This window comes from Melanostigma gelatinosum (assembly GCF_949748355.1).
Source record: "Melanostigma gelatinosum genome assembly, chromosome: 2".
Taxonomy (NCBI): Eukaryota; Metazoa; Chordata; class Actinopteri; order Perciformes; family Zoarcidae; genus Melanostigma; species Melanostigma gelatinosum.
The window spans coordinates 30,803,581-30,923,132 of record NC_136635.1 but is presented as its reverse complement, the minus strand read 5'-3'; the positions used below and the strand labels follow the sequence as shown (position 1 = coordinate 30,923,132).

Here is a 119,552-nt window from a genome sequence, read left to right as displayed (position 1 = left end):
TCATTTTTTTTTAATCATTGTTTACCATTTCTATCTCATAAAGCACTTTCTAACCTTAAAAAGTGCTATATAAATAAAGTTTATTTTTGTTGTTATGGTGTAATGTTCTGCACAATGTGATTGGTCGATGCCTTTATTGGTGATACTGAAGTTTAGAAAAATTTACCTCGTTCACAACAAAAAATGATGTCACTTTTTTGCCACATGTGAAAGTATTCATGACAATCTCTACATATATATATATATATATATATTATTATTAAATATAATTTTTTTCTCGCCTTTTATTTAGATTAAAAAATGGCTTCATCAGCATGAAAGTTAAAAAAACAACAACTTTGCCAACACATCAATAATATTGATATGAATATTAACACGACATTACGATCGTTATTTCTCTCACTTTAAGTCGTGAGGTCTTCAACACTGACACCGTCTCTTTCCTCCGAAGCCACTCCCCTAAAATGATCATAATGAACGTAAACAACTTTGCCCTGTTCAAAAAAAGCTGAGCTCAATCCATAAGTAATACAATGAGGGAAATGCTGACAGTGCTGAGTCATTATTTCTGAGGGCAGAAACAGGAGGGGGCAGTTAATACTTATTGTTCAGGAGGTGAAGGGGGCAGGATTTCATCGTTAACTTTTCCCTCCTCCTGGTAGGAGAAGAGGGATTAGTCTGAAATGAAACACTTTTCTGACTGCGGCTTTCCTTGGTTTCCCATTTTTATTCTTAGCAGCAGTGAACACACTTTTTACTTTCACTTCCAATTTTTGGTGACATCCAGCCTGTGTTCTTATTGAGTTGGAATGCACTTTTTATAAACCGCTTTGGAGAAAAGCCCAGGCTGGATCATCAACCGGGCGAGTTGGGTAATTTCCCCAGAGATCCCAGACCCTGAATACATCTGAATCCCAACAGCAGCACTTTACAGGTGTCGTTCACCTGCAAGAAGTCACTGAAATAGATGCAAAACAGACGTTCCTGAAACCCAAAGTTCTGCTTGCGTGTCTCTCTGTGATGTCATAAAGTGTCATGAAGTGAAACTGCTGCAGCTGGTTTATTTTGTGGCCCTGCAGTTGTGTTTTAATGGAGCGCACGTGGTTGTTTTTCACAGCCATTACCGGAGCAAACATCTAGAACCAGACGCATAAAACTCACTTGATTCACGACTAAAGCTCTGTGTACGCACAAAGACATCACGTTTATATAACCATGTGAACGCCGGGTCTGATGTATGCGTGGGGTGAGCATTCACTGCACACTATTCTGTCACAGATACCCGTTTATGTGTTGGAAATGGCGTACAGTTTGCACGTTTTTGTGAGTGCGTACGCATCATTTATACATCTGGCCCCCCAGAGTCACGGGAAAAGGACAAGAGTTGAGGATGCACCTGTGCACAGAGCATGTCGTTTTGATCTGCAGACGCCTCTCAGGTGTGAAGTGCGAGCGGTGGGTTTATTTAACAATGAACTGCAGCGACGGATGTCCGTCTGACAGACTTTTACAAGCACCCTAAGATGTCTTTCTCCTCAAAGGTGCTCATCCAGCTGCCGATCAAAGACTCTTTGTTAACACATGCTGCTCTCATAAAGCTAAGCTGTTTAAATAAATACAGTTATATTTAGCTTCACATCAGAACAGTGTTAGCTGACCCATCAGACTCACACTTGGCTTCATCCATCTTTAATAATCGGCAGAGAAGAGAGCAAAGCTTTCGTTGTTGTTCTCGTGTAACTTCCGGGTACCACATCTAGTTTTACAGCCCAGAGACTGTAGATCAGTGGAGACAGCACCGCCTGCAACCGACCTTGTTGTGATGTGTTGATGTTGAAGAGCAGCGTTTTACTTTGATACGGCACTTTAAACTTCCTGCTTTTATACATGCTTGTCCTTCAGCTTGTTCTTGCTCTTATTGTTTTATGAATGCTGCCACCTTACTTTCTTATCATATGTCAGTCTTTCTTTCCTCCCTTTTCCCCAACTTGTCCATTAACATTCATATTTTTACTGCTGTCAGGTCGCATCCTTCTGACAGGACTTAAACCGTATAAAAGAAGTGGACGTAGTCATGGTGACGTCACCCATTGGTTTGTGGACTGATGTTTCGAAGCCTCGAGTTCAGCGATTTTGCCGCCGGCATCTTGGATTGTGGCTGTCGCCATGTAGTTTTTTTGATCAACCAATGAAGTAACATTAGACATTAGGTGTCAGGATCACCAGTTTTCCCATTCTTCCTGCTGATGCCTCACTTCTTATTGCCTGTATTCTCAGTTCTTTGGTCTGGCAGCTTATAAAAACCTAGTTCTATTAAAAAATATACACCGTAGTTTCTTTTTTTAAATGTAGCAATCCCACCACAGAACAGCTTTTAGGCATTTTTCTGCTGTTGGAAACTCACAAGGGGGAACCTTCACACGCGGTGCAAAATCAATGGAGAGCGGTGAATTGTTCTCACCTCCAGCGCGAGCAGAACTTAGTTGCTCTCTTCCGGGTACCACATCTAGTTTTACAGCCCAGAGACTGTAGATCAGTGGAGACAGCACCGTCTGCAGCCGACCTTGTTGTGATGTGTTGATGTTGAAGAGCAGCGTTTTACTTCTCTATGTTCACAAACTTTTTCAAGTCGAAATTCGGTGACAAAATAACCAAAGCTTAAAAACTACAGGTTGGGACAGGTTGGGACAGGTTGCATCAGGTGACCGCACTGGAAAATGAAAACGTTGGGAGACGTGATTACTTCCATCGGTGTCAAACAGCTCAGCGATGCGGTGCGTTGATCGTGACTCCGACTCGAGTGTTCAACTGTCTGCAGTCGTTTAGAATGATCTGGAGGAAGCAAAAAAACACATCCCACAGATTTCACGCTGAAAGATAAATCAGGAGGTGACAGCCAAAGCACGGACATTTATATTTAAATTCTACTTACAGATCCTTTTTACTCCACGATAAAGCTCCGGAGGGCCACGTTTCACAGGAGTTATTGTCTCGTGACAGCTGAAGGGAAAATCTCCCATATTTCTTTGGAACTTTCAGTTTCAATCAGTTGGATGATGCCGCCCAACAGTTCCCCCGAATGGACCTTATGCTTTGCCTGAAACAAGGCGCTTCTGCAGTTTGTAATCTTGCTTCCATTTTAGAGCACAAGTGAGATTTATTTGCTCAGCGTCTCCAACTTTATCCTCCTGTACTTGCCAAAAAAAACTGTTTTTAAGCTTTTAATTATTTTATTTTAATTAATAAAGCCGTTATTCATTTTTTATATTTTGTAAGGCGTGAGAGATTCTCGATATGTGATCAGTGCATCCAAATAATAACCATTTGGAAGCTGAAGCTGATGTTTTTGTAGCTGAGAGGAGCTGCCAGCTGTGAGACCAGCTGGTGGGCGTACAAGAAGCACATATTGAGTGTTTTTGTAACTGTTGCCATTATGTGTTGTATTATGTCTTATCTACATCATTTGTATGACACATTCACCTTTTCCCAAGACTAATGTCATCATTGAGAATGTATTTAAGTTGTTATATACCCATTATTTAGTACAAGTCTCCAAACAACTAATCGGTTTTATTTCAGTCGACAAAATCGATGATTGCTGGTTCAAAATGAAAAGCAGCTTTTCTCTGAAATCAAAGAGGTGAATGATCACAGTTGATCACAACAAGATTACATGAGCCCCATTTTAATTTGCTGTATTTATTCATTGATAGACGAAGCGTACTATGAGCCACATGCCTGTCTTGCTAGGAGTAGTTTTGGATCGTAACCCAGCATCGTTGCCTCGAATGTAAAGGAGGAAGACCAAACTATGCTCTGCTCTTTGGAGATTTTTCCCCTTGAATCTGTCGTTATTTCAAGTAGAATAACAGAAGTATGCCAGCACTCATTCAACGTCAGAATAACCTTCTCCAACTTTAATATGTTCTCTACAACAGGCAGCACCACAGAGTTCAAGCAGCCAGTAAGATCATCAAGCGTTAAAATGGCTGATCAGCCTCGCTCGAAGTCTCAAACACATCATTTGAAAGCGTCCTCTACATGCTCGATCATCTCCTCTCTGCCAAAGACCTCATCCAAAGGCTGATGACCAGTGGTTCTTATCAAATTGGCGGGTGATGTATCCCTGTTGTAATGCTGCCACTTGACTGTCTGGTGTTTTATTCTATATTCTATCTGGTGTTCAAGTCTGTGTGGGCTTCGTTTCGTTTTGGACCCTCAAAGTTAAATATGAAGTTTAAAAACACAATTTATTTCCTGAGGTATGAAGGACACTGATGCGGCAGTATAAGATCACAACACTTCACATCACAGCAACGATCGATCATATAGACCTGTTTCTCCTGTAACAGCTCCTGGACCTCAAACACTTTTCATTCTCGGTACGTACTACAGTGAAGTCACGGTAATGTGATTATTATAGTGATACTCGTTACCCGGAGAGGTTGGAAGGAGTTATAAGTTTATAAAACACGTTTCTATGTAAAAACCAGCTTTTTAATGATTGTAACAGTGAACAAAGAGGATCAGTGTTGATTAATTCATTGAATTGTCTTCTGTCTGGATCTCCAGGTGATGTGTCGGTTCACTTTAACACTTCAGCTTCTGTCTTCACCTTTTTAATCAGTTTGACATCCTGGATTTATCACATATAGATCCTTCTGTCTGCTTCTCTCTGAAATCACTTTTTAGTTTTTCCAAATGTTAGATAATATTTATGCAGAGACTGCAGTTAGTGACAGTGTGGTCTCCGTGGTAACGTAGCTCTGACAGTTTGATGGAGTAACCGTGGGGGGCGGGGCTTAGCCAAAGGGTCAATTGCAAATCAAGGATCCCCAACAATGCCAAAGATTTGAATATAAGGCCAACAGAAAAAAATATGTACTCACTTATATTGGATTTCTTTAGGGAATAGCGTAGTAGTACTATAGTACTAGTAGTAGTAGTAGTAGTAGCAGTAGTACTAGTAGTAGCAGTAGCAGTTGTTGCAGTAGTAGTAGTAGTAGTAGTAGTTACCAGTAGTAGTAGTAGTAGTAGTAGTAGTAACAGGAGTAGTAGTAGTAGTAGTAGTAGTAGCAGTAGTAGTAGTAGCAGTAGTAGTAGTAGTAGTAGCAGCAGTAGTAGTAGTAGTAGCAGTATTAGTAGTAGTAGCAGTACTAGTAGTAGTAGCAGTAGCAGTAGTAGCAGTAGTAGTAGTAGCAGTAGTAGTAGTAGCAGTAGTAGCAGTAGTAGTAGTAGCAGTAGTAGTAGCAGTAGTAGTAGCAGTAGTAGTAGTAGTAGTAGCAGTAGTAGTAGTAGCAGTAGCATTAGTAGCAGTAGTAGTAGTAGCAGTAGTAGTAGTAGCAGTAGTAGTCGTAGTAGTAGTAGTAGCAGTAGCAGTCGTAGTCGTAGTAGTAGTAGCAGTAGCAGTAGTAGTAGTAGCAGTAGTAGTAGTAGCAGTAGTAGTCGTAGTAGTAGTAGTAGCAGTAGCAGTCATAGTCGTAGTAGTAGTAGCAGTAGTAGCAGTAGTAGTAGTTGCAGTAGTAGTAGTAGCAGTAGTAGTAGTAGCAGTAGTAGTCGTAGTAGTAGTAGTAGCAGTATCAGTAGTAGTCGTAGTAGTAGTAGTAGCAGTAGCAGTAGCAGTAGTAGTCGTAGTAGTAGCAGTAGCAGTAGTAGTCGTAGTAGTAGTAGTAGCAGTAGCAGTAGTAGTAGTAGTAGCAGTAGCAGTAGTAGTAGTAGTAGTAGTTCTTGGTATCAGAATTAGTTGAACACATAGTTTGCCAGTAAAAACAAGAGAGCTATCAACCTGTGAAGATGCTGTTGGCTGTATGTGCTGAACCACAGTGTCCCTTTACACCACACTGCACTACTGCACTACAACCATTCGTACTTGTGCAAAGCTCCACTATGCTAGAGGCAAGCCTGTGGGCCCCAGGCCTCCAGAGGCCCCAGAAGATTGAGGCTCACTGCATTTGTCTGGGAAGTTGCACCAGTAAAGTACAATATCAACTAATTTGGTTCATGCATTAATATTATTATTATTATTAGACGCCACGTTCAAAAATCTGTATTGCTGTGTATATGTCTATATAAATTGTGTTTAATTCATAAATAATTGTATTTATTATTTTATTGATATACTGTTTGTTATATAGGCTCTGTATGTACAATACTAAATGGAAATGTTTGCATTTGATGTATTGTACCAGTCAGTGTTGGGGTCACACAAATATTAACAAGTTGATCATACCAAGACTGGAGGTAATTGTTCTTAATTTTCACCAAACAATGTTTTGATCTGATATTCTTCCAAACACGCCTCTAGTACAATTAGAAATGCGTCTTAAAGTGTGTGTGTGTGTGTGTGTGTGTGTGTGTGTGTGTGTGTGTGTGTGTGTGTGTGTGTGTGTGTGCGTGTGTGTAGATGCAGTACTAAATGCAGGCACGACTGCAGCAACTGTGACGAACACCAGAGACTGCAACTCAAAATGTAAAGTATAAGTATAAAGTCTGTCTCCTCAGTCTGTCCGTTCAGTATATTGAAGGCAGAACAAACCAAAATAAAGCCACGAAATCCATTTAAATCCATTTCCACCCGGACAATAGAAGCAGTTTTTAGAGAATGGATGAATGGAGATTTTATTTGATTGTTATTTTCTGTCTGCAAAGAAGAAGAAAAATCCCACACAAACAATGTTGCTTCTCAGAACACACCGTTTATTAATATTACGAACACACAAACCGAAACAATGAAAGGACGCTGCTAATTCATACCTGCAACCTTATTTTAATTTTAATAGATTTTATTTATGAGATTGGCACCACAATGCCACATCGTCACGACTTCATATTTCCCCATACATCAAGCCAGCTGCCCCAGATTTAATGGAATTTCCAATTTAAGGCTATTCTTCAGGGCAGTAATGGACGCCGTTTGAGAAATCACAACCTCATTAGTTCGACACATTATGCAGCTGACAGCTGCCACGGTGAGCTAAAGAGGCTTATAGGCCGCTGGGCTCTGCATTACCTGCAAGTGCCAGTGCAGATCAAACATTCTGTGTCAGAAAAACACTCACTCAGTCCTGATGTGTCCTCTGGAGAAGAACATTCAGCCTGGTGTCTCACAGTGGTGCAATGTCAATACGTATATTTACCAAGTAACGTACTGAAGTAAAAAGTCAAGATGCTTTACTTGAGTATTTCCAATTTTGGTTTACTCGTTAGCAACTTCCATCATCCATTTCAGACTCAGCTGATGATTTTACAGAGTATTAATACACTATGTGGTATTACTGCTTGTACTTAAAAGGTCTGAGTACTTCTTCCACCACTGAATGTAACACAGACTTACATCATCCCTGGGTGCCATGAATATGTATCCATGTGATAATGTGTGTTTGATGATCATTCTCACCTGGATGAGAATCCGGTAAATTAGTTTCTCAGTTTAGACGTGAAAAGTTTTTTACTTTCTGGAGTTCTGGTAGTTTTCAAACACACACACACACACACACACACACACACATACTGGTTTGGACTGGAAAATGTATTTGATATGAACAAGGTTTCCTGTTCCTTTGGTCGCCATGGAAACAAGATGTGGAGCGTCTACCTATCCGTCTGCAGCTGTGTATGTGTTTGCATGTTTAAGTAGCATTGAGTGTGTGTGTGTGTGTCTGCATGTTTAAGTAGCATTGAGTGTGTGTGCGCGTGTGTTTTGTGTGTGTTACTTTCTTTCTTGCCTGTCAATCACTTTTAAATATATAATTTGATGCATTTTGATGAATCTGTCCGTTGATCCTCGTATCAGTCTGCGATGATGTTCAGTCCTGTCTCGCTGAACCCGTCTGTCTGTCTGCCTCTTACTCTCCTGTCTGCGTCTCTTCGTGTGGCAGAGCTGATGAGGTTTCACACTTTATTCAACACCTCTTGTGGAGCGGACGCCTGACACTTGAGGTGAATTAAGTTAGAAAAATAGTACTCGTGTTGGAAAAGCTGCAATTTGTTTTGTTAATGAAGTCGCTCGTCTCCAGCTGACAGCACTCAGCCAGTCCTCCACATGGAGTACAGGCTGTAATGTCTCACTCTGACATTCAGTGTAATGCCAGATTAAACAAAGAAGAATAATAATAACAATAACAAGAAGACGAACTTTATTCATAAACTACCTTTACGACAGAGTTTACAAAGTGCTTTGACGGACGAAGCAAAAGCAGGTTTCTCAGAAGACAACACAACAGAAACCTTTATTTAAAGGAATACTTCACCCTTAGAATAACTTTTTCAATTACTCGTTGCATGTTACCTTTAATTTTGGAAGAAAGCTTTGTTTCTCTATGTTCCGTTCATATGTTCTATGAACGGAGAATCAAAATCATTGATAAACTGAAGTAAACAGCAAAACTATATCAAAACATCTGTTATAAGATACAATATTACAACATTTCAACATTCAACATTTCATGTATTACATTTCAACAAACACGTAATCAAAATCTTGAGTATTTATAGTAATTACCCTGGAGTACTAGCCAATCAGAAGCAGAGTAGGGCGGGTCTTCACAGATTGCGGATGGGGTGAAAGAAATCCATCAAACCTCAGAAATACCCGGCTGCTAACGGCTATGAAAAGGTAGTTTGGAATGCAGATGAGAGGCCACTTCAACATTTCCAAAAAAACTCTCTTGCACACTTTTTTGCACACTGCTTTTGGTCTGTTTGACTCTAAATGGACCATCATTTACTAAATGAACATCATGCTGTATTGAAGAAGACTTGAAACTGGAGATTGAGACCATAAAGTCATGTTTACAAAGTTTACTGAGGTAATAAATCAAGAGAGAAGTAGAGTCATTTTCTCATAGACTTCTATACAACCAGAGAAGCCCTCTGGTGGTCAGTAGAGAGAATGCAGGTTTAAGAAACGTTCCTTATCGGCTTCACTCGGCAGAACCGGAGGTTGCCACCTGAGTTCAACGGAAGAGAGTGACTTCTGCCTGATGCCAGAAAGGACGGAGTAACTGTAGAAGTGGAAATCATTTGATATTTAAATAACAATCTTGCAAAGTCATTCAGTAACCTGCTGTGTGTGTGTGTGTGTGTGTGTGTGTGTGTGTGTGTGTGTGTGTGTGTGTGTGTGTGTGTGTGTGTGTGTGTGTGTGTGTGTGTGTGTGTGTGAATCTACCATCTTTACGAACTCAATTACTTCATGGCCCACAACTCGGGGCGTTGACATGGAGACCATTTAGCTCAAATTTTTCACACTCAGCTGTCACATCTCTGCAGTCACAGCAGGAAAATACCACTTAGTTTATGAAACTCACATTTATGTGTCGCGGTTCCAAGCCGTCACATTCGATTGATGTTAGCGGAGAATGGACGACTTTATCTCAAAGACAAATCTGAGAACAAAGTGTTATCCGCGATGCCATCAACTGCAGGCTGAGACTTGTGAATTGTGGATGAAAGAGGAAACTGACATTGTTGGTTTATCTCTTTCTCAGTGATGACATCGAGGGGAAGGACTGCTGATGGGCTTCAGTCAGACTGTCAGTCACGGCCCATAATCCCAACACCGCTGATTGGATTTTTAATGGAACTTCTGGTGATCCATACATTTTGAATTCAGAGTCCCTGGAGTTGGAGCCCATCCCAGCATGCATTGGAGGAGTCCACCTTACAGCTAAACCACAACTGTGGTGAGACACCCCCCTGAAGAACAATGTCCATTTTCTTTTAAAATATATAGAGTTTGAATATCAATATAATATGGATACAACTTGTTTAATTAACCACATTTAGGGGGTAATCAAATCATACAGACTTTGTTATTATTAAACTAAAAGTTAAATATTGTAAAGGGGAAGATGACGCCCTACCGGAGGAAGATATGCAGGGGGATCTTGGTCATTTTGATCTATAGAGAGGCTAAATCCCTGCCCTTCTGATATATATCTATAAAAATATATACACTTGTCAACGGAGAGAAACTAATATTTTTTTGATCCCACTTGTATTGTGCCATGAATTCCACACGTGATGTTTGTCAATTTAAAAGATAATTTTGCAAGTCAAGAAAGTCCCATTTTGTCTTAAAACTATGAGCACGTTAGCATTGTCACTGTACTCATGTTAGCATTGTCACTTTGAGCACATTAGCATCTTCACTGTGCTCATGTTAGCATTGTCACTTTGAGCACGTTAGCATCTTCACTGTGCTCATGTTAGCATTGTCACTTTGAGCACATTAGCATCTTCACTGTGCTCATGTTAGCATTGTCACTTTGAGCACATTAGCATCTTCACTGTGCTCATGTTAGCATTGTCACTTTGAGCACATTAGCATCTTCACTGTGCTCATGTTAGCATTGTCACTTTGAGGACATTAGCATCTTCACTGTGCTCATGTTAGCATTGTCACTTTGAGGACATTAGCATCTTCACTGTGCTCATGTTAGCATCTTCACTGTGAGCATGTTAGCATTGTCACTGTCAGCATGTTAGCTCAGTGTGCTCATGTTAGCATCTTCACTGTGCTCATGTTAGCATTGGGGTGTTAGCATTTAGCTGCTGTGCCTAAATGACACAGAGCTACTAGCATGGCTTTAGACTTGTTTTGCCATAAAAGAGCTAATTCATGCTTCCTGCTCTTTGCGTGATATAAAACAACTCTTTCAATGTGATGGAGTGAATCAGGAAGTCACGCAAATCCCTTTTAAGAAGGGGATCTAAATTAGGAACCAGTCACTTTTTGGTGAAGTGTGATAAATTTCAAGTCTTTGCAGGTTTCCTGATTGAAAACAGGGAAGCGCAGCACGCAAACTATAGAGCATATTTATAGAGCCGAGGAACTGGGCCGAGAAAGAGGAGAGAAAATGAGACACTCGATACAAAGTGAGAGAAAACAGAAGAGCGAGGAAGAAAGTGCACTTTCAGATAATGACACATCCACCTCCTTCACGAACCAATGAATTTAAAACGAACGTGGACGCAGTTGGTCGGCTAATAGAAGGGGGGCCAAATGTTTCTCTCAAGTGTGGGTCAGAATCCAAAATGGGTGTCGTGTCGCTCCTTCTCCTCATGAAGTGAGAGTGTAATTCACCACCCAGCAGGACGAATGCAGCTGGATTTCTGTGCATTTGGAACAGACAGGTAGCTTTCGTCTCCACAACATATTCAGAGAGGCAACTAAAGTGAAGATTTCTGACCTTACATAATGGTTTTTTAATTAGATGCTGCTGTTTGTCGGGCTAATTATCCCCCAGCCTCGACTCTGTTTCCTTTAATAGAAATCAAGTATATCAGGTGGCAGTTTATATGTATAACTCTATTTCCTAATGGTGTTTTTTTTTTCTTTGCTAAAGAGCTAACAAGGTCTTGTGGAGGGGCTTTTTTCCGGCACTTTGATTTCCTGAGCAATTCAGCGAAGGAAACGCTGCGAGAAGCAGAGAAACTGGCAATTATGGCGTCATTATCATCAGCACATTGGAGAAGATTGTTGGGCTGATTAAAGGTTTCGGGTGTTTATTAATAATCTAAAGAGACTGACACAAGAGGGGAAATATTAGTCAGATAAAAGCAGTGTTTTAGCTGTCATGGTGTTTGTTGGGCATTTGTGCACTTTGAGAGCACTTTATTCATCAGCTTTGACAAGATAACAGAATCTAACTACAAAGCATTTGGAGCATTGTTTTAAGCGAGTGACAAGAAAAAGAAAAATCTTACTTTGGACTATTTGTGGTGCAGGTGATGTATCATAAAGCTGTATAAACAGGCACACAAAGTCCGTGGTCTGTTTTCTGTGAAATAAGATCAATACTGGGGGGGGGGGGGAATCGAATTTCTGTACACGAATGATACTTTAGCTCTCATGTTAGTGCTTGAAGCCCGATCAGTGGATCCACACGTCTAAACCTTCTGTTATCGTTTCCCCTTCAATCCATACAAGATGCTCCGGCACCAGCATCCACGACACCGTGGAGGGTTTTAATTGCCGTAATGCTGGATGCATTGTGTGCATTCAACAAAGCTCTGCAGGATTTTGAATGCTAATAACTTACTCTTTAGATGAAGAATGCCATGTGAAAATTATTCATGATGAGCTGAAACACTGGAAGACAAACAGATTAGTGTAATTATTGCAGGGTGTTTGTTTTGTCAAAGAAGAGACGAGTCAAGAAAGAGAAATATAGAAGATACAATACAGACATCCCTATTAGCATTTTGTATTCAAAGTGCAACATGTTGGGAAATGTGCTCTTCTGCCGTTTTACAGAAATCCCACATTAATCTGCTGCCCCGTGCACCCTGAAAAACAGTAGCTTGGGAACGTTGCTCTTTCTTTTATGCGGGCCTTCCGTGCGTCTACATTGACAACAATGAATTTGATGGCGCAAAGACATGTGATGTGAACGACCAACAAGGCATCAGGATGCTGCCGTTAAAATCATAGACAGTACATAAGAAGTGGCTGTAGTCATCAGTCACCCGTTGGTTTGTGGACTAATGACGAGGTCGGCAATTTTGCCAACGACATGTTTTTTTCTGTGAACATAGTTGGACTGTGAAGGAGTGACGTATAGAGACGCCGTATACGGCTCTAGTGGCGGCAGCGACTTGTCAATCACAGTAAGCCCCGCCCTAAAGCACACCCTGCTTTATGGTCTATTTGACTCTAAATGGACCATCATTTACTAAATGAACATCATGCTGTATTGAAGAAGACATGAAACTAGAGACACTTTGATGTAAATTTAGAATGAACTATTGTAGTATGCTTATAATATACATTCCTGTGACAGCAATGCATTCTGGGAGTCATAACGTCAGCTCACCGTGTTTCTTTTCACAGTAATTAACTGCTCACCACTGAAAAAAATGAGTGTACAATTTAGTTACAGTAATTTACTGTATTTCTCTGATACAGTATATATGCTGTAAATTGTCCACTATCTTGCTGGTGAAACTGCTGCCAGTCAAATACTGTAATTCATTTTAATGTATTTTTTTACAGCCAATTGCTGTATCCTTTGAATGCAGTAAGTTGTGGTATTCTTTTGATGCAGTAGATAATTGTATCTTATTGGCAGTAAGATTGCCAGTAATTTACTGTCAATTTACAATAAAACATTTTACAGCAAAAAAAAAATATATATATATATATATATATATACATTTAATGAATTTCAACCAAGATTGTGCAAACTGAGAATATTCTATTTCCTCACTTTCTTTAAAAAAGGGGCACAGCCTCCTACCTATGCACACACACACACACACACACACACACACACACACACGTGAGTTGAGTAGGCTTTCTTATGAGAGATGAGAAAGAGACTCAACAAAGGTCCCAGGTCAGACTCAAACAGAGAGGTGTGATCCGTGGTTGCTGTCTCAATCCATGAACTGCAGGGGCGCCCCGGGGCAGGGTTTGAACCTCTCTCTCTCTCAAGGTCTCCTTTTTATTCCGCACACAACCACTTATGTAACCAAGTGCAACACCATGAATGCCTTTGAGGAGGAACTGTCCAAAAGTTATTCGATAGATTGTTGCATTTCACCCCTTCTCTGTGACAGAAGGCTTTGCAGAACAACTTGAAACTCTTCATACAAACTAGTTGGTTTTAATCAAACTGAACCCTCTGGTGAGGTCGCCGACTAATGTTGGGTGATAAAGTCTGACTCTTCCAGTTCCTCATAAAGGTGTTGGTTGGGGTTGACCCACCAGATCGTTTGTATACACAGAACCATCCGAGAAGCCGTCGTTGGAAACGGTTTGGAAAAGGTTTCTGATATAACTGATGCTATTGCAGCATCTAACCTTTTCAGGAGCCGCCATTGTTGTTTAGAACGAACAGTCAACTTTAACTTTTGCTTTTACACGGGACACGAACAGCGGCCTCCTGGTTGAAAGTCTTGTGCACTTTATACTCCATCACCTGACTTCCTTAGCAGCACTTGTGCCCATCCTGGCTCCTCGATCAGCGCTGGGCAAGTTAGTCAGGAAGTGTAATTCATTTCTTTTGACTTATTACTCCTTTAAAAAGAAACGATGGGACTTTACTCATTGTTTGGTTTCAAAAGTAATTAGATATGTTACACATTATATTACTGTATTACTCTCGCTGAGCAACATGCTACTACCCAACAGGATTTCGTGGGTTGTATACAAACTATGCTCCATTGTTTTTTTGCTGGCAGGAACAGTAAATGAGAACAGCCTGCCTGCTCACCCGTCCCAGATGGTTTATTGTGCTTAGCTTTGAGTCGTACATCTGGGTTCAAACCTGGTCATTACCTGAGCTTATACAGTCATCTCGAAACATGTAAGGAACAAACGGCAACTGTTGACAACTGATTTCCTAAAATATACATTAATGCAGGAGCATAAAGGTTTCCTTTACTTGGAACAAAACGCCAAAACCATGAAAAACAGCCCCAGAGCAAAGTAGATAAGGAATCCGCTGTACTATAGTGATGAGTGTTCATAAACATATATAATATATGCATGAACATTCTGCAAAGCAGAACAGTGTCACAAAACTAAACAATCCATTGTGATGTGTTATGTTATGTTGTTGAATTGATAATTCTTTGTTTTCTGCCTGAATCAAACTGTTTATGAATGTTTTATGTTATTTTTGAGGACACAGATCAGCCAGCAGCAGGACTCGTGTGTAGTAAGAACCTTCGACTGTATATAAGAGGTTAACATCGTCACTGTGACGTCACCCATTGGTTTGTGGACTACGTTTCGAAACCGTCAACATCTTGTTTTCTTGCAACTCGAAGTAACACAAGCGAGTGGAACCGACTGCCGAATGAGACATTTTTAGGCAAATGAAATGTTACAATTAACTTTCGTGAAGTGAAAAGACACTGAGAAAGGGTTAAAGTTGTAAGACAAAAACACAGACAATCAGATCAGCAGATATGATCGGTAAATAATTCACTGTTGCAATCAGTATTTCTCAACTCCCTATTATTCTGCCACATTCCCATCACTTAGCTTCAACTTGTGACCCATGTTCCTCTTTGTTTTTATCTTTGTTTGCCAAATGTTCTCATGACTTTCTCGACCTTTGCCATCTGCACACTAAGTACTTTACAGGTTTTTTTTATTTTCGGATGCTGCTCTTGCAGTTTGGGCTCATGTGATTTGCTCTGTTTGCGGCTCTGTCGACTCATGCTTCTTTAAAAATTCACGTCAATGTGTTGATCGTCCAAACTGATTTGTTGCCAGTCAGCCTGCTGCTGTATGAAACAGCTTTGTAATGTTGATTTAGTTGATTCAAAGTTTGTCCTTTTCCTTTCGGGGTATACATAACTTTGTCTGCCTCTTGTAGATAAATAATGTCACATAATTGAGAATATATTTAAACCAATTTACTTGATAAGAATTGTTTGGACTCAATGTGGTTCTATTATTACAGTCATGTTTGTGTCAGCTTACTGGAATTGGGGTTCACTAGAGGCCACTAGAAACTGAATAAACTGCATAACAAGCTTTTTTTAAATTTTTGGGACAAAACTCAGGTTCAGTTTTCACCTCGACGTTCAATTCGACAAATTCAATTTTGAAAAATGTATCACAATTCATCCTAAGAGGGAACACAAACGAACAAACGAACAAAAATATATATTAATCTGATCTTAGTTATTGAGAAATTTCACTTAAAAACACAATAAAAAGTCAGGGTATCACTAATTAGACTTCATGAACTTCTGTGCAAAATATCATAACAATCCATGGAGCAACATTGACATTTGTTTAGCTTTAACTTCATGATAATTAATAATATGTTTTTGACTTTACTATCTCAAAATGAGTGACGTAGTGTTATGTTTGATGTAAAAGATCTGACATCATGTCGTAGATTTTAGAAGGTCAACATTTTGACTTAATATCTCAACATTTTGACTTACAACAAATAAATAACTATATCATCAGCATAACAAAGTAAATCCATTCTGCAAACACGACTAAAACATTTTATCACCATAAAACAACGTAGCACCAGAGTGTGTTTGTCACAGCGAAGCAATATGGCTGTTGTTTTACAATTCAGCTGTAGAATATTCATACATTTTTTCATACATAATATTCATACATTTTGCAGGAGTGATGACAGCTGTGAACGTCAGTGTAAATAACTGTTATCTAAAGATGCAGACACAGCTGCATGTAATAATCAAAAGCCTTGCTGGAGGGACCGTGAACACATTTTAGAGGCAGCAGTTCCATGGAGGCGACTTGGCCAAAACACGTGATTTCACTGCTTCATGCCACAGATGTGGCTCTAATCCAACAGTGTTTTGTGTTATCTCTTGCTCCTAAACATGACTCAGTCATTTCTAAGCACAGGATTCATTTCTAACAACACTGCTGGCTTGAATTTAGCACCATCATGTGATACATACTGGAAACTCTCCACGAGTCAGACGTTACATTGGCATGTTGAATGCGCCTGAGTCTTACTCAGTAATGAGAGGAATGAGAGTAATAGCAGGAAATATACTGAAGCTTTGTGCGTGTTGAGTTTTCTTCTTGGAGTCGGACATGGAAGCCGTCTATCATCCGATCTTTGAACAACATTCTACTGCGTCTGCAAGATGCGTTTCTCCGGAATTAGCCACCTGATAACAATTAGTTTTAGGAGTGTGCGTGATAAAAGCAAGAAACGATGAAATCTACAATATGGACCCTTTAGGATACTAAAACCCAAATAAGATGATAAATGAATTAACACGTCTTTATCTGGAAATGTTCAAACCCTCATGATCTGAAGTTAATTGGCTTTTCATTTCTGTTTTGGGACATTTTATTGTATTTATCATTTTCATTTGCTGATACACTGAACGGTTTTTTACGTTTTGTTTTTTGCAGAAAGTTGAAGAAGGAAATCAGAACCACTCTCTTTGATCTTTTTCACATGTTTCTGGTTTGTTTCATTCCTAACCGCTGTGGTCATGAACATTGGAGGCAAAATGTGCCCATCAACACCTCAAAGACGTAATAATGCCAATTTATGATTGAACTGTGGACAGAGCAAGGCTAGCTGTTTCCCTCTGCGTACAGTCTTTATGCTAAACTAGGCTAATCTGCTCCTTACTTAAAGGAACAGTGAGTAACATTCAGGGGGATTCATACGATACAACAGGACTGAATCGAATCTAATTGAATGTATTGTATTGTATTTATTGTATTTAATGAACATATCCGTCTAAATTACAGGTCATCATCTTCAGCTGTTTGAACGCCATTTTTTCTCACAATCCCTCTAGATCCCATAAAGCAGGAGATAGAGGAGCGTGTTATATTACAGGATAAGTGTTCATTATGAGGTTTAAGGTCTTGTGTTTTGCTGTAATTCCATGTTTGTATTTTCCTTTTAGTGAAATCTACAGTTGCAGTACTTTTCAAGCAGTCGTGCTGTGAGACTTCAAACATGCTGTTAAATAAATCTGTAGATGTTTGATTTTCAGTATTTGGATAAGTTACAAAGGAAGAAAGAGCCTGTCTGTGATTGTGATGTTTTAATTGCGTGAGGTTTTATGGGAGAACGGTTTAAGTGTGATGTGTAGATTGAGGAGAACCCCGGATGGTGGTCTCTGATTTGTGGGACGAGGTCGCCACAAGCTGTTCAGTCCTCGTCATTACAAAACAGATTTATTTACTCACTCAAACAGCCTGTTGAAACAACAGCAAATGAATATTTCACCTGGTGGAAGACAAGGCTTTACTGGCAGAATAATAATAAATTAAATAAGAAGTATATTTGTGAAATAACCAGTGGTGAAATGTAACCAAGTACATTTATACTGCACTCAAGTACAATTTTGAGGTAACTGTACTTCACTTGAGTGTTTTCTTTTCATGCCGCTCTCAACTTCACTACATCTCAGAGGGAAATATTGTATGTTTTACTCCACTACATTTATCTGACAGCTTCAGTTTTCACAATTTAAGATTTTTTCACAAAATATATGAAGAGTTGTTCGTTATAAATTAAACTACACAACAGTTTATACAAATACAGTTGAAACAATTCATAGACATTAATTGGCATCTATTTTGATGGTTTTGTCATGTAAAAACATTCTGTGGTTCCAGCTTCACAAATGTGAAGATTTTTTTTGTTTTCATATTAATAATAATATTTGAAATGTAATCGTTGTAAATTTGAGGTTAGCAATTATAAGATAGTAAGTCATAATTACGAGATAGTAAGTAATAATTACGAGACACTAAGTCATAATTATTAGACAGTAAGTCATCATTAGGAGATACTAAGTCATAATTATTAGATGGTAAGTCATAATTAAGAGATGGTTAGTCCTCCATACATGTGCCTTTTTGATTGTGCAATAAAAAAAATAAAGAAAATCGGAGCGTTGCTTATTTCGGAAGTGACGTAGCTGGAGTAGCAGAGCTTCCGCGCCTCCATTCAGCTGATATAAAAGTCGGCAATTTGTCGACAACACCTCTGAACCGCTCCGTCATTGTTGTGTCCAGGAGGCTTTTAACTGCCACGATGAGGGTCTTTCTGCTGGTCGTGTTCGCGGCGTTAGCCCTCACCACCGACGCGCTTGTTCGGTAAGAATGTGGAATATCCGCCTGTTGTTTTAATGTGTTTGAGCCGAAAGGAACACGGTGTATGGGAACTAATGCTAAGCTCTCAGCTGCTAGCTCGTCTGTGTCAGCGGGGACAGCTGGTCTCGTGACTCTTTTAAACTGCTCGGGTTGTGCTGCGATCCCATCACTTCTCTGTAGGCTGGTGATGGAAACCAGTTCATCAGACTGGTGGTGGATCCTCATTGTAGTTTAAGGATGTATCCTGTTAAATATGTAGCAAAACCAGCTTTATTGGACGTGTGTGTGTGCAGCCAACGTGTTCAAACACACAGAAATAGACGCAGCTAAAAACCGGGTCAACACAGTTAAAACCTGAACATTTAACTGCCATTTATAGACCGTAAGACAGCGATGGTTGCTGGACTACATATGTGGTTATTAATGTAACTGGGTGCTTTGTATACATGCAGTAGGTGTGTTTCAAATGTGTGATATTGTTGCATTTGCACTCTTTACTGTTGTGTTGTGCTGCTGTGTAGCAGTCTCCCACTTGATCTATAAAATGCTGTTTTTAATTATCTTTATCATTTAAAGCTTGGAACTGGAGTTGTGATAGAACTTCGAACCAGTCAGTGGGGGAAGAAATATGTAATACTTAGTTACGAGCATCGTGGTGATGGTTGTTGTTTTATTTTACAGCCCTTGTTTTCTCTTGTGTCTGTGTGATTGACTATAAATGAGTCTAAACTTTAATGTGTGACACTGAATACGCTTCCTCCTCTTTAATACCAGCCTATCGTTAAGTCACTCTCTGCATTTGTAATAGCTTAAGACGCTTCTCAGCTGCTGTAGATTTAATCTGATGTCAAACATGTTTTATGTTTTATTTTGATTATGTTTCGTTGCTAGTATTCGGTTTCCTTGTTTGTGCTTAATGCTTTTATTGTGACGCACGCTGTCGCACTTTTGTTTTGAAAAGGTGCTATATATATTTTTGAATCATTCTTTATTGTGGTTGTAGGCGAGTAAGCAGTCTAAGCTCCCGTGACTTGTATTGTGCATCGTTGCAGCCCTCGACTATGCGTCTGCATCACGTGTGCTAAAAACACAAAGCTTCCTCTGCTGTGTTTTAAAGCTACATGGTGGTAATCGTTGTGATCTCGTGGTGCGAGAACAGTTTCCGTCACATGATTTGTTGGCGTCCATTTACAGACACTGAACTTCATACTGTCTGCAGACTCTGCAATATGAGTCCGATGTCAATGGAAGTACTTTTAAAAACGAGGTTTGCTCTTAGTTTAAGTTTTATATTTCTTCAGGGTGAAGCAGTGATTGAGCCAAATGTTATTCGTTGACTCTTCATGAACTCATTATAAGAGATGTAAGTTCTTTATTAGGTCGGTGGGTGAGACTAATAATACAGCAGTCCTGTGATAAATCATCCTCCATGACGGTTCTGTGGAGCTGTTTTGATACAACTTCAGACTGAATCACAGGTGTTTCTGTTATTTTGTCCACCTCTTGTATGTCAGTGAGGGTAGGATACATGGATACAGTAGGGCTGCACATAACGAAATTATTATTATTCTCAATTATTTTCCTGATTAGTTGTTTGGTCTAGAAAATGTCCCAAAACCCAAGATGACGTCTTCAAATGCAAATTTTCTTTTTGGCCACTTAAAATATTAAGTGTGCCGTCATAGAGGAGGAAAGAAACCAGAAAATATTCACATTTAAGAAGCTGGAATCAGAGAATTATAGTTGATTTTAAAGTAATTTGAGTTGACGAGTAATCTGTTCAACAGCACCACAAACCGTATGATGTATTCCAGGACTGTTGCATTGGTTTTAGCTCATTGTAGCTATAAAACTGAATTTTTTTTAATTTTTTTTTTAAATATTGACATATTGGGGTCATTTCTGGTCACAGACGTTGTGTCATACTTTATGAACAGCACCTACAATATACTGCAACCCTCTGAGAGATACCGCTCTGCAGATCAGCATGAAGAATGTGGGTTCAGGTGTGATCTGCAGTTGTGTTTATACTTTAAGTTAAGCAGATAATCAAATTCCACTGAATCTGTCCAAAAATGTATAGATTCAGAGATCTGGATCTGGCTTTGTGTTAAGTCCTAAATCCCCCTTCTGTGTTTCTTTTCAGAATTCCCTTGAAGAAATTCCGTTCCATCAGACGTGAGCTGACCGACTCGGGGAAGACGGCCGAGCAGCTCCGGGCCGACCGGCCCTCCATTAAGTACAACTTTGGCTTCCCCTCCGGTAGCGGACCCACTCCAGAGGTCCTGAAGAACTACCTTGACGTAAGCATCACTTTGCAGACCACTGACCTGTGGACCCTTTAAAGTCTTCTTCCCTTTCCCCTGATGCAGCGCTCACAAGCCCAAGAGCCAAGCTGGGGGGAGACGCTACAAAGGTCCTCTTGTGTCGAGACCGCCGCCTCGTTTCTTTCTGCAAACACAGCTTTTAAGAACAGCTGATGCATTCTGGTGACGACCTTTAAGAGACTAAACTGATTCAGTGTTGATCTTTTTACGCCTCTTAAACAAAGTTTGCCACTTTATCAGACTCTTAATCACCTTTTATCTTCAGGAATGACATGAGTCAGCCTCTCAAGATTACATTGTTGAAAATCATCTTAAGTATTCATTCATGATGGTGCAAATATCTTAGATGACCCTAAAGCTGACACAACACCAGCACTGTTCGCTCTCGCTCCAGCTCTCGTTGATGTTTACGCTGCTGTCTTCCGGCAGCAAGTCACATGACATGATAACGGCGGGAAAAGGGATTTATTTCTCCGCGGTGTCTTTTCCATAATGTTGGAATAACAATCTGAGCCCGTCGGTGTCAAAAACGAGCACTTTTAGTGGACGAACATTGGTACTGCAGCCGTCTCCCTCAACACCGGACCGACTTGAAAACGATCGTTGTCCCCGTTAGTCACGTAGACACAGAAACACGGTCCAGCTTGAAGAAGTCTAACTGTTTAAGGAGCTTAACTACTGCTTCAGATAAAACTGCAACGAGAAATGTTGCTCTTAGATTTGAGCGCCACAAATGAAATTCACTGTCGTAACATTAAGTTAAAGGAATAAACGGCAAATACAAAATCTGGACAAACGAAACCGTCTGAACCGCTACATACCGCTGAGTAAGCGGTTCATTCTCTGTAATCTAAGCAAAGCAGTCACCGCCACAACAAATCTGGCAGCTTTCAAAAGTGCTTTGAGTCCCGGATGACTCGACAAAACTCTCTCAGTCTGACGGTTGTCAGGCTTTTGACCAGAGTGACTTTTAGTCACATGAAACGGAAGTTTGCTTCACTTCCTGCGTTTGTTGAGTCATCGTTTGTTGGTCACACAGAAACAGCAGCGAGTGATTTATTGGCGTGACTCTAACTATTTGACCTGCGTCCTTCTGACATAAGCTGACACCAACAGCTGTGAGGCCTCTTCATCTTCATCAGATTGTCTGGACTTAACTGAGCTTTGAGACCTGGTTGTTGTTTTAATCTCTAGACTCTCATACGGGCTAAAGTGCAGTTTATTAACCATAAGTTGGATCCTGACTGACTTCATAAGTGAAGTATTTTTAAAATACAAATGGCCTTTTAGATTTAGAAAAGTCTCTTTTATAATTTTTAGATGAGAACATGAAGGTTGAGTTACCTTCATGATGCTAAAATATCAAACACAATGTTTCATCTAAAAAAATGTGGCTTATAATTTGCACATTAAAATGTGACTTTTGTTTTGAGCAATAAAACGTATTAAATTAACTACAACTGAACTCTCATTGGTGATATTTGATCAGCACACAGCCGGTCATATGAATGCTCATCATCAAAGATATACTTAAAAAACATTCCTCAAACCGTTACTGTGTTGAACTGGAGTTTAAAATCCTGCATCTGCAAGTTTTAAACTGTTTTCATGAGTGCAACACAAACTAGACTAGTTTATCACGACACGGTTTATTATTACCTTTAACAGCATCTATCTTGGAGTGATTCTGTCCAAATCTTTTACGCAGTTGATGACTGTTATCCCGAGCACACTTATATTTTCAGTTTTATTCATGCCGGTTGTGCTGAGCTTTATTTTTACAGCGGACTATCTGTCGAGAATAAACCTTCATCTTGCGTTAGTGAAGCCACTTCTGAACTAAAGTGGCGGCTCGGTGTCTCTGCCGTCGGTAGAAACGACCCGTTTTTCCGCCATGATGGATTATCCTAATCTCTCTTCCAGAAAACGGCAGATCAGCTCGGGGATTATGTGTTCTCCCACATGGACGTATTCACTGGTGGGCTCCTTCTCCACTAAGCTTGTTGACGCGCTTGTTGTTTTCTGGTCCAGGCGCAGTATTACGGGGAGATCGGCTTGGGTACCCCTCCTCAGCTCTTCACCGTGGTGTTTGACACGGGTTCCTCCAACCTCTGGGTTCCCTCCATTCACTGCTCCTTCACAGACATCGCATGCTGTAAGTCCAACTCGAGTCCTCGCAAAAAACACACTGCCCCGCGTGTCGGCTGTAAAATGACGTTTCTGCATTGTTGTCTTTATTTTTCAAAGTGCTTCACCACAAATATAATTCTGCCAAGTCCAGCACCTACGTGAAGAACGGCACCGCCTTCGCCATCCAGTACGGGACGGGCAGTTTGTCGGGCTACCTCAGTCAGGACACGTGCACGGTGAGTTCACGTCTCAAACGGTAGTTTCTGATGCTCACGGATCGGCACGAAAGAAAAAGATTATATTTTATTGTAAAAAAAAAGATCTTTTCACCAGTAGTTTAAATTATAAGCTGGTTCGAGCTCGTGTTAGGAAGTTAAAAGGCTCATAATTAATCTCTGTATGTTGCTGTGAAACATCTTCTTCAAATAACTATCTAAGTTTGTGACCAAAAACTACATTTTACGAGGTTGCATGTGAACACATCATGATAACGTTATAATGAACCTTCTCCCAGTACTCATTCCTACTGAGCAGAGCCTGAACGCATCATAAGAACACTGAACAGAGCCTCCGTACGTTAGCGCTGCCGCTAACGTCACTAGCTCTCCTCCTGGTGATTTAAACACAGACGTTGTTTAAAATGTAACGTTAGAGATCAGCGACTACAAAAGCATTAATTGTTGTCCTGATTGCATGTTTTTACTGAATATCATCCGATAACTAACTTCACACTGTGATGGGTAAACTGTGTCATTAATCCTTACGGATCGACTCCGGTCCGTCACACCACTAGTGAACTAGTTTCAGAGGAGTTTTACTTGCTTAACCTTATTTTATTATTGGTTTTCTAGATCGGAGACCTTTCGGTGGATAAGCAGCTTTTCGGTGAAGCCATCAAGCAGCCCGGCATTGCCTTCATCGCCGCCAAGTTCGACGGCATCCTCGGCATGGCCTACCCGCGCATCTCCGTGGACGGGGTGGCGCCGGTCTTTGACAACATGATGAGCCAGAAGAAGGTGGAGAAGAACGTCTTCTCCTTCTACCTGAACAGGTGGGGAACCGACTTTGATAACGTGGTCTTTCCTGCTGCTGTTCAGTCTGTTTCTGTAGGATGCAAAGTCAAGTCTCTGTTTCTGGAACTAAACCAAAGTGTGACCTGCCCGACACTAGAGACTCGTTTTATTTGTATGTGGCGTTTGGAGTCGGGTGAAGTTGTTGTTTGTGTTTTCTATTTGCTCTGCTGCATGCGCGGTGATGCTTTTTTAAATGTTCCTGCCCAGCTGGCTGCAGATAAAGAAGCGTCACAGATGGCTCGTTCTCACTAATGTGGTCGGGACATTTAGTGACATCAGAGAACAAACTACACGTTGTTCCTCTTCTGAATGTAGTCTTCCAATATTCTTGTTCATGCTCGATTCCTTTACGTCTGTGTGAGCTATACGAACAAAAAAAAACACTTATTTCAGTTGATTCATGACATTAATGTCAGTTTATGGACATGCTCTCATTCTGTATGCATGGATATTGTTTTAATATGAACATTGGGTGAACCTGACTGTGAAAGAGGTCGCCCATAGAGGAATATAAATAGTTTTATTTATATTGTGTACTTCAGTCTCAGAGCGCTCAGCAACTGTTTTCAGCAACAACAAAATTAAAGATAATTTGTCAGAATCTGTTGGAGGAATAAATATTGGGCCAAAAGCACGACTGCAAATTAATGCTTCATGTCTGCTGGATGTTTAAATAAAAAAAACAGTCAAATTGCTGAATGACGTATAAACAAAGAGAACCGATTTTGTTTGCGTTGGTTTTACTTTTCTTGAGGGTAAATAAGAGACTTTACTGTAATGAGTTTAAAACATTTGAATCCTCTGACGTTGCTCCGGATGTTTTTCCGTCCGTGGTGACGAAGCGTTAACTTCCCGTCTTCTCTCTCGTCAGGAACCCCGACACCGAGCCCGGCGGTGAGCTGCTGCTGGGAGGAACCGACCCCAAATACTACACCGGGGACTTCAACTACGTCAACGTCACCCGCCAGGCCTACTGGCAGATCCACATGGACGGGTGAGAGCTCCAACATTACACTTTAAATGAGGATTAGAGTGTAATGTTGCGTCAGCACATGAACATTAGCGTGTAGGACTCTGAGTTAGTGAGCATGTCATTCCATTTAAAAGGCGTTTAGTGCCAGAAACCAGTTCTGCCAGCATTCATAAGGGATCAAGGCGGCAAACTCCGGATCTGACAAGTGAAGCCAATGCTTCCTGTGTTAAAGCTGCATTCTCTCTAGTGTCCACCAGGGGGCGACTCCTCTGGTTGTATAGAAGTCTATAGAAAATGACTCTACTTCTCTCTTGATTTATTCCCTCAGTAAACATTGTAAACATGAGTTTATGTCTCAATCTCTAGTTTCAAGTCTTCTTCAATACAGCATGATGTTCATTTAGTACATTATGGTCCATTTAGAGTCACACAGACCATAAAGCAGGGGATGCTTTAGGGCGGGGCTTACAGACCATAATCTTAACTGCGTTCCAGGATGTCGGTGGGCGGCCAGCTGAGCCTGTGTAAGGACGGCTGTGAGGTCATCGTGGACACGGGGACGTCTCTGATCACCGGCCCCTCTGCGGAGGTCAAGGCCCTGCAGAAGGCCATCGGAGCCGTTCCGCTCATCCAGGGAGAGGTGAGACAACAGGACGAACCAGCATCGTCCCGTCTCAAAGCCCGATCGCTCTTCTTCTTCTGAGCCACAGAGCTCCGTTTAAAGACTTCTTGTCTTTTATATTAGATTTGTTCACAATTAGGAATATAGAATGACATGATCCTTGTTTTATTTTTAGTGACGGTCTTGTTACATGTGTTTAAGTAATAACGGCTACGTTCAAGAAGTAGTTTACGGTTTTATTGTATTCTGTTCTCCAATGTTTCACTACATTGACTTCATTGTTGTTCTGTCACTGTCCAATGCAGATTTTTTTATTTTTTTTATTTTTTACATTAACACAACTTTGTACTCTGGTGGTTTCAGTACATGGTGAGCTGTGACAAGGTCCCAACGCTGCCCGTCATCACCTTAACCATTGGCGGCAAACTCTACTCTCTGACCGGAGAGCAGTACGTCCTCAAGGTGAGACGTCCTGTGAGACTCCAGCAGGGGGCGACGGAGAGGCGGCTCCTTCAGCAACAATAGCCACTGTGTGGACTGAGTGTTGCATCATGAGAAACTAAACAAGTGCAGCTTTGTTCCACTTTGCTGAGCTGGTTTGTTGTCTGAGGCGTGATGCCTCATTCCTTTGTTTCATCTGTTTAAGAACATCTCTGACTGTCGTTCTCCTTCTTATTATCCAGGTGGGTCAGGCTGGAAAGACCATTTGTCTGAGCGGCTTCATGGGTCTGGACATCCCTGCCCCCGCCGGGCCCCTGTGGATTCTGGGAGATGTATTCATCGGGCCGCACTACACCGTCTTCGACCGGGACAACAACAGGGTGGGCTTCGCCACGGCCAAGTGAGCGCATCCTGCGCTGGAGGCACACCTTCAAATGCAACGCTTTAGGAAAACAACGAACCTGAGCTGCACACCTTTTCTGTTGCGTCGCGATCAAACGGTAATTAGCAATAGATGTTTGTGTGGAGCCTAAATGCACTGATCACAATAATGTGTACGATTTCCAGCCGAGTGTGAAAGATTGGTGACTTGATATGTTGTGTGACGGGTGAACACGATCTGGGATCGTCGCCCTTTTTTAAAACAGCCAAGTGATCTTTTTTTCTTTTTTTTTAAATCAGGGATTTTAATTTACGTTTAGGAAGTTGTTCGTCTTCTGACTTTGAGATGTATCTTGATGTGATTGGCCTGAATAAACCGGTTTTAAAAAGTGGTGACGCGTCCTGTCAACAGCTCCTCTTAGATGGTGAGTACTAAACATGTCACTGGCTGTTACGTCACAGTTGGTGAACAGAAATGAGTGGTATTAATCCGTTCTGTAATAACGAACTCTTCCTTTTTGAACGTGTGAAACTTTAGATGTACCAGCGAGGCGATCGCAAGACTCCACAAATCCTTCAAACTTTATTATTCCCTTCATCACTTAAACGTACAAAAAGTCAACTGTACATTAACCAAAGATTCATCCATAAAGTCATTATTTCACTTAACGTTCTCAATACAAATGCAGGCCACATAAAAACGTCCCCTCCACTGTTTAGTATTCAGTAGATAAAGTTTGTCTTCACATATATCGTTCACTATAAAGTCCGGTTTAGTAAATCTTCATCAGTGACCTCGTTCACCGCAGACAGAAATCACTCCTCTGGGTTTTATTGCTGACTCATGTTATCAGCGGACTTCCTGATCTGACTGGAAGTGACTAAAACATTTATCATGGTAGTTTTATATCTATTGAATATATATATATATATATATATATATATATATATATATATATACTGTAAATTTCGATAACATGAACAGATGGGAATGTCTGTTCTCGATCAATCAAGTGAATTAAATACCTCACGAATCAATAACACTAAATCAAATTAATGCAAAATATCCAGTAGCGCCAACATTACAGTAACTTTCTAATAAGGCATCATTTATAAAAGAAACATAACAAATACTATTATAATGGGTTTAGTAATGGTTAATAAATCCTTTAACGCTTTATAGATCAAATACAAGTCGTTAAGTGTCTGCTTTAGGCTCCAATTAATCATTTTGACCTTCTGGACCAATATCCATTAATTTATTAATTTTAACTTATCAACATTTAAAGCGTTAGACAAAGAGTTCTGATGATCTGTAGTTGGTAACTTGACTTGCATGATAGTGGTAGTAGTTGAACTTACCGGTAGTTTTATAAAGCGTTAATAAATGATTCGTTAACAGCTAATAGACCATTAGTTACAACCAGAGGACAATGTGTTGCTTTTTTCTTGTCTTACGATAGAATATGTAACATTGAGTTTTTATTGAACAGCACAAAACATCTGGCTTCAGAAAATGTATATTTTATCGACAATTACTCGAAGATAATCTGCAGTAGATAATGAAACGTGAATTACAACATAAACCCTTATTATACATGATGCCTTTATTAGAGAGTGATGTTGCTTGCAACATTGCCCTCAGCTGACTTCATTCCAGCCTGGATGTTATTTTAGTAGTTTAGACCTTCGGTTCTCTCCGTTATGAGAACATTCTACTCATCGAACTTACTGCTGACATCTGGAAACATGAGGACATTCCTACAAAGTCGAGTTGTAAACAAACCAGCAGTTCAACCAGTTTATCGAAATCCAAAGGTTCCCAGCTCGCGTTCCTTTTGTGTGAGAGGGAGACCCTTTATCTGTGAGTGCCAGCGTTTCTAAGTATGTGTTTTAAGCATTTCATGAAGCTTGGATCTTTCTTCTAAGATACTCGCAGCAGAAAATAAATACTTTTTGGACCTTTGAATGTGTTCTTGAGGTTTGGCAGTTATCCAGAGATGTTGGACGTGTCGTCCCGGACCGCTGAGACCTCCCTGTCGCAGGCTGTCGTCTCCAAAACAAGAAAACAAACAGCAGGTTCATTCTCTGACCTCTGACCTTCTGCCGTCAGCCCTCCTCCTCCTTGCCTCCCTTCTCCTTTCCTGAGCCGGTATTCCCACGGTCCTGCTCCTCGCCGGGCTCTGTGCTCTGGCTCTCCTGCCCGCCGTCGGACCCTCTCACGGGGGCTGCCGGGTCTCTGACGACCCCCTCCATATCCAGCTGCTCCTCCGTCTCCTCCTCCACGGGGCTCACGGTGTCTGGGATGATCTCCACCTCGATGTCGGAGGAGTCCCCGATCTCCTTGAACCACACCGTCTTCTGGCCCTCCTTCCTCCTCTGCTTGATCAGGACGGACCTCTTTTCGTACTCGTCGTCCGCGTCTCCTCTTCCTCTGCTGGCCGAGGGGCTCCCCTTGGGGACGTTGTTGGTGTGGACGCCGCAGGAGGAGCAGTGGCGGCCCCGTCTCTCCATGGGGAGGACCCGGCCTCGGGCCTGGGGGAAGGTGCGCCTGCGGCTCTGGTCGCCCTCGGTCTGGAAGCCGTCGTTGGTGTACTGCAGGGAGTCCCTGTGGCCGGACTGGTGCTGGTCCGACTTCAGGCAGGGGCCCAGACACTACAGGCAAAGGAGAGGGCCCTCATTAATACAGCAGTTAATGAAGCATGGAGGAAATCGGGCATTGTTCCATGCTGCAGATGCCCCCGTGGTTTCCCCCCCCCCCCCCCCCCCCCCCAGCGAGCGAGCTTCATTTGTTCTGTTTTACACACAGAGCCCTTCTGTGGATTTCAGCTGATGAATATTCATCAAAGCCACACAGGAGCAGCTCTGAAAAGGCAGCTGAGTCTGTGTGACGACTAAACGGTCACAGTGTGGAGGCTTTGAAACGCAGTGAGATTAAAGGCTTCACGACTGTTAGAAGGCAGAGAAACATTAATAACTTCAAAGGAAACAATCATTTAAAGGCTGTTCTCAGTGTTTCTTTACAAAATGAGCAGAACACAAATTTCTTGTGTTTCTGACCATGAAGAAAATAATTGAAATGCCAAATTCAGTGGCATCCCCTAAATCTAAATAAGGGAGTATTTCTTGCCAAACTAGGTGTTTAGAACTTGTTTTCTAATGATGTGTTGCACGTTAAATACTCCGGACCTTACAGAACACGTAATGTAAACAATAATAAAACGCAGCACAAATAAGAGATTATTCATTGTAAAGGCAAACGTTGTTTTTCTTTCACTTTCCTTTCCTTTCACCAATTCAAAAGTTATCACTTTCATATATCAGTAGGCGATTAGCTTAGCTTAGCATAAATACTGGACGCAGGGGGAAATGTTCACCAAGAAAAAGTTGCAGGACGTAAACACAAATTGTTGCTTTTGTATTTCTGGTTGTGTTCAGATAAGATGCAATGTGTTTAATTATTGTTTCACTTTGGTAAGAGCCAGGCTAGCTGTTCAATCCGGTGTCCAATCTTTATGCTAAGCTAAGCTAATCGTCTCTGGGCTCCAGCTCCATACTTAACATATACGAGGGAAAGCAAAACGGTCTCTCTCTCTTTAAAGAGATGAATGTGTCACAAGACTTCCTGTGTAACTTGAGGTTAAATAAAAATTTGTGAGAAACAAAAAATGTAAAATTGGTTTGATAATAACTTTGTAAAGAAACTTTGACAATAGCCTGTAAAATAAAGATGTTTCCCTTTAAAACTATTGTGTTTTTCATTATTAAAAGCCAAAATGTCAAACTATTCCATTAATATGGGGGATTAATATCTAGCACATTAACAATCGGACCTAAACGACATGGAAAATCAAAATAAGAGAAAAGCTGACTGACCTCGCATATTTTGTCCATGCTGGCGTTTCCCTTCCACAAGCGGGAGATCAGGAAGCCAATCACAATGAGGCAGAGGACCAGCAGAGCCGCCATGACCAGCCCCAGCAGAGCCATGTCGCCCGGACGGTAGCCGACGTTTGAGGGAGACGGGATGGACACGGCTGCACCGGGAAGACCACCGGGGAACGTTTACACGTTTCATTTTAAAAGCATTGTGACCCTTTCATGACATACCACACTGTGAGCTTTTTGTTGCATATTATACCATGACGGGACTTTTCTTATGACTTTTTATTGGCCACTTCTTAATGACTTTTTTGGCATTTTTTATGACTTTATAACTTTTTATGACTTTTTTAATAAAAGCGCAAATTTGAGGAAATTATAAATCTGCTCTGAATGTGACTTTCCCTTTTAATAAAATCATATGAACACAGGTCCGAACACTAACCTATGAGGAAAGGTTTATATGACAGGTCAGATATGAATATTAGATGATATTTTAACCTTGGAGCTCCCTCTTTTGAACATAAAAACAGTACAGTAGAATAAACTAAATTTCATTATATGTAGATTTCACATAATGTGCAATATAATGTCCTTTTCGTCCTTTTTGGTCACTCAAAGCAACCATACCGCACTTGACCGCAGGACACCGAAACATCATGACCAAGCACACCCCGCGGACCTAATGTCCCGGTTGGCAACAGACAAAGCTAGACGGTTCTCTTTCTGGTATTCATTGCATATCTATTGCATATCTATAGCACATCTATTGCACATCTATAGCACATCTATAGCACATCTATAGCTCACCTATAGCACACCTATTGCACATCGATAGCACATCTATAGCACATCTATAGCACATCTATTGCATATCTATAGCACATCTAGAGCTCACCTATAGCACACGTATTGCACACCTATAGCACACCTATTGCACATCGATAGCACATCTACAGCTCATCTATAGCACATCTATTGCACATCTATTGCACATCTATTGCATATCTATAGCATTTCTATAGCATATCTATTGCACATCTATAGCACATCTATAGCACATCTATAGCATATCTATAGCATATCTATTGCACATCTATTGCACATCTATAGCACATCTATAGCATATCTATAGCATATCTATTGCACATCTATTGCACATCTATAGCACATCTATAGCACATCTATAGCTCACCTATAGCACACGTATTGCACACCTATTGCACATCGATAGCACATCTATAGCACATCTATTGCATATCTATAGCACATCTATAGCTCACCTATAGCACACGTATTGCACACCTATAGCACACCTATTGCACATCTATTGCACATCAATAGATCTATAGCATTTCTACAGCACATATATAGCATATCTATAGCATCCCCCCAGCTCTCAGCTAACAGTGCTGAGAGTGTTTACTATGAGGGGGAACAAGAGGGTGGGCACTACGCTTCCACGACAACGCCGTGCGTCAGCTAAAATACAAGTCCCTCAAATGTGACTTTAGTAGTGTACTTTAGAAAATGAGTTCCTTTACAGCACCGTCAGTCGGTACCACAGAGAGTGACAGGGATGGTTGTACCTGGTATGACCTGAACAGAGAGGGCAGCTGTTCCAAACTCCCCTGTCGTCGGGTCCACGGCTCTGAGCTGCATTCAGACACAAATAAAACAATTTAACAGCTTAAAAACAAGAAGTGTCAGTAAATGTATGCAAAGGTATTTCATTGTGCTTGATCTGAAAACGTTTACACGTCTATCACCTGAAGCGCGAAGGACTCCGTCTTCACGACTCTCTTGAGGATCACAAACCCGTCTGAGGTCACGTTGACGTAGCTGCTGTACTGAACCTCATACTTCACATCTGGATTCGCACCCTGACACACAAATAAAACATCAATAAAATGCAACAAAGTAAAATGATTTAGGGATGTGAGGTATTATCATTACGCCATTTAAAGCTGCATTTACAAATGTCTGACCACTAGGGGGCAGATAGCAAAACAAACCCACTTCAACAGCTCTCATTGTTTTAGCTAGTAGGTCGTTGACATATTCAAAGACACAGAGAAACAATATCTTTCATTCGGAGTCGTGTTTGTTTCAATCTTGTGAAAGTCATTTCAGCAAATGCTTTTCAATTCCTGGAAAAGAAAATCTGTCTATTCAGCTTCTGAGTGACACATCTCTTCCTGCCGATTGGTTCTGAACAGGTGGAATACATGTTAGATGTCTCTGAGCTTGTCTTCTTGTCTGCATTATATTTCAAGAGACCTGACAATCATATATGCAGCGTGAGAACCAACACAATGACGGACGGAAGATGTGCCGAAATGCCCAGATACGTATATCTTTCTTATTGTTGCAGAAGAAGAATTCACCCTGGCCTGCACGCAAAGAGAACATACTGTGTTGTATGACGATGCTCCAGCGCCAAGGCCGCATGGCCGCTTGTTTTTCATTGTTGTCAGTCTGAGACCAAAATGTCTGTAACATCGGCCTCCACCTTTGCTCCTTCTGTATGAAGAAAGCGTGCTCACTCTACACGTGGTTCTCCCTCACTGAGACGGTACACACTCTGTTGTGATGATTGAATCTTCTCTGCACAGAGAATAAACATTTCAGCATGAAAAGACTCACGCAAAGCGGGTAGAGGACTGTTCCACCACACTGCTGAGTTTGGTGTTGCTATCGACCCTGTCATCATTTTTGGTGTCTTTGAATTTTAAATCTGCATGAATTGATTTGTTCCGACACCTTTGTGTTTGTGTCCGCCTGACTCCAATATTCTCTCTCGTTGAGCTCTGTTTTTGGTCTCCACCAACGCCTGAGTGAAATATCTCTCGCTTTAGCCGCTAAATACTCCACTTTGTTCACCAGCTGGTGTCAAACTGAGTCTGCCGGCTTTTGTCACTATGAACCATCTGTTTCACATAATTATCATTTGATCCATCGTTAATGTAGGAATATTGATTCGGGAACGTTAAGAGCATTTTAAAATGATGTTTCATGATTGTCATCAGCTCAGATACATATTGACTGAAGTTAGATTGTATTATGTTTAATTAGCAACACATTAATGGTGAGAATAGTGTAAAACAGACAAGTTGAAAATTGAACATGAAGGGAGGTTTAACACTCACAGCGGCGAAGTCCTCGTCCCGAGCTCGGACCCTGAAGGGCCGGTTGGTGCTTCTGTCTCGGAGGATCATGCTCTCGGGGACAGAGTTGCTGTAGATAAATCCTTCGTATCGCTCCTTCTCAAAGCGAGGAGGGTTCCTGCTCTTCTTCATCACGTCGATGGTCACCTGCGTCACCGCGAACTGATCCCTGTTGGTGACCTGTGACGCCTGATGTGCCAAGAGAGGACGACAAAACGAGTCGGGCCAAAGTTACATCCAGAGTTTCCACTCAAATCCCCGCAGAACAACAGCCGAGAGAGATTCCTTTTACCAGAACAGTGAGAGTTATTGGGCCCACGATGTCAGCAGCTTTAGCCATCGAGATGTTTCCTGTTTCCTCATCGATCTGGAAAATATTGCCCTCATTTCCTGACGATGAAAGCAAACGTCATCACTGTGATGGAGAAAATGTGTTTTTACTGAAGTGTAAACGCTTGAAGCTGCACACATGCTGTTGTTTGTCTTCATGATGGTTAGTGAAGGTTTGTGCTGAAGGAGCTGAAAAGGTCCAGATCACCTCGACTACTACGAGTACGACTAATGATAATGACGATAAAAGTAAATGAGTGTGCTGTTAAAGAGGAGTTACCAAACACATCATGACCGGAAGCAAATAGAAATAGATCGTGCTGCTGAGTTCAGACCTCGGAGTATTCTGTAGCCGATCTGCTCGCTCCGGTTCTTGTCTCCGTCCTTGGCGAACACCGGACCGGGCTCCAGCACCAACGGCCCGTCCTGTGGAGTAAGAGTCATGTGCTTTAGTGCCTCATCTCTAAATAAACCCAGCGTCTTTTAGGAGAATATTACGGTTTTATTTGTATCCAAAAGAAAGTCTCATTACCTCGAGAGCAAACATGTTAACTCAAGGTGTACGTCTCCTTTTCAACATAACTGCATGTGTTTGAACAGGTGCTGTGAAGTGAAATGTTATAATTGAAACTCCAGAACATGAGGCTCACCTCCTTCTCGGTGAGATTGACTTTGCCTTTGTAGCCGCTGCTCACACACAGTTTGGCGATTCCCAGGTTGGTCCTCAAACACGGCTGAAACCAGGGAGGCCGGTTATCGACGTCCTTCACCTGCACTGTGATGGTGGCCACGGAGGTGAAGAAGGGCTTGTCGGAGGCCGAGCCATCAAGCGTATCCTGGAACATGTGACACGTATTCACAGGTCAAAGGTCAGAGAAGCAGCCACACCGGGATGATGTTTTTATTAAATGGTGGCTGTACCTGCACGTGGAGAACCAGAGAGATCTTCTGCACGACATCGTAGTCCAAGATGCTTTTCACAATTATCTTTGGAGTGTTGATGTTTTCCAGACGAAAGTATTTATCCTGGTTTAATAACAGACAGAGAGAAACAAGAAATATATATATATATGTATGTATATATATATATATATATATATATATATATATTTATATATATATGATTTAAAGAATATATATTATAATTAACTATATTTATAAAGCATCTTTCCAAATAAAGTTATTAAGTGATTTACAATCAAATGAATTCAGGCTAAACTCAGAGTGCGGCTCCGTGGAGCTTCGAGACTCTGCAATACCAACTATGTCATGAAAATGGCATAAAAAGTCATATAATATGTCCTAAACATGTCATATAAAAGCCGTGATGTGCGCTGTCCCCTACAAACACATCATTAACAAACGTACAGCACATCTTGAAGTTCCCTCAGTGTCTTGCTGTTCTCTATAAGTAAGATATAACATGTGAGTCAAGTGTCACTCCATCGTCAAACATCTTCTTACTGTTGCAGGCTCCAAGCGATAGTACAGCGGCTCTGAATCAACATCTGATGCTTCTATCAGTCCCACACTGGAGTTGACTGGAGTGAGCTGCAGGAGACAAAACTCAGAGTCAACATCGTGCTCAAACATCAAACACACACACACACACACACACACACACACACACACACACACACACACAGCACTCACCTCATTCACTTCCAGTACGTAGTGGCTTTGTGCAAAGTTTGGAGGGTTATCGTTCTCGTTTTCAACCAAGACTTCAACCGACTCGGTCACCTTGAAGAGAAGCAGCAGCTCAGTTTGCACTCAGAAACTGCTGTTTTCTTGCTTCCCTCGGTAAATATTCTTGCTATTGTGTTTGTTTTACTCACAGATCTGGAGCCTGCTTTGCTGCACTGCACCCACACCATCAGAGCTGCACTGTGCAACGACTGACAAGCACACAGCAGTTATATAGACAGTTAATACACCAATACTGGTGGTCGATGGTAAATGGACTTGTACTTGTACAGCGGTGTTCTAGTCTCGACCACTCAAAGCGCTTTAATTAACACTACATGTCATTCACCCATCCAGGTGGCACTTTGCATGGTAGCCACTGATAGCAGCGGCTACGTTAACTTACTTCAACTCGTCTTGTATTTATAATGTTGTAAGTATCGATACCAGGCGGCAACCTCCGGTTCTAAAAGGTGAAGCCGATGTTTCACGTGTTAACGCTGCATTCTCTCTAGTGTCCACCAGGGGGCGACTCCTCTGGTTGCATAGAAGTCTGTGAGAAAATGACTCTACTTCTCTCTTGATTTATTCCCTCAGTAAACATTGTAAACATGAGTTTATGTCTCAATCTCTAGTTTCAAGTCTTCTTCAATACAGCATGATGTTCATTTAGTACATTATGGTCCATTTAGAGTCACACAGACCATAAAGCAGGGGATGCTTGAGGGCGGGGCTTACAGTGATTGACAGGTCTCTACCACGGCGTTGTCTGTGTTTTCGTCTTCTTATATGCATGTGACTTCGTTAAGGTACGGAGTATTATATCTTTTTAAAGCCAATCAATTTCTCCACTCAGTTTCAGACCTTCGAGTGCATCACAACTGGACTGGGCCCTGATTGGCTCTCCTCACTGATGAATCACTGAAATCTGTCCAATCAGATTCGTTTCCACTCAGCAGGAGTCGTTTTTATCACAATTATTGTGAAACAATTCTTTCAATCTGAAGTGCATGTTGTTCAAAACATCGTACGACAGACAATAGATTTCTATCACAGATATTTTTTAAATGAACGAATTCAAAGGATCCACATCAAAAGGTTTGCTTGCTGTTGTCAACCATCAGCTGATAGGATCACATGTTCTCGCCTCTGTAATCACCTCGTAGTCCAGTCCTTTCTTCACCATCAGGGCGTTTCCCTTCAGGTAGAACAGATCTTCAGGGTTCACCGTGACGGTCAGCGTGGCGTCGCTGCTGGAGATGATTGTCACCAGCTGGACGTCCGCCGTGCTGTTCTCCAGGACGGTCACGGGGCCCGGAGGCACCGTGCAGACTGAGCGAGGGAAGAATCAGGAAGCGTTACGATCAACATCGACATGAGGCAGGAAGCAGGAAGCAGGAGCCTCAAGACATTTGATTGAATTGTATAAAGATTTGTAGAAAAGAAGGATAAGCTACTGAAGAGATGATTGTACATGCAGTTAGTTCGTTTAGTTGGTGTACTTGACTTCAAACACAAGTCATCAGATGGTATATACTGTGCAGTGGTGGAAGTAACTAAGTACATTTACTCAAGTGCTGGATTAAGTATTTGTACTTTACTTGATCCCACTTTGTACATCAAATTCATCTCAGAGGGAAATATTCTACTTTTTACTTCACTGCAGACAACTTTAGTTACTTCATAAATTAACACTTTTACACACAAAAGTTATAAAATACGTTTCTTTTTAAGACAAATCAAACATCCCAAAAGTAAAACAGAAACAATTTGTCCATCACTCAATTAGTCGATCGACAAAAAATGAATTAGAAAGGATGTTAAACTGTGTAAAAACACTTGATGGCTGTAGATTAGCAGCTTTTCCTTTTAATAAAGTGAATGATGTTTCTGTTTTAGTCGTCACGTTTTGATGAAACAAACATTGTGAAGGCGTCACGTTGGGATTAATCAGTCGATTAATGCAGAAAATAATCAGCAGATGAATCCATAATGAAAGTAATCATTCGTTAATAGTTCAAAATGAACCAACTATGACAGTAAAATCCTGATTGTACATTAATGGATGCGTAATAGTCATTTATTGATATGAGATATTTTAGTGTAAGAGTCACACTTTTTAGTTTGAGCACTTTAACTTTTTAAAACCCTGCAGAGCAAATAGATCACCAGCAGTGTTTCCCGACTGAAATGAACCTCTGGCATATCGTTGTCCGTGTCAGCAGGTTTGTGGAGGTTTAATTAAACTTTATTTAGAATCTGCACCATCTGAGCCCAACACAAACTCATTCAGATTTTTCCACGGGGCCCCTCTGTGAATAAGGGCCAACGAATGACAACCTGACTGACTTAATATTGTGCTTCAAGGAATAGTTTGATATTTTGAGGAACGCACTTCACATTACGAGATCATAACGACACCGTCACGACAGTACGGTCAATATGAAGTGACTACAGGCCTTCGTTAGTTTAGCTTAGCTTAGCATAAACAGCTAGCTCTGTCTGACGGTTTCAAAATTCTAAACTTTATTGCTTCATCAATGTGACGGAGAGGAATCTGTCTGTGAGCTCACAGAGACAGAAAGAAGACAACAGCAAAGACTCATAAAGCACATAATACATTAAACAAAGTATAAAAGAGATATCAACAGCCATAAACCAATCATAACAGCACGAAACAAATCAAATCCAACCACAGAAAATATAAAGCACCTGTAGAAACATCACACGAGCAACGAGATCAAAAGCAGCAGCAACACTTTGTCCAGCTGACATGTTGCCCAACACAGTGATTACGTCTGCTCCTCCACTGCACCAAACCAGGAGAAAGGTCTCGCTGATCAGCACGTTCTGTCTTCTTTGAGTGAACAACACGAACATCTAAAGCTCGTTCTCAATTAAAACCTGAAAGGTCAACACCAAGTCCCAATGTTGCTGATATCTATTGTCCAATATGTCGCAGTACGTCTGCTCATATGTTGCACTGAAAACAACTCCCATCGTCTTACCCCTTGAAAAACAATCCGATTTTTTAATGTACTTCTATTCTTTTAAAGCAGTTAATGGGCCTCTGAAGGGGGAAAAGAAAGAATTACTAAGAATTGACAATAAATTAAGTTAAGAATATCTGTTTTCTGTGGTAAAATACTGGCTCCTTTCACCTCTTCAGGCCCCTAAAAATACTTTTGTCTTTTAACGAGGGATCCATAGAGTCCATAAAGGTTCAAGTGCTTAAAAAGGAGCAGAAATAGAAAACATCCAGTGCCTCTCTGAATCCTCCCCAACATCCCCATCGCTTCCTGACCCTCGCCGGCCAACAGCCGAGGCCTCCACAGAGTCCAGAGCTCGACTCACGTCTTTCGGCCGGACATACGGCACAAAGGCAGACGGCGACGATGCATCCGAGGAGAACGTCCACAGGTTGGCTCCTCCATTTCAGTTCCATGTCCTGATTTCAAAAGGCACCAGCGAATGAAGTCCCGAAAGGAGGATGAGGAGCCCGTGGTACCAGCTGGTACTCGTCCACATAATGCCCCGTCTGTGCTGCCCGGCGAGTGGGAGTCGACTACAGTCGCAATGTTTGTGACTTCATCTTACGGGCACATATTGCATTAAGCGCCTGCCAGCAGAGGACTCGCAGCCTCCTACTAAAATACTTGCATCTGTTTTAGCTGGATGGGTCATTCTGTATTGGTGGCACTGATGCATTCTGGGAGGAGTCCAGCAGAGGAATGTTGGCAGATGGAAACGTTTCTCACATGGATGACAACTCTTCAGGTTTCAAGGTATACGTAAATACATATACGTGTCCTCCTACACCTCGCTGAGCTTCTGGTGGATCAAACTAATGTTTGCAACCAAACTCAGTCCAGATATCAAATACATTTATCAAATACATTACGCTACTTTTCTGGGAAGTGTGTGTAAAATGACGCACACGTCTCACATCTAGAATATTTCCAGTAGATGTGTCGGTGGAGCCTTAAAAACATGGAGTCTTTGGTTTCAACATGTCTCTCATTGTAAACATCAGATAGTGTCAGACATGAGGGGAGTAAGTCGACTAGAACAAGATTAAATCTGTTTCACAGGGCTGACAAAACTAGAAACATCAACTGAACAATGTGAATGTCACTAAAACAAGAAAAAGATGTACATCAATTGCCTCCATTAGGCTCTCAACATGGCGGCGGCTAGAAGCTAACAGCGCTAACAATGGAAACAACAGTAAAGGGCTGAAAGTGTTTTTTCTGGGGACACACGATGTGATAAACCATCGAGACCCGATTCACAATAGGCCTTATGTATAAGTCATGAGAAGAGCAAATCTGTGCAAAAATGAACGTTCCCAAACATTGTTTATTGGCATTTTTGCTCATTATCTTGAATAAATCACAACTTTGTTTCATGCATGTGTGATTGTAAACACTTAAATATCTTAAATACTTTTTAGCCAATAGATGCATTTAGGTGGAGTTAACATTCTCATTCTTTTAATTTCCTCTCATCAGTATAACAAACAGAATATACACTCGTTTTTAATATTAAATGTTAAAGGTACCATATACGAGATTGGGAGCATTTCTGTTGCCTCTTGACGGCTCTCAACATGGCGAGGACTGAGCCCCCTACAGCGACCGGCTGTTTTAGGAAGTGACTGATAACTGATATGGTAAAAATGAAACTATACATTTGAGTCTTTTCTTAAAGATTTACATCTTCAGTAGGAACCAATGGGATTGGAGCTGAGAGCCACAGACAGGAAGTCAGACAGTATCGAGAGACGGACTGACACTTTTGTTGGTTTCAGTCTTTTTATGGGATTTGTTGACGATAAGGAAACAGCCTTCTCCTCCATGTTGTCAGCGATGGGCGACTCTGATTGGCCGGTAAACAAACACTAAAGGGTCAGCGCTGTTTCCCTCTCCCTCAGTAATAATGACACCAAGTTACACTGGAACAAACTGGAAACTCATAACGGCGTCACGTGTGGACAAGGAACCACTGTGCGCACACACCAGGCTGACATACATGGCACTAAGTACTCTCTCTCACACACAGACACACACACACACACACACACACACACACACGCACACACACACACACACACACACATCTCCTCTGTGTGGGAACAACGAGCTCAGTGTCATGTTGTTACATGAAGCTCATGCGTTATGTTTCCATGCAGAGATGCTCCTCACTAACACTGAACACACACACACACACACACACACACACACACACACACACACACACAGCTCCTCTGCTGATTTCCCATCTGACCACCGGGAGGAGCCTCAACATCAGTGACGGTCAGCGCTCAGATTTAAATGTTCAACACAACTTTATTCGTCCTCGCAAGCTGTTTGCAGCAGAAGAAGACAAAGGAAAGAACACTGATAATCACTAAGATCAGCCTTTAAGTTTAAAAACTATATGAGGAATTAATAATAAGTAAATTATGATAAGATATTATTCTAAATATAAATATCAAAAATATCAATAAAATCAAAAAAATCTTAACGAATAAACTGAAATTAACTTCTTAAGTACTACGTGGTAAAAATGACTTATTGGTTCAATATTAATAATAACCACAATAATAATAGTAATCATAATAACAGAGACGGAGAGAGAGAGACAGACAGACAGAGACAGAGACAGAGACAGAGAGACAGAGACAGACAGAGACGGAGAGAGAGAGAGACAGACAGAGACAGAGAGAAAGAGATGGAGAGAGATGGCGAGAGAGGGAGACAGACAGAGACAGAGAGAGAGAGACAGAGAGAGACGGCGAGAGAGAGACAGACAGAGACGGCGAGAGAGGGAGACAGACAGAGACAGAGACAGAGATGGAGAGAGAGAGAGACAGACAGACAGAGACAGAGAGAGACAGACAGACAGAGACAGAGAGAGACAGACAGACAGAGACAGAGAGAGACAGACAGACAGAGACGGAGAGAGAGACAGAGACGGAGAGAGAGGGAGACAGAGAGGGACAGAGAGACAGACAGACAGACAGAGACAGAGAGAGAGAGACAGACAGAGACAGAGACGGAGAGATGGAGAGACAGCGATAGAAAGAGACAGACAGAGACAGAGAGACACAGAGACAGACAGAGAGAGAGAGACGGAGAGATAGAGACAGAGAGAGACAGAGACAGAGAGAACCTTCAGAACCTTTAGTAAAGTGCTAATAACAAACAAAAATACTCCATTCCATGTAAAAGTAAGCATTAATGTTTCTTTTCATCTTTTCTTGAACCTAACTGAATACTTCATACTGGAGTGAAAACAGATCACAGAAAAAACTCAAAGTACATCACTCTCAAGTTTTATGTTTTATGATTCACCATCTTGTGTAAAATCGGTGTTAAATGCAGGTCTGAACAACAAAAAGGACCCAAAACAACGTTAGAAAGATTTGCCTTTGCATGATGTTTTCCCCTGATGAACTTTTATGGACATAACTAAAGTCAGAGACATCAGGAGAGACTGTGCGTCTGCCTGTCAGCAAAGAAACACTTTTTACATGATTTATCGTTATTTCCATTCAGTCACATGAGGCTGATGATTCCCGAGTTCCGGGTTTGATATGAGTCACATCATTTCAATTTTCCCCGAAACATTTAGCCTGATAAAAAACTCAGAGTGTTCAAAAGAAACCGTAATTACATTCCGGGTCATTAAATAATGAATTCACCGTCAGAATGTCGGTAAATACAGAATAATGAATGAATAACAGCAGAAATGGTTCCGGCCAAAATAAATGAAGATATTGCAACTTTAAGGACGAATCTTTCAGCCCAAAAATTGGCAGATTTTTGTGTTTCTCTGTAAAAACTGTGACCTCTGAAAGTCAGACCTGCTGAATCAACAGAACTGGCTTCTACAACAGGCTGAGTCATGAAGTCATAAATAAATCATGATATCTTCTTTTAAACCATATTAATAAAAACCTCTTTGAAGTTGAACTTCAAAGGATTTCTTTAGCAGTGATCTCCCAGCATGCACTGCAAAATGTAATGCATTTGTCAGTGCTGAAGAAACGTCTGGTGTGACATTTAAAACGTCGAATTGGTTTATTGTTGGGAAAAGAGACAAGTGTTTATTAAGTTGATTTTCTGACGCCGCTCTATTCACCTTTATCTTCTCCTCCTGTGTCTTTATCTCCTCCCAATGTTTATCTGCTCCGCCATCCGTCTGACATTTTCTTTTTATCTTTTCAGTTGCCTGTGGTCTGTCTTTTTTATTCTTTATCCATCTCTTCTACTTTTACTTATCTGGTCATTGATCTTCATTTGGTGGTCAGGTTTAATCACTGGGACGCACACCATCTGGCTCTCCCCACACACACACGCACACACACACACACACACACACACACACACACACACACACACACACACACACACACACACACACACACACACACACACACACACACACACCCCAGTAAGTAGCCTTATCCCATCAATCAGCTCGGTCTAATAGCACTTCTTTCGTCTTGTGATTTTTTAAACACTAAAGTCTCCTTGCCAGACGAAATGAGAAGCCCCCATCTTTTTCTTAAATATCAGGGTAAAATCACGACTCACTCACCTCCATATCTTTCATTTGTGTGTGTGTGTGTGCGTGTGTGCGTGTGTGGGGCTACCTGCAGGGTTAACAAAGCCACCATAGGCTCATTCAGGGACAGACTGACCTGTGAAATCAGTTGTCAAGAGGCAGCAACACACCAAAGGGGATTAAGGTGAAAGAAACTGCTGGCTGGGTGGTAACAGGGTAAATCTAATTGAATGAGATTCACAGCCATGTCGTTAAAATGAATGTAGAAGGTCAGAGTTTGAGATAAGACATCTCTGTTGAACAAGAATGAAGCAAGATATGTCAAGGATAGATTATTCAAATTGAGTTTTACTTCATTCGAATGTAGAAGTAGTAGTATAGTAGTATTAGAATGTCGAGTAGTAAATGTAGCAGTGGCAGTACAATAGTCGTAGTAGACTGATAGTATAAGAGAATAGTAGTGCTCATGATTATGTCTCTCAAACACGCACCTGCTCGTGAACAAGAGACGTTGATTCAACGACGTTTAGAGAGTTTGATGAATCAGATTTGTAAAGATTTTACCAACAAACTCACAGAAAAACTCAAGTTCAACATAAGAAAACTACAATGTCAGAACATCTAGAACATCATTCCATCATTAAAGACTGAAACCTCTGGCTTTTCTTCATCCTTAAACACATTTTCCAGTGAAAGTGGTCGTTGATTATTATTTTTTCCAGCCAGAACTTTTCTTTCACCTCTGACCTTGTCGCTGCATTTACTTCTCAAACTAAATCCTCTCCCCCGAGGATTCATCTCTCCAACATATTATGTTATAGCTGCAAACGTTAGCACGTCCTGCTAACTAGCAGTTGAAATTGAATAGTAATTGCAGGACAATTACTACATATTCTGTCCCGGGACGCTCACAACGGAAACACTTCCCCAAAAAACCCTTTAACGGGGAGAATTATTTTTTTAATAGATTTGTTGTTACAAGCTTCTATCTTTTTAATGCATTTCAATATGATGATCTGCTTTACATTAAAATATGCTCTAAAATGTCATGTTTCATCCATATTTGGTCGAGTTTTATCGAAGAGATTTTCTTTAACCTGCGAATCAACAAATCGGAGTCATCATGACGTGTTTCATTCAACGACCGAAAGAAAACATCCCTCTGAGACGGTGTGTGTTGTCCAACAGCTGATTCGCACTGCCGCTGCTCACGGTAAGCAGCTTTGTGCAGACGGCTTGAATCAGCTGTTGCCTCCGGATTCGTCCACTCTGCTAACTTGTTCCTTCAGGAGCGGGCTGAGAAGACGGACAAGGAAACTGTTCCACACAATGCTGTGAGAGCCTCGTCGTTGCGGTCCAGTAAATGTAAAAGACACGTGAAACGAGGGGTGCTGGATAAAGCGGATACAAAGCAGGATCGTATTGCGCGTTTTGGAGAGCTTAACGCAGCGCGGACTTGGTGTTGGAGCCTGAACGCGTCAGATGAGCGTCCTCAACGGGGCCGAAAAAAACTCTCTCGGACTTCACCTGTACGCTCGTGCTTATCTCTGGACTGCTGGATACGGCTCATAGATGAAAACTGCCCCCGGAGAGAGTCGTTCTCCGTCGGACAAGGAGCCCGTCAGTCTGCGGCGCGCGGCGGAACACCGGCGACCATGTCGGACATCTCCACCGACTTCAACAACGACACGCTGCCGGAGGCTGCGGTCGCTGGCTTCAACTTTCCGGCGCTGATATTCGGGATTCTGCTGATTGTGATCATCACCGGTGGGAACGTGCTCGTGTGCCTCAGCGTGTATCTGGAGAAGGCTTTAAAAACCACGACCAACTACTTCATAGTCAGTTTGGCGTTTGCGGACCTGCTGCTGGCGGTGCTGGTCCTGCCGCTCTTTGTTTACACAGAGGTAAGCGCAGATCTACGGGAGACCCAGCATCACTGAACGAGGCAACCGGGTACAAAACCGAGGCGCACGAGGGGTCAAGGGGGGGGGGGGTCATTATATCAGGAAGTGTTCGTGTTTCATATCTGTGTTTTATGCAGTGTCAGTGTGGATCTGCTGCTCTGTTAAACAGAGTTTGGCAACAGTTGTTGTTGACCTTATCTAACCAGCATTACACCATTGAGATTCTGAATCTCATTTAAAAGGGGGTCTTGGTCAGTTTCACACCGGCACCATATAAAAACACAGATAAGTCTTCAAAAACAAACCAGTTAAAACAACAGAATTACTATTTTTTTAAATCACATAAAAGAGACAAACCGCAAACTCCATTAACCAACAAATACTTCTCATTCAGTGTCTGAAATGTTCCTAAATCCTGTTTCTTAAAATGTCTCTGCAGCTCACACCGAGATGAGGGTCCAACAACTTTGGAAATGAAAGATAAGACGGCAGTTTGTGTAAAATAGACTTATGCAGACAAGTTGATCAATATTCCATTCTACGATTGTTCTGCAGAATGTTGTTGAAAGTCACGAAATGACTACAAGGAAACAGAAAACTACAAAAGACATGCAATATAACGACAAAGACACTCCAAATCACCACAAAGACATGCAAAACGTCAAAAGACACACATAACAACCACACAGATGTGCAACGACTGCAGCAATACACCAAATGACCAGAAAGACACACAAAACCAAAGTTGTGCAAAATAACTATGCAAAGCAATGATGCTAAACAACTACAAAGACGAGTAAAATGAACACCAAAACGTTTAAATGACCACAAAGAGACACAAAACGACCACAGAGAGACAGATCGACCACAAAGACGTGCAAAAAACTACAAAAATTGATAAAATGACTAAACGCGTGAAACAGAGACACCCAAAATAAAAAGTCACTGACAGTCGCTTTGTGTCTCTGTCAGTCTGCCGTTTTGCTCCAGTGTAGATCGAGTCGTGGGGGTCTGTGCTAAGAGGCCCATTGTTTCATAATCCATCCGTTAAAGAAGCCTGTGTCACTCCTAACACCTGCAGACACGTCACACCTCAGTTTCTAGTGTGTAAAAACACACGCTTACACGGATAGCAGTCTAATGAATCTCACAATTCTCAAGAAAATCAAATATTTGAGCCATCCCGCCTAAGATAATAAAAAGGATCAACGCTTGAGCTAATCCGTAAAAAAGACCATCGACGTGCTGCCTCTCTCGTTTAATCAGGATCAATTAAGAGCTACGGAGACACCGGGGGTTCGCACTGGTTATTAGGAGAGGCATGGTCCATGAATCACAATATTCCAGGCATTATAAAGACGTTGGAAAGGATAATCCAGCCCTTGATAAAGTATTAAACGCCACCTGCCTGCTTCCCTGTCTGTGTCAGAGATGCCCTACTGAGGCTTCCCCCCTTACGTCCTCCTTATGAGCTGCATTTGTGATCTTGTGACCTGCGTTGGCTGCAAACAGTTAATCAGAGTCACGCCGGCAGGTTCTTTCGCATGCACTCACTGGATTAGAGGAGTCTTAAAACCTCGCCATGTTCACCCGAAGAGAAGTTAGAGAAGTGAGGAGAAAGTGTTTCACTGGAGGAATGTTTGTCTCAACACTGAGCTGCAGTTGTGCAAGAGGATTAAACATATTTGCTCTAGAACAGCGAATCAGTTGGTGTTTTTTTTGTGCGTGTTTTATTTCTGTGTAGTTTCAGGGGGGAGTTTGGACCTTGAACATGGTGGTGTGTGACAGCCTGATGACCATGGATGTGATGCTGTGCACCGCATCCATATTCAACCTGTGTGCCATCAGCGTGGACAGGTGAGTGTTTGTTTGGTCAAGGTTTAGATGAAGACGTCAATCATACCTCTGATTTTAATCTGTGAGCCAACGGAACGAGGGAATGTGGAGGTGGGAGGGTGAGGAGTCATATTTATCTCAAAGTTTAAACAAGATTAGAATTGTATCCATTAAAGAATCAGACAACAGATACTGTTTGAATATTCTACAGGAGACACAACGTATCCTCATACAACAGTACGATGTCTTACAAAACTTAGTTAGGTTGAGTAAAATATCGTGAAATACTTCGTTTAGTTTAGGAAAAGTTCGTGAAATACTTAATTAAGTTTAAGAAAAGATCGTGAAAATACTTCGTTATGTTTAGGAAAAGATCGTGAAAATACTTCATTAAGTTTAGGAAAAGGTTGTGAAAATACTTCATTAAGTTTAGGAAAAGGTTGTGAAAATACTTCGTTAAGTTTAGGAAAAGATCATGAAAATACTTCGTTAAGTTTAGGAAAAGATCGTGAAAATACTTCGTTAAGTTTAGGAAAAGGTCGTGAAAATACTTCGTTAAGTTTAGGAAAAGATCGTGAAAATACTTCGTTAAGTTTAGGAAAAGATCGTGAAAATACTTCGTTAAGTTTAGGAAAAGGTCGTGAAAATACTTCATTAAGTTTAGGAAAAGATCGTGAAAATACTTCGTTAAGTTTAGGAAAAGGTCGTGAAAATACTTCGTTAAGTTTAGGAAAAGGTCGTGAAAATACTTCGTTAAGTTTAGGAAAAGATCGTGAAAATACTTTGTTACGTTTAGGAAAAGGTCGTGAAAATACTTCGTTAAGTTTAGGAAAAGGTCGTGAAAATACTTCGTTAAGTTTAGGAAAAGGTCGTGAAAATACTTCGTTAACTTTAGGAAAAGGTCGTGAAAATACTTCGTTAAGTTTAGGAAAAGGTCGTGAAAATACTTCGTTAAGTTTAGGAAAAGGTTGTGAAAATACTTCGTTAAATTTAGTAAAAGATCGTGAAATACTTAGCTAGGTTTAGGGAGCTTTGTGACTTTTTCTGCTGGTTGATGATTACGTTGATTACATACAATTTGCTTTTGCAGGAAATCTACGAACTACAGTGCATTCATTTTCACGGGTATAGTTATGAATGCTACATGCAAACAGCCTGGTAGAGATTTAAAATGCTGCTTAGTTCTAGTTAGTTCTATCTGAATCATAATTGTTTATTTGCCAAGGTATGCACTTACAAGGAATTTGACATGGTGGGTGGTGCATAACATTGAACAATCAACACAGTGCAAAGCCACGTGAGGGAGCCTGAATGTTCGTATTGTTCGGATGATTGTAGCCGACTCATAACATTGAATCTAATATGAAAGGAGCGTACATTCTGTTAGTTTGACTGATGACAGGAAAGAACTAGAGTCTGTTCGCTCCACCTGAATGCATTCATTTGGTCTCATTTATAAAACAGTTTAACATACAAGTGTTAAATAGTCACTGCTTGTGTTAGTCTCTGATGCTGAAGACAGAATACAACTCAAGTGTCAATGAAAAACACAGCAGATGGAGCTGCAGAAGGTCTCCACATAACAAACAGACAATTTACATTTCACACATGAAACACCAGTAAAAAGTAGTAATTAACAGCGACTGCTGACTTTCTGTCGGAGCAGCAGGGCTGCTAGGTACCGTTCCATTTGTCTTCAACTCCTTATTTTGACAATTTTTAGCAGCATGTTGAGCAGCGTCTTCTTAAAGTAACCCTTTGAAGAAATTAAAGACATTAAAGCTTTGGAGTGACCTACAACTACTGATTAATATCTGACAAATACAAAGTAATTGAAATAATGTGGAATAAATATCTAATAGGCATTACGTAACCGATGTTACAACAGTTAAGTCTTTTCGACATGTTCTTTATAATCTACAACGCAGCTTCCTTTCCTTTTCAGGTTCATTGCCGTGTCCATCCCACTGAACTACAACCGTAAACACGTGGACCACCGTCAGCTCGTGCTGCTGTCGGCCACCTGGCTGCTGGCCCTGGCCGTGGCCTCGCCCGTCATCTTCGGAATCAACAGCGTGCCCAACCGCGACCCCACCGAGTGCAAGCTGGAGGACAACAACTACGTGGTTTACTCCTCGGTCTGCTCCTTCTTCGTCCCCTGCCCCATCATGGTCCTGCTCTACTTCGGGGTTTTCCGCGGGCTACGGCACTGGGAGGCGTCGCGTAAGATCAAGCTGCGAAGCAGCATCGAGGCTTGCAGGAAGCTGCAGCACGCCGCCGTCGCCACCGCCCTCCCCCCGCTGGAGGGCACCATCCCCGGGCCGCTGCCCATGCCTCTGCCCAGGATCATCGAGAGGGACTTGGCCCAGTCTCGGCTGGACGACTCGGACGACTACATGCAGCAGGAGATTCCCTATCCTCGGCAGTACCGGGAGAACTCGGTGCCCACGTTGACGTTCAGCCAGCAGCTGCACAGGAAGAAGAGAGCCAAGATCAACGGCAGGGAGAGGAAAGCTATGCAGGTGCTACCTGTAGTAGTAGGTGAGTGTTCGTGTTGTCCCTCTCCTCCAATCAGAGGCACACAACAGCTATAGTAACAGTTAAAGAACCATGTTTTAAAGTGCAACCCATGCGAAAACGCTTTGAACCTACAAATATTCAGTTGTATTTAGCTCCACCCTCTCGTGTCCCTTCTGGTTGCAAAAAACCAAGATGGCGACAGTCAGAATCCCAATATCGAGGCTTCAAAACATCAGTCCACAAACCAATGGGTGACATCACGATAATTACATCCACTTCTTATGTACAGTCTGTGGTTTTAATCCGGAACTACAAATCACGACTCTGCGTCTCTGTCAGTTCGCTGCTTGTAGGTTTAGTTCAAGCTTCGGTAAAGGAGACTGTTTCAAAAAGACACAACTTATACGCTCAGGCTGGAATCATGCGTCTCCTGACTGCATGCAAACAAACAAACATGGGTGTCGCTCCGACACTGTCAGATGGGGAGGGTTTCATTTGTGTCCAGTAACAAGCAGCGTCACTTTGAAGAAAAATAAATCAGGAAAGTGTGTTTTTCCCCAGTGACAGAGTAAACAAACCACCACATGAAATAAACGTGAAAGAGTTTTGATTCATCCGCGTTAATGGACGGGACACAATGACAACACGGGCGACGCTATTCAAGTTTCCTCTGCTCTGCTCTGGAAGATCACTTGTGACTCAAAGGTGCACAAACATTTATATTTGATCGTTGTTGTGCTTAGTGAAGCCTGTCAAAATGAACGAGAGAGAGAAAATGATCTCCAGTCATCTAATGATGCTCCAAACTGCAGCTTGCATGTTGCAAATTTAATGAAACTGATCCCTCGTCTGCAAAATAGACCACAGGCCAGAGCGAGAAAGTATTACTGATCCAGATCACATGGACCAGAGAGTCCTCAGATCTGGTCTAGATCCAATAGTGAAGGGGTTAATCTGACTCAACGCTTGTTTAACTGCAGCTTAATGTTCACTGAAGATTCTCGCTTCTCATTGGCCGGCAGGTGTCCGTTTATTTACAATTTAGTTTCCATCTCCATAAAGTCTGTTCACTTTCGAGAGATCGACACTGACTTTGAGTCTTTAGTATTGGTCAAACTTCCCAAAACACTGGAGCCTACGTTTCCCATAATGCAACGTTTGTTATTACGCCGTCTCTGACTGGTTGAATCCAACGTCTTTCAAACTCCACGTTACCAGTTTATAACTCCGTCTTTCTGTTAATTGAAAAAAAATAAAAATGTACCGGTAGTCTCCGAGCTCAAGTTGACAATGACCTGATGACATCACTATGACATCATCAGGGAGGCAGAGAAGTAACAATTTGGAGAAAAAAAGTATCTAGTTGCTTCTGTCAACTTAGGAAGTTACCCTTCAGAATAAAAGCTTATTTTGCAGCTTCTTTATGTTTCTTCTCAGAGGTGACATTTCTGCATCTCGCTGATTGTACGCCAGCGACAGTTTGACGGCTCCTGTGATCGGTTGACTCCGTGTTCGTTCGCTGGATATCTGAGATCTGAGGTTTCTTCACAGATTTGAAGTTACATTTGGCGTAGAGACTGAGGGCCGTGCTTCGAAGAGTCTCTGATGTTCTTTAACGAGGGCATTTTAAGTATCGAGATTACATTTGTCCCTGTTAAAAAATATATTTAAAAGTAAATAAATAGATCATATAAAATAAGGACTTCAGGGGTCATGTCATTATCTGGGTCGTGTGTGTGTGTGTGTGTGTGTGTGTATGTGTGTGTGTGTGTGTGTGTGTGTGTGTATGGTCGGACGTCGGGCATCTTGAGTGCCTCTTGTTTAAGGTATTATCTACGTGAATAGATATTTAGATTCTTTTGAGTGCTTTCTCTTTCTAAGAATACTGAACCACTCAGAAGTGATTGCCTCTTTGCTGTTTGTTTTCTCGTAGAAGATATTCTTCCACTTATAAAAGAGAAAATGTTGTTTCCTGTGCTGTCAAGGGGCATCGTGCCTTACATTATGGCCACTCGTGTACTTCAGTAATCTGTTTATTCACTGAAGCAGGAAATGGAAGCAAAGCTGCTTGTGACAGCAGATGAGGCGTTTAAGTGCTGAACAGTTCAATATACTAATGACTCGCCTGTTTAAAATTGGCAGCGCAGCAGCAGCTGTGTTTGGAGCTCATTAATCACACAGCATCACAAGATACATCATGAACAAATTCATCTCAGAAATGTTGACCTGCTGCATGTTTATGGAACCGTCCACACAAATTTATGTCAACAGACTGACGAGGTGCAGTGCAAAGCGTCGACTGCAGAGCACAACACATCAATATTCATGGTTTTGCGATTTCTTTCCTCATTTTTATGATGTATTTATAGTTTTTATCTCACAAGCCAAGTGCCATATTATACACATCTTTCTTCTTTATATTGCTTCTGTTGTCTTCTTTTGTTGCAGCTGTGTGTAGCACTATTGCCCACGACAAAAATCTCCTTGGGGACAATAAAGTATATTTTCTCTTCACAATCAATATTTAAACACTATAATTTACAGCTGTTGCACATTATGCAAAGTCCTCCCATCTCCTGGAAGGAGAGACCTAAAGCTCATCCATCAAACCCTCGACACAAAGCTAATAAATCGCTCGGACGCGTTTGTTCACCGACGTGTGACGACGCCGGAGACAAACGTATAACACGGTTATTCAGTCCGCTGATCACGGGACCTGAGCTTATTAGAGGCGGGTTATCATTTTCCAGCAGAGGTCTCACGTGTGTTTGTTGAGTCTGTGCTTTTGTTTAGTTTGAAGTCGGGATGCAAATCATGTTTTCACACTCGGATAGCAAAGATGTCCTTGTGTGGCCATTGAATGTATAAAAGTTTTCTTCTTCTGTATCTTTTTTTACTTCCTTTGGTTCTAATGACTTTCTGAGAAAAAAGAAAATGCAAAATTGATCAAACCCCCCTGAGCACTAATGTCTCGGGATGAAAGTTATGAGACAGCAGGCTCGTTACATTTCTACTTCATCTCTAATGACGTCAGCACGGTCGTGAATCATTCACAGTCGCTGTCAAGTCACAATGAAACGTCCTCGTGTGACGCATTTCCCCGTTGAAGCTGAATCTTCACACAACGCGAGGAGAGAGAGACTTGTTTTCAGATAAGGAGGGACGGCTGTGAAATAAAAGTGTTATGTTCTGCCTGCAGCTACAGCATGAGGTCATCCATTCAACGAGTCTTACATTCAGCTTGACATTTATTTTCCATAATTACAGTATATTAAAGTTACAGTGAGGAGCTTTTAACTGGTCCTGAATCAGTCTCAGTGTAGTCCTGATCCTCTATCAGACCTCCATCAGCAAAGAGACCGTCAGAGAGAAGATGGTCTGTTTCTACACTTATTCTTGATGCTCCTCCTCCTCCTCCTCCTCCTCCTCCTCCTCCTCCTCCTCCTCCTCCTCCTCCTCCTCGCTGAAGTGTTCGGGTCCTTTCAGCTGCTTCTGTGAATCTCATCTCTAACCGTCTCCAGTCTGCTCGTTAGAGGTCAAAAGTCTTCTGTCTCTCGTGAATCCTCCGTTTTATTTACACAACTGAGTACAAAACCTCTTCATGTCATAAATCTGTAAGTGTGTGAGATTTCTTTTTATCTCATGACTTTAAAAAAAATGAAGCTTGCAGGCATGAAACTGAAAGGCATGAAACTTGTAAAAGTTTACAGCCAGAAAACCTAAATCTTCAGACTTAAAGAGACAGCAGCACATCTGTCAACATCTGGCTATGAAGCTAAAGCCGGAGACAGGACGTCATAAAGAAAAGTGCAGAACGGTCCGACACGTTTTTATTATTTACTTATTAACTTCTGAAGGACGCATTTCTACACCAGGAGAGATCATGTTGATAAAACTAAGACTACAGCTGCCTTTGAACTTGTAGTTGCGTAGTCAGTCAGAGTGGTGATGATACAATAGTGGAAAGTAACATTTACTCACAGACTGTATAATTCTGGGAAATGTGTACTTCGACTGGAGTCGTGTTTTATAAGTTCGTGTGTTTTGTACGTAAAATATATTAAACCACCCAAGATAGATATTCAACAGTGAATTATCTTCAGGGGTCATTTTTCAGCACGATGCGTATTTTTACTTTGCTACATTTTGCTGATTAATTACTTGCCTCCTCGTTAATGTAGGACTTTAACATGTGGTGGAGTATTTTTCACAGCCTGGTATTTGTGCTTTTTACTGAAGTAAAGGCTCTGAATCGCTCTTCCACCACATGCAACTAAAACAAGTAAATAAATAACGTTACCATGTCTGTACTCAGTTGGAGTGAAACACCTTCGTCAGCCACAAAACACAAAGCAAAGAGACAAGACGTTTCTCTTTGAGGAGGACATCACCGTGCCAGCATTTGAATTGCTTCGAGCCCTCCAACACGTCACGTGGTTGATTTATGTGATGATTGACTGGTACAAAGAAAGGCATAACTGGTGAGAGAATAACCCCCAGATGTGTATTTCTCACATTTTTTGTGACATTTTGAGATTTACAGTGTTGCATTTATTTATTTATTTCACTGCTGGCACCGAAGACGATGAATGCAAGCACGACGTCTGAAGTTATTACCCAGGACGAAACCTTGACGACTACCTCTGACGTTCATATACAAATATATGTTCTTTGTTTACATGCAGGCTGCTTCCTGTTCTGCTGGACTCCGTTCTTCGCGGTGCACACGACGAGGGCCGTCTGTGTGACGTGCGACGTCCCCCCCGGTCTGGTGAGCACCGTCACCTGGCTGGGCTACGTCAACAGCGCTCTCAACCCCATCATCTACACCATCTTCAACACGGAGTTCAAGAAGTTCTTCAAGAAATGCTTCCGCAGCTGCTGCTGACTGGGAGGTCACGAAGCGCCATTGGAGAGTTTCCAGTTTGGCCTGTTAACTTTTGGAGATGGATGGATGGACATCTGACTGACGGGAAAAATACACTCCAACACTGATACTAGTGAGAGAGAGAGCGAGAGAGATATATATATATATATATATATATATATATATATATATATATATATATATATATATATATATATATATATATATATATATATATATATATATCTTCATGGTTCCTTGTTCCTTGTTATCTTGGTTTTGATCATATTTGAGTAAAACGACACCGTGTTGCTTCTGACCGTCTGCATCAGTGAAGGTTTCACTTTCAATCTTCCACGTCCAGCAAATCTGTCATTTCTGTATCGACCGAGTTCAACGCCTCGGTAGTTGACAATGATCCGTTTGATTTTTGGTCGTCTGGATTTCATTTTTCCATCTAATCTTTAATAATAGACGACCAGAGAGGCAAAAAGAATATCCTCTGGATCACTAAAGCCAGACTTCCATCTTTACTTGAGCATGAAGACCGTCATTACGTCTTTAAGTATCATATTTGTTTTATTTTACTTACAAACTTGTGTCCTGGATTGAGCTGCACCAGATATTTATTATGTAAAGTCCTTCTTAGACTCTTACATTCTCAGGAACAAGTAGCTTCAGTTTGTGATTTAATCAGATCAGACGGCGCCATTAAAACCTGAGAAATGTCTTCGCTAAATATAGACTTTAATCATGTAATCAGTATAATCAGTCACTGCAGCATCACAAGCTGTTGGATAACTTACGAAATAACACTTTTAGGAAGCCAAATAACATCTTAAACTTAAGAGCCAATCCTTCATAAATGTAAGTATGACTTTATTTTATTAATGTATTTTAATATGGAGGAATATTTCGGAGCTTGCCGTACTTAACGCAGATTAAAGTGAGAGGAAAATAACTTAAAACACAAACCTAACTGATGTTAATTAATAATCATTTATGTTTGAGCTTTTCCTGATATTTGTTAAGTAGCTCTGATTTGATTTGAATGAAGACATATTAATAAAACATATTAGAGTTCACTTTTTATTTAGTCAACAACAGCCTCGTCTGTCAGTAATTATAAATAGAACCACCATTCAAAGCAGCAGTCAGACAGGAGTCTTTATCACAGTCCTCTGGCTCCCTCTGCTGGTTCAAAATACACTCACACCTCGTAAAAAGTTGTCCCTACTGTCCCAAAACATCAAAGAGCCTCACTGGTGTTCCTTCATCACCATGAACACACACTCTAGTTTATTGTGACTCAATCAAACACACACACACAGTCCTGCTTTCACAAATACTAGAGCACCAAGTGTGGATTCATCCGCCGCTTACATTAGTCCCCAACAAAAGCTCTATTTCCTCCTGTTTGTTTGATCAAAAACTACAGCGAGCAGCCGATTTAGGAAATAACTTAAAAAGATTAAAAAGCTAAACACAACATCTTGTTTTCCCCTTAAATATTGATATTTATTTAAAGGAGACATATTGAGCTAATTTTTCAAGTTCCATAACAGAACATGTTTTCATGCTTTAATGTTCAAAAACTCTTTATTTTTCTCTAAATGCACCTGTCCTCATCCTCTGTCTGAACCGCTGCAGCTTGGGTCCATGTTTACACTTTCACAGTTTATATCCAACATTCAGACCTGCTTCATAACATATGGGACCTTTACATTTGGACTTTTAATTCCACTAAAGTAGTGATTTTCAGTGGAATTAAAAGACTTCACACGAACGGACGTTGCTTTTCTTTCGCAGACTTTCGACACATTTCATGAAGTTAGAGGTGAATAAATAAAACATAATATTGCACATCTTTCTTATTATTATGTCAACATGATCAATAAGCTGCTAATTGTATTCGAGTGTACATATAAACCAGCACCTGGTTTGTTTTCCCTGCGTGTCACTCACCTGCGTTTTGCTGATATTCGACTGTTGTAGCAGTTCCTTATTGTCCAGTCTGTGAGTTTCCTTTGATGTAACCACAGATCCAGGTATCACCACACGAACCCCATTTTACAAAGTCTAGACTTAGTCTGTTGGTGTTTTTTGTTGCAGTGAGTGAATAAAGTCAAACCTCCATCTTGATGCGTTGCAGTTGTCACTCTTCTGTCTTTGTTGAAGCCTGAAGATAAAAGAGCACAAAACAACACAAGTGACCTCATCAGCTAACATTACTAAAGAGATCTGGTGTCATGTGAAATAGAGCACAGTGATTTATTATCTCAGCTTTTAAGTGTCTTTCAGCTCATGTTTTGTTTTCACAGCTTCAACTTTACTTTTTTAGCTATTTTATAAAATAGATGCCATGAACCTAAGTACGAAAAGGTGAACCACCCTTAAAGGCTCATGGGAACTCTGACATAGAAGTTAGAACTTGAGTTTGTAACCACAACACACACACACACTCACTTTCTCAGCACCAGCCGCCATCAGAGCGTCCAGCTCCTGAGTCCAGCCGAGGGCATCGACCAGGGCTCGCACGCCAGCGACCACGTCGCCCAGCTGCACGACGTCATGAGGCCGGCGGCGCCAGGCGAACGGACCCACCAGGTCCCTGTTGATGAGCAGACGGGGAACGGAGCCGCGCACAGATCCCGCCAGACTGGCGAAAGGCTCCACCTGCAGAGCGAAGAGTCAAAGAGCAGCTGTTCAAAGCATGTCAAACAAGGTTCTTTAACCTTTTTTAAATATGTTTTCGGATGTATTTTTCTCATTAATATAGTTTTATGGTGGAGATGCAGACAGGAAACAGACGTAAGATGTGCAACAAAGGGTCCAGAGTCGAAGCTGACACTTTGTGGTTACTTGATGCTTGTCTTGAGTCCATCACTCACGAACACCTTCAGTGGTTTTATGTAGGACTCTAAATATTTAACAATAAAGAATCAAGAGTAACTACGACCAAGAACCTCGAGTGTGAGAAGACAGACCCTGATCCAGCTGCTTGAAACTATCACAATAAGAAGTGGATTTGTTACTACGTCAGCTAGCATTAAATTATTTCGTTGTATTTTCATATGACAACCCGACAGATTCTCCAGCATGAAAAGTGAGAATATTTGCAGTGCTTACTTCATGCTGCACCTGTTAGCAACAGAAGATAAGAGCTGCAGAACATAAGAGCTGCTTTTAAAGTTGCAGAAATGGCAACGAGGACTTTCACGTCTTTTGCAAAACAAGCAAAACCTGCTGGCTGCTGGAATTCATTGATTTGCAAAAAATCCTAAATTTCAGTGGCTTCCTGGTGTCATATCTATCTCTCTCCCCATGTGTCCCGTCAGCATCTTTCTGTAAGCTATTTAATGAAGACAAAAACTACATATTTAAAGAGTTCAGTCTTACAGCCCCCCCTCCTCACTCTGTGCTGGTTCAGCTGTAAAACCATCAGACTACTGGGACAGGAAGTGCTTTGAAGCCGGCGGCTCTCACCTCCAGCGAGGTTCCCATGATGATCAGCAGGTCGGCCTGAGGGAAGTCTGTGAGGTGCTTGAAGAAGTGAAGTGGAAGCTCCTCCCCGAAGAACACGATGTCGGGCTTCACCACACCTTTACAGCTGGGACACTGTGGGACCGTCCCGCTCATCACGTCTGACTGGTGAGGCATGGAAACAAGATGGAACATTCATATTAATAATATGATCAAAAAATATATTGCCATCTTGAATATTGAGGAAGCTGATCTGATGTGTTATGTCATCTATGTTAAGATAAGGTGACGTCATAAAGTCTTATTGTGCAGAGAATCCAAATCTTGTGAGACTGTGACAAATCAGTAAGTGCACAAGTGTCTAATAGTAAATAAAATGGATATGGTTATTTTATATATATAATTTTATGACTCACTTATTTTTCCTCTTACCTGCAATGTATCAATCTAGACTGTTTGGTGTGTGTTGCTGAAAGTAGAAGATTTCACCCGTAAAGATAACCGCCCTCTCTTCAATATATACATCGATAGATAGACAGACAGACCACAAAGCATCATATATATTTATAGGTCATATCGTCCATTTATATTGGAGAGAAGACAGACCTCTCGAAGACGAATATCTTCAACAACTCACACCAAAATAATCTAGATTGGTAAATAGCACTAAAGGTAACAGGATTTGGGGATAAACTGGCCCTTTAATGTTCACCGTAGCTAAAAACAGACAACATGATAAAGCATCATTTAAATATTCTGCTGAAGGTTGGCTGAATGTGTAGATTTCGTGTTTTGGGTCATAACTCACTCGTAGCTCCTCCCCCTCGTATTCCCTCAGACAGACTGTGCAGGTCGCCGTGGCAAATGTACCGTGAGCCTCCACCAACTTCTCAGGAGGAATCCCAGCCACTTGACACGCAAGTAAACAAAGCAAGGTGGCTTAAAACGTCAGTGCATTATCTCACTGACCTGTAGTCATTTGTAGAAGAACACGTAAAGGAAGTAAGTCCATACATCTTTCCAGCCCGTCGATGTTCTGCGTGTACATCCTGAGAAGCTGACTCTTCTTGTGAAGCAGCCGCACAAAATAGTGGGTCAGATTGGGCCGGTAATTCCCCGGATAGAGCTCTTTGGCCAGGGTGAAGAAGGGATTCGGGTTTTGGTGGAAAAAGCTGAGCTCGAATATCGCCTCGGCGTAGGGCAGGTCATACTGCTGCAGGTTGTCATAGAGGCCGCTGCCTGGAGACCTGCGAGGTAATAACCTGCTGAATACACCCGATACTGACAGGAGGTTTACGTGAACACTCAAATGAACATCCAACAGTTTCACCTGAAGTCTGGGATGCCACTAGGCGTGCTGATCCCGGCTCCAGCCATCACCACCACCCTCCTGTACTGCCGCTCTCGGATGCTCTTGGCGATGTCCTCCAGGGTCTGCCGATCCTCGGCTGAACCGCCACCGCGGGAGGAAAACCCCCGAGTCCCATTCCACCAGGGAGAGTTTGTTTGTCTGCGAAGAAGCAAAACAGGAACGAAGGAGTTTGTTAAAATAAATACGTTTGTCTGAATGAACCAGAGACGCTCACGAGGAATGTTTTGCAAGTTGAGTTTTATGGTTGTGATGAGCGTTCTATCGTCTGCTGCACGCCAATTTGGCAGTTTGCAGCAACCTACATGGACGTATACACATGTAACTCTGAAGTAATGTCACATAAACATCCAGCATCTCATTGTTGCTGTACTCCAATAAAGTTATGTCAAGTATTGTGCTCTGCTTACTCATTTTATTTTATTTTTGAATAATTAGAGCTGCAAAAATTACTGCTCTACGCGTTCTAACTATTAGTTGATTGATAGAAATGTAATTGGCTACTATTATAATATTTCCATGATAATCTGGTTGCAGCTTCTCAATTGTGAATACTATGTGGTTTCCTTCGTCTTCTACAAACAAATATTTTTGAGGTCACTTGGGGCTTTTGGTGACGATCATTTTTGAGGAATTTTAAGCCAACTTTAATAATTGAATACTTCCCGTTTCCTAAATGTGACAATGCTTTTCCTTGTCATCTTTATAATCAATTGTATATTGATGGGTGTTGGACTGCTGGACATAACAAGACATTTGAAGACTGAAGAAAATCCTGGTGACATGCGATAGACCAAATGGTTGATCGATTATTCAAGAAAATAATAACTTTTCATGAGCTGTAAAACTAAACGGCCCTGTTTTCAGCTTTGTGACGATGCATTGTTCATAAAGAGTTTATTTAGCTGAAGAAGTGGGAGGATTCCCCGGCACATAAAGGAACATGTCTGACATGTCGAGAAGAAGGATGAAGTTGCATAAAATAAAATTACCTCAAATACTTAATCTACTTTAGTAAATGCACTTAGTCACATCCCCCTCTGCTGTCTGGTAAGGAGTCGTGTGTCCCTGTGTGACATACCTGCACAGAGCTGCAGCTGAACCTGGACACGAACTCCTTTGACTCAAACGACCTATAAATAAAAACACACTCACAATTGTCAATCATCAAACCACTAATCCCTGTTTCATTATAGTTTCATTGTCTGTCTACTAACCGTTGGCAGAGAGAGTCCTGCTTGTTCTCGAGCTCAGGTACAAAAAACGTCTGACAGGTGACAGTAACGAGGAACTCACTAAAGAAGCCATGACAGAACTGGACTAAGGTTACCGGTAGATTGTTATTGCATCACTCCTACTCACGGATACGCGATATTAAAGCATTCTATCCAGCTAAAATCGGATTAAATGTAACTAACAATGACTAGCCGCCTGCTGACATGTTTGTTGTTGTCCTTTGACCTCTTAATGACGCGGACGGGTGTACCGTAATGTAGAATATAGCCTAGCTAACTTTAGCTCGGTCGATAGCTACCGAGCTGGAATTCATATTTTGTTCAATTATCAACCGTTTGTTAATCAAAAACAACCTACAGTACAACATACATTCAGTGTATAGCGTCTAAAAAACTACTTTAGCAAGAAACAAATCAAACATAAAGTGTATAACGTTAGCGGTCAAGAAGTAAAGTTTACGGTAAAAACACGGCTAGCTTTAGAAACGCCTCCTTTATTTCCCATCATCCTTTGCGCCCAGCAGTAGACCCACAACACGGCAGGCTACTTGACGTTAGCTAACGTTAGCTGAAGACCCATAACCACTCAACAGAGCCCGAATATTAAATTAACTCCACAGTTTCATCGCCACCATGAGAGATGTTTCCGGGTTCCTCAAACAGCAGCAGAGTAACAGCACCACTCCGGAGATGGCGACGGAGTGGCATACGTTGGAGGAGTTTTACAACAAAAGGTAAAAAGAAAATAAGTCAGCTAGCTAATGCTAGCTTTTGCTAGGCTAGCTAACGTTAGCTTGCTCATTCATTGCAAATGCACGCTGAGTCATGCAGTGACCTAGCGTTAGCTGATGTATGGCTAATGTTAGCCGCAAGTTCCTTCTTACAGATCTTTGCGGAAACTTGACTTTAATTTCTAACCATTTAAATCATTAACGTAAATAATATGTATATATATAGGGCTGAAGTTTTGAACCCAACATCATCGATTTAGAATAGTGGAAGACAAAGTTTATCACAAGTTTTTCTTTAGCTGTTAGCTAACGTTAACTGTGTTGTACGATTATATATTATATCGTAAGATTATTAATACTCGTGCAGTAATGTAAAAGCAGGTTTATATTGATGCATTACTAATATTAGCATTATTAAAAGGAAAAGCAGCAAATGCTGGAACCATTAAATGTTTATTAAACTATTATTAAAATAGTTGCCATTTATCTGTCAATTGATTTAATGGACTAATAGTTTCAGCTGTACTTGTATACACTGTTGGGAAGTTTAATTCATAACATCATGTGTCAACATTTTATAAACTCATTTGTTTTGTGTGCTAATAACTTCTTGCTGACAGATAAACTTAGTGGAATAAAAAATATAATATTTCCCTCTGCGACCTGAATCACTCACTGGTCACTCATCTGTTATTATACGTTGCGTGATCAGTTTCACGTTTCTCGTTAGTTGATTTCCTGTCAATAAAGTACAATGTTTCTTTGGGACATTTGTTTATATTCTGGATAAAGTGTTGACATTCACAACCACTGTTTGTTTGTGTGTTTTATTGACAGATTGTGGCATCAGTTGACTCTCAGGCTTACAGACTTTGTTAAAGATCCTTGCTTCAAAACTGGAGATGGTCTCATACAGGTAACTACATTAACATAATGGTAATATAATAATAATAACACCTGTTATGCTCCACTGTGAGGAAGATTCAATGCACACAACCTGGAATGAGTATGCACACGTTTCATATCCTGTGTTCATATGTTTAATGTAACCTTTTAAGGGGAATTCATTAAGTTATTGCATCCAAGTTTCTTTTTAGGACAGAAATTATACTTTTATAAAATTGCCATTAAATGTCAGTGTTATGTCAGAATTATAAAATAATTAAGATGATGGTTGAAGCAAAGAACTGTGTTCCACTGTTTCACATTACAAAATCTTAGGTGACTCATTTAGTTTGTTTTGCAATGACGGCGTTCTCAGATTCTTTCAACAGAAATTTGTTGATATGAATTGTTATGATTGTTTAATTTCAATTATTTATGTTCATAAACTTGCCATTAGCCAATGATTAGTTCAGTAAAGGCACAACATGAAGCTTTGTTACTGATTATAAAGGATTTAAACAAACGTTAGTAACTTTATACACTTTTCTCGTTCACTCTAAGGAGGAACTTTAACCCTAAATGATGTCATAATCGAAATACTATTCATGGCCACTTTAACGCGTTGAGCATTTAGATGTTTTCTGTGATCTGACGGCTCCGTTTCTTCCTTAAAGCTCTACGACAACTTCATCAGTGACTTTGAACACAGGTGAGATAAACACTCGGTCACACCTGTCGGCTCGGTACTCGTTTGATGTTTGATGCTGATTTATTATTTTTGTTCCTCCGTTAGAATCAACCCGTTGTCCCTCATGGAGATTATACTGTACATTACCAGACAGATGAAAGGTGAGAACAACAACATGCAGCAGAATACACCATTGGTCTACATTTTGTCGTATTTACAAAAATGTTTTCATTTCTCCAGATCCCAAAGATGCCATCACTTTTCTCGAGAAGACCAAGGAAAAGGTAAGTTGACGATACATCACAGATTTTTAAATATACACTCAGTTGTTTATTAGCACCTAACTAAAGCTAATGCAGTCAAATACAAAAGCCCCTCAATAAATATAACCTTTTTTAATGAATATCACAATGTTCAGTTTAAGTTTAAACTGCTTTAGAGGTGTTTTATTTTACTTTATGGTCTTTTTGAAGGCTGGCGTTTCTTGTGTTGTTGAATTGTGTTACACTGAGAGCTGTCTTTAATATTTTGTGTTTCCTACATAAACTAAATATCCGAAACATCTCCTCTGCCTGAAGCAAAACAATTCAACAGCACCACAAACTGCATCCTCCAAAAACACAAAGTGAACATTCTGACCTTCATGAAGGAGGATTTATTGCAGTTTAATAACGGTATCTTTGATCCAACGTGTCTGTTTGTGGTTCAGGTGAAAAGCTGCGATGAAGCCGTCATCCTCTGCAAGACTTCTATCGGCAAACTCAAACTGGAGATCAGCGATCTTCCTGCCACGAAGGTAAAAGCTCCGCTCTCTCCTTTTTCTTTATCAAGCTACTGACGCAAAACACGTTTGGCACATTTCAAACGTCGAGCTGCAGGTGATGTTCACACTCGATGTGTCTCACTCTCTAACTTAAAGGTTTCAGCTACGTTCTAACTCAGCAGCTAGGAGGAACAAAATGAACCCAGTAGATTTAATATCCACTGTTTTATCCCCCAAAGTTCTTTCATCTCAAATCTTTTGAAAATGTCAGCCGTGGTCATAGAAGATGTGTTTTTATTTACTCCTGCGCTGTATGTGGAGTAAACATGCAAACACTAAAAACATGGGATGGCAGCAAAGCAGTTGACTTGGTCTCAAAGGTCTCTCGGCGATAAACAAACCAGAATCTGTTGAGAAATTATATTTAAAAAGTTGATTTTTAAACTTCAAATGCTGGCTCATAATCATCACAGTTACATATTTTCTTCAGTGTCATTGTTGGAACACTGACAGTCTCCTATACATTAATACAAAGATACTTGTTGTGTGTTTAAAATACATCGGACTTTTTTTTTTAAATTAATAAAAGTAGAAATACCTTTTTGAGTGGATCAGGTGTCAACCAGATGTGACCGATCCACATCAAATACAGCTTCTTTGTCATAAAATGATTTGTTTCTGCCATCAATTCTGCTCATTCTGGGCTCCAGAGTCGGTTTTATAGAACCACCGTTTGGAGATCTGCATTGATGGAGTAAAAAAGATTGATTTGATCCGTAACAATAAAAACTGTCTTATAACATGTAAAACACTGCTGACCTGCCAGATGTTGGTATTTCCAGTTAGCCTAACTTAACCTGGAATAAAAGCAGAGCTAAAACATGTTAGACTCATAGATACAGGGAGTGAAAACTGTCTGAAAACCGTAGAATAAATATTCCCTCTTTTGTTACTCTCAGATACTCATTGAAGAAGTCGAGGAACTGTTGAATAACTTGCCCGGCGTGACGTCGGTCCACGGCCGCTTTTATGACCTCTCCAGCAAATATTACCGCATCATCGGGAACCACGCCTCCTACTACAAGGACGCTCTGCGCTACCTCGGGTGTGTGGACATCAAAGACCTTCCAGGTGAGAGGAGACGGACGCTCTGACTCGACTTCAGCACGTCTTTCATGTTTCATATTCATGAGTCAATGTTTGACTCCACAGAGACGGAGACGCAGGAGAGGGCGTTCACGCTGGGGCTGGCTGGACTCTTAGGAGAAGGAGTCTACAACTTCGGGGAGCTGGTAGGATTAAAAAAGAAATGTTCTTTAGTGGTGCAACGGATCAGAAATCGAACGTATGACTTCAGAAATATAACTTTTACATTCAACGTATGGTCGGACTAGTCGTCGTGTTGTTCATCGGTGCCGGTCAGCCGGTGAAGCTTGTTGACGTCTGCTGTCGTGTCTTTGCAGCTGATGCATCCTGTGCTGGAGTCCCTGAGGAACACGGACAAACAGTGGCTCATCGACACACTTTACGCCTTCAACGGAGGCAACGTGGAGAAATTCCAGAGCTTCAAGTCGGCCTGGGGCCAACAGGTGATCAACGTTTACATGACGGCTCAACGTGAGATGTGTGACATCGACGTTAAAGGTTAAACTGATGAGTCGGAGACGGTGGAAACCGCTTCTATTCATCACAAAGCTTCAGTCATTCCTAAACAAATGCTTAAAAAAACGTTTACTTTTTAAAGTTTAGTTTTCTACTGAACTGTCTTGTTAAAAGCAGAAGAATCACAACGCTGTTTCATTATGTATTTATTTTACAAATATACAAATGTCAGTTAGATGGTAATGTGCAAGAGAAGTAAAGAAAAACTCAAATAAAATAGTTTTAATGATGATTTGCGTTTGACAATTTAGCTTTCAGAACATAAAAACTCTAGATAATTAGGTTTCTGGGGATTTCTTTTACCAAGAGGTCCAACAAAGAAGATGCTTTATTTAAAAATACAGATGGATGACAAATAAAAGTCAAACTTAAAGCGTGTCTGGAGGGACGTCGCACCAATCCACTGAGAGATATTCCTGCTTTTGTTCAGCAGGGCTGAGATCTTGTGACTGTAAATGTTTTGTGTTTTTAAAGTAATTCATTCAGCATTTTCCTTGAGATGAGTCCGCTGTCGATGCGTCTGGCGGGTCAAAGAACTTTTTCTTCAACAAGAGATTAATCCCCCAAAATCAACCCGTTATGATGAATAATCGAATATTTAAAAGAATCAAACCCACTTCCTGTTTACGTGCTCACACTCCCAACACAGTGAAGTGATGTAATCGCTGTGTGCTCGTGAGTACTCGTGACATTTAGTGATTGATCCAAGTGAGACAAAGCTCAACATTTAACATGTCAACAGCATCCATGACTCGCCAGTCGAACTTTAGCCTTGAGATCTGAACATCTGGAACCCGATCAAAGGTCACTTTGAAGATGATCCCTAATATTGAGTAACGGTCTGTCTCCCTCTTGTTTGCAGCCCGACCTCGCAGCTCACGAAGCTAAACTGATGCAGAAGATCCAGCTGCTCTGCGTGATGGAGGTGAGACTAGATGCTCGGAATTTACATTTCATAGTCAAATCTGATGCTTTCAATGATATTTTGTGTTATGAAATGTGTCTTTTATCTTGTTTGTTTTCCTCACGATTCAGTGACATCATCATCTGTGACATAACGAATGTTAAAATACAGGAATATTAAATCACTTGAAACGTCTCCGTCTCTCTCTCTCTCTGTCTCTCCATCTCTCTCCCCCCCCCAGATGACTTTCACTCGTCCTGCAAACCACAGACAGCTCACCTTCACTGAGATCTCTCAGAGCGCCAAAATCCCCGTTAATGAGGTCAGTGGTATGACGAGTACATGGAACTATCAGCTCATCAATGAATGTCAATAAAAAACATTTCACTGTGATCAGAAATGATCGACTTTTAATTCCCTCGTTTCTCAGTTTTAAGTGTTTCCTTTGCGTTGTTTTGTCGATATGAACATGTGGACTGGTGTCCTGCAGGTGGAGCTGCTGGTGATGAAGGCTCTGTCTGTGGGCCTGATCAAAGGGAATATTGATGAGGTGGACCAGAAGGTGCAGATGACCTGGGTGCAGCCCAGAGTGCTGGACCTGCCGCAGGTTAGTTATATATATATATATATATATATATATATATTTATAGATGCAACAGATTATATTTGCTCTCGAATGCGGCGCATGTTTTTATCAGCTTGACCTAAATCCAGCCGAGGAAAATCGTTTATTTTAAAACACCATTTTAAAACCAGACAGCAACCTCGAAAGTGTCTTAAAGCTGCATTCTCTCGACTGACCACCAGGGGGCGACTCCTCTGGTTGTATAGAAGTCTATGAAAAAATGACTCTACTTCTCTCTTGATTTATTACCTCAGTAAACATTGTAAACATGAGTTTATGTCTCAATCTCTAGTTTCAAGTCTTCTTCAATACAGCATGATGTTCATTTAGTACATTATGGTCCATTTAGAGTCACACAGACCATAAAGCAGGGGATGCTTTAGGGCGGGGCTACTGTGATTGACAGGTCTCTACCAGAGGGTAGGTTAAAATGGAAACTTAGCAGCAGCCTCAGTTTTTCCTGTTCCCACTCTGACTGAGTGACTCCGTCTGAAGATACGACTATAGAAAGAGGAAACACAACAAGCGCTAGCTGCAGAAAAAACAAACTCACCAAATGACACAATTGGAACAGAAGTGATGGTTTCCTGACGTTTACTCTTTCAGATCAAAGGCATGAAGGAGCGTCTGGACTTCTGGTGTGGAGACGTGAAGAACATGGCCATGCTGGTGGAGCAACAAGCCCACGACATCCTCACCTGAACCAGTCCCCCCCCCCCCCCCCCCCTCCTTCCACAGAGGGAACCCCTCTCAACCGTTGCTGTTTTGTATCGTTTTTCTTTCTTTCAGACGTTCATTCTTTTCTGTTTATTACCAACCTGTAACAATACACTGTGGTATTTTACAAATAAACAACTGGTTGTAACATTATTATCCAATTCATATGGTCTGATAATATTGTCTAAAACATTAATAAAGATGACCAGATAAAAAAGTAGTTTGTGTACAAGCGTTGTGTTTTTCAAGTCTGTTCAGCTCTGGGTAGTAAATTTAAGGTTTATTATATTTGTTTATATTCCTTCTCTGGATGTTATTCTTTTAAATCTGTTTACTAGTTTTGGTTTGTCTTATTAATTTTGGCATTAATATCAGTTCATCCAAATGGTGGCTGACAAGAAAACATGGACGTCCCTCTTTAGAGTGTTTGGTTTGTCCGCTCTGGGCTTCTGTAGAAGGATGGCAGCCGGCTCCATGAGGAGAATAAATAGATATAAACATCTCATTCTAAGGCTACGAAAACACAATAGTTATTTTCAGGTTATTATACTCTAAAGAAAACATACTTAATCCTATATTTTGTATTACCTAAATCAGGAAGTTTTGAATAAAAGCAGTGGAGTATTTACAGTTTTTGCACACGACATATGAAGAGTTTATAAAAGTTGTTTTTTTATTAAACAGTTTATATTGACGAGCAACTATTTGGATATGTATGTTGTAATTTCCAGCTTCTCACATGTGCTGCCTTATTTAACAATATTAATAATTCTATAATAATAAATGTATTAGTAATGTCGAGGTTTGGACTGTGTCACTTTGGGCTCTGGGTAATTGTGACGGCAGGTTTGTTCACTGTTTACAAACCAATTAATGGAGAAGACGATCAGCACTAATCCACAACAAGATAATCATTAGGTAATAGTTTATGTATATATATATATATTTTTAAATTGAGAATGACTTACCCATCATCATAAATCTTATTTTTTATTTGCAATGTACTCATTAAACAACTGGCTTTTTCATTTCCTGCTTCTGGCAGTAAACAAACGTGCGAGTGCAGAAACAGGGAAGAGATTACGACAGAAGAGTGGTGGCTGTTAACCATTTAGCTTCGTCTGAAGGGAAATGTTTTAGTTATTAAATATCTTCACAGAACAGAAGTGTTTACATCGTCCTCTCTTTTATCTAACTTTTAATCGATGAATTTCTTTTTTTACATGCTGTTTATTTTTTACTGGTGAAGCAATGTGACAAATAAATACATAGTGACACAAACATGGAAGACAGACGTACAGACAACATGAAGCAGTTACGATGACGTACAGTAGGTAATGAAATAAAAAGAGTCTCGAGTATCTATTACAATTAGATTGGGTTACGTAGGGTGAGTGAGTGTGTGTGTGAGTGTGTGTGTGTGTGTGTGTGTGTGTGTGTGTGCGCTGACTACAGCTAGGAGACTACAGCTATATATATATATACATACTGTATATATATATACTGTATATATACATATATATATATATACTAGGGGTGTAACGGTTCACAAAATGCACGGTTGGGTTGGGTACGATACAGTGGAGCCACGGTTCGGTACGTTTCGGTACAGTAGAAAACTATAAATGCAGAGAAATGTACTTGATTTTAAAATATATTTATTCATTACAACTAACATCATGAAGTTATTCTTTGACTTTGAACAATGATGGAACTATACCTGAGTGACCCATCTTCTGGGGTGTCTTCTTAGCAACACATAAGCATAAAAAACAAAAACTGCTCCTTAATGTTATGTAGTATTGTTACTTACATCTTGCAAAAGAGATTTTTAATCTCAATGCGACTACCTGGTTAAATAAAGGTTTTAAAAAATATATATATTATTTTTTTTATTCAAACGTATTCGGTTGGTCATGCGTACCGAACTGTGAGCCTCGTACTGAACGGTTCAATACGAATACGCGTATCGTTACACCCCTAATATATACATATACATACATATACATATATATACATGGATATATATATATGGTCAATGTAATGACACACACTTTCCTTTTTTTATCTATTTGTTCTAATTATGTTCACCTGTTTATACAGCAGACTATAGAGACTATATTACCAGTTTAACCAGTTTACACTGACGCAGCCGGTGTCAGTCGAGTCTTTGACACCATTTTCTGGTCACCATATAATCCAGCCGATGGTTTGTTCGATGACGGGATAGATTTCCAATACCATCATGCTCCAGTTATTGATTAGACAAATATTAACCACGTGACCGCTCTAACAGTACAGACGACTGTGTTCGCCTGTCAGGTTGTGGTGAAGCTCCTGTAGTTGCTGAACCAGCGGACAGACGTTAGAAATGTGTTTGTGCAAGTAAAAGGTCAGTCTGGGTCTAATGAAGCCTCCTCAAGTGACAGATACAGTGCATTGGGCTGCCTACAGTGGAAAAAACAGCAATTAGCTTTGGAGATAGAGAGTGCCACGGAAATCAATGAGCTGACAAACCTCATAGTTATCAGGAAAACAGGTTGCTGACTGACCAGGTTTCAGTCTGAGAAAGAGCAGAGAAAGTGAAATGAGGCTGGTTAATTCGGAGAAGCAGGCTGTATCCCCAAAGGGAGAGAGCAGCGAGCTCCGAGCATGCAGCCGTTTGCACCATCCCTCCGGCTCTATCTCTTTAAGAACCGGGAGAAGGAGTGTGTGCTCGGTGTGTGTGTGTGTGTGCGTGTGGGGGAGGGGTATTGGCTGGGGTGGAACAGTCCTGTAATGAGCAGATTTTAGAGAGAGAGAGAGAGAGAGGCCGAAAAACAAGAGAGGACAGATGACTTGGTGGAATTGGGATACAACAACAATCCAGATTTTAGGGCGAGCGCTGAAATGCAGAGGACAAAGGGAAAGGGAGAGGAATAATTCATTATTTTCTTCTTCACATCCTCGTCTCCAGGAGGGAGGCTCATCTTCAGATCACAGCGGAGCAGAGTGGAGGAAGAGGAGATATTCACTCTCCGTTATGTCTGCCGAAAGGCTGAGGCTGCTCGCGGATGTGTGTCTCTGAGCCTTGTTTTACAGGCCAGCAGCTATAGAGCTCCAACTTCTCTGGATTTTTATCAATTTTTTTTTGAATGGCGTACCAGTGCAGCAGCATCCTCCTCCTGTCTCCCTCTCTGTGTGCAGGTGCGGCAGCGGATGTGTGGATGCTGTAATGTCTGATTGAGCTGAGCTCAGTCGCTATAGCTGCCACCACCACCACCACCACCACCACCACCACCGCTCTGTGGGCCTCTGGGACTGCTGGAAAAGCCTAGGCCTCGCCTGTCTGGAGCGCCCCGCTGCACCGGCTGAGGCTGACGGGCCGGTGAGCACCCCGGTTGCGAGGCTGCAGGGAGCAGGAAGGTGGAGGAGGAAGTGGAGGAGGAGGAGGATGAGAAGCACTCTGAGCCTGCATGCCCATGGGAAGCAGCATGCACAGCAGCTGCGTTCGTCACTCCAGACCCGTCGCTGAGGCTTAGGCTGCTTCTCCATCGTGGGGCGACGCTCTTCGGGCCGCGTCCTGCTGCATAGAAAACGAGGAGCTGGTGTTTTACATCCTAAACTAACAGGAGAGGGAGAGTCGAGGCCCTGCACCTCCATGCTGCCAGCTTCAAACGGGGCCTCCTCCCTATTTTGCTCCTTCTGAGTGAACCCTTGTTTTTTCTTTTTCTTGACGTTCTAAGGATTTGCCAAAAACTGTTTCATGCATGTCCACTGGAGGCAGGTTTGACTTTGATGACGGGGGGTCGTACTGCGGGGGGTGGGAGCAGGGTAAAGCCCATGGACGAGGGGTCTGCACGGGGCCCCAGGGTCAGGGCGAGTACGCGGGCGCCTGGAGCCACGGCTTCGAGGTCCTGGGCGTGTACACGTGGCCCAGCGGGAACAGCTACCAGGGCACCTGGGCGCAGGGCAAACGGCATGGCATCGGAGTGGAGAGCAAGGGCCGCTGGGAGTACAGAGGGGAGTGGACGCAGGGGTTCAGAGGACGCTACGGGCAGCTGGAGAGCACGGCGAGCGGGGCCCGGTACGAGGGGACGTGGAGCAACGGGATGCAGGATGGATACGGCACTGAAACCTACTCTGATGGAGGTAAGGATGCTTACAAACTATTTTTCTGCAAAGGAAAGCCCACTTTACCCTCCCAGTATCTTCTCACAAACACCAGTTTAGAGATCACATTCAGTCCCGTTTGACTAAAGGAATAGAACATCTCTACTCTCGTTCCACAAACTGATATTCAGGCGGCAAGTGGAGCGACTTGCTGACTTAGCCTGCTGCTAAAATCCACTGTATCACATCTCAAATGTAGGCTACATAAAAGACATGTAGGTCACATCCACATGCTGGATTACTGAGCAGACCTACCGGGCCGAGGGACCCAAGGGCCCATATAATGTAAAGTATTTCGTATAATATCTGTGAGGGAGTGACAGTGTGAATCTGCTGCGGCAGGAAGCCTTCGACAGGAGTCAGACAGCCTCTTCATCTCCAGCATGAACTAAATATTCAGTATTATATAAAGTATATAAAGTACAGAAAGTTTAGCTGCAGCTTTTCAACCAAAAGCACCTGAGAGTTCGACTCGACCTGCAGGATGCGACTGAAAGAGATACAATCGACTACAAAGAGACACAAAATGACTTCAGAGGCACGAAGAAATGACTGCAAAGAGATGCAAAATCACTAAAAACATAGACAAACGACTACAAAGAGACACAAACTGATTACAAAGAGACACAAGATGACTACAAAAAGACACAAGACGACTACAAAAAGACACAATATGACTACAAAAAGAGACACAAGATGACTACAAAAAGACACAAGATGACTACAAAAAGACACAAGATGACTACAAAAAGAGACACAAGATGACACACAATGACTGCAAATTGACTGCAACGAGACAAAATGAATACAAAGAAACACAAGACGACTAGAAAGAGACACACAATAACTACAAAGAGTCAAAATATGACTACAATGAGATGCAAAATGACTACAAAGAGTCAAAAGATGACTACAAGACACACAGACTATAAAGGCTCACAACATGACTACAAAGAGACAAGATGACTACAAGGAGACACACAATGACTACAAAGAGACAAGATGACTACAAGGAGACACACAATGACTATAAAGAGACAAGATGACTACAAGGAGACACACAATGACTACAAAGAGACAAGCTAACTACAAGGAGACACACAATGACTACAAAGAGACAACATGACTACAAGGAGACACACAATGACTACAAAGAGACAAGATGACTACAAGGAGACACACAATGACTACAAAGAGACAAGATGACTACAAGGAGACACACAATGACTACAAAGAGACAACATGACTACAAGGAGACACACAATGACTACAAAGAGACAAGATGACTACAAGGAGACACACAATGACTACAAAGAGACAAGATGACTACAAGGAGACACACAATGACTACAAAGAGACAAGATAACTACAAGGAGACACACAATGACTACAAAGAGACAACATGACTACAAGGAGACACACAATGACTACAAAGAGACGCAAAATGATTACTAACAGCACAGCCACGTCTCTTTCAGTCTAGTTGTCTTGCGTCAGTGTTGGAGGGGTTGGGGACCTTCTTCATGTCGGTGTGTCCACCACCTCCTCATCAGACAGGAGGTCTGTGGTCTTTGGCCGACTGACCGGCCGTCATCGTTATGATCATTATTATAAAAACAGGCCGTGGATGTTGAAAAAGGGGGCGTGTGTTTCTAACATTAGCAATCAAACCATGTTGAAGTCCCATCACTTCGTCTGTTTAGACGCGCACGGATTTACAGAAACACACCTTCGCCGCTCTCCCCTCCGCATCACACCCTCTGTCGCCATGGTAACGCGGAGACAGCAGGTCAGCGTGTCACCGGAGACCAGCTCGCGGCTCTTCTGTCTCTCCGATTGGCTCCCTGCCTCCGCCAGTCTCATTTGTAAATCTAGGCCGTTTGATAACCGATGCTGCCCCGGCCTGCACCGCCCGCCTCCCTCCGAGCACCGGATGATGGAAGCCAGGTCAATAAGTGATGCAGATGGAATGAAAACACAGTGTGTGTGTGTGTCTGTGTGTCTGTGCTGCATTGAAGGTGGAGGTTGTTCAGCGGGAGGTGGAGGCTCCCAACGTGAGCACTGAGGCTGACATTGTCATACCTGCTGTTTTAACAAATCTAAAACAAAGATGGTGAAGAAAGAAAAACATTTTTTTTTTAAAGACTGCGTCACGCGACAGCTCTGCTTCTTTCGTCCGCTCACGTGGAAGATCGCCGACAGTGAATATAGCACGCACAGGCTGACACATTTTACACAACCCAATAAATGTGCAGGACGCTGTTTTCTACACACACACACACACACACACACACACAGACAGGCCTGTCAACACAGCAAGTGCTTATTAAAGATTACAATTAAAACATATTTTAGACAGGTCCAACGAGGGAGGGACAGGCAGCCCAAGTTTGGGTTCAGCACCTCGGACAGCTCCGGATCGACACCAACTGTTTTTAGTTTGTGGAGCCTTAAAAGTCTTTAAAAAGTAAAATACATGTCGGTAAATAGGACAACACACAAAGGCAATCGAAGAAAATACATTTGAGTGAAAAATACAGAGAATTACCTGGAAAAAAATAATAATTTGAGGCTTGAGTTTGGTTCATCAGTATCTGCAGGATTTATTTGAAAACAGTGTGAGCCCCAATTCCAGACTACACGAATGATTTACAGTTTGTATACTTTTACCAACAGGACATTATGCAACAGAAAATAACTAAATTAATTTCATGCGTCATTGTACTTTCACTCCACTACATTTATTTAATAACTCAAGTTACTTTGCAGATTTTGATTATTATTACAAAAATCCAATTAACTATTAAATTATGATATATTATTTGAAGTTAAGCAGTATATAAAGTTATTAAAATTAGTTCCACCGTTACCAGCTGACACATTAAATTAGTGAACAAATTAATGCATTAATAATTAGAATCCAATAATATAATGTTTATCATTCTTAAATAGGCCATTCTGCATAATGAGCACCTTTACTTTTGGTACTTAAAGAATATTTTGATGGTAATATTTTTCTATTTACTTAACATGTTGAATGCACGAATTGTACTTGTAACAGAGTATTTCTACATTGTAGTATTGCTACTTTTCTTTGAGTCAAAAAGTATATTTTACACCTCAATCAAACTAGACTTAGATTTAATATGTTTAACTACAATCTGAAGTTTATTTTGATGTTTTGCAGCTCCTCTATTTCCTGTAGCATTGCATTGTGGGAGAATAGTCTTCTTCAACAGCACATCGAAAACAAGCGTTTTAATTTATTCGGCACTCCGACTGTGTTGACTTTACTTCATCTAAACAAAACACTACACACTCAAAGCGTGCGTATATAATCAATGTGTGTATTGAGTTGTGACCCAGTTCTACGTACTAATTCTGACAGAATGAACACACTATATGCAGTAATTCTGTAGTACTGTGAATATCCTGTGTAGTACTGCATATAGTGTGTTAACTCCAGATTAAACCACTTAAAATCAATGCATTGACAATAATAAACCGATAGACATTATTATTATTCTCAAATCTGAATATTCAGTACTTTTTGGTACTTAAAGTATATGTTGATGCTCATACTTGTACTTGTAATTTCACTTGTACCAGAGTATTTCTACAGTATCACCACTGGATGCAGACAGACACAGTTAGTAGCTTGTGAACGAGCTAATGCTCGCCAACACACTCTCCGTGCCAACTTCATAACGGTAAAGAGATGTCATCGTTGTGTTTACAGCTTGTTCTTCTGCCCCCAAGTGGCCAAACATCAGTTAATGCTGCTTTGAAACACTTTTCGTTTCGTTCATATTGCTCTTAAGATTGCAAAATGAATCACACTGAGTTTGGCGATTTTGGGGTAATGGTGAGTAATCCGGCCTCGCACACTACAACAGTGATAAAATGAATTAAACTCAAACAATTAAGTATGCACCCAAAAGATATGTTCTCCCACAATGCAGTGCAAAAAAAGAATGTGAGGGGCTGCTCAAAGCTGAAAAATTAAAAATTAAAAAACATAAGTCGTGGATGATGGTGAAGCAGCTCCAGGAACAAAAGAAAAACAAATCTTTGTTCAAGAACATTTTGCTTTCTTGTGAGGTTGAAATATACTCATTGCATTAACAGTATCTTATATAATAACAGTACATTTAAACTATGTATTATTCATATCTATTAAAGTGGGTCACAGTGAGTGAGCTCGGTAAAATGTAAACCTCCACGTATCTTTCAGGGTTTCATTTCAGCACCATGGACAGCTCCAGCTCCACACTACATATTCAACACATATCTTATATTAAAATGGATTTTGAAGACACGCCACAGATGATTTGTTACTCGTAAGTGAATCTTTTTCTTCTTCTAAACCACTCGGAGTTGTAAGCTTCTTGTCTGCAACTTGTGTGAGGAACAGCACACTGTGAAACACACAATACACTGATGATCGCGACACCGTGGGGTCGGTCAATCCTCGACTTTACCAGTGTGATGGAGGAAACACCCACATTTATGTTGTTTCCTTGAAGTAATCACCACACTCACAGCTGTAATTATATGAGTACGAAGCGGTGCGTTCTCTTCCCTCCAACAGAACAGAACAGTTGTAAACATCCGTAATGTCACTGACGTTTAACCACATGTGGCTTAATTACAAATCAGCAGGAGATACACAGTGGCGTATCCGTGTATTCTGGGAACAATGGATGTCTGTGCAAAGTTTAAAAACAGGGAGAATAATCGGACTCTCAATGTCTCCGTTTGTCTCTCAGGAACCTACCAAGGCCAGTGGCTGGGCGGGATGCGTCATGGCTATGGCGTGCGGCAGAGTGTGCCGTACGGCATGGCGGCCGTCATCCTCTTCCCCCTGCGAACATCCATAAACTCCCTCCGCTCCGAGCACAGCCACGGCCCTCCGGCTGTGCTGGAGGACGGCACCACGCCCACGGACGGGGTGGTGGCCGGTCTGGCCGGGAGCCCTGTGGGCCGGGGTGGGTTCGCTCTGATGGCGCCCAGTGAAGCCGAGCGCCAGAGGAAGAGGAAAGGCCGCTTCCGGCAGTCCATCCTGAGCGGCCTGAAGCTGCGGCGCTCCGAGTCCAAAAGCTCACTGGCCAGTCAGCTCAGCAAGCAGAGCTCCTTCTGCAGCGAGGCGGGGATGAGCACCGTCAGCTCTGCTGCATCCGACATCCACTCCAACGCCAGTGAGAGCGAACAGGGCGCCCCCGTGGACGCCACCGTCACTGAAATGTACGCTGGCGAGTGGCGGAGCGACCAGAGGGCCGGCTGGGGCGTCAGCCGGCGCTCGGACGGCCTGCACTATGAAGGGGAGTGGGTGGGGAACAAGAGGCACGGGTACGGGTGCACCACCTTCCCTGATGGCACCAAGGAGGAAGGGAAGTACAAGCAGAACGCGTTGGTGAGCGGGAAACGCAAGAACCTGATCCCGCTGAGGGCCAGTAAGATCAGAGAGAAGGTGGACCGGGCTGTGGAGTCTGCAGAGAAGGCTGCAGACATCTCCAAGCAGAAAGCCGAGATCGCCATGTCGAGGTAACATGTTCACTTTTCAATCCTATTTTATTTATTCGTGAAAAAATCCTGCATTCAAGATGTAGCTTAAGTAAAAGCATGTATCAGTAAAATGTACTTAAAGCATCAAAAGTAAAGTCCCTGTCAGTGTTTTACGATTATATATTAGATCTGATGTTTCTGCTGCATTAATGTGCATGTTGCATGTGTTTTAGCTCTTTCATATCCTGTTTACTCCTTTAATGTACATAAAAGCATCATGTTCTATAAGATCATCACGTCTCTGTCCTGTGAGAACCACGTATCTCTAAGGAAAACAGCCGGTTTTCAGCTTTGTGACGATGCATTTTCCAGCTGATCCAAGAGGCTTTTTAAAGAGTTTATTCAGCTGAAGAAGTGGGAGGATTTTCTCAACAGTTCATCTTTGAGTTTATCACAAACATTCAACATGCACACATCTGGAGATACGTGGTTTTCACTGGACAGAAAGGGGATGAAAAGAGACTAAAGTTAACAGATATATTTGATGGAGTAAAAATTATTCACCTCTGAGATGTAGTCGAATAAAAATATAAAGTCACACTAAATGAAAATACTCAAGTAAAGTACAAGCAAGTGTTTCCACCCGTTCAGGATGAGCCATGCTCGAGGGAAGGCGGAGGCCGCTGAAGGAGTCGCCCAGAAGGCCACGGAGGAGTGTCACCTGGCCCGCATCGCTGCCAAAGAGCTCTCTCCCTCCTTCCACATCTACGGGAACGGTGAGCGGACGACACTGAAAAGCCCTGTTATTAAACTTTAATACAATCGAAAATTATGGAAATAAGGGAATCACACGTATTATCTGCATTTAGAATCTACGTTTACGTGTATTTATTAAAAGAAAATATGTCAAATGTGTGGATTTACAGTAGGCTCAGTGTTTACACACACAAATATGATCTCATAATAAACTACAGGAGGATTTAAAGCCTTTGAGAATTCAAACAGAATCAAGTGCATTCACTTAGTTAATCCTCTCTAAGCCAACAGTGACAGCAACAGATCCAGTTTGTGTGCAGCTTTTCTCTCCTTTTGTTACTCTGCATGCTGATAACACACACGCACACACACACGCACACACACACACACACACACACACACACACACACACCCTTGGTGGATTGGTGCCAAATCACCTCACTGTGTGTTCTTCTCCGGCTCTTTTCGTAGGGCTCGAGTGTCAGAGGCCCAAGCACCAGGACGCCAAGGACAAAGACCATGAGGTGATCTCCACGGGAACAGACAGTCCGGAGCTGTGCACGCCGGACACCACGCCGCCCGTGATAACACCCGACCTCAGCCCCGTGCTGAGCGTGCCCACCTCGCCCCCCCGCAGCCCGACCAAGCACGCCCATCGCCCCAGAAACGCCTGCTTCATGCGCCAGACCGCCGTGGACGATCAGGGCACCACCGAGATTCAGGTGCTGGTGGAGGGGCGGGGCGTGGATCTGCCGAGGGGCGGGGCTAACAATTGGACCGACGACATGTATCCGGAGCGCGGGGGCAGCAGCCGCTCCACCACGCCCTCCCTCCTGGAGGAGCAGGAGGGGCAAATTAACGGCCACGAGCAGGCCCCTTTGTCCAACCACAAACCCCGGGAGAAATCCTCGTCCAATCACAAGTCCCGGGAGCACGCCTCCTCCTACAGAGCATGGGAGCACTCCCTCTCCAACCAAAAGCCCTCCAAGCAAGCCTCTTCCAATCACAAGTCGAGGGAGTACTCGTCCTCCAATCACAAAACATGGGATCATTCTTCCACCAATCACAAGGCCTGCGAGCATGCCTCTTCCAACTACAAGCCGCAGGTGCACATTTTATCCAATCACAAGGCCTTGGAACATAACATGTCCAATCACAAGACTTCTGAGCATGCTTCTTCCAATCACAAGCCCCAAGATTATATCTCCTCTAATCACAATGCAAAGGACCACGTCTCTTCTAGCTACAACCCCCGAGAGCATGTCTACTCCAACCACCATCCGAAGCAGCACAACCCTTCCAACCACAAGCTTAACGAGCATGCTGTAATCGACCAAAGGCTGGACGGCCTCACCGGGGGCTGGACTGCTGAAAGCACCCTTAGGTGGAGCCCCGCCCACTCGCGCCTCACGGAGCAGGACGAGGAGAGGATGACCGACTACACGGTCGACATGAGGCTTCAGTGTCCGGACTCGCAGACGCCTCGGGGGCTGGACCCGGAGTCCCCGGCCCCCAAAAACAACCGGCTGCGAGCCCGGGCCCTCCGGCCCGTCAGAGAGGGATCCATGGACTCCGTACAGATGCTACAGGACAACCTGAATGTGGGGGCGGAGCTGGAGGAGTGGCCTCTGCACAGGGACCTCACCCTCTCCCCGCCCCTTAAGTCTCAGCCCATCACTCTGGAGCAGGAAGGAGAGCTTCTCACCCTCAAATCAAACTCAGTGAGTCAACGTGTTGGATCGGTGCAGATCCACGTTTTCCATAATCCAGAGTCACCAGTTGAATTCGCAACAATCATCAAAAGGAATCGTTTTTTGGAAATATGCTGATTTGCTTTCACGCAGAGAGTTGGATGCTTCCACAATTTATCGTCTTTACATTTCCACTAAACAAGTGAGATACAATCAGCGATCATTCGAGGCATTCGCAGGCCAGGCTAGCAGTTTCCCCCTGCTGCTAGTCTTCATGCTAAGCTAAGCTAATTGCCTCTCACACTTCAATGTACAGACGCGTCAATCTTCTCATCCAACTTTCATCAAGAAAGCAAATAATCGTATTTCCAAAATGTGGAACGATTCCTTTAAGATAATTACATTATAGTCCACTGATGAGTAATGTGAGTACTGCAAGAGGTGATACTTATACTTCACAACAAATCAAAATATTCATACCACAAGCTGAAAGCAGCAAACAATATCAGTCAAACTAATTCCATCCCTCCCTCCACAACAGCTTAAAATAGGTAATATAGAGTCGTGTTTACGAAGTTTAACGGAAACATTCTTCACTCAAGTTTATTTAAAGTGTCCTGTAATCGTACAGGATTAACACATTCTGCTTTTGTTTTCTTCTCAACTGCAACGATGAAAAGTATTGAATCTGTTTCGTAGTTTTGACTCTGACCGGCCTCTTCAAAGGCTCCTGCTAAGGCTCATGGGTACTGTAGTATTTAGAGCCGTTTACCGCACCAAAGTGAAGACACACATTTAGAATCGGTGGCTGTAACATAAAGCCATAGTGTATTAAAAGTAACCAGGAGACTGTGTGGAGTCAAATTGATGATGTCAGTAAAATAAAAGTTTGAAATGGGGATCCAGAGTGAGGACAGATACTCCTGCAGTCTGAAATTGTGTGTCAGAGAGAACACAAAGCAAATAACATAAAGCAGAGACAGAAAATAAAAAAATCACAAGTCTGCACTCTTCCTGTCAATAGTCTGCGGGGTCACATTTTACTCACGTACACAGATCTTTACTTAAAGGTCCCATATTGTAAGCAAGTTAGATTTCCATGTCTTCTTTATGATACGGCAGCTCTGGTGCTGCATAAATCCTGTGACGTCCACACAGCCTGTATTCACAAACTGTGCCTTCCAACGAGCCGCCGGGACTTTACCGACGGTTTGTGATGTGACAACTACGCAGCCGCCGGGAGAGTTACAGCTAAACTTGGTGCAGTTGAGACAAAGCAGCGAGTCCCTGCCGGCTGCAGTGACGCCGCGAACACTGGGCGTCTGGGAGATGGGTTGAAAGACAGGCGCTAAAACGCAGCGTTTCAGACTGAGGGTGAATACAGGTGCAAGAAAAATACAGGGTTTTTTTAACATTAAAGCATGTAAACATGTTTTAAAATACAAGTATGACCCTTGAAATGAGCATGACATGTCCCCATTAAGTAAATGTAGTAATATAGTGTAAAAAATGCTGTGTTACAAATAAAAGTCCTACACTTTTTAAGAGTAAAATGTTGTAAAAGTGTTCAAGTAGAAGTACTCGTTGGGCAGAATGGTTCCTTTCACCGAGTCATATTATTGGAATATCATTACTGATTACTTTAACACATGAGCAGCATTTTAATTCCAGCCAGGGGAGGTGGAGCAGATTTGAACTTTATATACCGCTGGATAGTTTAATCTACAGCACAGCATCATATGTTACAGACTAATCACGATTGGTTTGTAAAGTCTTAATCAGTAAAGTAGTAACTCGAGCTGTAAGATTAAAGTAGAAGTATAACGCAGCATAACATTTTAATACTCAAGTAATACCTAAAAAGTTGTACTTAAGTGCAGTTCTCAGGTTCACATTTACAGAATAACAGTCTGTTCGTCTGTAGGATATTTGTGAACAAAGGATTTAATTGATCTATAAATGAAGGATTTATTACACCAAATACTTGATCACTTTTGTTCTAATGTGGTTTTAATCAACTGTAGCTGTGGAGTCGTTTTCTGTTTTTTCGTCTGTTTTTCTTTCATTTGTGTCCATCGAGAGAATTCGTGCATTCACTGAACTTCTTCTTCTCTCCTCTCTTATCTTTCAGGGCTCCAGCTCTATCCTGGTGGTTATGGTCATATTACTCAATATTGGAGTAGCCATTCTTTTCATTCACTTCTTTATTTAAGCTTATACAGGTATGATCTACTAAGACTTATTGATAACTACGGTATATTATATTATTACTTACTGAGACGGACATTCTGCCGATTCGACTGGAGCCCGCAGCCCGAGTGACGGACACAGCAGAGAGCCTTTCTGCTGTCGCTACCGGCCTTTTCACCTCTGTTGAAGCCCGTTTCAGTTCCTGTGAAAGCGACGTTCCTTTTCCGATGCTATGCTGCTTCTAGCTTTGCTACCATGGAAAAGAAAGTAAGAAGAAAAGAAGAAGAGTGCAGCTTTAAAACTAGCGTGCATGGGTGTCCATCAGCTGCACTGTTAAATGGACTGAAGATGGCACAGGCAGTTTTGCCCATTTGGCCATCATTCTAGACAAGAAAATATAGCAACCCCTCGTTTCCTGGTTATCATGAGAAACATGCTAACCAAGAGCACGGCACACACTCCATCCTAAACCCCACAGACATTAACCCCCATTCTGCCTTTTAACCCTTTCCCCTGTTGCCCCCCCCCCCATCCACCAGTCAGTCTCTAACCCCTATTCGCACTATGCGCTACATACAGAACTATGCTGCAAGAGTAGATCCATTTTAAAGGGCTCCGTCATTATTTGTTTCTTTATTCCACTACGAACTGCACACACAACATTGCATGAGGCTGTGTGGGGCTTCTTTAAAGTGCATTTTCTATCCCTTTAACATCACTGTTCTGTCCTCATTTTTGTGCGCACGCCATCCACGGTTTTCACTTCCTGTCGCACACAGGATGCGTGTGTGCCGGCAGAGATTTGGAAGAAAAAATTTAAATGAAAAAGAAAAAAGAAAAAAATCTGCCGCCACGCCACTTCACGTCCAATCACAAATCACAGAATCTGAGCGAATCAGATTCAACAGCGACCAACACCACCCATCAGTCGAAAAACCTCGAGGAACTTCCTGAATTTATTGTTAAGTGAAACACATTCGCACGCAAAATTATTTAAAAACAACAACAACAAAAAACATACACATTTAACTGCTGACATACTGAGGAGGGTTCAGCCTTGCCCCTTTGTACAGCCTTCAGACTGTTATGTTATAACCACTAATTCTATATATATATATGTGTATGTGTCATTATTATTCAAGTTTGTTACTTTTTTTGCAGTTTGCAAGACAGAGAGAATGCTGAGTGCCTCGTATTTATTCATTTTCCGTCTCGAATTTATTTTTAAAAACTCCCACGACCCGAGATAATAACACACCCAGGCTAAGAGGAGACGAGTGATCTTCAACATTAAGAAAGGTGACCCCCCCCCCCCCCCACCCACCCCTGTTCCTGCCCAACACACACAAACCTCCCTTTCACCCTGAAATGGCATGCACTGTTTTGTCTCTCTCCCAGTCCCCTTTTGGACCAGTCAAAAAGGGGAAAAATGGGGTTTCTACGGTGTCATTTGCAGACACTCTTTTTGGGCCGGATGAGATTTTTTTCAGCATGTTTGTTCAGCCTGCTCAATCTGGTGTCAGTTTGTGAGTTTCTTCTCCCTCTCGTCTCTTTTAAATCCAGCAACACAAGGCTACATGAGACGTGGAGAGCGGTGTAAAATAAACGCTAGCTTTTAAAAACTCTCAGTGGATTACCGAAACGTCCCCGAGTCTATGAATGATATAAAAAGCTACTGTATGTTTTATACTTCGCACCCAGTGGCATCATCATGTTGTGACATCATTGCATGCCCGAGCATGCTCTTTCTTACTCTTTGGTTTATGAGGTTGTTTCGAAGTTAATGTGGAGAAAATAATGAAATGTTTGAAATTAACGTGTTTGGTGTGGTTTATTGCTGCCGTCTCGTCATTTCAATCCAAGGATTCAGTTTCATGAAGGTGGTAAAAAAAACATTTCACATGAACATGAATCCCCAGCAAGGACTTATGGTTATATTTAAATTTTACATCTGATTCTTGATTGGGAGGACGTACTTCTAATTTACTTTTCTGGATAAACAAAAAATCTATCAACAATTAGTCTATCTATAAACTGCGTCTCAATAGATTTTACAGAAAATGTACGATATCCCAATATATGTCATATCATAATATAACATTACATGCACTTTGAGAGAGCATTTTATCCATAACGCAACAAACTACATTTCTCAAAGCAATATGCAGAATTTTCTATAGTGATGAATATCACAGTTATTCAAGGTTACTGCAGCTGATAATATCACTATTGTTTGATGGAAAACAGACTGACACATCTTAATTACTTATTTTATTTCATTTAGAATCATTTAATTTTATTTAAAGGTACTGTAAACAAGATTGGGAGTACTTCAATTGCCTCTCAACATGGCGACGGCTGAGCCGGTGGCTTGCAGTTAACTGTGCTAACAACAGTGCGGACTGAGCTAACGGCGTTTATCTCAAAGGGAACCGGAGGATGGACGCTTCTGTGACGGTGGTTATCAGCTGTAACCGCCATATGAAAGCAGTGCAGAGCAGCGGCCGTTGGCTAACAAGTGAGGCAATAAAAGCATGGGTGGCCGGCCCGACTATGTCAACAAAGCACAAAGAATTTCTGATAACAACAACAGACAGAGAGAGAGAGAGAGAGAGAGAGAGCGAGAGAGAGAGAGAGAGAGAGAGAGAATCATTCTCTACTCAGACTTTACTCCACTCCATCTTGACAGAAAATAGTTGTTTGCTGCTGTATTAATGCTCTGAATGTCAAATTGAATATGTATTATTGTCACTTAAACTTACAACTTACAACCACATGTTGTGTAGTTTATTATACTAAAAAACTATCATTTATTGTATATTTTGTCATTACAGGCTCACCTTCTACTTTAAGGTGTGTCATATACATTTTAAAAGGCATATAGCATTCGTAACTCCAGAAATAGGAGATATGTGTGATGATAGGTTTAAATAACGTAAATAACTAAACACATTTTACTTCAAAGGCGTCCAAAGCTAAATGTATTCTATAGAAGTAGAAATATGAGGTGTGTGAGTACTCTTTTGTATGGAGATTATGAATTGGAGATATGATACTATAGTAATACTATAGTAAACATGTTATTGTTCATTATTTTATGGTAATGGTGTGTTTGTTCTCTGTAAATGAGTGAAAATGTCAGTGGAGACTATGTTTACAATGCTTAAAGGAGAGAGAAACACTCCCCCCTGCTGTCACATTTAAGACATCATATTTGCTAATATATTTTACGGCTCATATAGTGTTTGTGTGAATGCTCTTTAAAACTAACCCGGAGAGTTTATCTCTACCTCGGGTTGTTTTTGCAGGAGCTCCGGGGTGGACCTCCGGCATGGAGCTCCGCAGCGGCGACAGCTCACTGCGTGGCGGCTTCCGGTGTCCGTCCGTCTGCTGGAGGATGGCGTCCGGCTTCAACCGCAACCAACGCCGGTCCTCCGAGTCCTAAATACACCGAAAGGTTGGGCCACCTAATGCTGGAAGACAGGCAGTGCAAACCATCCAGTAGGTTATCGTGCTTTTTTATTTTTCTGATTGTAAATTCTGTTTTTTTTTGCAGTTGTACGAGGCTCCAGTTGGAGGAGGTGAATTTTCCCTCCGCAGCTCGGGTGGAGGCCTAGTCTGATATGGGGTCTATTTGCAAACGGAGGCTCGTATCAAACGGTTAAAACCAGTTATTGTGGCCCATCAGAAACGTATTTTTGCCTTGTTGTAGTATGTTTTTTAATGACTGCTTATTTGGCGTAAAATCCAAGTATTAACATGTTTTAATAATGTAAGTTAATATCGTGGGTGATAAATCTGGAAGGAAGTCCGGTTGTTTAGTAACATTAGCTGAAGCTAGCTGTTCGCTGAAGCTAGATGTTAGCTGACGCTAGCGGTTAGCAGCTACTAGCTGTTAGTTGACAAGCTAACGTCTCTTTCCTCCTGGAACAGAAACAATGCCATTAAATAAACATGTGGGGAAATACCATACATCTCCAACTAACTAATATGGCTATAATAAAGAAATTTGCCTCACGTAGCTAACGTGTAAAATACATATTTAACTGAGGATTACGTGACCGCTTCGCGTTTCAGGATATAGACCGAGCCCAATTCTTGTTAAGCGTTATTTTCTTGACTGTTTTTTTTTTGCCGGTTTCCGTTTCAGGAAAGGTGCGTTGGGTCTGTACATGTCACCGTGTTATTTTATTTTAACAGACATTAATATGTGCGTAGTACTTTAAGACGTGTTTCCAGAATAACCGAAGAACGGCTTTTAGGCCTCTCAAGCTAGCATAGGTGGTGGTGTTTCAGTTTAATTTCTCACAACAAATAAGACTTGACCTACACCGGTGTCACATTATTCCATCACTGGATAGAGCACCTTCCCTTACTGGAGTGTAATCATCCGCCGCATAAGTTAGTGCTCGTGTCTCTTATGTTTCTATTTATGATGGATCTTGTTGGACACTGGCAGCTCATTTGCCCTGCACTTACTTTTTTTACAATAATATATTATGAATTCAACTTTGTAATTTGTTGTGTATGCTTTTGTTTTCCCTTTCTTTTTTTAGATTTTCTCTCCTGTGTCAAAGGAAGTGTGTAAACGCCGAAATAGCACTCAACTAGTCTGTGTGCTGGTTACCATTTATTTTATAAACATCCACCCTTTTCAGTTCAGCTGAAACCCCCCCCATCGTCTGCTGAGAGCTGAACCCCTACATGCGAAGTGGAAGGATGACGGAGGCGTGGCAGCAGCAACATGCAGTGGCTCCACCCTCGGTTGTGCACACGCTCCCCCAGGGAGCCGACAACCCTCTGGGCTGCACCGTGTACGGAGTGGTCCTACAGCCAGATGCTTCGCTGCAGCAGCCGCAGCACGGCCAGCAGCTCACCGTTCAAGCCCAGCAGCCCTCCTTGCAGGTAGGGGGCGAGAGAGGGCACAAGTGCGGAGCCTGTGGCCATGACATATCTCACCTGGCCAACCCTCATGAGCACCAGTGCATGGTGAACCAAGACCGATCCTTCCAGTGCACCCAGTGTATGAAGATCTTCAGCCAGGCAACGGACCTGCTGGAGCACCAGTGCGTGCAGGTGGAGCAGAAGCCCTTTGTGTGCGGTGTGTGCAAGATGGGCTTCTCTCTGCTCACCTCGTTGGCCCAGCATCACAACTCGCACGGCAATGGAAACAACCCAATGAAGTGCTCCATCTGTGAGAAAACGTACCGGCCGGGTTCTGGAAACGTCACCCCGACCTCGTCGGCCGCCAACCCCCAGCAGCCCTCCACCGGTGAGACGTCCAGTGGCGGCGCGGCGATCAGTGCCTCGTCTCCTCCTTCGTTTGAGGCCTCTGCACCAGACCGGCCATACAAGTGTTCAGTGTGCCACAAGTCCTTCCGGCATTTGTCAGAGCTGACCCGCCACGAGAGAGTGCACACCGGCGAGAAGCCGTACAAATGTGACACTTGCGACAAAACCTTCAGCCAGTCGTCTCATCTGGCGCACCACCAGCGCACGCACAGCTCCGAGCGGCCGTACAAATGCGCCGTGTGCGAGAAGAGCTTCAAGCACCGCTCTCACCTTGTGCGGCACATGTACGCTCATTCGGGCGAGCACCTTTTCAAGTGCAATTTGTGTGAGATGCACTTTAAGGAGTCGTCCGAGCTCCTGCACCACCAGTGCCAGCCAGAGGGGGAGAGACCGTTCCGCTGCGGCTCCTGTGGGAAGAGCTTCAAGCGCCCGTCTGACCTGCGGCAACACGAACGCACCCACTCGGAGGAGCGACCTTTCCAGTGCGAGGAGTGCCAGATGAGCTTCAAACAGCAGTACGCTCTCGTACGCCACCGTCGCACTCACAAAAATCCAGCCGACCGCCCTTTCAAGTGTAACCTCTGCGACAAGGGGTTCCTTCAGCCGTCCCACCTGCTTTACCACCAGCAGGTTCACGGCATGGAGAGTCTGTTTAAGTGTGCGTCCTGCCAGAAGTCTTTCAGCCAATCGGGAGAACTGCTGAGGCACAAATGTGGCGGCGAGGTGGAGAAGCCCTACAAGTGCGACGTGTGCGGCAAAGGTTACAAAAAGAATTCGACTTTGCAGCGCCACCAGAACTCTCACTGCACGGAGAAGCCGCTGAAGTGCTCCCTGTGCGACAAGCGCTTCGTGTCGTCCTCCGAGTTCGTCCAGCACCGCTGCGACCCGACCCGCGAGAAGCCGCTGAAGTGTCCCGACTGCGAGAAGCGCTTCAGGTACTCGTCGGAGCTGCAGCGCCACCGCCGAGTTCACACCGGCGAGAAGCCGTTCAAGTGCGCCAACTGCGACAAGAGCTTCAAGCAGCGCGAGCACCTGGCCAAGCACCAGAGCGTGCACTCGCGGGAGACGCAGTTCAAGTGCGTGTGGTGCGGAGAGCGTTTCGTGGACCTCACGGCTCTGCAGGAGCACACGGTCCAGCACACCGCTGAGGGGGAGAGTTTCCCTGAAGCTCAGTGCATCCCATGAACCGAACTGCTCTTCAGTCCTGGGCAGCAAACATGACATTCACCCCCTCAAAGCAACGTGTGCCAGCCTCTGCTCCCCCATCTGTAGTTTATAACACGCAACCCAATAATTACGTTTTAATGATTATTTTTTTAATGTATCAAGACTGAATTCATCCTCATCCCTTTAGTCGAGTAAATGACAAAGCACCATATATCCACAGAGGGCGGTTACGATTCCTCTTCTTATTTTGCAACACATGGATGAAAAACTTGAACAAAATGGAGGAAAAAGAAAAGTCGTAAGATGTGTGAAGATCACGGCTTTGTTTGGTGCAGAGTGTGGGACCCTCTTCTGTGGCTGCATGTGATCGTCTGTTTTGTAACTGTTGATTGTGTTGTTGAGAAAGCTGGAAGGAAACTTCCAGGAGATGTGTGTGTGTGCTCACGTGTTAGCTCCTCTGAAATCCATGTGCCTTTTTTTACCGATCACTTTGTCTTTTTGTTAATAATTATGTCCAGTTTAGCTTAAAATAACCCCTCCCATCCGTATGCAGTGGCTGGCTTGTGCAGCAGTATCTTTTCACATACTAGATTTTAGGTAGTATCATCTGTTTGTGCATGAATATTTATCACACTTTAATATCACTGTTGTATTATAGGTTTGGTTTATTTAGGACAAACATCCTAAGAAGAAAAAGTGGATTTGTGAAAATGTATAGCCCGTGTCCTTTGAAATCTGTGTTGTTGCATCTTTGTATTAAAAACAAATGACATCTAGGGAACTAACCAAACCTATCATGTCATACGAACACTTGACATGTGCAATAGAACATGCACAATGTAATACTTATGACTACTGATTCATGGCGTAGTCTACGCTGTTATATTATAGATTGTGTGTATATGCTCCTGCAAACATTGAAAAACGGTATAGTGCTTATGTTACCTGCTTTTGTATTCACTTATGAATGAGCTTGCAGTATTTTGCAAGTACTTTTTAGTTTCAGTACGAGATGGACTATTACACGGTTTAACCCCGACCAGACTTCAGAGCGTCATGTTGATCACCTGCCACAGACTTTGCTACATTAGTTACCGTGCGCTATAGATCTAACAAAAGTAATATTCTTTTTTTTAAATGTTTTTTGAAGAATTGGTCTTGTTACATCCTCACAGGGGGGTCCCTGGTCCAGACCGGACCTTCAGCCAGTTAATCAGGAGTAGCCTCAAAAGTTGCAGTTTTATGTCGGGCATAAAGTAAAACGTGTGTACTTTAGTTTACTTTGTGGATTTCTATATTCACAATACTTGCAGTATATTTAAAAGGTTTTTGGAGGTTAGAATTCATGGGACAAAGGGATTTAAGCGGGGGTGGGGGGGGGGGGGTTGTACCACAGTGGAGGTCCTGGTGAGTCCTGAAAGAGTTGTGATGGATTCACACGCGTGTATATCGACATAGACTCCTCTTCATACTGTAAACAGACCATTCAAATAAACCACCCTTATGAACATAACGGTGCTCATTGTTTTCATCCCAGCGGAGTCGCTACTTGTACATCTGTTGATTCAAATCAGCTGCAGCTGAGGATCCTTTTCACCATTAAATATGAATAATTTTCAAATAATACGCATTATGCAATATTATTTTCTCAATTGATTATTTTGCCTGTTATAATTTACCAGCGTCCAACATGTCAGTTTACAATCAGAAATAAAGCAGCAAATATAGACCTTGAATTAGTCAGTGATTGAACTTTTGTTGGGAATTATTGATTGTCAAAATAGTTTCAGATAAATTAAATCATTATTTTATTTATTAGCAGTTTGTGACTGCAAAAACATCAGTTCACTGAAAACTATTACATTCATATTTATTGTGATGATCTTACGATGAAGTTCTGATCGCATGTTTCGATATTTAATCACTAGCTGAAGATGGAATGTTTCAAAAAGCTTAGCTGGTGAAATATGATTTTTCAGAATTACTCTATAGTTTTACGAATACATAATAAATAATTAATTCATCACAGCTTAACCCTTCACATTAACAGCAGCTGTTTTGTTTATGCAGCAGTTTTACCAAGAATGATTTTTTTTTTCGTCTTATTTCAAAATGTCAGCCGATAAAGAACGCTGGAGAAAATACATGAAGGATTCTGCTTCAGTCAAATAAACAGACGATTGTGTAAGAAAAGGTTTCGACAACCTTTTTAAAAATAGAAGTCAGTTCTAATATTTTAAGGTACTTGTACTTTATATGAGGCAAATTAGCCTTCTGTACTCATACTTCACTACATGTATTTAAAATAATGATTTACTTTTCAGATTTGGATTGTTGATACAAAGTACTGTACAAGTACAAGATCTGAATACTTCCTCCACCACTGGAAACTCAAAATCAGGTCAAATCAATTTTGAAATCATAAGCTAATACTTGGTTGTTGTACAGATCTTTTCTTTTTTTTGCATATTTTAAAACATTAATATTAATATTTTAGCCGATTTAATATGTTAAAGTTGTTCGTCTATAATTTCTAGGTCACTTTTTTCGCCTCTTTATTGAACTACAAACTTAGAAACAATGAGCTAAGTTGAACAGTATTAAAATTATGAGTAGAAAATAAAATATCTTAAACAAAACAACAAATAAATAAAAGTGCATTAATAGTAAATAATTGATATATTATATTTATTTTTTAATTGATCAGCATATTTCCACTGATTAATAAAAAACAAATTCTATATAAATCAGTAGATTTCCTACTTTCAACATGTGGCATGTGTTCGAAAGATAAATTAATTTATCTGAACCAGTCTTCCATCCGTTCCCAGTCGGAATATTTCATTTTATTTTGATGTATGTATTTATTTTATTTTGTATTATTCTCAGGTCACTTGAGCCTGTTGATTCACATCCGGGTGATGTTCACCGCAGAAGAAGAAGAGCATCCCGGTGGTTCTGCTAAGGAACCGCTGCTATAGATGTACCTCCACCACCCATCCGATGAGATCAATACATCACCGATACTGCTGATATATTCACACATCATCCATAACGTGAAATCTGGAGGCGCTACGTCACTTTCACGGAGAGAGCAAACGTAACCGCTAGCGAGTGTTGCTAACGAGTTGCTAAAGGAGCTAACGTTCATGTCGCGCGGACTTCCTCCGAGCTCGCGGATATTTCTACGACGAGGTTAGCCGGCTAGCTTTAGCCTCTCCGTTTATTGATTTCACACTGTCACAAAACGGCACTAATAAATAGTTTTTAATATATATCTATATATATATTTTATTGTACAAAATATACACACGCGTGCTATTTCTACGTGACTCTGCATTGTTGGAATCGAGTTTAATATATTTGCGTGATTTCGTGTGTTGTTGCTAGGTAAGCTAGGTCAACTAGCTAGTTAGCGGTAGCTGACAATTACCGTAAACGATGCTAAGTCTTCACTGATTGGTTCACACGTTAAGAAAACTTGGTGGTAACTAGCTAGACTAATGCTAACTAGTAGCTAATTTAGGTGTAAATTATAGCTTTGTGGCCAAGGTGAGAAAAAAGGCCCCGGAGAGCCTTAAGAGTCGTGACGGGCTCCACAGTTATGAGGTCTACGCGATATTAAAATGGTTTGTGATAGCTAACGTTAGATTTTATATATATGTATAAAATTAGACATGACACCCGAGAGTCTCTATGTTAATCTAGTCCGGAATAGATAAGTCTAAATACATTGGTTTTTAAAAAACCTAGGCCTGGTTTAATGTTGTCTGGTTAGGAAAGAGAATCCAGCAAAATCACAATTTTTCTATTTTCACAGAGACTTAGTCTCAGAAACCTGTAACTGGGTTTCAAACAATCTTCAGAGTCTCCATGTTAATCTAGTCCAGAATAGACAAGTCTAAATACTGTGTTTTTAATGTTAGGCCTGGTTTATTGTGGTCTAAATGTGGCCTAGAAAAAACAATGCAGTGAAATTACTATTTGGTCTGTTTTTCACAGAAGAATTAAAGGTATTTATATGATAATCTGGTCCAGGTGTGACAGCTGTGGTTTGCACCCCATGTGTTGTGCTCTGGATGCAGTCTAAATGGCCCGAAAGGAGATTTGTAACACTCCGTGGACTCAACCATCTCTAGATTTAATAGAAAAGAAGTTGAAACTGTCACTTTTAACGAATAGACTACCGTAAAGGTATTACAAATCTGGAACTTTACATATGTTTGTGACTGTTAATGGAGTCCAGTTTTGACAAGTACTGTTGTTTGGGGATTTTAAACAGTCTTTTGTGTGTTTATGTTAACCCGGTGCAGGTTTGGCAACTCTTAAGTGAAAATTTGACACTGTCACGAAGTCCGTTCTGTCTCGCAATGTGTTTTCAGGCCGTGTTTAAGGTCTCAGTGTTCATCTAGTAGTTTTTGGTCTCTGATGTGGTCTAGATCGTGAAAAGGTGGTAAAATCTTCCATGTTTTCACAAATCCCAAACTGGGTTTTAAAAAACAGAGTTAACGCTGTTACTCTGATACCCAGTTCTACAACGTAACACAGTGCGACAAATAATTAGACAAGTAGAGCTGCAGCGATTAGTTCATTTAATGATTTGTCAATTCAGTCTAATCAGTTATTTTGATGATCGTCTAATAGTTTGTCATTTCTTTTAAGCAAAAATGCCAAAGTTTCTCCTTTTTCAGCTTCACATATGAGATGGCTTGATGTTTTCTTGGTCATATGGGAAAGTAAATTAAATATTTTTGGGATTTTGACTGATGGGCTTATTTGAGTGTTTTATAGACCAAGTGATTCATGGAGACAATAATAATTAAATGTGTTAGTTATAGACCTGCGTACAAGAAATATCATCTCATGTTTTGGCTTGAGCTCCCACGTCGGACCACCTCAGACTCCTCGTTACCTGCATGTCTGTCCTAACCCTCCTCCTCTTCTCTCTGCAGCTGGCGGCTCTTCATCCCATCCTGCCTAACATCCTGCTCAGGGGCTTCACGCACTCTGTCATCGTAGCTCTGTCAGTCTGCACCACTGCCGCGTCCGACCGGCCTGACGCCTTTCACCTGAGGGCGAGAGCAGCCGAAGCCGATGGTAAGCACCGCACGGGCATCTCCTTAGAGCCGCCACCGCCGCACATCCTGGAGAGTCGCTGCGCCGCCTTCCAGTATCGAGCCCAGAAGCGTTCAGAGGGAGGCGACGGTCGCCGACGCGGAGCCGCAAAGCTAGCGATGCCCGGATCCACGCCGGCCAGCAGCAAGGCTCGGGTGTACACCGATGTCAACACACAGAAGAACAGAGAGTATTGGGACTACGACGCACATGTGCCCAACTGGAGGTACAGCTGCACGGGGGGGGGTTGTACTCGCTCTACAGTTTTAGATTTGTAAAGCACACAACATGAAAACGTGTGTATCAAAATAAGCAGTAAGTTTATCATCGCAGCATTATGTTCAACGGCCATTTATTGTCATTATGCAACACGGGGATGCTCAACGAAATTCAGTCATAGTCCATTTGTAACACAACAAACGCATAACAAACAAAAGAAAACAGCTGTATATTGTTGTAGTTCAATCCTTGAGTTTGCATCATCAGGAATGTAAACAGCAACAATAGGAACTATTCTGTGGGCAGATAATACAGCCGACATCATCACATTAAACATTCAACACGAGGGAAAACATTGTCCATCGGCTCTGACTGTTCACATCATCATGCTCAGACAGACTCTGCCTCCTCTCATCACACCTGGAGTCCTGCTTATAGATGTTCAGCACTGAGTTTAATCACATTTAAAATATCATTTTTCTAAATGAAACCATGCTGTCTGTGTATCAGAGATATCCTCAAGAGTATATCAACAGCAAATACCAAAAGAGACTAAACTATGTAGAATAAGAATGACTTTTGAAAATGTAAATATAAATTTACTGAATCGGTTTTATTTCTGTAAACGTATAGAATATGAAGTCTAGAGTCTGACTTGCATTCATTCATAACAGAATCATGATTTTGCCTCATAGTTGGTTTTGACTGAAAACGTCTAACCTCAGATTTTAAATGTTCTAGCAGCTAAAACACAGGAAGCCAGAACAGTTCTACTGCTGTTCATACAACATTCAACCACATTAAATCATGTCGCATAGATTCTGTTCAAGTAAGAAATAAAATGTGTACATTAACAGAAAATACATCCATAACAATTTAGATGAATTTAGATAATTTAATGACGGTCGGACTAAACAAGTAAATGAAAGATCTCTTCTTGTGCGCTGGGATCCTGTGATTGTGACATTTTACCAACTGAACTGTTTATTTTTATGATTACATGATTTATAATATCAGAAGATATTTTAAATATGCCTGTTATAATTTCCAAGAGCCCAAGATGACGTCTTTGTTTCCAAAACTTAAAGATCTTCTGTTATTTAAAACAGAGAAAAGCAACAAATCCTCATTTTGGAGAAGCTGGAACCAGAAAATGTGAAGTGTTTTCTTCTTCATAAATGAGTAATTGGATGATTGTTTCAGCTGTAGTCTTCTTATTGATGATCTAACCAGGGCCATGGATGTCATGTGGTTCATGATCAGATGTGTCTTTTGTTAACTTACTAAATGTTTCCGCTCTCTTTCAGCAATCAAGACAACTACCAGTTGGTGCGTAAACTGGGTCGAGGGAAGTACAGTGAAGTGTTCGAGGCCATAAATGTGACCAACAATGAGAAAGTGGTGGTGAAAATCCTCAAGGTGAGCCTGGAACTTCTGCTTTTGTTTTATTAAACTACTATCTCAGCAGGTGGAGCTCTCACTCACAGCAGATGACTGTTAAAACCGTCCGGCGGCATTTTGTCACGTTTGGTTCTCCGGTATAAAAATCCTCGTTTCCAGCGCGTCATTCTTCTGTGATGACCTTTTAACAATAGTGTGTCACAGATTGAGAGATGTCGACCGAGACAAACTGCTGTCAGTAACTCGTGCGTGACCTCAACTTAAAGGTGCAGTGTGTCGGGTTTGGCGCCATCTAGTGGTAAAAAGCTGTGGGGGCCGACATGAGAGCGAATGTCCTCATCTCGAGCCAGTGTTTCGTTTATCGCTGACAATGTATTCAATTCTATGTTTATATAATATTTACATTATAAACTAGAATTTTAGTCAATGTTTAAGTTTGTTGCATTAAATAAAGTAACACTTCCTGTTCATTTTGAAGAGTTTCTGTTACCACGTTGCTGGTGTACGATTTTATTATTTTGATAGTAAATCATTCATTAAATGTTTATCGATGTATTAATTTGTTACCTTTAAAAAAATTTAATAAAGTTAGGAATTCAATGTTGACACAAATAATAACCGTTAAAAATGTCTCTGAGAAGCTTCGCTTCAGGCCGCATTGGTTCTCACTGCACTGTCAGTCTGCGCTCAGTTTAGTCACATCAAATGTTTTCTCGTTGTCATTTTTTCCGCAGCCCGTCAAGAAGAAGAAGATCAAACGGGAAATCAAAATTCTTGAAAACCTGCGCGGAGGAACCAACATCATCCGCCTGGTGGACACGGTCAAAGACCCGGTGGTGAGTCCGCTTCCTGCCGCCGCTCTGCTGCATGTCGACACGCCGCCAGTGATAATCCAGTCGTGTGAGCGAGAGAGTGACTGTGTGTGTGAGTGAGATAATGATCTCCACCTACCTGCTGCTGCTCCTCAGTTAAGCCTCGTGTTGTCCTCTCTTTACAGTCCAGAACTCCAGCGCTTGTCTTTGAGTGCATCAATAACACAGATTTTAAGGTACTTTAGTTTTGGCCGACATCAAACATGCAGAACTACCGTTGGTGTCCATTATTAATAACGCACATAATAACCCCTCCGGTTTAAATGTTGCTCACGTGTAGACGCCGGTGGAGCTGCCGACATCTCTTCATAACACTTTGTACGCTTCATGTTGTTCCACAGGAGCTTTACCAGAAGCTGACAGACTACGATATCCGTTACTACATGTATGAGCTGCTCAAGGTAAACGAACATCTTCCAGTAATGTCAACTTATTCATCTACTCATGAATATTCACCTCTTTTAAGATAATATCTGTGAATGTGACTGGTCAGATTTGTAGGCTGGTTTGTATTTCTCCAGTGATTTAACAAGAAGCCGAGCGTAATGTAAAGCTTAGAAAATTAAAAATGGACAGAATATACAACTACCAACAACTCTGATCATTATGTAATCATTTCGATCGTTCATTAAAGAAAATATCTGCCGTTTCCAGCTTCTGAAATAGTGAATATTAGCTGTTTCGAGTTGTTTTTTTAAATGTAATATTTTTCCAAAAGTATTTTGAAGATGTGATATTTGGCTTTTTACAATTTTTGTACATTTTCTTTAGAATACATGCATAATAAAGAAACAAGTGATGACTGGATAATGGACGTAATGTGTGGAGTTTGTGTCCTTGTTGCCTTTGATGAATGACTGGATCCCCTTTAAGGCTCTGGACTACTGCCACAGTATGGGCATCATGCACCGGGACGTGAAGCCGCACAACGTGATGATCGACCACCAGATGAGAAAGGTAACGCTCGCTAATCACGTTAAACGTGACGATAAGGATCGTTTGTTTCTACGTACTGTGTGACTATTATTATTATTATTATTATTATTATTATTATATCATCATCTTAGTTTAATTACATTATGTTGCATTTTATGGTTATTTTCAACCTTCATACATTTTAGGAAGAAGTGAGTTTTTAAACTAAGTTTTATTCTTACTTTAGTACTTAAAATTGTTCATCAACGTGCTCGATTCAAACAGTTATGCAAAGCTGCAGCAATCAATACTTTTACATCAAATGCTTGTGTAACATTTATTGATTTATTATTATTATTTTGTGTCAAATCCAGTGGTTCTTGTTTTAGCTGCTTTGTTTTGCAATAAATAAGAAAAGGCTCAAAATGAAAGCATGAGCCTGTCGTGATGATGAGATTAACGAGTCTTCTCTCCGTCACAGCTGCGTCTTATAGATTGGGGTTTGGCAGAATTTTACCATCCCGCTCAGGAATACAACGTCAGGGTGGCCTCCCGCTATTTCAAAGGCCCTGAGCTGCTAGTGGACTATCAGGTACCGGCCGCTCACACTCCTGCTGGAGATTCTGTTCCTGTGTAGTCATGAATCTTGGGTGTTTTGATATCATCTTCATCTTCTTCTTCTTCCCCAGATGTATGACTATAGTTTGGACATGTGGAGTCTAGGCTGCATGTTGGCCAGCATGATCTTTCTGAAGGAACCGTTTTTTCACGGCCAGGACAACTACGACCAGGTAAAGGTGTCCGATACAGACTCATGAATACTGATACAATTTATGAGTATAGCGCTTTCAAAGGTACTCAAAGACACTTTACATGCTAAGAAACAGAAGCAATTACAATATAAACAAAATAGATGACCTAACATGCATAACTAACTTTAAATATGTTTCAAGTGACGGAGAATGTCTGCGGTTACAGAACAAAGCTTCTCTAACGGTCACACTCTAACTGAAATCTAGAACCTCTGACAGAAATGTCTTTGCTTTGACATCGTCTGCTCTGTAATGAAACGCCTCCACAGTGATGTGTTAAATGTGCGTTGTTCTCCAGCTGGTCCGCATCGCTAAAGTTCTCGGCACCGACGAGCTCTTCGGTTACCTGCACAAATACCACATAGAACTGGACACTCGCTTCAAAGACCTGCTGGGACAGTGAGTATCCAGATGTTCACAGCCACCAGCAGATGTGTGCAACTCTGACCTCACGCTGTCTCTGTCAGTGATTCAGGTAGAAACAGTGACTGGAGCCTGATGTTCAACCACGTCAGGCTGACGAAATGTTTTTCTGACCGTCTTTGCAAGTGAATATTTGGTTAAATAGAAACATGTCACAACTGAAGGAAGATGTTTCTGACATTTTAACACGCGGCGTTTGAAATTAACTCGCCTGCATTTTATTTTTGGCTTGTTCTAATGTCCAACCCTGCACGTGTGAATAACATGACTGTTCCAGGGTCCTGGTGCTGTGCATGCGGTCACACTTGAAACCATTAGAGCCGTCTCTGATGCTATCAGCTACACCTGTGCTAATGCTTTGGTAGTATTCACAAGCAGCCACCTGACGGTTGTTGCATATGATTCGTGAGGACTATTATACTCGCGTCACTACATTTGTATAAGTTCAGTCACGCTACGTGTGTTTTGTGTTTCCAGGCAAACGAGGAAGCGCTGGGAGCAGTTCATCCAGTCAGAGAACCAGCACCTGGTGAGTCCGGAGGCTCTGGACCTGCTGGACAAGCTGCTCCGCTACGACCACCAGCAGAGGCTGACGGCGGCCGAGGCCATGCAGCACCCTTACTTCTGTTAGTATTAAACGCCTACGCTGCGCTTTCTGCATGTCTGGATATCAGCACCGCTGCTCACACGGCTGCATTAAACAATGGAGATACGCTTATTAAATAATAATGCTGAGGGATCGGTCACATGATGTTTTCTCTCTACTGTTACCAGTTTGTTACAAATAATTGTACGATCTCACAATTAGAGTTTGAGAGGCATCATAAGAGTGTATATTCTTTTAATTTGAGGGTTTGTAAGCCTGACTGAATTTAAGTGGATTGACTACCGGTACTAACTTCAAAAACTACAATACCAATACCCTTAAAGTGATACTTCTACTTTAGTTTGGTTCCCAGTTAAATTATATTATGTTCAGTGTTTTGGGATCAGGTGAGCGATCATCTTTTAGTAATAACATTTGCATTTAAATGATTATACTGTATGAATATGATTAATACTAGATAAACCCTATTACAACCCATCGTTTGTATGTTTTTAACAGATAGTGCCGCATAAAACATTACAAACGCCTGAGTTCAGTTCAGTTAATATAGGGCACGCCTGTGTTATGATTCATTTACCTGAGATCTGGTTGAGTTTGTCAGATAAAGTGTGCTTGTCCCTCAGATCCTGTGGTGAAGGAACAGGCGAACGCCAACACAGACGGCACAAAGGCCATAAGCGGTTCCAATGCGACATGATAACCAGAGAGCAGGTAATGCATGTTTGTTTTAAACTGAGTATGTATAAACAGTTTCCAGTTCATCGGGTACTTCCAGCTAAAACTAATGCGGTCTAATACAACAGTCACGCAATATATCCTCCCATCAGGAAGGTTATAATGTTCCGTTTGAGAGGTGTTGATTACATTTTTATTGTATTTTGTTATACAATATAGGTGTTTCTATTATTTTGTCAACCCCGATTACATCAATTAGGGTAGCCTAAACACCCGTCTGTGCAACACACGTGCCTCCTCATAACATGGGTCGGATGAGTGGGCGCCCTCTGATTGGTCTGTTTCTGTTCCTCAGGAAGAATCTTTGTTACCTCAACTTGTGACCTTTTCGTGGCAGAAACTTCTGCCTCCACATCAACAGCCATACTGGATGCAAGATGTCAATTTTGCAGAATACACAAACACGCACGGATTAAACTTTTCCCAACAAAGCCCGGGGGGGGGGGGTGGGTGGGTTCTGAGCTGCTTGGTCCGAGTCACAGATAAATCTGATCTGAAATCCTCACCCTCCTCTTCCTCCTCCTCCTCTTCTTCCTGCCCCCAACACCCCCTCCCTCCAACCAACCTGTTTTTAAAAAGAGCAAAGTGACTGTTGGTTCAGTATCAGGCCAGTGTTGTGCTGTAAAGACGTTTGTCCGTCATTACGATGCTGTAGTGACCTGAGATCCAGTTTTAGCACTGAATGGCATGGAGGCTCTTTTCTGCTACGGATAGAACAAAAGCTATATTGAAAGAGAATAAACCATTTTTATTTAAAAAATGAGCGTGTTGGACTTTTGATTGAATCAGAACAGGTTATTTTTCTGTTATCGAATGTATTTTGTGTATATATATTTAATATGTATTTAACATATGTATTTTTATACATTAACACTTTCAAAGCAGAATTAAAATTACAAGTAACGAGTTTTTTTAAATTAAAATTGGACTACTTCCTGAATTTAGCTTCAACAAGCATTTCATTTATACAAGTCAGAGCTATGACAAGTTGCTTATGTCAGCCACCAAGCTAAAGCATACGCTAACGTTATAACGGCTTCATTAAAAAGAGACCACAGAGCTTATCAAGTGTGTACTTTTTAATAAATAAACTGGAACTTCAAGGTCTTCTCCAGAACAAACACTTGTGCAACATTCGTGCGTTACAAATCGGTGCGTTCGTTGAGGACCACCTGGTCAAAATTTAAAAAAATGTACATATGCTTTCTAAATGGCTTCAATTGTAAACACAGAATCAATTTCAATTACGTGTTAATCGTCAAATTCAACAATTTTATAATCACAGAAGTAGAATTCACATTTTGGTCAAGTTAAAAACCGGAACTGGTGCTGCTGTTTAGCCCAAATCCTGATTTTAATTCTGCTCGCAGACGGCTTAGCCCAAAATGAATGCCCCCGACTTGACATCTGAAGTTTTAAGTGTCAAAACACAGTAAAAAGCAGCCTACAAACACACGGCTAGCTACAGCAGATGAGCTCTACGCCCATCTAAGGCACGCCCACAGCTTCCCCCGCTTCCCCCTCAGCCAGGGACTCTGTCTGGGTGAAAAACCACCCAGAATGTAAAAAAAAACAAAAAATGCCACTTTGGCAGTTTATCTACATGTTAAAGGAATAGCTCGACATTTTGGGAAATTCACGTGTTTGCTTTGTTGCAGAGAGTTAGATGAGAAGATTTTGATACCACCCTCTGTAAATATGAAGCTGCAGCTGGTTAGCTTAGCATTAAGACTGAGAACACAGTGGAATTATTTAATGGCTCGTAACCCCCCTGTGCTATACGTTAGCGTTACATTCTCACACAGTTTTAAAAATTATAATTGATGTTATTCACTTTTTAGATGTTAGCCAGCGACTGTCGATGTTGCTCACCGAAAAGAAAACTCACGTTAGCAGAAAGTACCAGGCTGTGACTAGCTAGCTAATTAAGCTAACGTTAGCTCCATAAATTGGTTAAAAATGCTGTCTCCGGCTGTTTTAAAAAAAAAAAAAAGGAACACGGGGTCATGTTTGTATTTTCCAACATGTTTTCACTCATCGACGGCTAGTTATTTTTGGGCTGTTTTGGGCAACATTTGGGTACGTTTTTTTAAGTGTAAATTCAATTTACCTTTGTATAGAGTCAAATCATAACAAGTTATCTTGAGACACTTCATAGCGATATGATTCCAGTAATAAGGACAGCGCCGCTAACATTAGCATAAACTCTGTTAGCATAAATTCCACAGTGGTAAACACGGCACAGCGGATGTGCTGGTCGTCACGACACAAACTAAAGTTAATGTAAGTAAAGCTCAGTTACTAGCTGGACATGCTAACGTTAGAGCAGATAACAACGTTAAATCTTTTCCTTGTTTTCATTTTTTTTAAACGGGTATTTATGTTTTTAGAGCCCAATGCATGAACACGGAGCTTTAACGTGTGCTGTGCAGTTAGTTTCTAAGCTACGACTGGAAAATCGCTGCTTGAGGGAGGGTTTTAGCAAACTGTCAATTGTCGTTTTTTTTTTGGATGGAGCCAGACGAGCCGATTCTAACTTCCGGGTCTCAATGCTTCAGCTACATATTGAACGGACGGACATGAGGTTATCAATCGTCTCATCTAAATTTCTGCAAGAAAAAAAACGTCCTTTAACGTAGCACGATAAAGTTTGGCTTCTGCAGCGGAGTGGGGGAGCTCGGGGACGGGGGTCACATCACAGTAGCATACTGATGTGAAAAGACCACCAAGGACACTGTTAAGACAGTAACAACTCAGCGGATTATCGTCTTTTAATAACACCGATACTTTAAAAAAACAAGACACCCTGGGGAACGTTTGAAGACTTGACTGAGTCCACTGGCACTTGATCCCTTAAAGATTCATGGTCTCAGTTACAACTTCTCTGGAGTTTTTGAAATGTGTGTGTCCTTGGTGTCCTTTTCCTTAAAAATGCAAACAATCTGAGGCATAAAAACAATGTTGTGTAAAATAAAAAATGTATAAAGCTAATACCAGAGACATTCAGTTTGCTCTCTCAAAGTAAAAACAAAACTTCAATAATTGCATAAATAAAGCAAGTTTAAATCCGTACGCGACTTGTTAGCAGTACAGGCGCTGGAGATTATGTACGAGTCTACATATATAATGTCGGTTACATCGTAGTGTTGCAGTATTGAGGTAACTTCATAGTAGCAAAGGCGAGGAGGAGACATGCATTGGACAAAAGTGAAAATGTAGATAGAGGTGTTAGTGTGTATGTCCCTTTTTGTTCATATTCAAGTTTTACAAAAAATAAATAAAGCATTGATAATACTGGATGTTTCTAAATGATATTAAATGCACCACCTGAACAGTCTGTGTACCTCCATCTTCTTCTTCTTGGATTCAGGTGGTGCGGGGATGGGATGGGGGGGTTTAGGGCAGCAGGTGTTGCAGCGCTGCGTCGTCCAGGTCGTTGACGGCGACGATGTGATGCAGGTGTTGCAGGTAACGTTCCTGGTCTCGCATGAAGTGCGGGATTCTGGTCCGTGGGAGGACCGCCAGAGGACGCAACGTCTCCACGTCTTCGAAAGACACCTGAAGAGAGTGAAGAAGAGTTTCTCAGTGGAGGGAATCACCTATTGGACATTCATTCACTTCCACATTTTAAAATGAAATAGTACTGTAGCTCATTTTAATCAAAACAGAGTCATTTACTCAAGATAGCACCAAGAAAGATGTGAAATCTATGCAGAAGTGAGTATTTGTAGGGACGACTTTCTAAATATGCTGTATTACAATAAAACAGTGACGTCTAGAACGTGTTCAGTATTATTCAAGACATCAAACCTTGGACGTCAATCACAGTGTAATCATCTACATTAATACATCACATCAACCTTTTCTCTCCTATGATTGAAATACATTTAAAATATTAACATAAATTAAAATATTTCCCTCCTAGAGTGTTTTATTAACATATTTTACATCACTTCTTATGAGACGCTTTACCTAGAAAGCCCTGCAGAGGGCAGACACTGCACATTATCTACTTCCTTGTAAAAATGTCTCATCTGCATGTTACGGTTGGACCTCTTATTTTGTTATATTTCTCTATGTTTATATCTCTATCAGTCTCTCTATGATTGATTATTCCCAGAAATTAAATTATTTTATCTTGTTATATTTTATGTTTTGAATTTTCTTTACTTTTATTGTTGTTTTTACTGTAAAGCACTTTGTACTTTGCTTTATCAATACACGTATTATTACGATTATTACTTCATGGTTTTGTATGTTAAATAATAATACACATCCAGTAGCTTTGTTTGTTATCGTATTGGTAGTAAAGGCTCTTATTATTTAAAGGTACTGACACTGACCTTGCCTAAAGAAGTCAACATCTTGAAGTCGATGGTCCTTCGGTATCGGAGGATTCGGAGGATCCCGTCCAGATAAACCTGGTCTTTACTGAAGCACCCTGAGACAGAAACACACAACATGCAGGAAGTGTAAAATGTGAAAATATAACTGTGTATCACTGATGGAGCAGACATGGATGCTTCCAGTTTGCTTTACTCAGCGAAATATCTCAAAAAAGTTTTGCACAGCTTTTAAATATTGTCTCTGGTGACCTGTCAATCACGGTGTAGCCCCGCCCTAAAGCATCCCCTGCTTTATGGTCTGTGTGACTCTAAATGGACCATAATGTACTAAATGAATCAGGTAGATGGCATTCATATATTCCCACGTGTGTGTGTGTGCGTGTGTGTGTGTGTTCACCTTGCTGCGAGGTGTCCGTCTGTCCCCTCTTGGCTCTCAGGCAGTACTCCCAGCGGACGTCCGGGTCCTGGACGAAGCGAGCGATGTGGCCGAAGAGCCGGCTGAAGCTCATGCTGGTGGCGTGGTACACCGTGTAGTACAGCAGGGCGGCGCGCCACAGGTAGGGCTGCTTCCGCAGCAACACGCTGTGCAGGCTGGCCAGGCCCTCCTCCGTGGGATTGGCCGGTTTGAGGCCGAACTGCTTCCTGCCCTCGGCGGTGGACCACGGCTGCAGGTTGTTGTTCACCCCTCGAAGGTAATGTGTACCTGAGGAGACGATTGTTAGAAGATTTTATTTGACTTTTTTTTATTTGATCATTATTTTATATGCATGTTTCAGGAAGCAACCTCCGGTTCTGTCTCCACTGACCAGCTGCCTGGTTTGTACATATTTACTCAGAGCAACGTGAGGCACAACCTGTTTAAAACTTTCAAAATGAGACATTTTTAGGTGAACAAAAAATGATGTTGTGGCAACCACATAGCGTCATTAAAGCATCCCCTGCTTTATGGTCTGTGTGACTCTAAATGGACCATAATGTACTAAATGAACATCATGCTGTATTGAAGAAGACTTGAAACTAGAGATTGAGACATAAACTCATGTTTACAATGTTTACTGAGGGAATAAATCAAGAGAGAAGTAGAGTCATTTTCTCATAGACTTCTATACAACCAGAGGAGTCGCCCCCTGGTGGACACTAGAGAGAATGCAGGTTAAGCATTGGCTTCACTCTCCAGACCTGCAGGTTGCCTCCTGGTTTGTTTCATTGGCTTCACATTTAAGTGCACATATTGAGTCATCACAACTGATTTCTATGTGAGGCGCAACCTGTTTTACACTTTAGTTTAAAAATCTGAAACGCCCAAATGGATTCAGATCTGATAAAACGCTGATGAAGCTCAACTCTTCTGCCAATTCAGCGACTGATATGTGTTGTTTCAGAACATCTGACACTTTAATGACTCGAATGTTCATCGGTGGGCTTAGCTGCAGCGTACCGATCTCATGTCGCAGCATCCCCTCCAGCCAGTGCTGCCGAGCTCCGGCCAGGTTGATGGTCAGCGTGGGCCGACAGCTCTCCACCACCATCACCGCCTGAGACAGCAGCTCGTCGGACAGACGCACCACCACCTGCAGACATGAACACCGTCACCACTGACCTCCGTCCTCTTGTCCTGCTTGTTGCTCAGCTTGTTCAGCCACAATCAAATGTGCAAACAGTTTCTACTTTAAGAGAATAAGTGCTGCCAGATGTTTTAAATGAGACCGTTGTTGTTGTGTCACTCGACAAGATCAGTGTCAAGTTTACTGGACTGTAAAGGAGCTCCACCACGGTCACATGCGTGAGAGCAACGAGGCTGTGAAGTCAGCGTGATGGCGTTCAGTCGGCTCATTTAATCACAACCGCCTTTTTTATAAAGACACGTAAAAGCTTCTAAATTCACCAGAGGGGTTTTAAACTGACGTATTTGATATCAGAGAACTAAAATGTTAACATGGGATGAGACGTGGAAACAGGAAGTCTCATTTCCTGGTTTTAGGACTGATTCCTGCAGCACTCGGGTGTTATCAGGAATCATTTCACAGCTTTGTTGAATACTCGGTTGTGATTGGTCAATTTCGGCATTCTACAATCAGTTATTTCTTTATGGCGGACCGCTGTGATAACAGACGCAGTTCTGATGTCCATACGCAGCTCGACGACCTTTCTTTCTTTAGCTGAAGCAAGGAAATCATTTTTAAATTCATATTTTGTGTCAAATTGTTGTTTTAAGCACCGAGTAGTGTCTTTCGGACTCACTCCAGCAGCACGCCATAGACAAATCGTTTGGGCTCTTTGTGTACTTTGCTGTATTTGTTGTGTAGGAGCAGCCGTGCATGTTCAAGTCGTGCAACATGGAACGAACTGCGCTTTTTTACGATGACAAACATCCTCATTCCGATGACAAACATCCTCATTCCGATGACAAACATCCTCATTACTGCTATATAGCTGCTTCTGGGACACTTGAATAGAAAGCAGCAATTGTTTAACGTCGTCAGTTACGCCTGTGGCTGTGAGAATCACACTCACCTCTCCCACGCAGCCTTCTTTCTGCAAATATTTGCGCACAGCGGCCCACACTTGACATTTCGGGAGTATGCTGCCGCCCGTCACCTCCTCGAAGTTCTCATAGGAGCCGAACTTCTTCAGGACGCACTCCATGATTCCCACCGCCTGCAGTTAGGACAGAAAAGTCATGATCAGCATTGCTTGAACTCCACAGACTGTATAGAAGGAGGAGTGACCAGGCGGTAACCACCGGTTAGCCCCGCCCTAAAGCATACTAAATGAATCAATTTACGAAGTGAACATCATGCTGTATTGAAGAAGACTTGAAACTAGAGATTAAGACATAAACTCATGTTTACAATGTTTACTGAGGGAATAAATCAAGAGAGAAGTAGAGTCATTTTCTCATAGACTTCTATACAACCAGAGGAGTCGCCCCCTGGTGGACAGTAGAGAGAATGCAGCTTTAACACATGAAGCATCGGCTTCACTCTATAGAAACCGTGTCGTGATCCGTGGAGGTTTGGTGCTGTACCTGTTCGAGGAAGAGGCCTGAACCCTCTTGGTACTTCTCCAACACACTCCTGGGCTCCGGCTGTGCATACTCAAACTGAGGCTCGTACTTGTAGTCGGACTGGAAGAAAGTCTGCTTCTCCTGCTCCAGGTTCAGAGGCCTGAGGGCGACGAGCAGACAGGGCCTGGAGGGCACGGCCGGCTTCCTGCCGACCTCCCTCTTCGCTATGTGCGGCAGGGACGTGGCGGGTCTCATTTGGCCCCTGCCGACCCGGAGCCCCGGGGAGTAGTTGACCGAGCAGGTGCTCTCGCTGCGGCGCATCCAGCCGCCCGCACCCAGGCTGGGGCTGGTCAGGCTGCGAGCTGGAGGCGACGGGGCGGCCGAGCCGCTTCGCCAGGGCGGCTGCACGACCCGCCTGTCCGCCATCTGCTCCAGAGACCATCGCAGGCGCTGGGGCGTTATCTCCAGGCTGAGGGGCCGGCGGAGCGGCGGTCTTGGCGTGGCCCCCGATGATGATGAGGGCCTCCTCTGTGCTACCTGGCTGCTGTTCGTCTGGGCCGGAAGTCCATTGTGGGACACCTTCTCCTTCTTTGCAACATTACTCTGTTTGGCCGGCGGTCTGGATGTGGCGGCGGTTCTGGGCGCTCGCACATCTGGCTCCAACGGGTCCCTGCTGCTCCCAACACTTTCAACCTCGACCTGATCCATGAAGACTCCACCTGAGTCCAACACCATCACCACGGTCGCTACGCCTCAGCCTCTCTGTGGACAGACAGATCCATGGGTCCGGTTATTGTTGGACATGTGTTCACTTTCTGACCAGAGATGTTATTCTGTTTCCTGCCCCGTAACGACAGATGTAAAAATAGCTCATAGCTCACGTTGGTACAGCTAAGAAGCTTCTCTCCTTGTGCTGCTGCAACAAACACATTTCTCCTCTCGGGATCTTATTTCAGGCAGATAATTCTTTCATAGTTTTACTCAGTGGTGGAAGAAGTATTTAGATCTTTTAGTGTAGTAAAGTACTAATAAGACACTGTGGAGAGTACTCCACTGCAAGTAAAAACTGCACTCAGATCCTAAAGCAAAGTAAGTAGAAGTATTGATTGTGCAGTAAAATGTTCCCTGTTAGAGTTGTACGATTACATCTGATGCTTCTGGATTAATATTACTGCTGCATTCATGTGTGTGTTGCATTTTAACTCCTTTATATCCTGCTGGCTACTTTAATGTACATCAATGCATCATATTCTATAAGATCATCATGTTTGTAGTGTCGCTGGAGTAAAAAGTACAATATCTACCTCTGAGATGCAGTGAAGTATGTCGAATGAATGGAAATACTCAAGCAGTGTACAAATACCTCAATCTTTTTACGTCTGACGATTGCATTTTTGCACACAGATTTTCCAATAAATAAATGCATGTCAAGTCACTAGGAAGTTACACAACGGGGATTGATGAAAGTATTCAATATTTACAAATTAGCAGTTTTACAAACTGGGTGTCTTTAGTAACATTCCCAGAAGAAGAACTTGCTGAACACTAAAGCACAATTCCTTTGTTTCCACTCAAACAGAACCGAGCAGCACTGACGTCCTAAAGATGACCACTTTTAAGTACAACACTTGTGTAAATGTACTTGGTCAAGATTGCACCACCGGTTCTGCTCTTTGTTACTGGTTAAACATGGAGGTGATGTCAGTCACTGCTGCTAGATTATAATTAGATTACAGTTGAGAGAATGAATGGCAGCAGGTCAGCAACGTGTCAGTGTTCATGGAGGAGACACAGAATAACAGACAGTAAAACAAAGTATCACCAAGATAATATTAACTTGTTGTACACTAAAGAAAGAAAGAAAGAAAACCTCCACAGTTTGAATTTGAATCGTCTGTGGAGACACAGTGGTTTATTCTGCAGACAATCCCAGTGAGGAGCCCTTTAACTCACCAGAGTTCCGGGACTTCTCCTCGATTTCGGCCGTTTTCCTTCGCTCATACCGGCTGCGGCTCCACGCAGCGGTGTGTGTGTTGTTGTTTACCGGCGAACGATGGGAGTGATGTGCGAGTAACGGTTCACTGTCCGGGGGCCTGAGGCGCCTGCCTGGGCCGGCCAGGAAGCGGCTGTTGTGTTGGAAGTTATGACGCGGCACGCCCGGCACATGGCGCTCCCCTTGCGTCATTACGTACAACCCGGAAGGAAAAAAAAAAAAAGGGTCGGAGCCCGTGATGTCCTTTTATGCACATCGTCTATATCTATCGTCTATATATATATATATATATATATATATATATATATATATATATATATATATATATATATATATATATATATATATATATATATATATATATATATATATATATATATATATATATATCGTCTATATATATATATATATATATATATATATATATATATATATATATATATATATATATATAGTCATATCCACCATGAGCCACACAAAAAAAAAGAAGAAAAAAAATTATAATAATCATAAATTATACAAATTGTCAATATTTGTGTTTTTGAACTATGGAATGTACCCAGTAATGTGTGTAAAATATGATATCTGCGCAAAATATATGCTTTTCCTGCTCGTCCTCTCTGTCTGTGTGCACGACACTCTGAGAACGCGCAGCTTGGGGGGCCTGATCGTTTTGGCCCAAAAGAGGCGGGTCTATGAAGCAGTTTAGCCAATTGCTGATTCAAGATATAAATGAGTGACATACAATTTAGCCAATCAGCGCCCTCAAATAGATTCAGCTTGGGGCCAGAACGATCAGACCCCCCTCGCTGCACGTTCTCGTCAGGAGAATCGCGGGAAAGGGAAGCAGTATATGCGAAGCTTCTGTACTAGCTGTACACCAGAGAGGTTTGGCTAGCTGGATGACGTCATGCTCATCATTTATTTAGCTTTTTAAAACAATGGGGATGTATCCAGCACCGACAGTTACGGGAGTGAGGGATGAGGAGGTAAGGAAACATGAGAACACCAGGACACGCATGACAACTCTGTCAAGCTACATATTAGGCAAAGTGAACATCTTTTCTTCTACATAGCTGTCCTCAGTCTCATCTGCTTAACTTGGTCATGGAGGCATCAACATGTAATAGAGATGTTAAATTAACAGTGAAAACTCATCATAGCTTAATTTAACATCAGTATTCATAATTACACTTCATGTTTACTTCTCCTGATCTTTACCTCCTATAACAAGGTCCATAGGGGCATCTCAATAAATGAACATGTTATATGATATTATATTACATAAGTGTTATTTACTGATTGTTTTCATGTTGGAATACATGTTAAATATTTAACTGCCAAGTAATAATGCGTGTTTGATACTTGGATACTGGAAAGCAAAAGGCGGAGAACGGATCGTGGAAGGGATTCGTCTCAGCGGGGTAAGGGAGCCTTACTCAAAGTGGAGCACTGTCTGTTTCGTCCAGCGAAATAGCTCGTGACCTGTCAGGGTTTGAGGAGGGGAGAAGGCCGTTGCTTCCTCGTGGCCTGCGTGGCCAGCGTCGCGCTGGCGGGGAAAGCTGGATCTTCTGTGGCCTGGACGGGGGTCAGAGCGAAGAGAGCGTTGTGTGCTCCCTGTTCGACGGAGGTCGAAGGGAAAAAGCAAGGAGGTGTGATCTGCAGGCAGTTTTGTTGGACAGTGGTTGAACCACAGGGGTCCTGGGCAAAGGGGACCTTTGCTTGAAAAAGGGAAGGCCTGATTCTCTTTGTCCACAGCACATGTTGAAGCCATATGGTCAGACCCCAACAACAGTAAAAAGTATTTACTTCTGAGATGTAGTGTGGTATAAAATACTTTATTTACCTCTGCGATGTAGTACAGTAAAAAGTACAATATTTCCCTCTGAGAGGTACTGGAGGAGAAGTACTTACATTACAAAACTGGATTGACTTATTTAATACCTCCTCACCACTAAACACACACAGGAACAATTCTACAACTCTGCCAAAAAATAACAAAAAAAAGTTTCACAAACAACCTGCTGCTGAATCAGTACAACCACACACCCCAGCCTCCGCTTCCAACACCCCAACACACACACAACCAGGTGCTAGCTCAGGGGAGGTGTTTCTTAAAGCCTTTAAAGCATTACCGGCTTTATGTCAGCTTTGAGGGAAAAACAACACAGGAAAAAGTGAGGGGTGGAGCAAACAAAGGTGTGGTTACAGGTAAAAGGAAGCACGGTGCTATGGTTACTTCAACAGCCCTGGAGCTGGCTGACAGCAGCAAGAAGCACAGTCTGTTACAGAGATGGCCTGATCTGGGATCAACCGCGTGGAGCTATGATTTTTTCTGTGCTTTTGCAGTTTGGATTTTTCAGTGTCACATTTTTTCATGCTTCCCATTTCTAAAACAAGTAAATAATCAACGTCTGGGGAGTGTCAACATGGTGGAGAGTGGCTTTGCTACAGGAGGGCAAAGGTAAGTCATCCTTTATCTTATCGGCTGTATTCATTCAGCTGAGAAGGCGCTGTGGTTGGTTATAAAAACCCTTATGTCATTTATTAACAAGACCTTTAACCAGTTTGAGAACTGGAACATTTCATATGTAAAACAGGTCACAAGAACCTGCGTCGCAGTAAAACAATGTACTTCTGTTAATTTACTCCCAGTACCCAGACAGTTTACTTCAGTAAAAGTAGCAATACTGCAGAGGTGGAAGTAGTATTCAGATCTTTTGCTTCAGAAAAATTACTAATATATCACATATACTCATCCAGCTCCGCTGTCACAAGGACAGATTCAGAAAAGCATTCCTGCCCACTGCCATTAGACTTCATAATGAAACACCTCGGGCCAGATCATCGTCCTTCACATGAACAACGCTGCACGGCTGTTGCTTGTTGTTGGTGATTCTGGCTCTACTGTCCAGGTTGTTTAGTTCACTAGTTGTTAATTTAGTTTACTAGTTGTTAATTTAGTTTACTAGTTGTTAATTTAATTAATACCACTCTATTCATGGTATATACTGTGCATTTCCATTTTTTATTCTATTTTATCTTATTTTTTATTAATCTATTCCTTCAAATTCAATATCTGCTCTGTTATTTTATTGTACTGTATATATTGTGCATTCCATACGTTATATTTTACTCTGTAAATTGCTGCTGCTACAAACTAATTTCCCCCTGAGGATGAATAAAGTTTATATCTATCTATCTATCTATCTATCTATCTATCTATCTATCTATCTATCTATCTATCTATCTATCTATCTATCTATCTATCTATCTATCTATCTATCTATCTATCTATCTATCTAACTATCTATCTAACTATCTATCTAACTATCTATCTATCTATCTATCTATCTATCTATCTATCTATCTATCTATCTATCTATCTATCTATCTATCTATCTATCTATCTATCTATCTATCTATCTATCTATCTATCTATCTATCTATCTATCTATCTATCTATCTATCTATCTATCTATCTATCTATCTATCTATCTATCTATCTATCTATCTATCTATCTATCTATCTATCTATCTATCTATCTATACACAATATCTTTCCATTCGGCACTTGTTTTAGTGTCACTTCTTATACACTTTAAATATTTACTCTTGTATTTAATCTTTGTTGGTGTATTTAACTTTTTCTATTATAGTTGATTTTTTACTTTATTCACTTACCTCACTCGTGTTGCTATTGTATTGTATTTTGCAATGTGTCAGTATTATTTCTTTGACGCTTAATGCTTAATACTTGTTTATATTTTCATTGTAATGTTTTTTATGTTATTCTTCTGTTGCAACTTCAATGAAACTCTGGCACAAGTATTTCCTTCAGGATAAATAAAGTTCTTTCTTATCTTAATACTGCAGTGGTGGAAGGAGTACTCTGATCTTTAACTTAGTAAAAGTAGTAATACTGCAGTGTCAGAAGACATACTTGTATCTTTTACTTGAGTTAAAGTAGCAATACTGCAGTCGTGGAAGAAGTACTCAGATCTTTTATCGAAGTAAAAGTAGCAATACAACATCTGAAGAAGAAGCGTGGGGATAATGTGCAGCGGACTTTGAGACCATCACTGCCCGAGGTGACCAAACGCCACCAAACTGCCCCAGAGAGGAGAGGGAGGAGAGAGAGGAGAGCTGAGATGGAAGCTAAGCTAACCCAGCTAGGACCTGAGGCTACTCCACTACCCAGCATGCTCCTGGCTGTCTGATGTCCGGTCGCAGAAAAATAAGATGGATGAAAGCGGCGGGAGGTTGGCGACTGTTGAGCCCACATCTGGATGGACAGTGTTTTGCGCCTGTTGAATTTTTAACGTGAAGATGTCGGCCATATTATCTGCCCTGAGAAACGCTTTTGTTTCTGCTATTGACATTCATTATGATGCAAATTCAAAGAAATGCAAAACAGGAATGTACCACTGTTTTTGTTTTGTTTTGTTTGTCATGTGTTTGTGTGTTACAAATGGGCTACAACTGGATTTCATTTAGCATCCCTATGTTGTATAATGACAATAAATGATCCTTGAATCCTTAAATGTGGTGGCACAAAAAGTACAATCAAATATGTATACTTGAGTAAATGTACTACTTTCCCCCGCTGCCTGTCTCACTGTCTCCTCTCTGCTCTCAGCCAGTGGATGGAGAAAGCTGGGAAACTGATGAGAAGCAAGAGACCCTGGAAGTACCTCTTCCTCATCCTGGTGTTGACAGTGGTTTTCTTTGTCTCCAACACAAGCATCAAGGACGTTGTGTCCTGGGACGCAACAAAGTGGTGGTTTGCAGCGAATAGCCAGAGACAAAATGTTGTCTCTCCCAACTCGAGTGGTTCCAGCACCGGCACACCTGGATCTGAACCAACTGGGTTTGTAACAGAGATCGTCCCTGTTGCACTTCGTCAAACTGACGCTTCTGTGCTGACTCAGCAGAGGACTCCAAGCAGAGCTGAGCCGCCAACGCCGAGGCCTTATAAATCTCCGGGCCTCTACCTGGTGGAATACCCCTCTGAGTACCACTTCATCATAAATGAGCCAAAGACGTGTGAGCAGCAGAAGTCTTACCTGGTTCTGGTGGTTCCCGTGGCGCCCAACAACAGGGCCCATCGCGACGCCATCCGTAGCACCTGGGGCGGTGAGGGCGCGGCGCTGGGCAAAGTGGTGACGCTGTTCTTCCTGCTGGGGCTGCACAGCGGCGAGGGGGCGCCGCAGCTCCAGCAGCAGCTGCTGCAGGAGAGCCGGGAGCACCACGACCTCATCCAAAGCGACTTCCTGGACTGCTACAAGAACCTCACCATCAAGACCATGGTGATGCTGGAGTGGCTGGACTTGCACTGCTCTGGCGCCTCGTACGCCATGAAGATCGATTCGGACATGTTTCTGAACGTGCCCAAGCTCATCGACATGTTGGTGAACGCTCCGAAGACAAACTACATGACGGGACTTGTGGCGAGTGGAGCCATGGTCCTGAGGGACCGGACAAATAAGTGGTTCCTCCCTGTGGAGGTTTACCCTTCGGCATATTACCCTCGTTATGCTTTGGGCCTGGGCTACGTTTTATCTCTTGACCTCCCTAAAAAGCTCGTAGAGGCATCCAGACATGTCAAAGCTGTTTACATTGAAGACGTGTATTTGGGGTTGTGTATGAGTCACATGGGCATCCCTCCCACCGACCCCCCGAACGGAAATTATTTTCATGTGTTGCCAACGACATACAGTCGCTGTGCTTACTCTCAGCTAATAGCCACGACTACACATCCACACGATGATCGCGTGAGCATTTGGAAGGACTTCAAAAGACCGGGTCAGTACTGCTGATCTGCAAACATAACGACGGCTAAAGAAGACTTCATATATTGATTATTGATTCATAGTTATATAAACTACGATAAAAAAGTTGAAATCAGCGAGGCCACCGCAGAATGAGTGCTGACGTTAGCTTAACAAATTAAATTTCATTAAATTAAATTTGAAGACAGACTTTATTTCAGCCATCTAACCAAAGTCACATTAAAAAAACACACACAACAAAAACACCCTGAGAGGCGAGTAAACCAGAGGCTCCTACCTGCAGCACTCTAAAGCCAAGTTAATAGTTTCAATGAATGAAAACAACTTACCCAAAGTTCCAAGCACTGCACCAATTCACCTCAGGCCTGCTGTTGTCTGTTAGATCATGGTAACTACTGAAGTCAAATGGCTTCAGGTAGCCATGCTTTTAGCCTAGAAAGTCCTCTTTACAAATAGATGTGTAGTTTTGTACATGGAGAACAAACAATGTACAACGGTTCAACCAGTCTGACAACTGAAGGAGACACAGAAAACACGAAGAAACATATAGAGTAGTCCTCTCACACCTATGACAATACAATCAAGCCGTAGAGGGAGATTACTGACTTTATGACTCAATAAAAAATATCTGATTACAAAGGGACTGTTGCTCAGTATATCGAAACCAAATCCAGCCAACAATTGCAATGTATTATTCATTAATCGCCAAGGCAAGTTTATTTGAATAGCACATTTCAACAACAAGGTAATTCAAAGTGCTTCACGTAAAACCATTAAAAGCATCAAAACACAAGGCAAAAGAAAAGGAGATTTAAAAACAAGAAATACAGTAGTAAAATGCAGAACTGCATCAAATTGATTAATATCCTTGAATCTGGTTCAATTAAAGGCAGCAGCAAACAGACAAGTCTTCGATGTCGATTTGAAGTAGCTGAGGATCTCACAATCGCGTGCAGAGCAAATCCAAGTTGCAGTAGGATGACAGGGTTTTGTGGGAGTACATTGCACCCTCTTGAATGAAGACAGGGAAATAAGATCCATACAAACGGGTCACGCCAGACCACAAAAGGGTTTGGTTAGGCTTGGGTTACTGCAACGCCGCCTCCGCCCTCACCTGGATGGGTGAACGCATGAAGGTCGAGGAAGTCTCAAAGAAAAAGGCTTCAGAGGACGTTTATACAGCAAGAGATTAAGAAGGAACAATCACAGCGAGTTAATAAGTGACCGAGGTGGACGAAGCTGTGCTAAGAGGAAAACCTCAACTGTGTTATGTGTGGGCTGCCACCACTGATGGGGACATGTTTATTAAACCTGATACAAACACTTTAACCACAACAAGAGACACTGCGGGATTTATTTATCAGGTTTTTATTTTAGTTTAAATCCCCAAAGCTGGTGTTTTTTCGAGTCAGAAAACATGCTCCTGTTTGTTTCTACATGAGACGTGTTGATACACGACACAACATTCAGAGTAGACGGGCATCACCGCTCCGCACGGGAGCAACTAGTCAGTCCCGAACGATGCTATCTGACTGGTTAGTGGCCGAGAAGGACGTCTTCTTTCAGACTAGTGGAGAGAAAATACACATTCATGTGAGTGATGAAGTGGTGAAGTTTCATGGTGATATCTATGAGTTCATGTTGTGACTCTATTCACCTGTAGAGTCTTCTTAATGTGAGTGATGAAGTGGTGAATATTCACCTGTAGAGTCTTCTTAATGTGAGTGATGAAGTGGTGAATATTCACCTGTAGAGTCTTCTTAATGTGAGTGATGAAGTGGTGAATATTCACCTGTAGAGTCTTCTTAATGTGAGTGATGAAGTGGTGAAGTTTCATGGTGTTATCTATGAGTTCATGTTGTGACTCTATTCACCTGTAGAGTCTTCTTAATGTGAGTGATGAAGTGGTGAATATTCACCTGTAGAGTCTTCTTAATGTGAGTGATGAAGTGGTGAATATTCACCTGTAGAGTATTCTTAATGTGAGTGATGAAGTGGTGAATATTCACCTGTAGAGTCTTCTTAATGTGAGTGATGAAGTGGTGAATATTCACATGTAGAGTCTTCTTAATGTGAGTGATGAAGTGGTGAATATTCACCTGTAGAGTCTTCTTAATGTGAGTGATGAAGTGGTGAATATTCACCTGTAGAGTCTTCTTAATGTGAGTGATGAAGTGGTGAATATTCACCTGTAGAGTCTTCTTCATGTGAGTGATGAAGTGGTGAAGTTTCATGGTGATATCTATGAGGTCATGTTGTGACTATTCAGCTGTAGAGTCTTCTTAATGTGAGTGATGAAGTGGTGAATATTCACCTGTAGAGTCTTCTTAATGTGAGTGATGAAGTGGTGAAGTTCCATGGTGATATCTATGAGGTCATGTTGTGACTCTATTCACCTGTAGAGTCTTCTTAATGTGAGTGATGAAGTGGTGAATATTCACCTGTAGAGTCTTCTTAATGTGAGTGATGAAGTGGTGAAGTTTCATGGTGATATCTATGAGGTCATGTTGTGACTCTATTCACCTGTAGAGTCTTCTTCATGTGAGTGATGAAGTGGTGAATATTCACCTGTAGAGTCTTCTTGATGTGAGTGATGAAGTGGTGAAGTTTCATGGTGATATCTATGAGGTCATGTTGTGACTCTAATCACCTGTAGAGTCTTCTTAATGTGAGTGATGAAGTGGTGAATATTCACCTGTAGATTCTTCTTAATGTGAGTGATGAAGTGGTGAATATTCACATGTAGAGTCTTCTTAATGTGAGTGATGAAGTGGTGAAGTTTCATGGTGATATCTATGAGTTCATGTTGTGACTCTATTCACCTGTAGAGTCTTCTTAATGTGAGTGATGAAGTGGTGAATATTCACCTGTAGAGTCTTCTTAATGTGAGTGATGAAGTGGTGAAGTTTCATGGTGTTATCTATGAGTTCATGTTGTGACTCTATTCACCTGTAGAGTCTTCTTAATGTGAGTGATGAAGTGGTGAATATTCACCTGTAGAGTCTTCTTAATGTGAGTGATGAAGTGGTGAATATTCACCTGTAGAGTATTCTTAATGTGAGTGATGAAGTGGTGAATATTCACCTGTAGAGTATTCTTAATGTGAGTGATGAAGTGGTGAATATTCACCTGTAGAGTCTTCTTAATGTGAGTGATGAAGTGGTGAATATTCACATGTAGAGTCTTCTTAATGTGAGTGATGAAGTGGTGAATATTCACCTGTAGAGTCTTCTTAATGTGAGTGATGAAGTGGTGAATATTCACCTGTAGAGTCTTCTTAATGTGAGTGATGAAGTGGTGAATATTCACCTGTAGAGTCTTCTTCATGTGAGTGATGAAGTGGTGAAGTTTCATGGTGATATCTATGAGGTCATGTTGTGACTATTCAGCTGTAGAGTCTTCTTAATGTGAGTGATGAAGTGGTGAATATTCACCTGTAGAGTCTTCTTAATGTGAGTGATGAAGTGGTGAAGTTCCATGGTGATATCTATGAGGTCATGTTGTGACTCTATTCACCTGTAGAGTCTTCTTAATGTGAGTGATGAAGTGGTGAATATTCACCTGTAGAGTCTTCTTAATGTGAGTGATGAAGTGGTGAAGTTTCATGGTGATATCTATGAGGTCATGTTGTGACTCTATTCACCTGTAGAGTCTTCTTAATGTGAGTGATGAAGTGGTGAATATTCACCTGTAGATTCTTCTTAATGTGAGTGATGAAGTGGTGAATATTCACCTGTAGAGTCTTCTTAATGTGAGTGATGAAGTGGTGAAGTTTCATGGTGATATCTATGAGGTCATGTTGTGACTCTATTCACCTGTAGATTCTTCTTAATGTGAGTGATGAAGTGGTGAATATTCACCTGTAGAGTCTTCTTGATGTGAGTGATGAAGTGGTGAAGTTTCATGGTGATATCTATGAGTTCATGTTGTGACTCTATTCACCTGTAGAGTCCTTCATACAATGTTCCCATTTGTGTCCTGGGAAGGTATGCAAATGAGCACACGTGTGGTAAGATAACAGCGCAAATGCAAATATACATTTCCATGTGTCTAAAGTCTTTAGACACAAACAGTTTAAACTTTATTTGTGACAGATGGATACAGATAAAGATAAAGAACTTTATTGCAAAAAAGAAATCAGGATGTATTAAACTCCACTCAGGTGAAACGTGACGATATAACAGAGAGGAACAGGCTGTAAAGTGTCTCACAGAGGGAGACTTTATTAAACCCATATATTGTTTTTGACATCCTGTTGTCATGCCGAGACACCTGGTGGACATTCTGCACACTGCAACTAAATAATGTGACAAAACTGACTTGATGGCCTCGCAGTGGTTTGTAAGTTTAGTTGCTAATGTCTGTGGAATAAATATATTACAAATAAATAATTGAGAGAATGTATTTTTTGTATTGTTTATATGCAATGATGTGTTAATTTTACTTACACAGGCCAGTAGTGGAAATATACCCAAGTACTTTACTGGAGTGTTTCCACTGTACTCCACTACATCTCCAGGGTACATATTGTACACCACCTGCAACATTAAGGTAAAGTGATGTAGGCCTACACATAGATGCATCAACAATTATAATCCAGTAATATTAAAATATTCCTGAAACGAGCAACTCTGCATGAGTCGTATTTCTGCACTGTGCAGCCTAAAGTACCTAAAGTACAAGATCTGAGTACCAGACCGTAACCATCCCGGTGTCATATTATGAACGTGTAATGGGTTAGTGTCAAATTGTGCACTCGTACTCTGAGTCATAAATCCGTAAAATCGAAACACACTAATATGAAACATATATATCTTTTTCTCACTTTCCAAGGATTTCATTGTCGCCAATGTCCACCGCGAATACACGTCCATACGTCCGCTTAGAAATCATAGAAACAGACGGTCTAGAACTCCAGAAGTTGCCTGAGAATCCTCAAGTTTTCTTCAGTATCAAATTAATACGGTGATAGTTGTATGCGCATCTATGGGCACATTGGATGGAAGTGCTAATAGCCAATTTTCGGCATACCTTTTTTTGGTGCCTAATTGTCAAAATATAAACAAATATTGGCTAAATTAATAAGGGATCAAGTTGTAGCAGCTGAGCCGGCTACTTCCTTCATGGCAATACTTTCTTCTTTACATCCCACAAAGCGGCAAAATGATCGGAGATAGTTCCAAAATGTATGCCCACGATAATCTCTAAACGT

At 41.7% G+C, this 119,552-nt stretch overlaps 10 protein-coding genes across 13 annotated transcripts; 7 read left to right on the top strand and 3 right to left on the bottom strand.

Moving 5' to 3' along the window:
- The first annotated feature begins 18,446 nt into the window (after positions 1-18,446).
- ctsd (cathepsin D) lies at positions 18,447-26,916 on the top strand. The gene is made up of 9 exons (XM_079283346.1): positions 18,447-18,580; positions 20,724-20,880; positions 22,936-23,059; positions 23,152-23,270; positions 23,886-24,085; positions 24,979-25,101; positions 25,576-25,720; positions 26,066-26,164; positions 26,386-26,916. Exons 1-9 carry the CDS (start codon positions 18,519-18,521, stop codon positions 26,545-26,547), a joined length of 1,191 nt encoding a protein of 396 aa, XP_079139472.1. The 5' UTR covers positions 18,447-18,518; the 3' UTR covers positions 26,548-26,916.
- A 53-nt stretch (positions 26,917-26,969) lies between these two features.
- cdhr5a (cadherin-related family member 5a) lies at positions 26,970-39,107 on the bottom strand. Of its 2 annotated transcripts, XM_079283328.1 has the most exons (14): positions 38,944-39,107; positions 36,749-36,921; positions 35,742-35,801; positions 35,557-35,646; positions 35,368-35,454; positions 34,825-34,929; positions 34,554-34,739; positions 34,239-34,329; positions 33,866-33,963; positions 33,556-33,762; positions 32,176-32,289; positions 31,996-32,062; positions 30,401-30,561; positions 26,973-29,179 (listed from the first exon to the last, which is right to left on the bottom strand). In XM_079283328.1, exons 1-14 carry the CDS (start codon positions 39,032-39,034, stop codon positions 28,634-28,636), a joined length of 2,076 nt encoding a protein of 691 aa, XP_079139454.1. In that variant the 5' UTR covers positions 39,035-39,107; the 3' UTR covers positions 26,973-28,633. The 2 variants fall into 2 exon arrangements, with proteins under 2 accessions (XP_079139455.1, XP_079139454.1); XM_079283329.1 differs by lacking the exon at positions 30,401-30,561 and having other exon boundaries at positions 26,970-29,179.
- A 5,709-nt stretch (positions 39,108-44,816) lies between these two features.
- Positions 44,817-54,309, top strand: drd4b (dopamine receptor D4b; the record flags this gene model as incomplete). The annotated part of the gene is made up of 4 exons (XM_079285589.1): positions 44,817-45,065; positions 46,810-46,922; positions 48,847-49,442; positions 54,107-54,309. The coding sequence occupies 4 exons, from the start codon at positions 44,817-44,819 to the stop codon at positions 54,307-54,309; spliced, it is 1,161 nt and encodes a 386-aa protein (XP_079141715.1).
- A 1,071-nt stretch (positions 54,310-55,380) lies between these two features.
- On the bottom strand, positions 55,381-60,780 carry sirt3 (sirtuin 3). Its single transcript, XM_079282709.1, has 8 exons — positions 60,358-60,780; positions 60,222-60,273; positions 59,102-59,281; positions 58,786-59,018; positions 58,580-58,680; positions 57,775-57,936; positions 56,755-56,964; positions 55,381-56,467 (listed from the first exon to the last, which is right to left on the bottom strand). The coding sequence occupies exons 1-8, from the start codon at positions 60,446-60,448 to the stop codon at positions 56,444-56,446; spliced, it is 1,053 nt and encodes a 350-aa protein (XP_079138835.1). The 5' UTR covers positions 60,449-60,780; the 3' UTR covers positions 55,381-56,443.
- Positions 60,781-60,918: 138 nt separating this feature from the next.
- On the top strand, positions 60,919-67,570 carry psmd13 (proteasome 26S subunit, non-ATPase 13). Its single transcript, XM_079281917.1, has 13 exons — positions 60,919-61,109; positions 61,944-62,022; positions 62,666-62,700; positions 62,785-62,840; positions 62,920-62,963; positions 63,389-63,475; positions 64,402-64,573; positions 64,655-64,734; positions 64,906-65,031; positions 65,967-66,029; positions 66,250-66,330; positions 66,499-66,615; positions 67,240-67,570. The coding sequence occupies exons 1-13, from the start codon at positions 61,009-61,011 to the stop codon at positions 67,333-67,335; spliced, it is 1,137 nt and encodes a 378-aa protein (XP_079138043.1). The 5' UTR covers positions 60,919-61,008; the 3' UTR covers positions 67,336-67,570.
- A 3,529-nt stretch (positions 67,571-71,099) lies between these two features.
- jph3a (junctophilin 3a) lies at positions 71,100-81,981 on the top strand (the record flags this gene model as incomplete). Its single annotated transcript, XM_079293298.1, has 5 exons — positions 71,100-71,481; positions 76,272-77,046; positions 77,659-77,783; positions 78,235-79,484; positions 81,586-81,981. 5 exons carry the CDS (start codon positions 71,100-71,102, stop codon positions 81,664-81,666), a joined length of 2,613 nt encoding a protein of 870 aa, XP_079149424.1. The 3' UTR covers positions 81,667-81,981.
- Positions 81,982-85,018: 3,037 nt separating this feature from the next.
- Positions 85,019-89,449, top strand: znf319a (zinc finger protein 319a). Of its 2 annotated transcripts, none has more exons than XM_079287419.1 (2): positions 85,019-85,145; positions 86,201-89,449. In XM_079287419.1, the coding sequence occupies exon 2, from the start codon at positions 86,349-86,351 to the stop codon at positions 88,119-88,121; it is 1,773 nt and encodes a 590-aa protein (XP_079143545.1). In that variant the 5' UTR covers positions 85,019-85,145; positions 86,201-86,348; the 3' UTR covers positions 88,122-89,449. The 2 variants fall into 2 exon arrangements, with proteins under 2 accessions (XP_079143545.1, XP_079143546.1); XM_079287420.1 differs by having other exon boundaries at positions 85,113-85,145; positions 86,303-89,449.
- A 3,739-nt stretch (positions 89,450-93,188) lies between these two features.
- LOC306791145 (casein kinase II subunit alpha'-like) lies at positions 93,189-99,948 on the top strand. 2 transcript variants are annotated; one of them, XM_079287771.1, is made up of 12 exons: positions 93,189-93,444; positions 94,745-94,856; positions 95,573-95,674; positions 95,836-95,886; positions 96,052-96,111; positions 96,584-96,667; positions 97,107-97,217; positions 97,315-97,416; positions 97,736-97,836; positions 98,338-98,486; positions 99,091-99,178; positions 99,498-99,948. In XM_079287771.1, the coding sequence occupies exons 1-11, from the start codon at positions 93,338-93,340 to the stop codon at positions 99,162-99,164; spliced, it is 1,053 nt and encodes a 350-aa protein (XP_079143897.1). In that variant the 5' UTR covers positions 93,189-93,337; the 3' UTR covers positions 99,165-99,178; positions 99,498-99,948. The 2 variants fall into 2 exon arrangements, with proteins under 2 accessions (XP_079143897.1, XP_079143898.1); XM_079287772.1 differs by lacking the exon at positions 95,836-95,886.
- A 317-nt stretch (positions 99,949-100,265) lies between these two features.
- kiaa0895l lies at positions 100,266-108,646 on the bottom strand. Its single transcript, XM_079288674.1, has 7 exons — positions 108,509-108,646; positions 106,577-107,317; positions 106,063-106,206; positions 104,987-105,119; positions 103,946-104,251; positions 103,546-103,643; positions 100,266-102,760 (listed from the first exon to the last, which is right to left on the bottom strand). The coding sequence occupies exons 2-7, from the start codon at positions 107,288-107,290 to the stop codon at positions 102,599-102,601; spliced, it is 1,557 nt and encodes a 518-aa protein (XP_079144800.1). The 5' UTR covers positions 107,291-107,317; positions 108,509-108,646; the 3' UTR covers positions 100,266-102,598.
- A 2,331-nt stretch (positions 108,647-110,977) lies between these two features.
- Positions 110,978-114,367, top strand: LOC306794030 (beta-1,3-galactosyltransferase 1-like; the record flags this gene model as incomplete). The annotated part of the gene is made up of 2 exons (XM_079291892.1): positions 110,978-111,012; positions 113,188-114,367. The coding sequence occupies 2 exons, from the start codon at positions 110,978-110,980 to the stop codon at positions 114,365-114,367; spliced, it is 1,215 nt and encodes a 404-aa protein (XP_079148018.1).
- Positions 114,368-119,552: the final 5,185 nt, after the last annotated feature.

What these genes read in the sequence shown, in the direction of transcription:
- ctsd (XM_079283346.1), top strand. Translation starts at nt 18,519, where the DNA reads ATGAGGGTCTTTCTGCTGGTCGTGTTCGCGGCGTTAGCCCTCACCACC. An exon ending in ACCACCGACGCGCTTGTTCG is followed by an intron (nt 18,581 to 20,723) that starts GTAAGAATGTGG and finishes GTTTCTTTTCAG; the next exon opens with AATTCCCTTGAAGAAATTCC. An exon ending in TTCTCCTTCTACCTGAACAG is followed by an intron (nt 24,086 to 24,978) that starts GTGGGGAACCGA and finishes CTCTCTCGTCAG; the next exon opens with GAACCCCGACACCGAGCCCG.
- cdhr5a (XM_079283328.1), bottom strand. Translation starts at nt 39,034, where the DNA reads ATGGAACTGAAATGGAGGAGCCAACCTGTGGACGTTCTCCTCGGATGC. An exon ending in CAATAACTCTCACTGTTCTG is followed by an intron (nt 33,763 to 33,865) that starts GTAAAAGGAATC and finishes TTGGCACATCAG; the next exon opens with GCGTCACAGGTCACCAACAG. An exon ending in GGGACGAGGACTTCGCCGCT is followed by an intron (nt 32,290 to 33,555) that starts GTGAGTGTTAAA and finishes TTTGTGTGTCAG; the next exon opens with GGTGCGAATCCAGATGTGAA.
- sirt3 (XM_079282709.1), bottom strand. Translation starts at nt 60,448, where the DNA reads ATGGCTTCTTTAGTGAGTTCCTCGTTACTGTCACCTGTCAGACGTTTT. An exon ending in CAGGACTCTCTCTGCCAACG is followed by an intron (nt 60,274 to 60,357) that starts GTTAGTAGACAG and finishes TTTTATTTATAG; the next exon opens with GTCGTTTGAGTCAAAGGAGT. An exon ending in TCAGCTGCAGCTCTGTGCAG is followed by an intron (nt 59,282 to 60,221) that starts GTATGTCACACA and finishes GCTTCTTCGCAG; the next exon opens with ACAAACAAACTCTCCCTGGT.
- psmd13 (XM_079281917.1), top strand. Translation starts at nt 61,009, where the DNA reads ATGAGAGATGTTTCCGGGTTCCTCAAACAGCAGCAGAGTAACAGCACC. An exon ending in TCGAGAAGACCAAGGAAAAG is followed by an intron (nt 62,964 to 63,388) that starts GTAAGTTGACGA and finishes TTTGTGGTTCAG; the next exon opens with GTGAAAAGCTGCGATGAAGC. An exon ending in CCAAAATCCCCGTTAATGAG is followed by an intron (nt 66,331 to 66,498) that starts GTCAGTGGTATG and finishes GGTGTCCTGCAG; the next exon opens with GTGGAGCTGCTGGTGATGAA.
- znf319a (XM_079287419.1), top strand. Translation starts at nt 86,349, where the DNA reads ATGCGAAGTGGAAGGATGACGGAGGCGTGGCAGCAGCAACATGCAGTG.
- LOC306791145 (XM_079287771.1), top strand. Translation starts at nt 93,338, where the DNA reads ATGCCCGGATCCACGCCGGCCAGCAGCAAGGCTCGGGTGTACACCGAT. An exon ending in GCACATGTGCCCAACTGGAG is followed by an intron (nt 93,445 to 94,744) that starts GTACAGCTGCAC and finishes GCTCTCTTTCAG; the next exon opens with CAATCAAGACAACTACCAGT. An exon ending in TTCAAAGACCTGCTGGGACA is followed by an intron (nt 97,837 to 98,337) that starts GTGAGTATCCAG and finishes TTGTGTTTCCAG; the next exon opens with GCAAACGAGGAAGCGCTGGG.
- kiaa0895l (XM_079288674.1), bottom strand. Translation starts at nt 107,290, where the DNA reads ATGGTGTTGGACTCAGGTGGAGTCTTCATGGATCAGGTCGAGGTTGAA. An exon ending in AAGAAGGCTGCGTGGGAGAG is followed by an intron (nt 105,120 to 106,062) that starts GTGAGTGTGATT and finishes TCATGTCTGCAG; the next exon opens with GTGGTGGTGCGTCTGTCCGA. An exon ending in GATGCTGCGACATGAGATCG is followed by an intron (nt 104,252 to 104,986) that starts GTACGCTGCAGC and finishes TCGTCTCCTCAG; the next exon opens with GTACACATTACCTTCGAGGG.